A 144,179-nucleotide genomic window follows, 5' to 3' on the forward strand; every position below is an offset into this window, starting at 1 on the left:
AGTGAAAAGTTAAGTGTTTCCATGAGGTAATTAGTTAAAAAATCCTCACAGAGCTCCAACCGCTATGCTGACTGCAGAGCGGAAAAAAGAAGACTGAGGGAGACACCTGTGGCTCACAGGGATAATTGCAGGCTGGGCATGCTCAGTGCACCCAGTGTGCCAGTGTCAGTCAAAGCTTGTTGAAACTTTGACAGAAAAGTTTTCCGTACAGGGCTCCATCCTCGATGTCACCCATTTGTGAGGACTACCATCCTGCTTGTCCTGTGAGAACTACTGTTCCTTGTTGATCAAGGATGGACTTTAGCCAAAATAGAGGTCTGTGTGCCAGCTAGATGACATACATGATTCATTACAGAATTTGAAGTATTGGGCCAGTCCCGCTCAATAGCAAGATGTAGTGCTATCAAGTCAAATACAGATGGCATGGAGCATCTGTGCGACTTTTAAATTACTTGATTATCTGGGCTTGTTTGGATCCTGATACAGAGCACCCCTTTATGTGCCAAGAAAGTACATGTAATTGCTGGCCATACATCACTGTCTCAGGGCATAATTTATTTTGTATTACTGTTGCTGAATGCAAGCAAACATATACTGTGCAAGGGTGCCATGTAGCATTATGTTTATCCTTTGGTGGATGAGGCAGGATGGGTGTAGCGATATTGTGGCTTTACTAAATTTATACATGGTCTTCACTACTATATAGGCAGCATGGATACTTTTGGGATATGGCTGTAGCTAGGTGGTGGGGAACCCACAGTAAGCGAGATATTGTGAGCAGGTGGCAGGGATTGATCATGCCCAAAGGATGTATGGCAAGTGCTATATTAAAAACAAATAAAGCTGGTCAGGCAGAGAATATTAGCTGGTATTCCTGCTGCTGCATTGCATGGGTAGACCATTAGGTGGTCCCAAAGTGGCCTATAAATAGGACAAGAGTCAATAGGTATGTTTCTGTAACTGTTGTACATTCCGTTTAATAGCATGAATGTACAATTGTTGCCAATATAATGTAATTGAAATAGTTGGCAAAGTTAACAAGGAGTGACTAAAACCTAAAGTTACAAGTATAGTACTGGTGTAATGATCAGATACATTTCATACATTCCAAGGTTGTACTTATAGCACTGGAAATATGGCTTCCTATTAGAAGGTGTGATTATGGTTTGTCACGTTTCTTGTTATTGCACAAAACTGTCTCCTCTGTGGAAAGGAATATTCTCACTAGCTACACTGCAAAGCTTGCTTACTCATGAACAGGGTTATCATGATCCTTCATGAAGGCTCCCTGTTATGGTTCATTTTTGGACCAGGTAGCTGCATACCACTTGTACTTGCATTAACAGAGTGCAAAGAATCATGCTACCACTTCAGTCATCAGTAGAATAATTTGATACACACCATTCTGGAAGTCACAGTAACAGCTACAGTGCATACTCAATTTTGTCATCCTGTTTCTTTCTATAGATTGAGAATCTCAAAGAAGTGGTCCAGGAGCTGTGCTGGAAGAAAAGGTGGTTGGATTGGCTGCGAGCTAGGCGGGATGGGGCTGGAGGTAAGTTCATGATATGGCCATCAGGGAGATGTTAACAAGGTCTGTCAGTGTCCTATTTTCAGCACCGGCCATACTATTAGTCTACTGCTCTACATAACTGTACCTGCCTTCAGCTTCAACAAACATTCATTCACACATACTTAAGATTTAGAAATTTCTCTGGGTCACAGGCAGAACTGTCATGAAGCCTTAATTGGAAGGCACCCTCAGGCCAAGCTGGTTATTCTTAAGGGTTTTCCTACCCTCATCTATATGTATTCCTATTGAAAATATATGGCCCATAACTATAGAACTATGTACAGCCTCATTGTTCTAGATGCCTTACTATATAAACCACAATCCATTACTTCAAACCTGTCACAAACTCTGAGCCATTGCACATGTGATGCTCCAAACATCCCGCAGAAATTATTCCTCTATACATCAACGGATCATTCTGTGGGTGTGCCACCACATATTTCATGAAGTAGCTATGAGCACTTCTCTTTGCCTACACCTCTCCCAGAAAATTAATGCCATCTAACTGCACATACCCTCCAGCATGTGAATACATGACATGAACCATAATTGCAGTTTTCTTCATAGATAGCAACACCTTGTCATTGGAGCCAGCCAAGGAGGAGGAGTCAGCAAATGGCAAGATCCCATTCCCTGACCCCACTGTCGCAGCTGCCACTAGTGGAGAGGAACATGATACTCCTCCCCCACCCCATTCACCACTAAGGGATCTGGCAGACCCTCCATCCTAATGATTAGGCCCCAGACCAGATGAGCCAGCTCACCCTCTCCCCATTCATTCAGGGCCTCCTTCCTCTTTGGACCAGAGATATAAGATGCTGGAACTGAGACTGGTGAGCCATTGCAGACCAGTATTCCCCTCCACCTCCACAATCATCATCATCATCTGCTGTCCTGGCTGCCCCAAGTGATAAGCCTGTGGCTCAATACCGTTTTGCTGAAGGGATGCAGATGATGGTGGAGGAGCAGAGGGCAATCAAGCTTCCCTTGGGAGGCTGCTGGGTCTGATGGACTGCCAGGGTGCGATACTACAACATCTCACAACGACAATAATGCTCATCACAATTAGGCTGCTACCATACCAATCAGGTTCCTAAGTGCGGTTCCTGGCCTAATTCCCTGGCGCTTTTTATGATTTTGTAAATAGTTTTGCTCCCTAGTTTGCTCCACCCCATCCTATTTTGTGTTTGATTTTATTTAAACTTATGCAACATTTATTTTATATATACCTAAAAATTGTTTTCAGATTTGCTATTCTTTACATGTGTGTATCTTTTATTAATTTCCTACCAGGGCTTAATTAGTGGAGGAATGGCCAGGATAGAAATTCCAGAACCTCTCATCAGGCATAAGAGGCAGAGCAATAGGGGTGTTCTCTAGGCCCTCTCCTTTTCTTCTCCCTCCCCTCCTCCATTCTCATCCTGTATTGCTGGGACCAGAAGGGGAAAGGCAGATAGTGAAACAGACAATGAAGACTACAGAAGAGACACACAAAGGGATTAATTTAGTACTAGTATGAAACCTGTGAGCTGCTGAATGCCTATAAAACCCACTCCTGGGTGTGTTGGCTTCTTGCTTATCACCCTTTCATCCCAGGCCCTGCTGCCTCTACTGGTGGTAACCACACATGTGGGGTTGAAAGGGGTAAGAGATTGAATCAGGGACTGTTGGGGGTTGGGGAAGTGAATGAGGGGAACTGGGAGGGTATGGGTTGCATTGGGGAGAGGGGAAAAGAGAGAATCGGGCTATCAAAAGGTGCTGCAGCATGTGAGTAAGGGGATCTGAGGGACTATGAGATGTGAATGAGAAGATCAGGTTGGGAGTGAAGTGTTTGGGAGTGAAGGAAGAGTGGTGACAGGATTGGGTGTGGTGGGGAGGGTAGAGAAGATAGTGGATAAAGTATGTGGTGTTGCTCCCTTCCTTTCACCCCAAAGGAGTCCAAGAACAGATCATGCATTCGAATTTCAGGCACCATACCCCTGTCCAAGCAGACAGGATAGCAAAACCTATACACCAGTCTGCTTTGGAGTAGTTGCTGGTTCCATAGCACTCTGAGCCCTGTCCTGGTGACACAGGTAGGCAGTCAGGTTTTCATGATATCCTCATTGAATATTCAATGAGGATATCCAGAAAAATTCCAGAAAGGTCCGGTTGTACCTAGTTTGGGGTGTAGCTATCTCAGAACTAGAGAAGTTAACTGTGCAAACCAGCACCTCCATTGCAAGCAATGCAAGCAGCGCACAGCCACTCACCCATGCTGTTTCGCTCCCGACGCGGCAGGACGCCGCCGTCGGGCCTCGTGCGCGGCTGGAACCGCGGTCTTGCCTGCTCTTGCGGCCCGAAGGCCGCCCCCGTCTCTCCTACTCTTCACCGCGGCCGGAGCCGCGGACTTTCCAGCTATCTTCGGGGCTGGGAGTGCCCCCGACGGGATCCTCATCTTCGCGGCGCTAGGCCGCAAGCCCCAGTGTCTTCCGGCGGCTGGAGCCGCCCCCGGGGCTTCTCGCAGCGGCTGCAGCCGCTGCCGATGTCAGGGCCTGTTCCTCAGGCCCTCCCCTGCCTTCTACGCATTTACGTTGGTGCAGGCCGCTGTCCGCGGTCCTGCACAGCTCCTACACTCCCTAGGCGCGCAGCCGCGTCTTTCTACAGTATTTAAAGGGCCAGACACAGGAAGTGTCTGGGCCCCACCTGAATGACTGTTTCCTGCCTCAGCCCTATAAAAGGCTGCTCCGTTTGCTGTTCCTGGCCTTGCATCGTCGTGAGTCTTCGCTCTGGAGGCTCCTGCCTGCCAGAGCTGCTTGTAAGGTCCTATGTCTTCGTGGAGCTCCTCGTTGTCTTCGCATTGTTCCAGTGTTCCATGTCTTCGTGCCTGAGGTCCATGTCCTGGTGTTCCTGCCTTCCTGGATGTTCTTGCCTTCGCCTCGCCTTTTCAACGCTCTTGAGCCTTCTGGTCCGGTAGGCTGGTGGTCCCTCAGATGCAGTACTCCTGGGTGGACTAGCCTGCTGGTGGACGGTTGTCCTGTGCTCCTGAGCTGCCAAGTTCCTGATGTGTGTTCCTGTGCTGTCCCGCTCCCATCGTGGTCCGTGACCAGCCTTGGGGCTGTGTAGGGCGCGTAAAGGACAGGGCGCGTAAAGGACAGGGTGGCCCGCGGGTGGCCTGAGTAGGGCGCCCTGAGAGACAGTGCCAATGTCCATGCCTTGTGTTGCTCCCTTGGATGTCTCGTCTTTGGATGCCGTTGCATCAGCCATGTGTCTCGTCTCTGGATGCCGTTGCATCAGCCATGTGTCTCGTCCTTGGATGCCGTTGCATCAGCCATGTGTCTCGTTCCTGGATGCCGTCACATCAATCCACAGTCATGTCTTCATAGCCCTGGTGTTATGTCTTCAGCCCAAGTGTCTTCGTGCCATGTGATTCCGTTGCATCAATCTTCAGTGTCTTCATGTCAAGGCCCGTCTGCCCTCAACCTCAGGCCAGGCCTGCTGCTCCATGCTGCTCGCAGCAGGTCCGAAAGGGCCCGGAATGGTCAGAGGACCATTCACCTTCCAACATCCTCGGATGTTTGGCCATGGGAGCTTGCCGGCCTGGCGGAGGGTAGACCGTCAGCCATGCGGGGCCACCGTCAACCCTTGGCTTGGCTCAGAAGGTCTGGGTCGGGCTGAGGCCCATGGGCACACGAAAAACACCATTCTCAACATTAGATAAGAACATTGGGGCATAAGGAGCTGGCTATCAAATTAAAACATAGGACCAACTAAATTCCAGAAAGGTTTGGTTGTAAGTAGCTTGAACATAGTACTGGTTCCCTGAGAGAAGCATGATAAAGGAAGGTATTCCATTTGCTTCATGGTTCCAAAGAAGGAAGGAACTTTCTGGATGACTTTAGATTTCAAAAAGGTCAATAAGACCCTAAGAGTGCCACGACTTCAAATGGAAACTCTTTGATCAGTCATGGTGGCGGTCCACAAAGGAGAATTCCTGGCATCATTGGATCTAACCGAAGCGTATCTGCATATAACCATTTGATTGGAGCACCAGAAGTTCCTAAGATTTATGATTCTAGGAAAGCATTTTCAGTTTTGGGCCCTTCCGTTTCGGCTGGTGATGGCACCGCTTATGTTCATCAAGAAGATAGTGGTGGTGGCTGCAGCTTTACAGAAAAAAGGAGTCCTGTTGCATCCATATCAGGACAATAAACTCATTCAAGCAAAGTCAGACGCCCTACGTCAACAGTTTGTGCATCGGGTCTTGGAGAGTTTGCGTTCTCTGGACTAGGAGGTGAACCTGGCAAACAGCAGGCTTGTACCATCCCAGTCCTTGGAGTATCTGGGGGCTCGATTCAAAACCAGATTGGTAAGATGCTTCTCACAGTGGATTGGATTAAGAAACTGCAGAAGCAGGTTTGCCATTTGTTACAGCTCTCGGTGCCCAGCTTTTGGGATTATTTACAGGACCTGGTTCTATGGCATCTACGCTGGATTTAGTTCCCTGGGCGTTCATGCATAAATGGCCCCTTCAGAGAGCACTCCCGTCCTGCTAGAACCCACTGGAGGAATTTCAGCTCCCGATAGCCTTCGGTGAGGTGGGGAATCCAGGTCCAATCTTTCGTAGTGGCTTTCTCAAGCCAATCTGGAGCGAGGAGTGGAGTTGAAAGTACCAGAATGGGTATAAAAACCACCAATGCCAGCCTAGAGTGTTGGGGAACTGTTTGTCAAGGACAGACAGCTCAAGGCCAATAGTCAGCCGAGGAAGTTTCATGATCTTTAAATTGATTGGAAACAAGGGCAGTGCACTTAGCATTACTTTTGTTTTGACCACAGTTGCACGGAAGAGCGGCGTGCGTATTATCGGACAATGCAATGACGGTGGCTTATATCAATCATCAGAGCGGAACCAAGAGTCTGGTTGTAGCTCAGGAGCAATTTTGCTGGGCAGAGCAACAGTTGGCAGTTCTGGCAGCATCTCACATAGCTAGGGTGGACAAATGTTCAGGCAGACTTTCTCAGCTGGCAGAGAAAGTCTGCCAGCTGAGAGGCTGGCAGAGGCTAGATGTCAGCTGGCAGAGCTGGCAGAGGCTAGATATCGGAGATTGGGAACTGGCGGAGGAAGCGATGCTCCTTATTCGGGCCAGGTGGATCATACTCCACATGGTTTGATGACTAAAGACAGAACACCAAAGCACCTTGCTTTTACAGTCACAGGAGGGAATATGGAGCAGAAGGAATTGACTGTCTAGTACTACCGTGGCCAACAGGGATCTTTCTGTACATGTTTCCTACATGGCCCCTGCTGGGGAGAATGATTCGCAAATAGAGAAACACCCAGGCAAAGTGATTCTTGTTGCTCCAGAAAAGCCACAATGGCCATGGTTCACAGATCTAATAAATTTGGCAGTGGATGGACCGTTAAAAGTTTGGACATCTTCAGAGGTTGTTTGTCAGGATCCAATTTTCTGGCATTAAATGGATCGCTTTAGTCTAGCAGCTTGGCTTTTGAAAGGAATTGCTTAAGAAGGAAAAGATATTCCAAGGAAGTCAGTGTCACTTTGCTACAGGCTAGGAGACCATCCACTTCCCTGGCCTATATTAGGATTTGGAGAGTCTTTGACGTATGGTGTCTTGAGCAGGGCATACAGCTACTCAGGCTTCGGTGTCGCATACCATGATGTTTTTACAAAGGGGTTTGGCCTTTAATTTCTTTTCAGTACAGGTGGCAGACTTAGGCTATCTTTGTGGTAAGGTGCAGGGAATGTCCCTAGCTTTCTACCCAGACATAATTCAATTACTTTGGAGAAAAAAACATTTGTGTCCCCCTGTGAAGAAGATGTGTCCATCGTGGAACCTTAATTTGATGCTGTGGGTTCATTGTTTAGCACAATACAAACCTTTTGAAGAGAGCGTCTTTAAAGAATTCAACCCTGATAGTAGTATTTTTGGTGGCCATTTGTTCAATTAGAATGATTTTGGAGCTTCAGGCATTGTCATGTAGAGATTCTTTTCTGCAGATTTCAGAGGGGGGTGTCTTTGTGCACTGTGCCTTCTTTTTTGCCAAATGTTGTATCTGCCCTTCATCTCAGTAGATGGTGGAACTTCCCGCTTTTCAAAATTTGGATTCAGTGATGCCACATGCAAGGGAGCTTCATCTGTTAGATGTGCGTTAGGCTCTGTTGAGAGATATATCAGGGTTACCAACAGTTTTTAGAAGTTGGATCACCTCCTAGTACTATAAAATGGGCCAAAGAGGGGAGGTAAAGCCTCCAAGGCTACTATTGCATGGTGACTGAAGGAGACAATTGATTCGGCATTCTTTTGCAGGGGGTCGGCGAGTACCCGAGGGCCCACTTAACTCGGGCACACGCAATCTCTTGGGCTGAGTGTTAGTTTCTCCGTAGGAGATCTGTCAAGCGGTTACATGGACATCACTGCACACTTTCACCAGACATTACCAGCTGGATGTCCGAGCGCCGGATTTAGCTGGGTTTGGGGAGAGTACTGCAAGCAGGGCAGTCACGTTCCTGCCCAGTTTAGGGGTGTTTGGCTGTCATGTTCCTGCCCAGTTTAGGGGTGTTTGGGTCATCCTAGGCATCTGGATTGATCTGGGGTATGAACAGGAAAGAAACATTGGTTCTTACCTGCTAATTTTCCTTGCTGGAATACCAAAGATCAGTCCGGAGCCCCACCCATTCTGGAAAACCCACTGTAGTGTTCAGTATGTAAATAGTAGAGGTGTGAATCATGTGATCGATCGTCTTAACGATCGATTTTGGCTGGGGGGGGAGGGAAATCGGATCGTCGTGTTTTGTTTTGTTTTGAAATCGTTAAAAATCGTAAATCGGGGAAGGGCAGGAAAACCGGCACACCAAAAAAACCCTAACACCCACCCCGAACCTTTAAAACAAACCCCCACCCTCCCGAACCCCCCCCCCCAATGTTTTAAATGACCTGGGGTCCAGTGGGAGGGTCATTTTGCAATATGGCAATATGGCCATACGGCTGGCGCCATTTTGCAATACGGCTCGAGTGCAAGAGGTCATTCCCGGACCCCCGCTGGACTTTTGGCAAGTCTTATGGGGGTCAGGAGGCCCCCCCCAAGCTGGCCAAAAGTCCCTGGGGGTCCAGCGGGGGTCCGGGAGCGATCTCCTGGACGCGTGACGTCGGGAGCTAGGAATCAAAATGGCGCCGGCGCTACCTTTGCCCTGTCACATGATAAGGGCAAAGGGCCACCGGCGCCATTTCTCTTCACAGCAGCTGTGGCCAGAGAGCGGGACATCGCGCCGGGATCATCGCGCCGGGACCCCAGGTCATTTAAAACATTTTGGGGAGGTTTGGGAGGGTGGGGGGTTGTTTTAAAGGTTCAGGGTGGGTGTTAGGGTTTTTTTGGTGTGCCGGTTTTCCCGCCCCCTGTGTAACGATACAATACAAATGCCCCTGAAGATAAATCGTGGGCATTTGTATTGTATCGTGCACTCTAACGATTTTGGACGATTTTAAAATTATCTGACGATAATTTTAATTGTTCAAAAACGATTCACATCCCTAGTAAATAGTGCAGAGTTTGTGTTAAGAAGGGGGGCCTTAGGAGGCCTTGCCTTCTGTTATGTGCACATAGGCTTTGGCTAGATGTAGCAAGAGATGCCATGAGCAGCTGCTGCGTGAGAATAGGAGATGTGTGCCCTTGAACCTCGGTGAACCCAGAGAGGAGCTCCGGTGAAACACAGAGGCTGGTGAGACAAATCCGTGTCTGGGTCGAGACCAAGCCCAGGCCCCTGCCGACCTGCATACCTTAGTGAGACCAACCACCCTTGGTTGGTCTCTGAGTGGTCCTCTGACTACTCCAAGCCCTTTCGGACCTGCCGCTGGGAACGGCAATGGCAGCAGGCCGGACAGGAGACAAGCACGGACGAAGGCTCTGGAACATGAAGACTGAGACAGGAAGGTTGGGGCGTGCAGACTCAGACGAGAAGCTTGGGATGTGAAGACTCAGACGAGAAGCTTGAGCACAAAGACTCAGAAACAAGGTTTAGGAACAAGTACTGGTTTGAGGCTGCCATGCAGCGCGCCCTACACAGCCCACCGACACGGGCGGACCCCATGGGCTGGTCATGGACCACGCTTGAGAGTGAAACGGACTCCAGACGAATATGTGGTAATTGAAGCCGGAACATGGCGAAGATTCAGTAGAAGCCTGTACCAAGACGCGCTCTACACAGCTGCCCATGGCTGGTCGTGGACTACGCTGAAATGGGACAGGTTCAGTCAGAGTCTTAGGCATGGACGGAGCAGCCACCAGAACATAGGGCATTTCCGGCCATGGCCCTTTAAATCTCTGAAGAAAACACACCTCAAAATCTGGCTCTTCCTAAAAGCCTTCCCGCCAGAAACTTAGCCCCCTTGCCCAGGCCCCCACCCCTGCTCAGAAATGAATCTTCCCCAGTCTGCCATCAATCACCCCTGTAGTTCCCCTTGTAAAGTAACTGTACATATTTAATCCACTATGCCACCACATCCCTCTCTCTATCTTCTCCAAATCACATATTAAATGTTATTTTTCAAAGTTACTATGTAAATTAACCTTTCAAAGTTACTATGTAAATTTATCTTTCTAAATTATTTAAGTTACAATGTTACAATGTAAAATAAGCAGCTTCTGCCTTATTTCTGTTCAGTTACATGTAAACCGATGTGAAATCTCGATCGAATGTCGGTATATAAAAACAAATAAATAAATAAATAAATATCCGAGGGCCGAGATGATTTCCAGGATAAGGGACCAAGACGAGACTTGGCTTCGAGCACAGGGTAGGGGGCCAAGATGAGACTTGGCTTTAGGCATGAAACATGGGACCAAAACGAGACTTGGCTTCAAGTGAAGATGACCCTTCGGAGACTAGTGCTGAAAAACAAGAAGGCAAGCCCATGCCACGAGGTGACAAGACACGACATGACATGCCAGAGAAGGTAGCGATGAGGAACCAAGGGACCAGGAAGCAGCAGAAGCGGAGACGAGGCATCAGGAAGACCACGAGATATCAGGAAGACTAGAGATAATCCAGAAGAGACCAGGAACATGAAGAACAATGAGGGATCCCACGAAGAACAGGAAATACCAGCAGGAGCGAAGACGAGAAGTCCTGGAAAGGAACTAACTCCTTGCGAAGGCCCCTAAGGACTGGAAGCTGGGCCCTTATATAGGGCTGAAGATCAGGAAATGCCCTGGGAGGAGTCCAGGTGGGGCCCATGGCATTTCTGGCCATGGCCCTTTAAATCTCTGAAAGAGGCGCGGCCCGCACCTTAGGAAGCAGGAAATGCAGCACGGAGGAGCAGGGCTGGGCCGAGGGGCAGGCCCCTGACGTCAGCAGCGGCTCCTACCGCTACAGGAAGGATCGAGGGCAGTTCCAGCCGCCTGGAAAGCCCGGGGACTGCAGCCTCCGGGCCACGAGGCTGAAGAGAGCATCGGCGGCAATTCCGGCCGCAAGAAGGTCCCGGTAACAGCGGCTCCATGCCGAACTGAAGGACGCCGACGTCCGCGGCTCCCTGCCGCGGTGAAGAGAGGCTACTGTGGCTCCGTGCCACGGAAGTAGTCGGCGGCTCCGTGCCGCGATGGTAAGTACAGTGTCATAACAGTTTGTTGCTGGTTGCAAAGTTCAATCATTGATGCTTGACGGATAAGCCCCAGTTTGGAGGGCTCCACCTTCCTCCTGCTTGGTTGAAGGGTAGGGTTGAAGTTTATATTTATGGCTTATCTCATCCTGACTTGGGTACAGGTCATACTGAGAGACTGCAGGTAGCACACTAGGTTAAGTAGCAGTGTTAGTAAAGCTTTTCTTCTGTTTCCATCTGTTGGTAGGGAGGCAAAACCCAGACATCTGGACTGATCTTTGGTATTCCAGGAGAAAAAATTAGCAGGTAAGAACTAATTTTCCTGTCACTTCCTACTATGGAAGATTAAATAACCGTTACAGCAGTCTGCAGTGGCGGTGCTGTGGTAAAGATGTTACACTCCTAATATACTGTACACTGCATGACCTTACTGTTAAGCTCACTCCTTAGTAGGAATCACAGTGGATACCTTCACCTACATAGGGATGGCATGCATATCATAGTAATATTTTAGGAGAACAGCACTTCCAGTATCCTTGTCTGATCTTGGTCTGTCTTCTGCTTCTATTAGTAATTTTTTTTATTTATATTTTGCCTTTTGTGATACTACAAAGTGGATTAATTTAATTTAATTTAAAAACATTTTTCTATACCGTCGTTTAGAAGAGCACCATCACAACGGTTTACAGTTAGGCACAAATATGTTTGGTTTGGTTTCTAAATTATCCAAAAGGTGCCAGTATTATACGGTTATATAGTTCAATAATATACTCTAAATGGGGAATTGGTGTGGTTACCATTTATGATTGTTAGCGTAATCATATGTTTATACTGTCTTTCAAATATAATACTTAAATATGAGAAAAAAATAATAAAAATAAGCAACTCTGCATTTTATACTGGTGACTTTCAGCTGTTTTTGTGTTATTATTCAGCTACCTCACTGTGAAATGCTTTTTTGAAGAGCCATGTTTTTAAGCCTTTTTTGAAGAGTTTTAAATCTTTCATTAGTCTTAATTCCAGGGGTAATGTGTTCCATAGTAAAGGTCCTGCCAAAGATAGTGCTCTCTCTCTGACTTGGGTCAACTTTGCTGTTTTGACTGAGGGTATGGTTAGTAGAGCTCTATTGGCTGATCTGAGACTTCTTTGAGGGACATGTAATCATAGTGCGGTGTTTAGCCAGTCAGCCTGTTCGTCATTTATTAGTTTATGCTCTGTGCATAGTGTTTTAAATTGTACTCTTTGTTCTATTGGGAGCCAGTGTAAATCTGCAAGTGTCTGGGTGATATGATCTCTTCTGCCTTTACCAGTAAGTATTCTGGCAGCCGAGTTCTGTAATATTTGCAGTGGTCTGATAGTAGTATATGGTAATCCTAGGAAAAGTGTATTACAGTAGTCCGTGCTGGCAAATATTACTGTTTGTAGTATTGTACGAAAGTGTTCCTGATTTAATAAGGGTTTTAGTCTTCTAAGGACCATTAGTTTGGTGTAGCCTTCTCTTGCTTTTATTGATATGTGTTGTTTAAGGCTCAATTCCGTGTCTATAGTTACTCCTAGGTTTCTAGCTTTATCAGTTAGCTCAACTGATTTGCCATTTTTAAGTCGGATGGGATTTTGAATTCTTTCAATGTTTTTTCGTTCATGATGTATAAATTCTGGTTTTTCGATGTTGATTAATAGTTCCATTTGGTTTAATAGTTGTTTTATTATGTCTAGGTATAACATTGCAAAATTTTGTGATTTTTCAATTGTTTCTTCAACTGGTAGAATTAACTGAATGTCGTCAGCATATATGTAGTGTATTATACCTAGCCCCGCTAGCAGGTGGCAGAGGGGGAGCATGTAAATGTTAAATAGCGTCGCCGAGAGTGCTGAACCCTGGGGGACTCCTGTTTTTAGTTTGATTTTGTCTGATATTGTGTTTTTTTATCTGTACCTGATAAGATCTATTGTTCAGATAGGATGTGAACCATTCAGTTGTTTTGTTTTGTAATCCAATTTCTTCCAGTCTTTTCAATAGTATGTCATGGTTTACCGTGTCAAATGCTGCTGACAGATTTAGCAGTATCATGATGTAGTGTTTTCCACTGTCAAATCCACGAAGTACGTTATCTGTTAGAGAGATTAGTAATGTTTCAGTGCTATAGTGTTTCCTGAAGCCATGTTGTGATGGGAAGAGTATGTTATTGTTGTCTAGATGTTCGGCTAGTTGCTTTTGTACTGCTTTTTCTATTAATTTTGCGATCGGCAAGTTTGAAACAGGTCTATAGTTACTTAAAACGGTTGGGTCACTGTTTTTCTTTTTCAAGATCTGTTTTATTATTGCATTTTTAAGTGAGTCTGGCATGACTCCTTCATTGAGTGATAGGTTAATTATTTTGGCTAATGTGCATGAGGATATTTCAGCTAGTTTTTTTTATATTTGTAGTAGGAATGGTGTCGATTTTATGTGGTGCAGGATTCAGTACATACAGGTACTTATTTATTTAACACATTTATATACCGTTTCACCAATGTAAAATTGAACAAAGCGGTTTACAATAAATTCGTAAAAATCCAAAATAATAAAATAAAAATAACAAAATTATATTAAATAATAAAATAAAATAGAATGAGAAAAAAAAATTAAAAATTATAAAAATAGAATAAAAATACAATTTTTATCTGCCGATCTAAGATCTCTTGAAGGTTTATACATTCTTAATTCCGTGCAAAGCCAGGTGGTATCGATGTTGTTTAGTAGCGAATGAATAAGCATAATAATTTTATATCTTATTCTGTATTTCACGGGTAGCCAATATAAACTTCGTAGAACAGGAGAAATGTGTTGTCTCATGAGCATCGCTGTAAGGAGTCTAGCTGCTGAGTTCTGAATTAACTGAAGAGGCCTAATAACAGTTTCAGAAAGGCCTAAATATAATCCGTTACAGTAATCTATAACCGGAGAAGATCAAGGCCTGCAGAACTGTTCTAAAATCATTAAAGAACAGTAAAGGTCGTAACCGTTTTAACACATGCAATTTAAAGAATGAATTTTTTACAACCTTTGAAATATGCTGGGAAAGTGATAGATTCGAGTCTATCCATACACCCAGATTACGCGCGACTTTTGTAACTGGAATGACCTCTTTACCTAAAGTAATACTCTCTGGAGGAGTGTTATTAGAGTTAGATATGAAGCTTAACAACTAAATTTCTGTTTTCTTTTTATTAAGCTTCAGGCGATTGTGAGCCATCCATTGTTCAAAGGTGTTCATATAGAGTTGAATCATGGATAGTGTTTCTGACCAAGACTTATACGGTACAAAGAGTTGGATGTCGTCAGCATAAATTTTAAATTGAATATTTAATGATGAAAGGATATGACACAACGGAATCAAATATATGTTTAATAATATTGGGCACAACGAAGAGCCCTGAGGTACTCCAGTTGACTGAGAAAAGAAGTGAGATGAGAGAGCCGATGTTAATTTGACAAACACGGTTAGAAAGAAAACTTTCAAACCAATTTAATACCGTAGACTGAATACCTACCTATATGTTGCAAAATGGATAATAAGATTTTATGGTGTCAAATGCTGCTGAGATATCCAAAAATATCACCAAAAAGTCTGTATAGGAGTCAAATCCTCTTAGGAAGGTATCAAAAGATGAGAGAAGAATAGTTTCCGTGGAATGACCTTTTCAGAAGCCATGTTGATTTGGATTTAGAATGTTGTGTTCATTTAGATAATCTTTTAACTGAAATAAAACTACAGACGCCAAAGTTTTTGCTAAAGACGACAAAGAAGCAATGGGTCTTAGATTAGAAAATTCCAGAAATGGTTGAGAATTGTTCTTTAATATAGGCAAAATGGAAGTTTGTTTCAATACGTCTGGAAACTTTCCGGATTCTTGAACAGACCCCCCGAGCATGGATTAATGGGAGAGTTAGAAACTTTTTGCTTATTTACAATTTTCTGTATGATAACTGGGGTGACTACCTGAAATTCAGTCCATTCTGCAGTAAGAGCTTTCTGTTTGTAATTTGGATAAGGTAAATCAGTAAATTCTTGAGATATAGTTATAATTTTCTTTTGGAAAAACTCTGCTATTTGGTTACAAATTTCATTTGTAATTACAGGAGTCGTTATATTGTGATCAGCTGTTAGTTGTTTTACTATATTAAATAATGTAGGTTTGTACCAGATATCAGACTGTCATCATAGTGTATTTACGCCGATTGGGAGCGCATGTATTTCCCTACTTGGATGTTTGGCTGATCAAGAGCTCATTTCAGGACAAACAAATTAATAGAAATCACTATCCAACTGTTGCAGTCATAGGGCTTGTCAAGAGCTTTCAGGAATGACGTCTGAGCTTATCACCTGTTTACTAGGGTTTATGGCAGCTTCCTATACAGTACATGTTGCAGGCCAAGACTTATTTCCTCAATGCCATGGCCAGGACATTGTGAACATGCTGGGAGGTAATTCAAAGACAATAAACTTCAGCCTGGTCCTTATCAATAGGCCTCATGGCTGCAACAGTTTAGTTCATGGATGAGTAACCTAATGATTAGAGCAGCTGGCTAAGAACCAGGGAAACTAGGGTTTAAATCCTGCTGATGCTCCTTGTGTCCTTGGACAAGTCACTTCTCCCTCTATTAGCTCAGATACAAATATAGGAGGTAGTTTTCAAAGGAGTTACGAGCACAAATGTAATGTTGAGATTACTTACCTGATAATCTCCTTTTCCTTAGTGTAGACAGATGGACTCAGAACAAGTGGGATGTACAAAAGCTACTCCCGAGCCGGGCGGGAGGCTGCCTGAGGACCGCGTAAGACTGCCCTCGCAAATGCTGTGTCCCCCCTGGCCTGGACATCCAGACGGTAAAATCTGGAAAAGGTATGGAGGGAGGACCATGTCGCCGCCTTACATATCTCCGCGGGCAACAGCATCCTAGATTCTGTCTAAGATGCCGCCTGCGCTCTGGTAGAATGAGCCTTGACCTGCAGAGGCGGTGACTTCCCGGCCTCTACGTGGGCCGCTCTGATAACTTCTTTGATCCAGCGGGCGATGGTGGGCCGTGAGGCCGCTTCTTGTTTCTTCCCGCTGTGAAGGACGAACAGATGGTCCGTCTTTCGTACTGCTTCTGCCATTTCCAGGTATCTGGGCAGTAATCTGCCGATGTCGAGATGGCGTAGCAAACGCCCTTCTTCTGATTTCTTCAAACCCGCCGTGGTTGGCAAGGATATGGTATGGTTAAGATGAAATTGTGAGACTACTTTAGGTAGAAAGGAGGGAACCGTGCAAAGATGGATAGCCTCAGTAGTGATTCTGAGAAAGGGATCACGGCAGGACAGCGCTTGTAGCTCTGAGATGCAGCGTGCTGAACACACTGCCAGCAGGAACACCATCTTCAAAGTTAGCGAACGGAGAGACAGGCCCCGAAGGGGTCTGAAGGTGGATCCCGCGAGGAAATCCAAAACAAGGTTGAGGTTCCACAGGGGCACTGGCCACTTCAGTGGCGGACGAATGTGCTTGACTCCTTTCAGGAAGCGAGAAACATCTGGGTGTGTGGCAATGGTCTTGCCGTCCCTCCTGGGACCGTAGTAAGACAGCGCAGCCACCTGAACCTTGATGGAGCTTAGGGAGAGACCCTTCTGAAGCCCATCCTGCAGGAAATCCAGAACAATAGGGATAGTAGTCACATGTGGATTGGTGCCATGAGTGTCGCACCAGGCTTCAAATACTCTCCAGATCCTTCTGTAGGTGAGGGATGTGGAAAACTTGCGCACTCGGAGGAGTGTATCTATCACCGGCTCCGAGTAACCTCTTTTCTTCAGTCTAGCCCTCTCAATGGCCAGACCGTAAGAGAGAATTGAGCTGGATCCTCGTGGAGGATGGGACCTTGATGCAGCAGGTCCCTGAGCGGAGGCAGGGGAAGAGGCTCCCCTGTCAGTAGTCTTCTCATGTCCGCGTACCAGGGTTTTCTTGGCCAGTCTGGTGCCACTAGAAGAACTAGGCCCCTGTGCCTCTGAATCTTGTGTATAAGGGCGCCCAGCAGGGGCCACGGAGGAAAGGCATATAGCAGGGTCCCTGGAGGCCATGGCTGAATCAGGGCGTCGATCCCGTGAGAGAACGGATCTCGCTTGCGGCTGAAGTATCTGGGTACTTGAGCATTGGACCTGTCCGCTAGTAGGTTCATGTCCGGAGTCCCCCACTGATCCATGATCATCTGGAAGGCTGTGGGGGACAGCTGCCATTTAGGCTTTCCCGGCTGAGGAAGTCTGCCGCGGTGTTGTTCCTTCCGGCAATGTGGACGGCGGAGATGTCCTGGAGATTCGCCTCTGCCCAAGCCATCAGTGGGGCTATCTCTAGGGACACCTGTTGGCTTCTGGTTCCGCCATGTCGGTTCATGTATGCCACCATGGTGGCATTGTCGGACATCACTTTGACTGCTCTGTTCCGCAGTCTGGGAGCAAATTGCAGGCAGGCTAACCAGACTGCCCGTGCCTCTAGACGGTTGATGTTCCACCCCGACTCTTCTCTGCTCCACCGCCCCTGGGCGGTGAGCTCTTCGCAGTGTGCTCCCCATCCGCTCAGGCTGGCATCTGTGGCGAGCAGAGTCCATGTGGGGGAGGACATTTTCGACCCCTTGCTCATGTGTTCGGACTGCAACCACCACTGTAGCTGGGTCCGCACTCTGGCTGGTAGAGGTAGATGCACGGAGTAATTCCGGAAGTGTGGGCTCCATCGAGAGAGAATGGAGCGCTGTAGTGGTCTCATATGGGCCCGCCCCCAGGGTACCACTTCCAGGGTGGATGCCATGAGACCGAGAACCTGCAGATAATCCCAAGCTATGGGCCGGCTGATTCCCATCAAGGACCGTAGACGCGTCTGGAGTTTTAATCTTCTCTTGGTGGTGAGACTGACTTTGTCTGCCTGGGTGTCGAACTGGACTCCCAGGTATTCCAGTGATTGGGAAGGCTGTAGGCAGCTCTTGCTCAGGTTGACTACCCATCCCAGGCTTTCCAGAAGGGCAATCACTCTGTTGGTTGCCTGATGGCTCTCCTCTCGGGATTTCGCCCTGATCAGCCAATCGTCTAGGTAGGGATGGACAAGGATTCCTTCCCGTCTGAGCACCGCTGCCATCACTACGATCACCTTGGTGAAGGTCCGCGGTGCCGTGGCTAACCCGAAGGGCAAAGCCCGGAATTGGAAGTGTCGTCCCAGAACCTTGAAGCGTAGGTAACGCTGATGATCCTGATGGATCGGGATATGCAGGTAGGCTTCTGACAAATCTAAGGCCGTGAGGAACTCCCCTGGCTGTACTGCGGTCTTGACTGAGCGCAGAGTTTCCATGCGAAACCTTGAGACCCTTAAGTATCGGTTGACTGACTTGAGGTCTAATACGGGCCGGAAAGTGCCCTCTTTCTTGGGCACCATGAAATAAATGGAATAGTGCCCAGAATCCATTTCCCATGCAGGTACTGGGATTATGGCTTTCAAGGACAGGAGCCTCGCCAGGGTAACTTCTAATGCCGCCTTCTTGTGGATTGGACACGGAGACTCCACAAACCTGTCCGGAGGGGTGTGATGGAAGTCCAGATAATAGCCCTCTCGGATGATGGCGAGGACCCACTGGTCCGACGTAATCTCGACCCATCTGGGGTAGAAGAGGGTTAACATGCCCCCTATGGCTCCGTCCCCTGGATGGATCGGCTGATTCTCATTGTGAGGCGCGGCCGGGACCTGAACCCTAGCCGGCTCCCCTCTTGCATTGCTTGGTCCGAAAGGACTGGTTCCTGGCCTGAGGACGAGGTGACTGGCAGCGACTCCTATAGGGAGTGAAGCGTTGGGAGCTTCTACCTCTGGAGGGCCTCGGAAAGGTGCGCTGGTTCCTCTTTGACCTGTCTTCCGGTAGTCGAGTTACTGGAGAGGCACCCCATGTGCTGGCCAGTTTATCTAGGTCGCTGCCGAACAGAAGAGAACCCTTGAACGGCATTTCTAGTGAGACGTGTCTTAGAAGGAGCGTCGGCTGACCAGTTCCGTATCCAGAGCTGCCTCCTGGCTGCTACTGAGGATGAGACCCCCTTGGCTGTCATAAGGACTAGGTCGGAGGCGGCATCCGTAAGGAACGATAGAGCTGACTCCATGTCTGCTGCCGGAGCATTGTTCCTGACCTGTGACAAACAGGAACGCGTTACTACTGTGCAGCAGGTTGCGATTCGCAGAGACAGAGCTGCCACCTCAAAAGTTTGTTTCAGGATGGCGTCCAGGCGTCGGTCATGAGCCTCCTTGAGGGCCGCCCCCCCCCCTCCACTGGAATGGTAGTGCGCTTGACTACAGCGCTAACCAAGGCGTCCACCTTAGGGCACGCCAGCATATCCTTGATTGCCGGGGCCAGGGGGAACATGCCGGACAGGGCCCAACCCCCTTTAAATGAGGCCTCCGGCGCATTCCACTCCAAATCGATCAGCTGTTGCGCCGCTTGCAGGAAGGGGAAATGGCGGGCTGTGGGACGAAGACCATCCAGCAGGGGGTTCTGCGTAGATGCCTCCATGGTGCTGGGGCCTGAAATAGCTAACTCCGACCGGCACTGAGAGACCAGGTCGGAGAGATCCTCCTTAGGAAAGAACCGCCTCATAGTTCGATATGGCTCTATCCCCGAGGGAAGTTCCCCCTCCTCGGGGGGTTCGGACTCGTCCTCCGAGACATCAGGATCCGCAGGAGCCGGACTGCTCGGAGGCGGGTGCCCACGATAAGGGCGAGAGGGTCCGGGGACAGGGTCAGCCGGGGCGACAGGGCCTGGACGGGAAGCCGACTGCATCTGTACAAAGGCGTGAATCCCCTTAAATAAGTCCACCCAGGAAATGGAAGCGGTCTCTAGCCGTCGGGGTACCAAGTCCCCCGGAATTCCTGGCTGTTCAGGGCACCCCGCTAAATCCAGGGTCGCCCCTGGGGAACTGTCGGTACACCTCGGTTGAGACTGGTCCTGGCCCGAGGCTCCCACGGCCTCCTCACATTGGGCACAAAGGGAGTCTGGCTCCTCGCTCTGCATGACTCTAAGCTGGCACGCTGAGCACAGGCCAAGAGCTTTCACGCCGGAATCAGGAGGTGCTGCCTCTAGAGACGCCGGGGCGTTTAAGTGTTCCATCGCGTCTTGCGAATGCAGGGCGCCGGAGCTTATACTGTCAGCAATATGCGCTCAATAATAATATGAGCCCAGTAACAATATGCGCTCAATAATATGCGTACAGCAATATGCGCTTAATAATATACAATATGCGCTCAAGAATATGCGTTCAATATACGCTAAATAATAAACAGTATGCGCTCAATAATATGCGTACAGCAATATGCGCTCAATAATATACAATATGCGCTCAATAATATGCGTTCAGCAATATACGCTAAATAATAAACAATATGTGCTCAATAATATGCGTACAGCAATATGCGCTCAATAATATACAATATGCGCTCAAGAATATGCGTTCAACAATATACGCTAAATGATAAACAATATGCGCTCAATAACATGCGTACAGCAATATGCGCTCAATATTATACAATACGCGCTCAATAATAAACTCAATAACATACGCTTAGCAATATATATGCTGCGTTGTGCGCCTATCCACAGGTGCCTATCCTTGTGCGCCTATCTGTGGGCGCTCAATACCTGAACAAGGCAGACAAAATGGCGATCTCCACGGCGTGCCGCATGCAGGCCTTACCTGATCCTCGGCGCTTCCCGGCTGTAACCCTGGCGGTCTCCGGCAGCGGGGGGAGAGGAGAAATACCTTCACCGCCGCGCTCGAGAAAGTGCACCCCCTGCCTCTAAGCCGCCAAACTCGTCTCGCTCGGGGCTAAGTCCACGCCGGGACCGAGGCGCCTCTCAGCCAGGCCCGAGCCCTTCTCGCTCAGGGGCTAGATCCCTGCCGCGATTCGGCCACCGGACCGAGGCCTAAAACCTCCGAGGGACCACGGAAATCACCTCGGGAAACTCAACTGGGGGAGTGCGGGGCTCGTCGTCTGAGAAATTTGGAAAGTAGTATTGGAAAACACGCTCAGCGAGCGTGCAGGCTCTCCAAACTGCTTTGGAGACGGAAATTACTGAGTTGCTTCACTTCCTGTGGGGGTATATGTACCCGTGCTGACGTCAGATCCGTCTCCAACTGCTAGCACGAGCACACTATACCCACTTGTTCTGAGTCCATCTGGCTACACGCTAGGAAATGTACTTTTGTAGCAACTTTCAAAAGCTATTTACTCCAGTAAAGTACATTTACACATGTAAATTCCAATTTTAAGCACGTAAATGCATTTTAAAATCAGGCCCTTAGAATGTAAGCCCTCTGAGGACAGGAAAGTGCCTACTGTACCTGAATGCAATTTATCTTGAGCTACCAATGAAAAAGCATGAGCTAAATAAATAAGATTACATAAGACAAGCTCAATGGATCTTGAAATCTCAGTGCAGTGAACTACTCTTCTCCTCAAGGACTACATACTTTTTTCATGGATAGACTTGGAGCCCTTGGTATGAAGTCCCTTGAGATGAGTGTCCCAGACACAGGCTGGGAGCACCCATAGTCGGTACAATTTTTAAGGAGGCGCATTTGGTAGAGCAAGACCTTTAGTCAAACTGGAATGGAACAGCTACCAAGACAGTCTCTTAGCTCTTCTATAACTTGGATGAAGTCCTGTAGTCTCTGTGTGGCCCAATCCACTGAACAGGGGTGGGCAACTCCAAGATCCTCAAACTGGCCAGGTTTTTAGGATAATCTTAATGAATATTACACACAAATGATGGTAGAAAAGGACAAAACGGTCCGTCCAGTCTGCCCAGCAAGCTTATGGTAGTATCTGCCGTGCTGCACAGGTCACACACATACTTATCAGTTTCCCAGATCATAAAAGTCAGGGCCCTTGTTGGTTGCTGTCTGAATCCAATTTCCCTTTTCCTCCTGCCGTTTAAGCAGAGCAGTGATGGAGTTTCATTCACGGTATGAAAGCTTATTAGTTAAGGGTAGTAACCACCACATCAGCAAGTTACCCCCTTGCACTCTTTTCTTCATTTCCAACCTCTAACCTTTAGGGATCCACAGTGTTTATCCCATGCCCCTTTGAATTCTTTCACTGTTTTTGTCTTCACCATCTCCTCTGGAAGGGAATTCCAGGCATCCACCACCCTCTCCGTGAAGAAATATTTCCTGACGGTCATAAGTCAACCTCCCTGGAGTTTCATTTCATGACCCCTAGTTCTATTGAGTTCTTTCCAATTTCCAATGGAAAAGATTTGTCAATTATGCACCATTAAAACCTTTCAGGTATTTGAAGGTCTGTATCATATCTCCCCTGTACCTCCTCTCCTCCAGGGTATACATATTTAGATCCTTCAACCTTGCCACATAAGTCATTTGATGGAGATCCCCCACCATTTTGGTCGCCCTCCCCTGGATCACCTCCATCCTGTCTCTGTACGTTTTGAGATACGGTCTCCAGAACTAAACACAGTACTCCAGGTAAGGCCTCACCACGCACCTGTACAAAGGGATTATCACCTCCTTTTTCTTACTGGTTATTCCTCTCTTTGCAGCCCAGCATTCTTCTGGCTTTAGCTATTGCCTTGTCACAGTGTTTGTCTCCACTCCGCCCTCCTTAACTCTCTGGCGACTCCTCCTGCGGTTGATGGACGTTTGGCTGCCACGGCGTCTGCCTGCCATCCTCTCCGGCGTCCCCAGTCCGGCTTGGGCACTGCCTCCCGCCATGCTGTCCAGCTGCCTTAGGGCGCGCGCCGCGGGACCCTGCTTCAAATACTTTCTTTGGTGCGAACCTCAGGGGTGTCCCCCTGTGATGATGTCACGCATCCCGAATACAAAAAGCCTTCGCTACTGCTAGCTAATCGAGTTAGCAAAGGGATTCCTTATGGATGGGATTCACTCTCCGTACCTAGCTACTCTGCCTCTCCATTATTGGACTTACTCTATTTGGGGTACCTGCTCCTCGGGGGCCTCTTTCTTCTCTTTCAGGTCGCTGTCTGGAACAGGTACTCGCTCCTCGAGGGCCCATGTTCCCGGACTCGCTGCCTGGACTTCACTTCTGCCTGGAAGATACTGCTGCCTACGCCATCAGTGAGTTACCATCTACTTCTCTCAGAGCTATTCCCTGGAACCAGGTACTCGCTCCTCGAGGGTCTGCCTCTACTCCAGCTCCTGTGTTTCCTACCGAGAGACACAGCTGTGTGAGTACTCAACCAACGAGTCTCTATCCCAGAACCCTGCATTCTTCATTGTACTCTCTCAGTTTCTCTTCACTACAGCACAGCCATTGAGGGATCATTGTTCCAGAGCCCTGAGGGACTACTAGCCCAGCCGGGCTTCATCTCTGCTCACTACTGCCATCTCTGGTGGCTCCTCAATACTGTTAATAAAAAATCTATCTGTGTTGTGTGTCCTAAAGCTGAGCCTGACCTGTGGCCCCTCACGGGACTTCCCCCTGTGCGCATGGTCACTAGCCACAGTGTCCAAGGGTCCACCCAAAATCTTACAAACAATAACACACAGTGCTTCACTGTCTTCAGATCACTAGACACTATTAGCCCAAGGTCCCCCTCTTGCTCCATGCACAACAGCCTTTCATCCCCCCATCACATACAGCTCTTTTGGATTACCGCACCCCAGATGCATGACTCTGACTTCTGGTATTGAATCCCAGCTGCCCTATCTTTGACCACTGTTCAAGCTTCCTTAAATCATGTCTCATTCTCTACTCCTTCTGGCGTGTCAACTCTGTGCAGATCTTAGTATCATCCGCAAATAGACACATTTTTCCTTCTATCCCTTCTGCAATGTCGCTCACACAGATATTGAACAAAACCGGGCCCAACACTGATCCTTGTGGTACTCCACTTAACACTCTTCTCTCTTCAGAGTAGGTTTTATCAGTTAACCAGTTTGTAGTCTATGCCACCACCCTGGGACTCACTCCCAAGCTTCTCATTTTATTCGCAAGCCTCCTATGGTGAGACCTTATCAAAAGCTTTGCTGAAATTCAAGTAGTTCATGATGAGCAATCTTCCTCAATCCAATTCTTTAGGCACCCAATCAAAAAAATCAATAAGATTTGTCTGACAGGACCTTCCCCTGGTGAATCCATGCTGCCTCGTGTCCAGCAATACTGCTGACTGTAGATAGTTCACTATCCATCAGCAGTCCCCATTAATTTTTTCACCACCGAGGTGAGGCTAACTGACCTGTAGTTTCCAGCTTCCTCTCTGCTACCACTCTTGTGAAGCAAGACCACCACTGCTCTTCTCCAATCACTTGGAACCACTCCCGTTTCCCGGGATCTATTGAACAGGTCATGCAGTGAACATGCCAGCACATCTCTGAGCTCCCTCAGTATCCTGGGATGAACTTCATCTGACCCCATGGCCTTGTCCACTTTCAGTTTTCCTAGCTGTTCCTGTTCTGGAGGTGGACCCTTAACCCGAGGGGGAGTTGACGCTACCCGTGGGGAAACCCCCACAGGTCCCCACCGTCAGGAGGCGGAGCAGACCGGGAAGTGGAGGCCGACTGGAGCATTGCCAATACCAGCCCTCGTTCCCCACAGGTTGAGCCCTTGGGTACCGGGGCCGGCTGGTCTTAGACATGCCTCCGCATGATTGATCCTGAGGAAGATGTTCAGGACAGGGAGCCAGGAAGCAGCAGAGACACAGAGTCCGAAGGAGCTGAGTTCAGGACAGGGCCTGGTTCCAGAAGCCCGGACAGGCTGAGGCAGGCTAGAGCATGAAGACAAGTTAAGTCCTGGCTTATAAGTAGGCAGGAGCCTAAAAGAGGCCAAGACCAAGTAAACTACTAGAAGCAGAGTTGAGTACAGACTGGAGTCAGGGCAGGCGGCTGGAGACAAAGTCTAGGCACGAGCACAAGTCAGAACTGAGAATCTGTCTAAAGCGTAGTCAGGAGAAGTAAAGGTCAAAGCCAGGAATCCGTCCAAAAATGTAGTCAGGAACAGGTAACAGGTACTGGAACTCAGGAACTGGAAACAGGAATGCAAGACTGGAACAAACGACTACAGGAATAGGAACGAAGGAGAAGCAACTAAGCACACGGCAAACGTGGAGACCTGTTGCCAAGGCAAAGACCAACATAAGAACATAACAACATGCCATATTGGGTCAGACTAAGGGTCCATCAAGCCCAGCATCCTGTTTCCAACAGTAGCCAATCCAGGCCATAAGAACCTGGCAAGTACCCAAAAACTAAGTCTATTCCATGTTACCATTGCTAGTAATATCAGTGGCTATTTTCTAAGTCAACTCAATTAATAGCAGGTAATGGACTTCTTCTCCAAGAACTTATGCTATACTAACTGCACTAACCACATCCTCTGGCAACAAATTCCAGAGTTTAATTGTGCTTTGAGTGAAAAAAAACTTTCTCCGATTAGTTTTAAATGTGCCACACACTAACTTCATGGAGTGCCCCCTAGTCTTTCTATTATACGAAAGAGTAAATAACTGATTCACAACTACCCGTTCTAGACCTCTCATGATTTTAAACACCTCTATCATATCCCCCCTCAGCCGTCTCTTCTCCAAGCTGAAAAGTCCTAACCTCTTTAGTCTTTGCTCATATGGGAGCTGTTCCATTCCCCTAATTTTGGTAGCCCTTCTCTGTACCTTCTCCTTCGCAATTATATCTTTTTCGAAATTCGGCAACCAGAATTGTACACAGTATTCAAGGTGCGGTCTCACCATGGTGTGATACAGAGGCATTATGACATTTTCCGTTTTATTCACTATTCCCTTTCTAATAATTCCCAACATTCCAGGTTCACAGTGATTTGGTTTAGTTCGTCTGACTCATCACCCCTGAAAACCATCTCCGGAACTGGTATCTCCCCAACATCTGTTGCGACCGTTGCTGCCCGACGACTCCCTCTTTGCCTGATGGAAGTTTGGCTGCCGTGGCGTCATCTTGCCGACCTCCTCCGGCATCCCCGGACCGTCTAGATGCTGCACTCCGCCATGTTTCCCAGAAGCCTAAGGGTGCGCGCACGGCGTGGCCCCGACTCAAGTACCAGCAGTGGCGCGAACCTCAGGGGCGTCCCCCTGAGATGACGTCATCCTCACCGGATACTTAAGGTCTCTGAATTCGCTAACTAATCAAGTTAGCAAAGGAAAGGTTACCTAGCTTCCTCCAGGTATTGCCTCAGATGGGATTCGCCACATACCTTGCTACTCTGCCTCCTCGGACTTTACCAGAGGTACCCGCTCCTAGGGGGCCTCGCTCTCTCTCTTGTTTTTCAGGTCGCAGTCTGGAATTGGTACTCGCTCCTCGAGGGCCCATGTTCCCGGACTTGCTACTGAATACCACTTCTGCCAGGAAGTCTTCCCTACCTACAACACCAGTGAGTTACCATCTCTCTGAGTGTTCCCTGGAACCAGGTACTCGCTCCTCGAGGGCCTAATTCATTTTCAGCTCCTGGGCTTCTAAGAGACTATTGTGTGAATGTTACCATCATGGTTCTGTTCCTGAACTCTGCATACCCTGCCTACTCACTATATTCAGTTTCTCTCCAGCTCAGTTATCCAGGATCGCTGTTGCAGTATCTGAGGGACTACAGCCCAGCCGGGCACTTCCAGCTCACTACTGCCACCTCTGGTGGTTCAATATACTGTTTAATAAAAGAACTAGTGTGTGTCTGTCTCCAAACTCTGAGCCTGACCGGTGGTCCCTCTCGAGATCTTCCCCCCGGGGCGTGGTCATCTGCCACCAGCCCAAGGATCCACCCACAACTATCTCAAACACTAACAGATTGCTAACTCCATGGATCTGGCACAACTCAATGCCTTGCAGGCCATACCGGGCCTGGGCCTGGCCCTGCGCATTGTGGAGCAGCAAGACGCCTTGGAGATACTTACTTCAGCGTTTCATCAGCTACACACACACAGAAGGTTCAAGGCACAGCTTCCAACCATGAAGGTCAGTTACAGGAGGTAACTTTAAAGACTGCTGTACAACTGGCAGCTCCAATCCGCTTTTCTGGAGAAATCCTGAAGACCCGGGGCTTCTTAAACCAGCGCTGCATGCATTTTGTCTTACATCCATCTTTATTTCCTACGGCTCTCTCCAAGACTACCTACATCCTTTCCTACTTGGATGGTAGAGCTTTGTCTTGGGCATCTACCTTGTGGGAATGCAAGGACCACATTTTGCAGGACATAGATTTATGGACTTGTTTAAATCCGTTTTCAATGTACCTGCTCGAACGGCTGTAGCCGGCTCTGCCTCTGTCTCAAGACTCTCTTTTGCAGAGGCCTGGATACCCGTTTAAAGGACGAGCTGGCTGCTCGCGAAACACCTGACTCGCTGGACGAATTAGTAGCCTTGGCCACTCTGATTGATCACTGGCTCCGGGACAAGGTGAAGGAACTCCGGCCTAAGGTGTTACCTGGGTTGAAACAGGCTAGTGCTATATTTGCACCTCGGATGGTTCCAGTAATCCCTGCTGCTGATAAAGATGAACCGATGCAACTTGGGCATGGACGTTTGACTTCCAAAGAGAGAAGACTTCAGAAAAAGCGTGGCCATTGCATGTACTGTGGTCAGCCCCGCCACGATGTTACTACATGCTCCATTCGTCCGGAAAATGGATGGGCCTAAGACCTGCAGGAGGACTGTTCTTAGGCCTCACTATGCCCTCTCCTCCACTCTTTCTCCCAGTCTCCTTGACCTACGGACCAGTCACGATTCAGACTCCTGCCCTGGTGGATTCAGCACTGTAGAGGTCCACAGCAATTGTCCCAACCGGGAGGCGGTTCGGGGAATTCGGAGAAGGCTTTGGCACTGGACTAAGGCGGAGTCCTATGCGACCAAGGACTCGGCAGCCAGAGGAAGAACAGACGACGTTGGGCCCTGGTGACTGAAGAGTCTTCACCCTGGAGACTGGTACTCCCCCGGGAGGAGCCCTTAGGAGTCCAGCCGCTGGGACTTTTGGATAACACATTGAAATCATCGGTACAGTGTGCTGCGGCAGTCAAAAAAGCAAACAGAATGTTGGGAATTATTAGAAAGGGAATGGTGAATAAAACGGAAAATGTCATAATGCCTCTGAATCGCTCCATGGTGAGACCGCACCTTGAATACTGTGTACAATTCTGGTCGCCGCATCTCAAAAAAGATATAATTGCGATGGAGAAGGTACAGAGAAGGGCTACCAAAATGATAAGGGGAATGGAACAACTCCCTTATGAGGAAAGACTAAAGAGGTTAGGACTTTTCAGCTTGGAGAAGAGACGACTGAGGGGGGATATGATAGAGGTGTTTAAAATCATGAGAGGTCTAGAACGGGTAGATGTGAATCGGTTATTTACTCTTTCGGATAGTAGAAAGACTAGGGGGCACTCCATGAAGTTAGCATGGGGCACATTTAAAACTAATCGGAGAAAGTTCTTTTTTACTCAACGCACAATTAAACTCTGGAATTTGTTGCCAGAGGATGTGGTTAGTGCAGTTAATATAGCTGTGTTTAAAAAAGGATTGGATAAGTTTTGGAGGAGAAGTCCATTACCTGCTATTAAGTTCACTTAGAGAATAGCCACTGCCATTAGCAATGGTTACATGGAGTAGACCTAGTTTTTGGGTACTTGCCAGGTTCATATGGCCTGGATTGGCCACTGTTGGAAACAGGATGCTGGGCTTGATGGACCCTTGGTCTGACCTAGTATGGCATTTTCTTATGTTCTTATGTTAAATGGGAGGCATAAGGTGGAGGGAAGCTGGCACGGGAAAAATGTGTGTTTGTCTATCCAGGATGGGAAAGACCAGACTGGAAGGCCAAGCAGGTATTGACCTGCCATTATTTATCATATTACTATGAGCAATTAACCATGGACGTTAAAAGGACATACTCAAACTCTTGAACAGAGTGCATGGCATTTTCAGAAGGTGTCAATTGTTTACTAACAGGCCGAGTCATCAGGCACATCCTCTGAATGAAACGAGCGTGACAGAACGTCTGCTCTGGTGTTTCGATCTCCAGGGCGAAACTTAAGCACAAAATCGAAACGATTAATGAATAAGGACCATCTGGCTTGTCTGTAATTCAGACGTTGTGCATGGCGGAGGTACTCTAGGTTTTTGTGATCCGTGAACACTGTTATTTGATGTTGAGAGCCTTCGAGCCAAGGCCGCCATTCTTCGAATGCGAGCTTTATTGCCAAGAGTTCTTTATTGCCTATCCCATAGTTGTTCTCGGCTGGAGAAAATCTTTGTGAGAAGAAAGAACAGGGATGTAAGGCTTTCGAATCTCCAGGTTGGCTTAACATAGCCCCTACCTCCACATCTGAAGCGTGAACATCTACTATGAAGGCTTGTTGGGATCTGGATGCCGCAAGCACGGTTCTGTGGAGAAGGCAGTCTTTAATTTCTCGAATGTGGAAATGGCCTCCGCTGACCATTTTGAAGTGTTGGCACTCTTGCGGGTCATCCCAGACAAGGGTATGGTTAAAGAAGACTAGTGTTATGCTCAGTGAAGTGGACCCTTGGTCCAACGATGACCGATTAGGCCACCGTCGGTAGGCGAAGCCGATCCTCAGAGTTGCAGGTAGGAATGAAGAAGATCTGGATGCAGGCGCCTCCTGCTGGTCGTGTAATCCAGATGCTGGCGCCTCCAGCGGGTCGAGGAGCAAACCCCGAGGATCTCTTAAAGAAGTTCAGTCCAGTAGTCGTGAGCTAGAGATGTCCGCAGCCAGTCCAGGGGTCGAGAGCCAGAGGTGTCCGCAGCCAGTCCAGGGGTCGAGAGCCAGAGAAGGTATGTCGCCAAGCCAGGGATCGAGGAACCAGAAGAGACGTCAGCCGGACCAGGAATCAACACGGAAAGACAACCAGGAACCAGGAACTGAACAAACTCAGGAGCCAAGAAGTCAAGGCAAGGTCTGAGGGCACAGACCTTGCTTAAATAGTCCCAGCCAATCAGGATGCCGCAGGAAGAAGCTAACTCACATCCTGTGAGTATCTCTTTAAATCAGAGCCGCCCGTGCGGCCCTAGCAGCTAGTCAGGGGGCGGAGCTAAGCCGCGCGGAGAAAACGCCGCGGCCATGTTGAAGAAGCTGTGCCGCTGAGGATCCCGTCAGCGCCGATGCTCCATCCGGCCCCTGGGGACAGCGGTAGTTTCCGGTTGCGGCTTGCCGCGGCCGGTATTCATAACAGAACCCCCTCCTTTAGGCCTCCCCCTAGAAGGTCTGGGTTTCTCCGGGTGGTCTGTGTGAAAATCCTTGAGAAGATCCTTGTCCAGGATATTAGTAGCAGGTTCCCAGGAGTTCTCCTCCGGCCCAAATCCTTCCCATGCCAGAAGGTACTCCCATCTGCGGCCACGTCTCCGAACATCGAGGACCTCCCGGACTTGATACGTCGCGTCGTCCTCCAGCTGGACGTGTGAAGACACAGGAACCTTCCGAGATGGCCAGTTGAGGAGCAACGGTTTCAACAGGGATACATGAAAATTGTTGTGGATGCGAAGAGAAGTAGGTAAGCGTAGTTGGTAAGTTACGGGCCCAATTTGTTTAGTCACAGGAAAAGGACCGATATACCGAGGGGCCAACCTCATAGAAGGAACCTTCAAACTAATATTTCTGGTGCTAAGCCACACCTTATCGCCAGGATGAAATTGAGGTGCCGGTCTCCGATGCCTATCCGCAAATTTCTTAGCCGTCTGAGCTGCTGTGCAGAGCATGTGGCGAGTGTGTACCCATAAGCGTTTGAACTGTGAGGCGGTGAGCTGAGCCGCCGGAGAGGGCACCGCCAGGGGCAGAGGCACCGGTGGTGTGGGTTGAGAGCCAAAAACAACTTGAAAAGGGGAGGATCCAGTGGAGGAGCAGGCGTGATAGTTATGCGAAAACTCCGCCCATGGCAACAATGCGGCCCAGTCATCCTGGCGTGCATTAACATACGACCGTACAAACTGCTTGAGAGAACGATTGGTACGTTCTACCTGTCCATTGGCTTGCGGATGGAAGGCGGTAGTGAAATCCAAGGTAATATGAAATTTGGCACAAAGACTCCGCCAAAATCGAGCGGTGAATTGGGAACCTCGATGGGAGGTAATATGCAGAGGTAGGCCATGAAGCCGGAAGATATGAGACATAAATAGTTGAGCCAAATGAGGAGCAGAGGGGAGGGCGAGCAGGGGTGTAAAATGAGCCATTTTTGAGAACCGATCAATCACCACCCAGATAACCGTGTGTCCTTCAGAAGCAGGTAAATCAACCACAAAGTCGGTGGAGATATGAGTCCAAGGTTTGGTTGGCATCGGTAGAGGTTGTAGGTGTCCCCACATGACTTTTATGTTGGGCACAAACGGGACAGGAATCTACGTACGCTCGAATGTCTTTGCACATCCCCGGCCACCAGTAGAATCGTTGAAGGAGGTCCTGTGTTCTCTTACGGCCAGGATGTCCAGCAAATTGGGAATCATGTCCCCATTTCAGTACCCTGTTGCGGAGTCTGCTGGGAACCACGGTTTTCCCCATTGGAACAGAAAAGGTAGCTGCAAGAATAATACGGGCTGGGTCAATGATATTCTGCAGGACCTCCTCTCCATCCTCGCAGATGAAAGAACGGGATAGCGTGTCCGCCTTGATATTCTTGCTTGCAGGCCGATACCGGAGTTCAAAATCAAAGCGAGAACAAAATAATGCCCAGCGAGCTTGTCGCGGGTTAAGATGTTGGGCGTGTTGTAGGTAAGTCAGATTCTTATGGTCTGTACAGATAGTGATTCTGTGCTGGGCCCCCTCCAGCCATTGTCGCCATTCTTCCAATGCGAGTTTAATGGCTAGTAATTCTTTGTCGCCAATAGCATAGTTGCGCTCAGCAGAAGAGAATTTTCTTGAAAAATACGAGCAGGGATGAGACGTACCTTTGGCATCAATCTGACTTAAAACTGCTCCTACTCCCTCGGTGGATGCATCGACTTCAACTGTAAAGGAGCGACTTGGGTCAGGATGGCAAAGACAGGGCTGTCGTAAAAAGGAGTCCTTAAGAGCCTGAAATACTTCCTCTGCGGCAGTGGGCCAATTAGTGATATTAGCTCCTTTACGTGTGAGTGCAGTGAGTGGTGCAGATAATTTGGAAAAGTCCTTAATGAAATGACGGTAGTAATTGGCAAAACCAAGAAATCTCTGGAATCCAAGATGGCGTCTTACTGAGAGGACATGGCCTTTGGAGCTCCGCAGTGTTTGCAAGAAATTACCTCATTTTACTTTTTGGAAATTGGCAGAAATGCCACATACCAAGCGAAAAGCTCGGGTCAGAGAGGCTTCCTCGAGTGTCCCGAGCCCGACACTGCAGCAAACAACTATTGCGGAGTTTTATTCCCCGGCAGTAAATCCAGTGTGGCCCGCGCTAGCGACATCCGGTGAGCAAACGCTGTCGCATGCGGCTGAAACAACTCTAAGCCCTGGAGCCCCGCTGACACCTCCCCCCCCGACATGGACACAGTCTGCGAGCACTGAATCACCTCTACAACGGAATGCGCTGGAAGGGGTGAGTTCACCCGAGGGGTGTATCGCAGGGGAGAACTTAACTTCGGCTATGGAGGGAGGACTATTGGTGTCAACCCCGGAGGGGGGAGGGGAACCCTCCGAAAGCTCTGCAGCCGTAGGAGGAGAGGGAATGGCCTTGGAAAATTCCACAGAATTGTTTAGAGCTGAGGAAAATATAAACGTCGTTATACAAGCAATTCCCTTCCCGGAACTGAAACCGCTAGAAAAACCTGAGAACATTACCTTGGAATCGTTATGGCTAGCTATAGCCACACTTCAAAACTCTTTAATGACGATATCAGGTCCTATGAAAATAATGCAAGAAACTTGTGGCAACTTGAAAGCGTCAGTGGAGAAACAAGAGAAGAAAATGACTCAAATGGAGGAGAAAATAAATAAAATCGAGACAGTACAAGATACGCTGATAAGAACTGATATTGTTACTAACAGGAGGTTAGAGATAATTGAAAACGGTTTGAGAAACATCAATATTAGAGTATTGAATTTTCCTAAATGCAATTCGATATCTCCAAAAGAACAATTCAAAAGCTATTTGAGAGATGTTCTTAAGATTACTTTGGAAGAACAACCTAAGATAATTAAGGCATACTTTGTGTCTGACCTTAAAGAAACACCTGAGAATCAAATGGGATCTGGTGAAAACGTATTATTAAATATTACTGAATTCCTAGAAACCACACAACAACAGCAATTAGAAGGAAGAGGAACCTTATTGGTAAAATTTTCAACACCATTGGACAGAGAAAATATCATGAAGAAGTTCTTACAAAATCGATCTGTTTTATATCTAAACCAGAAGGTATGGATATACCCTGACGTTTCTAAGGAAACACAAAGAAAAAGGAAAAATTTTTTGACATTGTTACCTATAGCTAGAAGTCATGGAGCCCAGATTATTCTGAGGTTCCCATGCAAATGTGTTATGAAAGTGTCCGGGAATAGATATGTTTTCTATGAGCCAGATCAGCTCTGCAATTTTTTACAATCACATCAGTGGACATTAGATCCAGGCTGAATCAGCGAACTAATATATAACTGCCTAACTCTCAGTTTTCCTTTTTTTTTTTTATATGCTTGTTAAATTGCTCTAAAGTGGAAATGGATCTCCCCCATGTAGTATAAAAGTAACATGAGCAATAGTAATATTATATTTCAGTTTTCCATCTCTATTCTAAATATATTTTTCTTAATTCTTATTTGATGGCACTATTAGAGATTTGGATAATTGTAAAAAGTTACCTTAAATAATGGAAATATTATGCTCATTTGCTGGATCATGTAAAATGTTTTGAGTTATTGAAATTTGCAAAATTAAAAATTAAAAAAAAAACAAAACCAAGAAATCTCTGCAAGGCTTTTAGCCCCTTCGGTTGAGCCCATTCCTGTATGCTTTTTATTTTTGTAGGGTCCATTTGGAAACCTTGTTTAGAAATAATGTAACCCGGGACTTCCGGCGATGACGTCAGCCGAGCTGCAGCGCTGGATATGAGCTCCGCAGCCCTCTCCCCTCTAATCCGGCCACAAATGTGTAATTAAGCGGCGAAACCCCGCCCCGCTATACCGGAGGGTCTGTGGGGTCGGGAGGCATCTGGGGGATTGAGCGCTGGCGGAGTGGTTTGCGCTCGCTGACACCGCCGAAACGGAAGACGGGAGGAGCCGGCGTGCAGCCTTAGCCACGAGGTTCCCTGCGGCAGCGATCTGGGCCTACGGAGCGCATCTTTCTCCGGCGGCGATTATTTTGACAAAAAAAAAAAAAAGCCCTTGCCTGCCCTTTGGAACCTGGGCTGATACATATAGCAAAATTGCTTACCTTGTAATAGGTGTTATCCCAGGACAGCAGGATGTAGTCCTCACATATGGGTGACGTCATCCACGGAGCCCTTAAGCGGGAAAAACTTCTGGCAAGTTTCTAGAAGCTTTTAACTGGCTGCCTGAGGCTACTGAGCATGCCCGGCATGCCATGATATTCCTTGCCACAGGGGTCTCACTCCAGTCTTGTATGTAGCAATAAGCGTTAGCTAAAAATGATATAATAAAGTCTGATGCCCAACTCCGCGGGGTGGCGGGTGGGTTTCGTGAGGACTACATCCTGCTTGTCCTGGGATAACACCTATTACAAGGTAAGCAATTTTGCTTTATCCCAGGACAAGCAGGATGCTAGTCCTCACATATGGGTGATTAGCAAGCTAGAGGCTGAGTCATTGTGTAGTGCAATGTTTCTGTTGAATGAGTCAGCCGAGGATCACAGCAGGTTGGATGTAGAAGGAGTTGGGATTAAAACTGGAAACAAGTTCTTTAAGACAGATTGTCCATAGGCTGAATCCTGTCGCCCTTCCTTGTCCAAACAGTAATGAGCTGCGAAGGTGTGAAGGGAACTCCATGTTGCTGCTTTACAAATGTCAATGAGTGGCACTGAACGAAAATGTGCTACTGAGGTTGACATTGCTCTTGCTGAATGTGCTTTTACTCGCCCTTGGAGAGGAAGGCCTGCTTTTGTATAGCAAAATTGTATGCAGTCTGCTAGCCAATTTGATAGAGTATGCTTTCCCACTGCTTTACCTGGCTTATTAGGGTCATAAGAGATAAAAAGCTGATTGGATTTTCTGAGGGACGTAGTGCGATTTAAGTAATAGGACAACGCACGTTTACAGTCCAAAGTGTGTAAAGCTCTTTCGCCTTGATGAGAGTGAGGCTTTGGGAAGAATGTGGGTAGAACTATAGTTTGATTTAAGTGGAATTCCGTAACTACCTTAGGAAGGAATTTTGGATGTGTTCGGAGAACCACTCTGTCATGGAGAAACTTTGTATAAGGTTCATATGTGACAAGTGCTTGTAATTCACTAACCCTCCTAGCTGATGTAATGGCTATGAGGAAAATAGTTTTCCATGTGAGAAATTTAAGTTCACAGGTATCTATAGGTTCAAAGGGAGAACGCATTAAACCTGTTAAGACCAGATTTAGGTCCCATTGTGGAGCTGGGGCCCGAATTGGTGGTTTAAGTTGAGTTAGACCTCTCATGAATCTACTGACGAGAGGTTGTGTGGAGATAGGAGCGTCTCCTATCTTGTTATGATAAGCTGAGATTGCACTCAAATGTACTCTGATTGATGATGTCTGAAGACCAGAGTCTGAGAGATAGTACAGATAATCTAGAAGAGTAGTTGTGGGGCAAGTGAAAGGATCTGTATTGTTTTGCTTGCACCAGGAAGTAAATCGTTTCCATTTGAAAGAATAATTCTTTCTTGTGGACGGTTTGCGGGAAGCTATAAGCACTTGAGAAACATTAGATGAGAGATTAAGTGATTGCAAGATCAAGCTTTCAACATCCATGCTGTCAAGGATAGGGATTGAAGGTTGGGATGGCGCAACCCGGCCCTGATCCTGAGTGATGAGAGTGGGAGCCACTCCCAGGCGTATTGGATCCTTGATTGACAGGTCTAGCAGTGTGGGAAACCATACTTGTCGAGGCCAATAGGGGGCTATGAGAATCATGGACCCCTTGTCCTGCTGTAGTTTCACCAGGGTCTTGGTGATAAGCGGTTATTGGAGGATATGCGTATAGTAGGCCTGAATTCCAAGGGCGAGCAAAGGCGTCCTTGGCTGGCTGGTTCTTCTGTTTGTGCAGAGAACAGAAGTGTCCACTTTGTGGTTCAGCTGCGACGCAAAGAGGTCTGTTGTTGGTTGTCCCCAACGTTGGAATATCTTTGTCGCTATCGAGGGATTCAGAGACCACTCGTGAGGTTTGGAACTGGCGACTGAGTCGGTCTGCTAGTACATTGTGAATCCCTGCTAGATAAGTGGCCTGTAGGAACATTGAGTGGTTCAAGGCCCAGTCCCAAATTTGTGCCGCTTCCTGACAAAGGAGATACGAGCCCGTACCTCCCTGTTTGTTGATGTACCACATGGCTACAGTATTGTCTGTCTGGATTAGCACAGTCTTGTGTGAAAGGCAGTCCTTGAACGCATGCAGCGCATAACGTATAGCTCGAAGTTCCAAAAAATTGATTTGATAAGTGGCTTCGAGTTTTGTCCAAGTTCCTTGCGTTTGGAAAGAGTTCACATGAGCTCCCCCAGCCCAAGGTGGATGCATCTGTAGTTAATGTTATCTGAGGGACCGGTTTTTGGAAGGGTAGGCCCTTGCGCCAAATTGTCCTTGAGTATCCACCATTGTAGTGATGAGCGTAGTTGGTGGGTTACTTGGATGCGAGAGTGAAGTGGTTGAATTGCTTGGATCCATTGTGATCGAAGAGTCCATTGGGTTAGTCGCATGGCAAGTCTTGCCATAGGAGTGGACGTGAACCGTTGACGCCATGTGGCCTAGTAAGATGAGAAACTGATGAGCTGTCACTTGTGGTTGTATGGACATGGAGTACGCCAACCGGGACAGTGTTTGAGCACGATCTTCTGGAAGAAAAGCCTTGTGCTAGGTTTGTGTCTAATTCTGCTCCTATGTATTGTAGCAGATGAGACGGTTGAAGGTGGGATTTTTGATAGTTTATGAGAAACCCCAGCTTGTGAAGTAAACTGTATTGTGTAACGTAGAGAAGTTAGTGCTCCTTGGTGCGAATGGCTTTTTATTAGCCCAATCGTCTAGGTAAGGGAAGACATGAACCCCTTGTTTGTGCAAATGTCCTGCTATACTGCTAGGCATTTGGTGAATACTCTGGGAGCTGAGGCGAGGCCGAATGGTTAGAACTCTGTATTGAAAATGCTGGTGTCCCACCTGAATCTTGAGGTACTTGCGATGAGGTGGGAAAATAGGTATGTGAGTATAAGCATCTTGGAGATCCAGAGAACAAAGCCAATCCCCCCTTTGTATGAGAGGAAGCATGGTGCCTAATGATACCATTCTGAATTTTTCTTTCTTTAGAAATTTGTTGAGATTTCTGAGATCTAGAATGGGACGAAGTCCTCCTGTTTTCTTTGGAATGAGGAAATACCGGGAATAGAATCCTCTTCCCTTCTGGGAGTGTGGTACGTGTTCCACAGCTTTTGCTTTCAGAAGAGTAGATAATTCCATCTGTAATTGAGGAATGTGTTCGAGATAGGAGTTTTGTGGAGGGAACTCCTGCGGGGAAGCTGTGAAGTCCAAGTGGTAACCTTGTTGAACTATGGATAATACCCATTGATCTGTGGTGATACTTTCCCATTCGTTGTAAAACTGGGAAATCCTTCCCCCTACTGGTAACTCTGGAAAGGGGTTTGGTCTTTGTTCTCCGGGACTGCTTTCAAAAGCCAGAGGTGGAAGCTGTTTGGGGCGGAGGCTGCGGCCTTGCAGCTCTCTGCTGTCTCTGTTGAGGCCGTTGTTGAGGCCTTGTAGGGCGTGGTCTAGAGGTTTGAGGGTAATATCTCCTCGGCCGGTAGAAAGGTCGTCTGGTGTCTCTATGCGGCGGCCTGCGAGCAGGGTGAGTTGAAGGGTCATGGGACAGAGTGGAGAGCTGTTTTAATGTTTCAGAGTGCTCTCTAAGTTGCGTTACAGCATCCTGCACCTTGTTCCGAACAAGTTGTCACCTTGGCAAGGCAAGTCCACCAGTTTATCTTGAATTTCTGGACGTAAGTCCGAAGCCTTCAAACCAGGCCCATCTACGGGCACTGATGCCAGATGCTGCCCGTTCTGGAGGAAGTCTCAAAACGCATCATATGCCGCTCGCACCCTCATGTTTTCCCGAATCCAGACCTTTCTGCACAATCTGTTGAGCTGCCTCCTGTTGTTGTTGAGGTAGAGATGGGAGGAACTCCTCAATCTGCTTCCACAGATTTCTTTGATGCTGTGTCATATACAGCTGGTAAGCTGCTATTTTAGAATTCAGCATCGCTCCCTGATAAATCTTCCGTCCCATAAGGTCTAGAAATCTGTTATCTTCCCTGGAGGGATAGAGGCGTGCGTTCTAGACCTACGTGACTTCTTTTGTGCAGATTCCACTACTAACGAGGTGTGTGGTAGTTGTGGTTTCTCGAACCCTGGGGCTGCTTGGACTAAATAAGTGGAGTCCACTCTACGATTTACTGCAGGAGTTGTACACGGGTGCTCCCAAATCCTTTGTTGAAGTTGTAGTAGCACTTCATGCACTGGGATAGCTAGGTTATGTTTTGGGGGATCTACGAACTGTAGTATCTCTAATGTCTGCTGCCTTTCATCCTTCTCCGCTTGGAGCTGAAAAGGGATGGATTCTGACATCTCTTGAATGAAAGAAGCAAAGGATAAATCCTCAGGAGGGGATTGTTTCTTGGCCTGAGGTGGAGTACCTTCTGATAAAAAATCCTCTGAAGAATGCTCCGATTGTGTATCCGACCAAGTATCAGTAGGTGGCTGGTATGCCTGATGGTCCAGCCCTTGCGATGGTGATATCCCAGATGGCCCTTGTAAGGGATCTTGGGTGTCTTGTTCATTCTCACTGGCATCACTTTCCTCCTCAGGTTGTGAAGGCAAAGAAGCTAAAAGATCCTGATATCTTTTGTTAGCATTGCATGTAGTCTTCTCTCAGAAGAAACTTCTGGAGCTGCAAAGATGTGTGGCTTAGACTTTCTTGATGCTTCTTCCCTGTCCTGGAGCTCTGGATGGAGCTAGGGTGTAATGTGGGTTGTTTGTGCAGCAGTAGGAAGTGCTGTGGTTAGAAAAGAGAACATTGAAATGGGAATCAATGAGGAGATAGGCCCTGGAAGCCATCGTGGAGATCGAGGTTTGTAAATAGTCGATTCCATCGATGGCTGTGACAGCTGTATCGTTGGATCAGTCGGTATCACTGAAGAAACAGCAGGCCGCCCTCCATCGGCATAGAGAGCGTTGTTGGCGGAGACGCTGCAGTCGTCCTCGCCATCGAGATGGACGATGGCACCGGCATCGGTATCGATGGTGGCACCGATGGTTGGCACCGGCATCGATATCGGCATGGAGATCGACGGTGTGCACCGATGGTGGCACCGGCATCGATATCGAGGAGGGCATCGACTCGATAGTCGGCATCGATGGAATTATCGGCATCGGCCCGATGGCCGGCATCGACTGAGAAGTCGGCATCGACCCGGAGGTCGACATCGGCAGTGTTGCCGGAATGCTTTCCTTAGGGCATCAGTGACAATTTTCTTAATCAATGCTGTTAAGTCTGTCACCGAAGTCGTTGGTATCGGTTCCTCTGTAGGTGTAACGGAGGTCGATGACAATTTCCGCTGTTTGGATACCGGTTCCTCCGGCGGTGGCAATGGAGGAATCGAGTGATGTCTACGGTGCTTATGCTTTGTGCGAAGTTCAGTACGGACTTTGACGATGCCACGGATGGTGTTGGCGATGAAGCGTCTCCCGACCTTCTGGGGTTCTTGTTTTGAGACGTATTTTCTTCGATAAGCCCTACCGGTGAAGATTTAGTCGATGACGAAGGCGACGGCGATGCTCGGATTTGAAAAATCTGAGCCATCTTTCATGGCGAAGTTTCCTACCTTTCGCCGTCATTTCTTGACACTGGGCAACAAGAGGCGATTGTCATGGTCTCCCACCCCAAACAGCGTACGCACTCGACGTGCGGGTCTGTGATCGACATAGTCCCGGTTGCAGGCCGGACATTTTTTGAATCCGGAAGTTTTCTCCGTCGACATCCGTCGATGAATTCGGATTCCTTTTTTTTTGAAAAAAGAGTATGGTGTTTGTCACCAGCCGGTGACAAACCGAGCGAGACCCGTAAAGGGTTAAAAGTTGAGAATTAAGTTAATCGTTGTGAGGTAACTCACGGGGCTCCTGGAAACCGCGATGCAGCTAGCAGCGCGGAAAAAAGAAGACTGGAGTAGAGACCCCTGTGGCAAGGAATATCATGGCATGCCGGGCATGCTCAGTAGCCTCAGGCAGCCAGTTAAAAGCTTACTAGAAACTTGCCAGAAGGTTTTTCCCGCTTAAGGGCTCCGTGGATGACGTCACCCATATGTGAGGACTAGCATCCTGCTTGTCCTGGGATAACCCCCCGATTTCTGGACGGGGGATGCGACAGCGCAGCCACCGGGCCGTTTCCACCCCGTGCCCCAGAACACCCAAAATGGCCGCCACAGTGGAGAGCCCCAAGGTGCAAGCCACCATATCGGAGGACATCATCCGACAGATTACCGGCAGCGTGTCAGCGGCGCTGGAGGTGAGCTTGCTGAAGATCCAAACCTCCATGGATGGCATAAGGGAGACTCTGGAGGGGCAGACTCGGCGGCTGGAGGGTGCTGAGCAGGCACTATCAGATCAGGGGGACCGGCTGCTGGAGGCTGAGCGACGAGTGGTGGAACTGCAGGCTAACCAGGCCACTCTGATGGCTAAATTGGAGGACCAGGAGGACAGGAGTCGCAGGAATAATATCAAGATAATTGGACTGCCTGAATCATTAAAGGAGGACGATCTAATACAATTTGTGGAGATCTGGCTTCCTGACCACCTGGGACTGCAGTTACCGGGGGACCATCTGCGATGTGAACGGATCCACCGTATTGGACCCCCCAGGGCGCCGCAGGAGAGGCCTCGGCCGGTGATGGCTCGCATCCTGAAATGGGCGCACAAAGTGCAGCTACTTCGAGCCTTTCGGAAGGAATCATCGGTGGAATACCAAGGGCAGCGCGTGCTACTCTTTAATGATTTCTCGGCGGCCACAACGGCGCTTCGAAAAGAGATGACACCATCCTGCACGGAATTACATAAAAGAGGAATTCGTTTCGCCCTTCTCTATCCCGCAAAATTACGAGTGCAACACGACAACAAAGTGCTTTTCCTTCATACCAAGGCGGAGGCGACGGCTTTTCTAGCCACGTTGCCGCGGGCGGAAGCCGTCTGAATATATCATCTATTGACCCTGGTGATTTTCCCAGCTAACATGTTTTTCTGCTTCCGGATCTGAGTGGTTTCCTTTTGGTGCTCTTTCTGGCAGGTTAAGGGGGCCGGTGGATACTTCGCCCCTAGGGTCCTTGCCCTAATGTAGTCTCTCAGACACTACAGTTTACCACCAACACTTGATGGGCATGGTTCTGTTTCGCTCATGCTGCGGTCGGATTGGTGATGATACCATGCAGCGGGGTGCCACTAGTTATTGTTCTATTTGTTTATACTGTTTTGGTTCTCACAGTTTTGGCTTGCTGGTCGGGAAGTGGGGGGGGAGGGGGCTGGAGAGAAGGGGGCCCTGGCACGCCTAGGAGTGGGAGGGGCGGGGCGAGGGGTCCCGTGCTTCTTGGGGCTGCTTGGAATGACTGTGACGGTGTGGATGTTGGAATGGATGTGTGGGGGGGGGGGGTCGGGTGTGGGGGAGTTCGGAGAGGTTTGGTTAAGGGGAGGGGTTGGTGTGGAAGTTCGGGGATTGAGACCAAGGAATGGGACGTTTTATATCTAGTAAAGGAGGGTCTGGGGCTACAGCTGGGAGGCTCCAGACCTCTACGTGGTACAGGAGTCGGGGCCTTGCGTGGGGCCTCGAGACACCATCCATAACTTGTTAGTAATGGAGCGGGTTAAAGTAACTTCTCTTAATGTAGACGGGATTCACTCGCCCATTAAGCGGAAAAAATTGTTAACGATGTTTCAGAGAACTAAGTCTCAAGTTGTTTTCCTACAGGAAACGCATTTAAACGATGCGGAGCATGGGAAGCTGAAAAGGGGGTGGGTGGGGCATTGCTGGTTCTCATCATATTCCACGCGCAAGAGGGGTGTAGCCATTTTAATGCACAAACAATTAGCCTTCCAGCTGACCCGTACTTATCATGATCAAGAAGGGCGGTATGTGATAGTCACAGGTATCCTTAATCAGCAGCACATCGCATTTTGTAATATTTATGCGCCTAACCTGTATTCTCACGGTTTTTTCACTCAGCTAGTAAAGCTGCTGAGTAATTTGACCGGGTATACTCTTATAGTGGGCGGTGACTTTAATGTCGTCGCTGATAAGCAGCTAGACTGTAACCCCGCCAGAAGGGTTACAGCGCTGGATGGGACACAGGGAGTTCTCTTCTTGTGTCAAGAGCTCCAGCTGCTAGACGTCTGGAGGGTATTGCACCCCTCGGAGAGGGATTACACTTTTTTCTCCAACCCCCATCAGTCATATTCCCGTTTAGACTATTTTTTAGTAACAGATTCCATGTTCTCGGCGGTGGAGGAGGCAACTATTGGGGCCATAGACGTGTCTGATCACGCACCCATCCATGTACAGGTGTCCCTTGGTAGGAGACGGAGAGGGGCTTTCTCTTGGCGCATGCAACCTGATTTGTGCTGTGACGCGGCGTTTCATACTCATCTACAGTCGTGCTGGAAAGAGTATGTGGGATTTAATGAATCACCAGATGTTACGCCCACAACGCTCTGGGAGGCGGGGAAGGCGGTAATGAGAGGGCATATCATCGCTTATACGGCCAAGGTGAATCGGCAGAGGAACGCTGAGATTTTGCGCCTCACGGCCGAGCTTAAAAGCACTCAGCAGCGGCACATGTCTGATCTGTCCCCATCTAGCAAAGAGCAGGTTGGGCAACTGTGGGAGGCACTCAATACCCGCTTGTACCAAAGGGCCTCTAAATCCCTTCGCTATTATAAGTACCAATTATATAAGCAGGGTAATCGGCCCGGTAAAATGATGGCGCATCTGATAAGGCCTAGAAATCAGAAGACGGTCATTGTTGGGCTTAACGACCGTGGAGGGCGTTATGTGACCTCCCAGGCCGCGATCGAAAGTAGATTTCTGGAGTATTATACGGAACTATATAGGCAGAAGGGGCACAATCCCGACACCTCAGCTCAGTTTTTCCAAAATATGCCTTGGCCTCGATTGTCTCCTGATCAACAGTTGTCCTTAAACCAATCTATTACAGAGCAGGAGGTGTATTCGGTGATCCAGGGTTTGAAGCAGGGGAAGGCTGCGGGGCCGGATGGGCTGGGGGTGAAGTATTATAAAATACTCAAGTTTCATTTTCTGGCACCGATGTCTTAAATTTTACAATGAATTGGAAATAACTCGGGCCTTGCCTGAGGGATGAACCAGTCGGTTACTGTGGTTCTGCCCAAAAAAGGCAAGGACTTAGCCGATGTGGGATCCTACAGACCTATCTCTCTGCTAAATGTGGACCTAAAAATCCTAGCAGCAGTGCTAGCGGCAAGGCTAAATCTTATTTTACCCACACTAATTGGAGGGGACCAGACCGGGTTTGTTCAGGGGCGCCAAGGCGTATGTAACATACGGCGCCTTATTGCAGCGCTGAGCTACCATTCTTCGGAGGATGCGTTGATTTTGAGTTTAGATGCTGAGAAGGCGTTTGACTCAGTATCCTGGGACTATCTGTTCTGGATGTTGGGCCAATACGGCTTCAACGGGGCCTTTGTAGCCTGGCTCCAGGCTTTATATAATTCCCCGAGTGCTCGTCTTTTATTAAACGAGGCCCTTACTGAGCCTATACGGTTACATTGTGGGGTGCGGCAGGGCTGCCCTTTATCGCCACTCCTTTTTGTTCTAGCAGTTGAACCCCTAGCTACGCGGCTGCAGGGGGACAAAGGGTTTTCAGGGCTTAGCTTGAGTGGACACCCGGTTAAGATGGCACTATTTGCGGATGATATATTATTGTTTGTTGGGCGCCCTCGCAGAATTGTGCCGGTGATCATTCAAATCTTTGAGCAATTTAGGGACATAGCGGGCCTCAAAATTAATTACTCCAAATCTGAAGTGCTGGCGCTGACACCGGGGCTTCAAGGCAGTTGGCAAACCTCATTCCCTTTTACGTGGGCGCCAGGTAAGCTGCGTTACTTAGGAGTATGGGTCCCTTGGGACCTACGCCAGCTGTACGACCTAAATATCACGAAAAAAATAGACGAGCTTCTACTGCAACTGACGGCATGGAATCTTCTCCCTTTGAGTTTCTTTGGAAGATGTGCGCTGATTAAAATGATACTGGTTCCTAAGTTGTTATACCTGCTCCATATGTTACCTTGCTGGTTAAGGGCCAGGGATGTGCAGAGGTTACATGGGGGTTTGTCCCGCTTCTTATGGAAGGGGAAGCGTGCTAGGATTAAATATACGGTTTTACAGCATGCCCAGGAGGCGGGAGGGTATGGCGTGCCAGACTTTCGGCTCTATAATGTTGCCTGTCAATTGAGGTTGTGGGGGAATGGATCACGGGGAATATTGTTACTGTGATGCGGGTTTACTGTCTAACATGTCTGCTCCGTGGAAGCCTCTTTCTTTATTGCAGATGGATGCGAGGAAATTGCAGGCCTTGGTATACCCGAGCTGCCTGTTGTCCCCTTGTATCAAGGCCTGGCGCTGGCTGCGTCAGTTGAGTGGCTTGAAGGGCCTCGCATCGCTACTGATGCCGCTTCTGGGCAACTTGGATTTCCGCCCTGGACGGGACTGCCGCGGCGTGTTTCAGCTCTGGGCATCCAACGGAGCGGAGTATTTATATCATTTGTTTGATCCTGATACTCAGGAGCTTATGGACTTTCAAACTTTTACCAGAACGTATCGACTGCCGCCTCAGCACTTCTTCGGCTATTTACAGGCGCGCCACTACATCCAGACCATCCGCTGGTCCAGGGAGGACGTGGCTGCAGAGTCGCTATTTGCCACTAAACTAGCTGACACTGTTAGTGAGACTAACTCTATCACGGGATGGAAAAGATTGTGTAGGGACTATATAAGACTAGATCACCTCACTGTTTTAGCCTCCCGGTGGGCCTCGGTTTTACAGGGCGAAGTGACTCCTGACCAAGTGAAAAACTGGTTTCAGTCCTTACACACCCAAAACCCGGACCTGGGACTTCATGAGTTGCAGTACCGTTTATTGCACTTTTCCTACTACGACGACGTCCGGAGGTTTCGGATGGGGTTTACTGATAGCCCGCTCTGCATAAAGTGCGGGACGGAGGAAGGCACCTCGATGCATAGGCTCCTACTCTGCTCGATGGTCATTTCCCTGTGGACTCTGGTGCGCCAGACTATTTCTATATGCACCGGTCTGCCAGCACACTGTGGAATATATGCGCTGCTTACCCACCCGCTGCACGCCTCGCGTCCTTGCCCACTTGCTAAAGCCAAATTTGCCAGACTGGCGATGCTACTGGCGTGCCGGACTATATTAGCTGTGTGGGTGGAGCCACAAGGGGTGCCCTATGAGGCTGCTTGGTACGCCAGGATGACATCCGAATTACAAATGGAGCGGCTGGGCTGTATCTCGGGGCATCGCAAAAGGGACAAGCCATATGAAGACTGTTGGCGGGCCTTTTTTCAAGGTCTCCCAAGGGGGAGACCTTGAAAAAAGGGGGACACAGGCAACTTTACTAACCGCAGGATACTCCAATGATTGGAACTGATTCAATTCCTTGGACTCAGGGAAGGGATTTGGGGGGGAGGGGGGGCCACGGGGAGTGAGTGAGCATGCATGTGGGGGGGTTGGGGGGGGGTGTGAGGGGGGGGGCTCGTACAGGGTGCAGTTCCACGCCCTGGCGGCAGGTTGTTGATGGGAGGGGTGGAGGGTATAAAGTTGTGGTTTGCGCTTGCGGGGGGGGGGGAAACTTGAAAAACTGAAAACAAGGGTCCGGCGTTAGTGGGCAACAGTCTGGGTGTTTGGTTTACGACTCTGGAAGACGAGGTCCTTGTTGAAATGTTTTACGCCCCTGCCTTATACTCTGTATTTGTGCCTTACTGATGTGTTGGGTGCTGTATATTTTTCTAGACTGTTCACTGCTCTTGACCCAATAAAAAATATTTTGCAAAAAAAAAAAAAAAAAAAAAGAAATAATGTAACCCAGGAACGGCAAAGACTCAGTTTCAAAAATACATTTCTCCAGTTTAGCATACAACTGATGGTCCCTGAGTCTTTGTAATACTTGTAGCACGTGTTGACGATGAGTTGGTAAGTCCTTGGAAAAAATCAAAATGTCATCAAGATATACCACCACGCAAGTATGTAACAGGTCTCTAAAGATTTCATTAATAAAATTTTGAAAAACTGCAGGAGCATTGGTTAAACCAAACGGCATTACCAAGTACTCATAATGTCCGTCTCTGGTGTTGAATGCAGTCTTCCATTCATCCCCTTCTTGTATTCGTACCAAATTGTACGCACCACGGAGATCCAGTTTAGAAAAAATTTGAGCTCCTTGCAGACGGTCAAATAATTCCGCAATGAGAGGCAAGGGATACCGATCCTTGATAGTAATAGCATTGAGGCCTCTATAATCGATGCAAGGGCGTAACGTCCCGTCTTTTTTTTCCACAAAGAAAAAACCAGCCCCTGCAGGCGAGGTGGATCGTCGGATAAATCCTTTTTGCAGGTTGTCCTGAATATATTCAGTCATAGCTCGAGTTTCGGCAGCAGACAGAGGATAGACGCGCCCACGCAGTGGTGTGGAACCAGGCACCAACTTGATTGCGCAGTCGAACGTCCGATGAGGAGGCAAGGTATCGGCCGCTTTCTTAGAGAATACATCTGCAAATTGTTTATATGGAGGGGGCAATTCCCCCAGAGTCGAGGCACAGATATAATTGGAAGCGGAACCGGAGTCCTTCAAACAAGTCCCAGAACATTCAGGACCCCACTGTGTTAGTCGTAAGGAAGCCCAATCAAATTGGGGATTGTGGCGTTGCAACCAAGGTATGCCCAATACTAGAGATGTGAATCGTGTCCTCGATCGTCTTAACGATCAATTTCGGCTAGGAGGGGGAGGGAATCGTATCGTCGCCGTTTGGGTGTTTAGAGTATCGTGAAAATCGTTAAAATCGTGAACCGGCACACTAAAACCCCCTAAAACCCACCCCGACCCTTTAAATTAAATCCCCCACCCTCCCGAACCCCCCCCAAATGCCTTAAATTACCTGGGGGTCCAGCGGCGGTCCGTAGCTAAATCGGGGGAAGGGGGGAGGGCAGGAAAACCGGCACACTAAAACACCCTAAAACCCACCCCGACCCTTTAAATTAAATCCCCCACCCTCCCGAACCCCCCCCAATGCCTTAAATTACCTGGGGGTCCAGCGGCGGTCCGTAGCTAAATCGGGGGAAGGGGGGAGGGCAGGAAAACCGGCACACTAAAACAACCCTAAAACCCACCCCCCACCCTTTAAAATAAATCCCCCACCCTCCCAAACCCCCCCCCAAATGCCTTAAATTACCTGGGGGTCCAGCGGCGGTCCGGAACGGTCTCCTGCAATTGAATCGTGTTGTCTTCAGCCGGCGCCATTCTGCGCCGCCATTTTGCAAAATGGGGTCCAGTGGGGGTCCGGGAGCAATTTCCTGCCGCGAATCGTTTTCCGTACGGAAAATGGCGCCGGCCAAGTCAATGGTGCCATTTAAAGAAGCCGGAAGTTCTCGGGCGGCCAACTCATCTTTGATTTTAGCAGTAAGTCCTTCTAAATAGATGGTCCGAAGAACACTCTCCTCCCAATGGAGTTCATTGGCTAACGTGCGGAAGTCAATATTGTAATCCGTGAGAGACCGTCCTCCTTGATGTAGATGGAGTAGGTCAGTGGCGGCAGCAGCTTGTTTCCCAGATTCCTCGAAGGTAGTCCGAAACAGCTCAATAAATTGAGAGTAGTTCTGCAACACTGGGTCCGATCATTGCCATAAAGGAGAAGCCCAGGTGAGGGCCTTGCCTTCCAACAGGGACAGAATGTAGGTGGTCTTCATGACGTCATCTGGAAAGAAGGGTGACTGTAGTCGGAAATGCATCGTGCATTGGTCTAAAAACCCCAGACAAAGACGAGGATCTCCGGCGTATCGTGGTGGTGCTGGAAGTGGAAGGACTGGACGGAGGCTGCTCGGTGCTGGGAGTGAAGCAGGTGTGACCCGTGAAGCTGTGGCAGATACACCAGGCTGGTTGGCCACCACCGCATCAAGCCGGGCGTTGAGCCGCTCCATGGAGGCGGCCATGGATTTGAGCATACTCTGTTGCTCCATGATTTTCTGAGCCAGGCCGGGAATGGCTCGTAAAGCTGAGGCCTCTGCCGGGTCCATGGCCTTGACTTACTGTTATGCTCAGTGAAGTGGACCCTTGGTCCAACGATGACCGATTAGGCCACCGTCGGTAGGCGAGGCCGATCCTCGGAGTTGCAGGTAGGAATGAAGAAGATCTGGATGCAGGCGCCTCCTGCTGGTCGTGTAATCCAGATGCTGGCGCCTCCAGCGGGTCGAGGAGCAAACCCTGAGGATCTCTTAAAGAAGTTCAGTCCAGTAGTCGTGAGCCAGAGATGTCTGCAGCCAGTCCAGGAGTCGAGAGCCAGAGGTGTCCGCAGCCAGTCCAGGGGTCGAGAGCCAGAGGTGTCCGCAGCCAGTCCAGGGGTCGAGAGCCAGAGAAGGTACGTCGCCAAGCCAGGGATCGAGGAACCAGAAGAGACGTCAGCCGGACCAGGAATCAACACGGAAAGACAACCAGGAACCAGGAACTGAACAAACTCAGGAGCCAAGAAGTCAAGGCAAGGTCTGAGGGCACAGACCTTGCTTAAATAGTCCCAGCCAATCAGGATGCCGCAGGAAGAAGCTAACTCACATCCTGTGAGTATCTCTTTAAATCAGAGCCGCCCGCGCGGCCCTAGCAGCTAGTCAGGGGGTGGAGCTAAGCCGTGCGGAGAAAACGCCGCGGCCATGTTGAAGAAGCTGTGCCATGAGGATCCCGTCAGCGCCGATGCTCCGTCCGGCCCCTGGGGACAGCGGTAGGTCCCGGTCGCGGCTTGCCGTGGCCGGTATTCATAACAAGTAGTTCTTTATAAACCTTCAATAGTAATTGGTGAACCCCAGGAATCTCCTTAAAGCCTTCAAACTGGTAGGTTGGGACCACTTCTTGATACTTTCAAGTTTGTGAGGATCCATTTGGAAGCTTTCCTTTGACACTATGTAGCCTAGAAAAGGCACTGAGTCTTTGTGAAATTCACACTTAGAGAGTTTGGTGTACAGCTGGTGTTCGCGGAGACGGTGGAGTACTTGCTTGATGTCTGCAATGTGGGTGTCCAAATCCTGGGAGAAAATTAGAATATCGTCCAGGTAGACCACAATGTTCTTGTACAGCAAATCCCACAAGATGTCGTTCATCATATTTTGGAAAATTGTGGGTGCAATGCACAGCCTGAACGGCATTACCAGATACTCGAAGTGACCGTCTCGCGTATTGAAGGCCGTTTTCCATTCATCGCCACTCTGAATGCGAATGAGGTTGTAGGCCCCCTTCAGGTCAAGCTTTGAAAATATCTTGGCCCCTTGCAGCCGGTCAAATAGCTCCGAGATTAACGGCATGGAGTAACGGTCTTTGATCGTTATTTCATTTAGACCTCGGTAATCGATACATGGACGTAGGGTACCATCCTTCTGTCCCACAAAGAAAAAGCCTGCGCCGGCTAGCGACTTTGGTTGGATAAAGCCCTTTTGGAGATTTTCTTCAATGTATTCTGACATTGCTTTATTCTCAAGCAATGGGTACACAATGTTGGGTTCCATATTAGGTGCTACAACCCAAGAAAGAGATCTAGGCGTCATAGTGGATAACAAATTGAAATCGTCGGTTCAGTGTGCTGCGGCAGTCAAAAAAGCAAACAGAATGTTGGGAATTATTAGAAAGGGAATGGTGAATAAAACGGAAAATGTCATAATGCTTCTGTATCGCTCCATGGTGAGACTGCACCTTGAATACTGTGTACAATTCTGGTCGCCGCATCTCAAAAAAGATATAATTGCGAAGGAGAAGGTACAGAGAAGGGCTACCAAAATGATAAGGGGAATGGAACACTCCCCTATGAGGAAAGACTAAAGAGGTTAGGACTTTTCAGCTTGGAGAAGAGACGGCTGAGGGGGGGATATGATAGAGGTGTTTACAATCATGAGAGGTCTAGAACGGGTAGATGTGAATTAGTTATTTACTCTTTCAGATAGTAGAAAGACTAGGGGGCACTCCATGAAGTTAGCATGGGGCACATTTATTTATTTAATTTTATTTATTTATTTAAAAGTTTTTATATACCGCACTAGGGGTAGTTACCTATCCATCTTAGCGGTTTACATCGTAAAACATACATAATTAACATACAATAAAATTACTATAAAATTACAAACTTTACATTCACTTTACAACTGGATATCAAATAATGCTATAGGATTAGAGAACAGAATTGGTATATTCATTCTGATATGTTATAGGCACAGATAAATAAGTATGTTTTTAGAGCTTTTTTAAAGTCATTGCTGTTTTCTGTTAGACGAATATACTCCGGAATTGAGTTCCACAGTGTAGGGCCTGCAATTGAGAATGCTCGTTTTCTGGTTAGCGCTAAACTTGCAACTTTTACTGTGGGTATTTCCAAAATGCATTTGTTCATGGATCTGAGTTGTCTGTTTGGTTTATATAATCTCAATAGTGAGCAGAGCCAGATTGAATTGGGGTTGTATAGCAGATTGTGAATTGTGGTCAGAATTTTGTAGGAGATCCGGAATGGCATTGGAAGCCAGTGCAAATGATATAATAGCGGTGTGATGTGGTCTCTGCGTGAGGCATTACATAGCATTCTGGCAGTTGCATTTTGCACCAGTTGTAACGGTTGTATTGATGATTGAGGTAAACCGAGATATAGCGCATTACAGTAGTCTAATGTAGTCAATATCAGAGATTGAGTCACAAGGCGAAAATCATTCGGTAACAATAATGGTTTTATTTTTTTCAACATAGATATTTTGAAGAATGATTTTTTCACTATTTCAGATATGTTTTTAGTTAGTGATAACCGGGAATCTATAATTACTCCTAAGTTTTTTGCATATGGTTTAATCAAAATATTTTGTTTTTCAAATGTAAAGAACTGTGGTGGTTGATATGGTGAGTCAGGTATTGTTGATAAATACATCAGTTCTGTTTTATTAGTATTTAATTTTAGTCTGTTATGAGATAGCCAGGTTTTTACTGTGGATAGGTATAGTTGTAACAGGGAAAATGTTTTTGACCAGGATTCAGTGAATGGAATTATGAATTGAATATCGTCTGCGTAAATTTTGAAGTATAAATTCAGTCCTGTTAAGAGGCGACATAGCGGTAGAAGGTAGATGTTAAATAGTAAAGCAGAGAGCGATGAGCCTTGGGGTACACCTGTTTTAGTTGTGTACCAGTCTGATTTATATTTACCCATGGAGATTCTTTGTGGACGGTTTGAGATGAATGATGAAAACCAATGTAGAGCTGAACCAGTAATGCCAATTTGAGATAAGTTATCTAGCAGAATATTGTGATTGAGAGTATCGAATGCTGCCGATATATCGAGTAGTACTAGTATGTAATTTGTGTTTGCATCGAAACCTCTCAGGATCGTGTCAAAAGATGAAATTAATAATGACTCTGTGCTATGACCTTTTCTGAAACCGTGTTGATTATTGTGGAGAATTTTGTTTTCTTCAATGTATTCAGAGACTTGATGCAGTACGACTGATTCCAGTATTTTTGCGATAGAAGTTAAGGTAGCAACAGGTCGGTAGTTGGTAAAGTCTAAAGGATCATGATTTTTCTTCTTTGGGATTGGTAGCACTGATGTTTTTTTGAGATCTTTTGGAACGAATCCCTGAGCCAGGGAAGCCTTAACTATGTTTGCTATAGAAGGGGCAACCTGGTCCTTTATGTTCCTAAGTACGTAACCAGGGCAGGCATTAAATGGGCTATTCGAGGGTTTTGATTTGGTTAATATTTGGTGATTGTATTGTGATTGATTGGTTGAAATTCTGATAATGTGCAGTCTAGTTGTAATGATTTTGAAGATGGTAATGGTAAGGAATTAAATTCAGATGAAATATCTTCTGTCTTTTTCGTAAAGAATTTAGCAATTTGATTGCATAGATCTTCTGAGGTGACTGATGAAGTCATATCTGGCAGGGTAGTTAGATCTTTTACAATTGAAAATAATATTCTGGGATTTCCATGTGCTTCCCTTATTTTTGATGTGTAAAATGCTTTTTTTGTTTTGATTATTTCTTTTTTATATTTTTGCAAGTGGGTATAATATTCCTGCTTTCGGCACGGCAATGGGTTTTTTCTCCATCTACGTTCTAAGTTACGTAATTTACGTTTGTAGCTTTTTAATGTTGAGGTGTACCAGTCTACTGATTTTTTCTTAAGTTGTTTCTGAATTTTTAATGGTGCTATTATATTTAATTAATCAGTTATGTTTTCATTCCAATATGACAGCATACTAGTAACTTCGGTGTGTGGATTCTGGTTTAGTATTGGTATGGTGGTGTTTGATAGGAGTTCAGAATTAATTTTATTGCGTCGTATTATGGTATTCTCCTCTGATGTATTGACTGAGATGTTACTGTTTTTTGTTGTATGAGACCCTGTGGCTTTTATCAAGAATTGATCTGACCATGGTACAGGAGTAATGTCTGTTTGAAATGAGAAAAATGATGAATTAAAATATATTTGATCTAATGTATTGCCTAGTTTGTGTGTAGGATCAGTTATTAATGTTTCTAAGTTTAGGCCAGCCATGGCATCTGATAAATTTATTAGTGTCGAATTTTGTTGTGGCTTGTTATAATGTAAATTGAAATCACCGGCTATTATAGTGTTTGATAGGTCACATGGTAATGTGACTATGGTTTCCAAAAATGATGAAACTTGATTATTTAGTACACCTGGAGCACTGTAAATTAAACAAATATTAATACAATTAGTCAATATTAACAGCATTTCTATTTTTGAATCATTCGTCATGATAGATTTTTTGCATGGTGAGAGAGATGTTTTAATTATTGCTAATAAGCCACCTCCTCTACTATCTGCTCTCGGTTGAGAAATAGGCACATAACCGGGCGGACATAAATTGTTCAATAGCACAGTGTCATGTTCATATAACCAAGTTTCTGTTAGTAATATGATATCTGCTGAGGTTGAAGATATTAAATCATGAATTATTGGGGTTTTTTTTCCTTATAGATTGACTATTGACCAGTAAAATGGTCAATGTGGTAATTATAATTGAGTGGGGTATTATAGAAGAGTTAGAGATTGTAACTGGAGTTACTTGCCGGTGTCGCAATGTATGTTGTCTGGGTTTTAATGATCCGTATCTTCCTTGTCCAGTGATAGTTGCTATATTCATGTTTTTATCACCTGGAGAGTGAGAGAATGAAAAGAGACAATTAATAAAACGTATCAGTTGTAACTGGTGCGCACGAAGGGGCACACAAAGGGGCATGCCCCTTTGTCGCGCTCCTTCGTGCACGCGACGCCCCGGCGCGTGCGCCTCCGGCGTTTCTCTGTGACCCTTATGCCGACGCCTCCTGGTGACGTCGGAGGTAGGACGGGGTTAGACCCGCGCGGCACAAGGGAGGGCAAGATGGTCACAGCCCAAATCAGGTTGTCAGCGTTCAGCTGATAGTGAATCTGAAGAGGCCCCTGCCGTATAACTAGGAGTCCGAGTTGTAGGTAGGAGTAAGTCCGGCGTTTCTCTCTGACCCTTATGCCAATGCCTCCTGGTGACGTCGGCATTTAAAACTAATCGGAGAAAGTTCTTTTTTACTCAATGCACAATTAAACTCTGGAATTTGTTGCCAGAGGATGTGGTTAGTGCAGTTAGTAATAGTTGTGTTTAAAAAAGGATTGGATAAGTTCTTGGAGGAGAAGTCTATTACCTGCTATTAAGTTCATTTAGAGAATAGCCACTGCCATTAGCAATGGTAACATGGAATAGACTTAGTTTTTGGGGTACTTGCCAGGTTCTTGTGGCCTGCATTGGCCACTGGAGGAGACAGGATGCTGGGCTTGATGGACCCTTGGTCTGACCCAGTATGGCATTTTCTTATATTCTTACACCCTACCCTTCGGTGGCTCAGTGTTGGGCTTCAGTCTTATGGCACAGTCATAGATCTATGTGGAGGAAGAATATCAGCCGCTTCTTTGGAGAATACATCCCCGAAGGATGCGTATTGGGGCGGCAATCCTGGCATTGCTGGAGTCGTAGGCAATCATATAATAGGTGAAATCTCCTTAAGGCACTTCCCATGACATTCTGGGCCCCAGCGGGAGAGATCCAGGGATGCCCAGTCAAATTTGGGTTGGTGCACTTGCAGCCAGGGTAACCCCAGGACGATAGGGTGCATAGCCTTTTCCAGTACAAAGAAGGAGAGCAATTCCGTATGGAGAGCTCCGGTGCGCAGAGTTACTGGAACGGTTTGGCAAGTCACGTCGCCCGGCAAGGGCTCTCCATGAATGGAAGACAACAGTAGTGGATCTTTCTGTTACGGCCCTGGGCCGTACCCCTGGTCCCCTACTTACCCCGAGGCCGGCTTGGGTCGCCGAAGATCCGTCGAGGCCTGTTCAGGCCTCTGCCGCGGCTCTCCCTCCTCGAGGGAGACGCCAGCGTTTCCTCATTTTATCAAAGTTTCCCTTTTGAAAATGTAGTGTTTGAGCTGTAAATTTACTTAGGGGTAGATTTTCAGACGAGCGCGAACAGCCTACTTTTGTTTGCGCTCCAGGCGCAAACAAAAGTACGCTGGATTTTAGTAGATACGCACGTAGTCGCGCGTATCGGCTAAAATCCTGGATCGGCGCGCGCAAGGCTATCGATTTCGTATAGCCTGCGCGCGCCGAGCCGCGCTGCCTACCCCCGTTCCCTCCTAGGCCGCTCCGAAATCGGAGCGGCCTAGAAGGGAACTTTCCTTTGCCCTCCCCTCACCTTCCCCTCCCTTCCCCTACCTAACCCACCCGCCCGGCCCTGTCTAAACCCCCATCCTACCTTTGTCGGGGGATTTACGCCTCCCGGAGGGAGGCGTAAATCCCCGCGCGCCAGCGGGCCTCCTGCGCACCGGGCCGCGACCTGGGGGCGGGTACGGAGGGCGTGGCCACGCCCCGGGCCGTAGCCACGCCCCCGTACCCGCCCCCAAAACGCTGCCGACACGCCCCCGCAACGCCGCGCGCTCCGGCCCCACCCCCCGACACGCCTCCCGACACGCCCACTCCGAAAACCCCGGGACTTACGCGAGTCCGGGGTTCTGCGCGCGCCGGTGAGCCTATGTAAAATAGGCTCACCGGCTCGCAGGGCCCTGCTTGCGTAAATCCGCCCGGTTTTGGGCGGATTTACGCGAGCAGGGCTCTGAAAATCCGCCCCTTATTGTCCCCCTTCCAGTTATTAGTTTAAATTTGATCATGTTATGATCACTGTTGCCAAGTGGCCCCACCACCGTTACGTCTCTCCACCAAATCCTGCGTTCCACTAAGAATTAAATCTAAAATAGCTCCCTCTCTTGTTGGTTCCTGAACCAATTGCTCCATGAAGCAGTCATTTATTACATCCAGGAACTTTATGTCTCTAGCAAGTCCTGATGTTACGTTTATCCAGTCAATATTGGGGTAATTGAAATCTCCCATTATTATTGCACTGCCAAATTGGTTAGTTTCCCTGATTTCTCTTAGCATTTCATCATCTGTCTGACCATTTTGTCCAGGTGGACGGTAGTATACTCCCTATGACTATACTCTTACCCAACACACATGGGATTTATTTATTTATTTAGAGTTTTTATATACCGACATTCTTGAAAAAAAAAATCTAATCACATCGGTTTAAATGGGTATATGGAATCTATATGGGTAGAACTCTTATCTATATGATTTCTATATATAGAATCTATATGGGTAGAAATCATATCGATTTCTACACATATAGATTCTACTGCGTAAGAAAATTTCCAAATCAGTCAGGCTCTTTGCAATTGTAAATAGGATGCTCGTGAATTTGGATTAAGAGCATATTCTTTTTTTTTTAATTCTTTATTTCTAATTTCAATTTACAAAGTAAATCACTTAATTTGTATCCAATATTACATTGAACTTTTTAGGAAAACATTAGGTTCAATTACAGAATGAAAACATAAAAATTATTCATAGCTTACCTAGTTTCCAGTTACTATATATTTTGGGGAGCTTAATGAGCAAGCCATTTTACAAACATCAAATCTTAACAAAATATGGCAGAGTAATACAGACACTTCTTCAATTACCAACAAAATTTCTTAAATTACCAACAAAATTCAATTGGAGGAGCCTACCTCCCCCCTCTGAGTTCTACGTTCTTCCAGAAATCTTTCTAAATCTGAAGGTTCATAATATACATATTTTAAACCATCCACCCTCATAGTGCATTTACACGGAAATCGTATAACTATCTGTATCCCATATGTTCTGGCCACACCAGCTAAGGCAATGAACTTTTTCCTTCTTAGTTGAGTATCTTTTGCTACGTCTGGATAGACCCGTAGCTTCTGGCCTAGATAGAGAAGGGATCTATTTTGCATAAAACAATTTAATACTTTATCCCTATCCAAAGAGAGGGCAAATTTAACTATTAAAGTTCCCCTTTTCTCTATCTGTGCAATGAGTGATGACTCTATCAGATCAGTAACGTTCAGGGTAGACTCTTGTGATGGTAGATTAAGATTTTGATTTCCTTCATTCAAGAAATATGCACATTTAACCAACGGAAGATTGTCAGAAGAAAATGACAAAACTTCTGTAAAATAATTTTTTAACTGTTCTACTGGGGAAATCATCTTACATTTAGGAAAATTTACAAATCGAAGATTTGGATAACGAACCACATTCTCCAAATTTTCAATCTTTCTAGATAAGATGTTTTCACCCTTTATTATTGTTGTCTGTACTTCTTTTATCTTAATAATATCTGTTTCTACCTTCTTAAGAGTCACCCCATTATTTATTACCATAGGGCTCAAATTTAATAATGTGGTTTGTACATCTTTAATGTTCACATTCAAATTTTCAACATTTTTTTTGCAAAGACATTGCCGACCATAACATTTCTAGAGATACCTGTTTAGTTTCACCTAGCTTGGCACTAGAGGTAGAGGGTTTTATCAATAAACTTAAAGATTCCTGTTCTGAAGCATTCTCCAGAGTAGGGGTTGATATAGCTCCTCCAATTGCCAAAGATCTCCCATTGGCTACTCCAGTTCTCTGATCCTTCATTTGAGAAAATGGGCACGTCCCCTCCATTTCCTTTGGCAATGCAGCTTTCCTTTCTGGAACTTCCTCTAATGGGTTCACCGCAATATACTCTGTCCGTAATGGCGGTGAACCTAGTCCAATGTTATCTGCGATGCTCATTGGTGGTGCGGGAGTTGTTGGTACCACGGGACTAAGACTTATTTTTCCCGACAATGGGGATACTTGCTCATATTCCCCCATTGTAATGGGACACTCGGGGGTTATAACAGCTGTAGGTGTGTAAAATCCTGTTAAAGTTGTTTGTATAGGACCCGGCCTGGTAGGGGTAGAGGCATCCTGCCTGACTTTGCCTTTTTCTTTTTGTATGAGGCATAATTATAAACTAATAAGCAAATTAACAATTTAAGGGATTTTACTCACACTTCTGCCTTTGAACTTATTTATTTTATTTATTTATTTAACAACTTTTTAATATACCGACGTTCGTATGGCACATCACGCCGGTTTACAAGTAACTCAAAAGGAGGAAATTACAATGAACAGGGGAAGGGGGGTGGGAGCAGGCGAGAAAGAGGAGAGGGGTGAGGGAGACAGGAGAGGAGGGAAAAGATAGGTAGCATGGAATGGAGAATAAAAGAACAACTGTTAAAATAGCAGGAACTTATTTACAGAAGGATCTATTTACAGTGGTTGCAACTAAAGTAAGATTGTTTACCTCAGTTTAACTGTATAATTTTGTAAATTGCAGTACGATAAAGGGAGGGGCGGAGGGGGGATGGCAATGAGATATTGCCTTAGGATAAGGGGGGAGGGGGGGGAGTAGACAAGGAGAGGGGTACTAGGGGTGCATCTAGGTTTGGTTGGTTTCAGGATAGGCCTTTCTGAAAAGCCAAGTTTTTATACCTTTTTTGAAGGTGGCCAGGCAGGGTTCAAGGCGGAGAAAGGTGGGAAGGGAGTTCCAGAGTGTAGGGCCCGCTATGGTAAAGGCCCTTTCTCTCGTGGAGGTGAGGTGAGCAATTTTGAGGGAGGGGGTCTGTAGGGTACCTGCGAGGGAGGATCTGGTTGGACGGTTGGTTATGCGGAAGTGAGGCGAGTCCTTGAGCCAGGGGTTGGTTCTGTAGAGCAGATTGTGAAGGATGGTGAGGGTTTTATACTGTATACGGAAGGTGATGGGTAACCAGTGGAGGTCCTTAAGTATGGGGGTGATGTGGTCTCTTTTTCGGGTGTTAGTTAAAATTCTCGCCATGGCGTTCTGTAGGATTTGTAGGGGTTTGATGGTGGACTCTGGGAGGCCAAGGAGGATGGAATTGCAGTAGTCCACTTTGGAGAGGATAGTGGTCTGCAGGACTAGTCGGAAATCTTGTGTGTGGAGCAGTGGTTTAAGCTTTTTCATGATGTGGAGTTTGTAAAAGCCCCCCTTTAAAAGGGATTTAATATGAGCTTTGAAATCGAGGCGCTGGTCTAGTTCAATACCAAGGTCTCTAACAGTCAGTGGTGTAGCGGGGGGAGAGAGTATGTTATTGGGGGATTTAAGTTCAGGTTGATTAGATATAATGAGTATCTCAGTTTTTGAGGCATTAAGAGCAAGGTGGAGGTTGGATAGAAGTGAGTTGATGGCTGTAAGATAGGAGTCCCAGAGTTGGAGGGTTTCTTTTAGTGTGTTTTTGATGGGGATGAGGATTTGAACATCGTCGGCGTATAAGAAAAAGTTCAATCCTAGGTCGGCGAGGAGGTGGCACAGGGGCAGTATATAAATATTGAAGAGGGTAGAGGAGAGTGAGGACCCCTGGGGAACTCCTTGTGTGAGAGAAATGTGAGAAGATTCAGCTTTGTCAATTTTCACTATGTATTCTCTGTGGGAGAGGTATGAGGAGAACCAAGATAATGCAGTGCCTGCGATGCCTATTTCTGCTAGGAGGGAAAGTAGGATTTGATGATTGACCGTGTCGAAGGCAGCTGAGATATCAAGGATGGCGAGGAAAAAAGATGTCCCTTGGCCCATACCTATGAGGATGGTGTTGGTGATGGCTAGCAGGAGATTTTCAGTGTTACGCTCCTTACGGAATCCAAATTGGGATGGATGTAAGATGTGGTGATCCTCGAGGAAGTCAGATAATTGAGCATTGACTACCTTCTCGAGTACTTTGGCAATGAGAGGCAGGTTGGATATAGGACGATAGTTTGCAGGGTCAGAGGGGTTAAGGGAGGGTTTTTTGAGGAGGGGCTTGACGACAGCTATTTTGAGTGGGTCTGGGACTAAGCCAGATGACAATGAGCAATTGATTATGTCAGCTAGGGATTTAGCAATAGAGGTGGGCATGGAGAGGAGGGTTTTTGTGGGGATTGTGTCCGCTATGTGAGAAGCTGGTTTTATCTTTTTTAGGATAGACTCTATTTCCGAGGTGGATGTGAGGTCTAGAGATTTCAGTGTAGGGCCATTATGGTTGGGGAGCAGTGGGGTAGGGATGGGCTTGGGGAGGAAGCGCTTGATGATGTTTGCAATTTTGTCGTGGAAATACTTTGCGAGCTCTTCGCATTTTTCCTTGGGGTTGCTTTCGTGGGATGCAGGATGGGAGGGCTTTGTGAGGTCAGCAACATAGGAAAAGAGGGCGCTTGAGTTGAATTGATAGTCGTGGATTCTAGAAGAGTAGAAGTCACGTTTGGCTTTGAGGGTAGCTTGACGGTAGTTGTGTAGGGTCTGTTTGTATTCTGCCATATGCGTGGGTGTAAGAGGCATTAGGGGACTCCAGTTCCGATACCAAGATTTGTGGCAGCCTTCCAGCCTTCGCTGGCCTAAGCCGGACCAAGACGTGTGCCCCTTCGGAGCGCGCGGCTTAGGCAGCGCGCGCCGACTACTGCCCACTTTATAGGAGCCGACGCTCCGGTGACGTCACTCCAGCCTCGCTCTCGTTCCCGTGGATAAAGTCCTCTCAGGTGTTCCGGGGGCTACGACCCTTGATGGTCTGGGTCTATCGAGATAGCAGCAGATACCTGGAAGCCCCTCTCACCTCCAACTCGGGCTCCCCAGGAAGAGCATATTCTGATTATAACTGTTGAAAAGTCTGAAATCTATCATCATCTGAATGCTGAGCAATAGAGGTCAGACCCTTATAGGTCTGTAGTGTGATGGAGTAATTGATTCTTGTGTTTGTTTGTTGCATTGACACACAAATATTGAAAATGACTGTTTAATCATAAAAAGGGCTGAAGAATTCTGCATTTCTTTAAACACACAATGGACAGTGATAAGCTAGAAGATTGACAAGGACTGCAATATGCTCTTTTCAGATGCAGTGATTGACTTGTTTAAAAATACTGCAGATGGGCAACTGTTGTTATGTGATACAAAATAGCCCTGCTGACAGCCATGACCATTTCTGTCTAGCACTATCATGTAGCTTGGCTAGTCATATAATACTGGTACAAGAAGACCTTTAAAAGAAAATGGACTGAAATATACATCAAATCAGGAAGAGACCTTGTTCTTAATTACATTTTCAATGTATTCAGAAAATTATTAAAGGTTATCTACCTTATAAATGGGCTCTGACCGACGGCCCGCAAATGCGCAGTAGAGAGCAGCTCTACCGCGCATGTGCGGGCCAGCACGTTGGTCAGAGCCGTGCGTGCCCGAAACAAAAAACATGGCGGTGGGGCCGCAGGAGCGGCGGCGGCTGCGAAGCAGGAGCGGGAGGAGGAGCAGAGGCGCCGCACGCGAGTGACACCCCCCCCCCCCCGAGATCTGCCGGCAGGAGAAGCAGCGCCGCGCGCGAGTGACACCCCGCCCCCCCCAAGATCTGCCGGCAGGAGCGGCAGGAGAAGCAGTGCCGCGCGCGAGTGACACCCCCCCCCCCCCCGAGATCTGCCGGCAGGAGCGGGAGGAGAAGGTGGTGAGAGGGAAGGTGAGAGAGAGAGAGAGAGGGAGGGAGGTGAGAGAGAGAGAGGGAGGTGACAGAGGGAGGTGAGAGAGGGAGGGAGGTGACAGAGGGAGGTGAGAGAGAGAGAGGGAGGTGACAGAGGGAGGGTGAGAGAGAGAGAGGGAGGTGAGAGAGGGAGGTGAGAGAGAGAGAGGGAGGTGACAGAGGGAGGTGATAGAGGGAGGTGAGAGGGAGGGAGGGAGGAGAGAGGGAAGGTGAGAGAGAGGGAGGGAGGTGTGAGAGAGAGGGGAAGGGAGGTGAGAGGGGGTGAGAGGGGGGAGGAGGAGGGGGGTGATAGGTGAGAGGGGAGGGGAGTGAGAATGAGAGGGAGGGAGTGGGAAGGAAACGGACCGAGCCCGTTGTTACGGGCTTAACGGCTAGTTATTTATATTGCAATCTTTAGAGAAAAAGAAGATTGAAGAGAAGCAGACATTGCTGCATTCTGTCTCCCCATTTACCTTGACTTGCATATCAGGATAATTTGGAGTAAGTGTCAATGCAGAGATGAAGGACAGGAATTTAAAATTGTGCATTACTACTGTTTTACTCTTAAATATCCCTAGAAAATATGACAGAAGCTACTTATACAGTAAACATTATGTAAACTGTAATTAATAAGAAGTTTATTCATTGCTTATCATCTATCAAGTTTATGTTGCACTGGAGGTGGACCCTTGGCCTGGTGCAGGATTGATACGGCCCTCTGGTCAGACCCGGAGGGTGCCTGCCACCAGGAGGCAGCACATGAAGAGACAGAGGCTAACTGGAGCTTCACCAATAATAGTCCGGGGTTTCTGCAGGTTGAACTCTTCGGTACCCCAGACCGCCTGGACTTAGGTGGTGCCTCAGATGGTCTCCTGAAGAGGTAGTGGAGAGGTATGCCCACCACGAGCAAGATTGCACGGCTGACGCAGATAGGATGGACTAGACCCGAACTGGAAGCTCCGGAGACCTTAGGGAGGTCACAGATCAGGAAGGTTCTCCGGGTGAGACAGGCAGCGCCTACGGGTCTACTTGGGTGGAAGCCGCGAGTGGATTCCCAGCAGGTTGGTTTGGTAGTCACAGTAGGCCAGAAGAGAGTGTCCGAGTGAAGCTCAAGGGTCAGAGCCAGAGTATCAGTCCAGAAGTAGTTAGCCAAAGCAGGGGTCAATACTAAGGTCAGTCTGAGCGTAGTCAAGGCAAGCGAGGGTCAGTTCCAGGCGGTAAACAAGAGAATGGTCAGGCAGGCAGGGGTCAGTTCCAGGCAGCAGGCAAGAGAGTGGTCAGGCAGGCAGAGGTTAGTACCAGAGATCAATCCGTAAGGGTACTACCTGGGAAGGATGCAGGAACACACGGAGACTCAGGAACAGGGAGACGCTGGAACACTGAGTTAGGCAAACAAATAACACGTTGACCTGATTGCCAAGGCTGGGGGACAGGGCCTCACTTTTATATAAGAACATAAGAACATAAGAAAATGCCATACTGGGTCAGACCAAGGGTCCATCAAGCCCAGCATCCTGTTTCCAACAGTGGCCAATCCAGGCCATAAGAACCTGGCAAGTACCCAAAAACGTCATCGGGCTGCGCCGTGGAGCTGGTTCCCACCCTTGGCCCTTTAAAGGGCTGAGCAGTCCGCGCGTGTGCCTAGGGGCAGGACCAGAGAGGAGAATGTGCCCTGGCGTGGAGCTAGGCCCGATGTGGAGGGCCTGGGAGACGCCGCCGCAGAGCGCAGTGGATGGGAGGCACTGGCAGCGGCAGAGGAAGGCCCGGGGCCCGACAGCGCAGGAGCAAGGTGAGCAGGCTCGGGTGCTGGCCTAGCGTGGACGGGACACACAACAGTTTATTTATCAATATATTATCTGATATCCAAATCAATATTTCTTCTAAATTTTCTGATCAGAATAAATCCAAATTTTTATATACAAAGTTAAGTGGCTTCTTTTACTATGCTATATTCCCCGTAATTTATTTTGGTGTTGGAATGCCTCGTGGGGGTGTGTATGGTATGTGGTGTAGTTATAGCGATCAGTTATTTTGTTTGTTTGTTTGTGATAGTGTACTTTTAAATATTTAGACAAAGGAATTTAATGATTTCTTTTAATGACACCTTAAAAATGGTAGAAACTTGTTCTTTTATCTTTCAAAAAAAGTTATGTTAATTATCAGATGTCGCGAAAGATTATAAATTGGTTCAAAGGGGATTTGAGACCCATCTTTGTTCTAAATCTGTTAGTTCTGTGAAGGACATAGGGGGACTCATTTGTTCTGTAAGTTAATATAATAAAGGAGAGAATAAGAGGTAGATTTTAAAAGCCTTGAGCACGCAAAAAGGAAACATATGCATGTAAGTGGGCCACACGAGCTATGCAAATTTTAAATAGCCGGGAAGGACGCGCATACATTCATATATGCGCACCCAGAAAAGGGGCAGAGCATGGGCGTTCTAGAGGCGGGGCCAGCACTGATACACATAACCCTTAATTCTCCTTGGCCAGCGCATGTAACTTTGCCCCCTATGAGGAAGGCTGAAGAGGTTAGAGCTGTTCAGCTTGGAGAAGAGATGGCTGAGGGGGGATATGATAGAGGTCTTTAAGATCATGAGAGGTCTTGAACGAGTGGATGTGACTCTGTTATTTACACTTTCGAATAATAGAAGGACTAGGGGGCATTCCATGAAGTTAGCAAGTAGCACATTTAAGACTAATCAGAGAAAATTCTTTTTCACTCAACGCACAATAAAGCTCTGGAATTTGTTGCAAGAGGATGTGGTTTAGTGCAGTTAGTGTAGCTGAGTTCAAAAAGGTTTGGATACGTTTCTTGGAGGAGAAGTCCATTGACGGCTATTGATCAAGTTTACTTAGGGAATAGCCACTGCTATTAATTGCATCAGTAGCATGGTATCTTCTTAGTGTTTGGATAATTGCCAGGTTCTTGTGGCCTGGTTTGGCATCTGTTGGAAACAGGATGCTGGGCTTGATGGACCCTTGGTCTGACCCAGCGTGGCAGTTTCTTATGTTCTTATGCTACAGCTGTGTAGGCATCTGGTGAACATTTGGGGGGGGGGGGGGGGGAGACTCTTTATAGGGCTAAGCCTGACAATATATGCACCATTGTAAGGCGGGTACTTTGATTCGGAGTGAGTTTTCAGGAGGTGGGTTGGGGTTTGGGGGGTGATGTTATAGAAACATTCAGAAGTACTCATTGTAAAATTGACATCATTAAAGAATCTTAGTCCTTATAAGTTATGAAAAGGACTTGATTTGTATAATGCAGCTAGCAGAGTGCAGTGTACAAATCAACTCCTCTTGTTAGAATTAATATCACTTAAAATGTCTAAAATTCTTTAATGATGTCAATTTACAATGACTACCTCTGAATGTTTCTGTAATTCTGTAACAAGCCTTCCCGGACAACTCATAACCATCTCCAACTCCTGTAAGAATGTGACTGTAAATATTCATTAAGTTATTTATTTTATCCCCATACAATTCTTCTACTCCCCACTGTTCCTCTTTTTTCTCTATCCCAGTTATTCCACCCCTGGTTTTTTGTAACTGCTTCCCCTTTGCACCAGTTTAGTTCTACTGTTCTTTGCACCCCTTGTTTGTATGTAAACCAGCCTGATGTGACTTGTTCATGAATGCCGGTATATAGAAAACCTAAATAAATAAATAAATAATTCCACCCCCAAACCACCTCCTGAAAAGTCATTCCAAATCAAACTGCCCCCCCTCCCCCTTACAATGGCACATATATTGAGTATCAGGGTGAGCCCTATAAAGAATATTTCTCTCTTTCTCTGAGTGTGTGTAAGATATGCATGTAAAGGATGCAGACATATGTGCGTAAAGAGTATTTTCAAACCTAAGTGCATACTTTATAAAATAGCGCACAGCTTTGCATGTGGCGAGATACGCGTGTGTATGGGCGCACACACACAGCCATTTTAAAATCTCCCGTAAAGTTGGTTTTGTGAAAGGGGTAGATACTTTTATATCTTTTGTTATTTATGTTTATGAAGCTTGAATTAAGCTTCTGATTATGTTCTCTGAACTAAAATTAAAATAGAGGCATAAATTATTAAATCTTCATAGGGTGTGCTTCTAAGCAAGGAGCTACAGAATTGAGATTCATGATATGATTAGTACAGTTATACTCTTAGAGCCAGATTTTAAGAGCCCTACGCATGTGGGGGGGGGGGGGTTTACGCGCATTGGGGCCTATTTTAAAAAGGTCCCGGCAAACGCTCGTAAAGCCCAAGGATGCGTGTAAGTCCTGGGGCTTTACTAAAGTGGCGGTCCGGGGCCAGAGGCTCTGACAGAGCGGCTATGTGCCAGCAGGCGCAAAAGGTAAGGACAAAGGTCAGGGAGCAGGGGTTAAGGTTAGGGGAAGGGGTGGGTAGGTCAGGCTAGGGGGGAGGGAACCGGGGAAGGCAGGTGCGGCTCGGGCACGCGCAAGGTGCACCCCTTGTGTGCACCAGGTAACGCGTGCACATGTATGCCCGCGCGTACGTTTTAAAATTACTACCCCTTAATGTATATGTGCAAGCTGTCAGATAAGATTTTTACACTGGAATTAAATCATTTGCATGTCACTGAGTACAAAAGAACAAAAACAGCAAAAATAAACAAGGTCTAGAAAATTTGACACAATTTTTCCTTGCCGGGGTCCATCTGATGATGTCACCCATATGTGAGAACTACTACCCTGCATGTCCTAGGAGAACTAACTATAGTGTAAATCTCCAAAGGGATTGTTTTATATTAATTTACATTAGAAGCTCAAGATATATTGCAAGGAAAGAGCTCAGTAATCCACAATATAGTGGGTGAACTGAGAAGAGAGGGTCGGTCACCTTGCTGGTGGCTGAAAAGAATCGGTAAGTACCGCATGGGGAAATTTTTAGAACTTAAAAGTTTTGGGGAGAAGTAAACTATTGGGGTATGTTATTTAGTGTGTTTGTGTGCCTGTATTAAATAGTCAGAGTGCAGGCAAAAATCAGGAGTTTGTGTGTTTGTAAAAGGATTATGATAAGTAAGGTGATCAAATTTGTGGATGACACAAAATTATGCAGAGTAGTTAAATCTCAAGTGGATTGTGATAAATTGCAGGAGCACCTTGTGAAAATAGAAGACTGGACTTCTAAATGGCAGATGAAATTTAATGTGGACAAGTGCAAAGTGATGCATATAGAGAAAAATAACCCTTGCTGCAGTTACACAATGTTAGGTTCTATATTAGGAGTTACCATCTAGGCATCATAATGGATAATACATTGAAATCGTCGGCTCAGTGTACTGCGGCGATGAAAAAAGCAATGTTAGGAATTATTAGGAAGGGAATGGTAAATAAAACGATGGATGTCATAATTTCTCTGTATTGTTCTGTGGTGAGATTTTGAATACTGTGTGCAATTCTGGTCGCCGCATCTTAAAATAGATATAGTTGCACTGGAGAAAGTGCAGAGAAGGGTGACCAAAATGATAAGGTGCATGGAACGGCTGCCATATGAGGACGAGCTGCCGGCACCCAATACCCCGGTACGGCCACTGTGCCGGAGGCCTCGGTCCCGCCCCTGCAAAATAGGCTCGGCACGCGCAGGAGCGGTTAAGCGCATAACCCTTTTAAAATCTGCTCCTGTGTGTTTATGGGAAAAATGATTAATACATGTGGTCCTTAATGAGTTATACTTATCATGCAGTATTAAACCAAATCTTATATACTGCTCAAATGTAACTGCAAATTAAGAGCCTGATTCACTAAGCATTTTTCCCAAAGACACAGAATGGGAGAAAAGCCTTACTGAATCAAGGCCCTAAGAAAGATGGGACCAATTTTATTTTCCTATGCTATGTATTGTTTTATTTATATTTCTATCCATTGAAGAATTCAATTACTGTGCTTATAGATCATTCTAACAATTTTAAAGGAATGAAAAGTTACCAACTCCTTACACCTCAAACTCACACACACACTTGATTGCGTGGCATTCATATACTCACCCATGGAACATATGTTCTTCTTCATAGCTATTTTATCGTTTTAAATTATAAAACTTTAAATATAAGCTATAATGATCATTTATCTTTTTGTTACAAATAAACCCCTAGTGGCTGTTGACATTTCCTTGGCATCCATTCCATTTCTCAAGCAATTATTAAAGCAGTGAACCCCTATCCTAGATTTCTGAACATGTTTCCTCACGAATATAAACCACATAATTAACATTTTAATCCAATAAAAATTTTTACACATACTTTATCATGTAGGCTTTCTCTCATCATCTCATGTTGTCTGTAAAAAAAAAATATTTTAAAAGGATTATTTAGAATTACAAAATGCCATTCTTCAGAACTACATTCAACTACAAATAAAAGCAAAAAATGGCAATTAAATTCCAATGGCTGCCGTGAGAAAAACATTTTTGTACTAATTTCTTTATTTAGCTTAATCTATTTCCATAAGTTAACCAAGGTACAAAGTGAAAAAAGATTAAATATACACGTTTGTACATACATACATGCATATATCTATCTATCTATCTATATATATATGTATATACACACACACATATATATACATATATTTTCCACACAGTACAAACCAACATTGAGGGTTAGGTAAAGATCAGTGAAATGTCTGTAACAATTATTGTATAAATAATAATGAACCCACCCAGAACAGCCCACCTGCCCCTGCAATTGTGAATTTCAAAAGTCATAAGAACACACATATATCTATCTATATGTATGCATAAATAAAAATAAAAGGGGAGGGGGGAAACAAAAAAAAAAAAGAGTACTTACAGATGGACTAGGACAGGGGTCGGGAACCCATGGCTCGCGAGCCAGATATGGCTCTTTTGAGGGCTGCATCTGGCTCGCAGACAAGTGTCGCCACACTTTCCAGTCCCCCGCTGACCCAGCTGCTCCCCGGTCCTCCTCCGCCCGGGCTTAAAATGCTGTCAGCCCGGGCGGAACGCGGCAGAATAGCTGGAGTCGGCAGCATCGGCATGCTCTCTTCTTCCCGCGCCCCCCCCCCCCCCCCCGGCCCGGAAGAGGAAGTGGAGAGCATCGGGTGCGTGCGCGGCAAGAAGAGGCCACGCTAGTGTGGTCTGCGTCGGTCTGACGAAAAGAAGACTGCAGCGCGGCTCAGAGGAAAATGAAGAGCTTCAACCACGGCCGATGGGACTCCTCCTCCGCGAGGGCTGAAAATGAAGGAGGTTAGCGTTGGGAGGAGGCTGCTGCTGCCGCGAGTTCCCGGGGGGGGGGTGGGGGAGAGAGAGTGAATGAGCGAGCAAGCATGTGTGTTTGAGATCCTGTGTGTGTGAGAGATTGCATGTATGTGAATGATTGAGAGCCTGTATATGTGAAAGAGAGTATGTCTGTGATTGAGAGCCTATAAATGTGAAAGAGAGTATGTCTGTGATTGAGAGCCTGCCTGTGAGAGAGAGAGCATGAATGTAAGTTTACCATTGGGAACCTGTATGTGTAAGTTTGTGATTGAAAACCTGTTTGTGTGAAAGAGTATGTGTGTATGATTGAGATCTTTGTGTGTGAGAGAAATCATGTGATGTATGATTAAGAGCCTGTGTGTATAAGTAAGAGAGAGATCATGTGTGGTCTGTGTGTGATTGAGAGCTGGTTTAGGTGATGGAGGCATGTGAGTATGTGATTGAGAGCCTGTGTGTAAATGAGAGAGAGAGACCATGTGTGTCTGTGTGTGATTGAGAGCTGATTTAGGGGGAGGGAGCATGTGAGTATGTGATTGAGAGCCTGTGTGTAAATGAGAGAAGAGAGGACATGTTTGTAAGCATGTGAATGAGAGGTCTGTGTGTGAGAGAAAAAGACAAGCATGTATTTATGTGATTGAAAGCCTGTGTGTGTGTGTGTAAGTGTGAAAGATAGACAGCATGTGTGTAAATGTGTAATTAAGAGCCTATATAAGTGAGAGAGAAAAACATGTGTATATGTGAGTGACTGAGAGCATGTGTGTATAGGTGTGTCATTGAGAGCCAGTGTGAGAGAGAGCGCTGGTATGTGACTTGAGAGAGGAGAAAGTTCCAAGCAAACCACCCCGCCTCCTGCTAATTCAGAACAATCTCAGGACACCTGGGATATCAAACGTTCCCAGGTATGCAGAGCAAAAAAAAATTTTGTATCCTTATTATTTTTCATTACTGGGTCTTTGTCTCTGCTATTTTGAAATATTTTGTTGGTATCTGGAAATGTTTTATATGAGTTTTTAATTATTGGATATTCCACTCATCAGCTGTTTCGAAATATGTTCTTTTTGTTAGTACAGTTTTACTGCTGATGATTTTATAAGGATGGGTGATGTTTCTTTTTTCCTTTGTTACACTGCATACAGAGACTCTGGCTTGTTGAAGTTTCCAATTCAGTTTTTTTCTGCATGCTTCTTGTTATGCGTTTTGGTCTCTTTATTCTATGTTAGGTGAGGGACAGCACGTGATTCAGGTGAGGTTTTCTGCTGGCGGTGTAGTTTCTGTGTAGGACTCTATAGCAGCCTGACTTGGTCCGTTTTCCTAATAGGAGATGTATTGGTGTCTTAAGGCCTGGTGTAATATTTTCAGAGACTTATTGTACTTTAAAAGTGTGATCTTACATAAAATGCACACATTTACTTGTATTTAGTTTTAAAACATATTGTATGGCTCTCATGGAATTACATTTTAAAATATGTGGCGTTCATGGCTCTCTCTCAGCCAAAAAGGTTCCTGACCCCTGGACTAGGAGATCATCTCCTGAATGAAAAAAACTGCACATTTAACCCTTTAAGGGCCTTATTTACCAAGGTTATTGCAGGCTTGTGCTGCTAGCGCAAGCCTGTGATAGCCTGCAAAGGTAGCGCACGCCTGCTCTACCTAAATCAGGGTGGAGTCGGGCCCCGGAAGAGGAGGAGTCGGGGCATCACCGGGGCAGACTCCGCGAAGACGGCGCCACCCAGCGAAAAGGTAAGGGCCTTTTCGCGTCCTATTTCGCGCCTAATAACTACAACACCTTCTATGGTGGCGCTATTGGGTGCGAAACCGGCAGCGACTGCACCGCGGCGGTACGATCGCTGCCGGCTTGCGCAGGACCGCCCCCCCCCCTCCGGGTCGACCCCCCCATTAGCGCAATTTTCTAAAGTATCGCTGGCCTGCGATACTTTAGAAAATGAGGCCCTAAGTGTCCTCATTTTATTTCTGCTAACAATATGGCTTATACTAAATTGAACTAAAAAAGAAAAAAACTAAACTAATGGATTGTGCAATATCTTAACACTACCAATCTTCATTAAGAATACACAATGAAAAAATTCTTATTATGAACTCTGAAGTGTACAATGAACGTTGATAAGAGAAATAGGATAAAACATGAACCATAAACCTTTTAAAAACTAGGGTTTAAGAAATAAATTATATAAAAATGCATGTATAGTGGTATTAAAACAAAAGCCAACTTGCACTCCCATCTGAGAAGTAAAGTGGAGCACAATAAAATTATAAGGAAATAATATAGAAACATAGAAATGACGGCAGATGAAGACCAAATGGCCCATCCAGTCTGCCCAGCAAGTTTCGCACTTTTTTTCTCTCTCTCATACTTATCTGTTTCGCTTGGCTCTTAGTAACCTTTTGGTTCTATTTCCCTTCCACCCCCACCATTAATGTAGAGAGCAGTGTTACAACTACATCTAAGTGAAATATCTAGCTTAATTAGTTAGGGGTAGTAACCGCCGCAATAAGCAAGCTACACCCATGCTTATTTGTTTACCCAGACTATGTAATTCAGTTCTTGTTGGTTGTTGTCTGTATATAGATCCACTTTTCTTCATTCCCCCTGCCGTTGAAGCAGAGAGTTATGCTGGATATGCATTGAAAGTGAAGTAGCAGACCTGCCGTTGAAGCAGATAGCTATGCTGGATATGCATGAAGTATCAGTCTTTCTCCCCTACCGTTGTAGCAGAGAGCTATGCTGGATATGTATTGAAAGTGAAGTATCAGGCTTATTTGGTTTGGGGTAGTAACCGCCGTAACAAGCAAGCTACTCCCCGCTTTTTTGTGAATGTAAATCCTTTTTTCCACATTTCCTCTTGCGGTTGAAGCTTAGAGCAATGTTGGAGTCTTAGAGCAATGTTGGAGTCACATTAACCGTGTGTATGTTTATTGAATAAGGGTATTATCTCCAGGTAGTAGCCGTCAGTCCCGCGAGCCACCCACTCTTCGTTCACGTCCTCTAGACTTTATGGATCCACCTCACAGAACTGCCTGCACATCCATATACGCATATATATGGAGCACACATTTGCATGTATTTTGTAATGTGTGTGCAAATGCAGCACACAAAACAAAATCCATGTAACTTTGTGCCAGTTGTGCACTGTTGCATGTAGGTTTTGCATTGTAAATGCAAGTTTGTGCTTACTGTGAACATTCATGTGCACAAGGACATGCACGCATCTGCGAATGCAAAACTTCCGGTTCTTAATGGGTGTGGACGGAGAAAATACTGCCACCAGCAAGGCATCCTAATTTTACCACCAGGGTTATCACCTGCTTGACATACCTGGTGGTGGAGTATGAGTGGGACCTCTTACCCATTGCCAGTGTCCGGAGGAACAAGTTGGCATAGTGTATGGTGTGGCACGATTTAACAGAGGAGTCTTCTACGCATGTAGGCTAAGTAGAATGTGGGTAGTAGGGGTAGGTAGGGATGCGTATGGAGGATTACTAGGGGGGTGGGAGTAGGTAAGGGTGTGCATGGGGGTCCCCCTAGGGCAGTCCCAAAATGGCCTACAAATAGGGCAAGAGCCAATAGATATGTATGGATACTGTAACTGTTATGAAATACGAATATACCACCAAATCTCAACAATTCAATAATGATTAGAGACACACTACGTTCTAATGACCATCATACTACACATCATCGCAAGTAAAACCACTTTCTGACTCAGCCTTATATATAATCATAGGTCAAGAGCAAGTCCAATGTCTATCGGATATCGGCGAAGGCATTCCACAGTGAACGTTTGGCAGTAAACACTCATTTTTTGAGTTTGATATTTGTGAAGATTTGACAACATTGAAACTTGCTGGAAGTGAACTATTTCACATTACAGTATCTTTAGATAAGTGGTTATATATTTATAACATCATAATTCTAATTTTGGTAATTACCATTTTATTTGCAACAAAAAATTCTCAAAAAATGTCTTTCTTGAAACATTGGACTTGTTCATGACCTATGTTAATATATAAGGCTGAGTCAGAAAGCGGTTTCACTCGCGATGAAGCCATAGCGTGTCTTTATTCATTATTAAATTGTTGAGATTTGGTGGTATATTCTTGTGTAATTTTGGTTGTTCCACCTTTCTCCGCTTATATTAGGATGTTTGTGGAGTTTTCTTAGATTACTGAAACTGTTGTACATTCCATTAATAGCATGAATGTTGAGATTACTTACCTGATAATCTCGTTTTCCTTAGTGTAGACAGATGGACTCAGAACAAGTGGGTATAGTGTGCTCGTGCTAGCAGTTGGAGACGGATTTCACGTCAGCACGGATACATATACCCCCACAGGAAGTGAAGCTCTTCAGTAATCTTCCTTGCAAAAGCTGTTATGGATATATGTGTACTGACGATCAATGAAATAGTGAAAACAGGATTCCCCTGACCGATTGTTAGTAGCTGGAGACCGCCAGCATTCCCAACCAGAAGGCGTCGACACCTGGCAGAGTGGACGCACTCATGTCAGAAGTGATAAGGCTTACCTTGAATCGGTGAAACCAATGTAGACAGGCAGCTGGGCGGGATGCTGAGTCCATCTGTCTACACTAAGGAAAACGAGATTATCAGGTAAGTAATCTCAACATTTCCTGTCGTGTAGCCAGATGGACTCAGAACAAGTGGGATGTACAAAAGCTTTACTTCCGGACTGGGCGGGAGGCTGCCTGAGGACCGTGTAAGACTGCCCTCGCAAATGCTGTGTCCTCCCTGGCCTGGACATCCAGACGGTAGAACCTGGAGAAGGTATGGAGGGAGGACCACGTCGCCGCTTTACATATTTCTGCAGGCGACAGCATCCTAGATTCCGCCCAAGATGCTGCTTGGGCTCTGGTAGAATGAGCCTTGACTTGAAGAGGCGGTGACTTCCCGGCCTCTACGTAGGCCGCTCTGATGACTTCTTTAATCCAGCCGGCGATGGTTGGGCCGAGAGGCCGCTTCACCTTGTTTCTTCCCGCTGTGAAGGACGAACAGATGGTCAGTCTTTCGTACTGTTTTCTGTCATTTCCAGATATCTGGGCAGCAATCTGCCAATGTCGAGATGGCGTAGCAAACGCCCTTCTTCTGATTTCTTCAGGACTGACGTAGTTGGCAAGGATATGGTCTGGTTGAGGTGAAATTGTGAGACTACCTTAGGCAAGAAGGATGGAACCGTGCGAAGATGGATAGCCTCAGGAGTGATTCTGAGAAAGGGATCACGGCAGGACAGTGCTTGTAGTTCTGAGATGCGGCGTGCTGAACATACAGCCAGCAAGAACACCATCTTCAAAGTGAGAGAACGGAGAGACAGGCCCCGAAGGGGTCTGAAGGTGGATCCCGCGAGGAAATCCAAAACTATATTGAAGTTCCACAAAGACTCTGGCCACTTCAGTGGCGGACGAATGTGCTTGACTCCTTTCAGGAAGCGAGAAACATCTGGATGCGTGGCAATGGTCTTGCCATCCCACCTGAACCTTGATGGAGCTTAGGGATAGACCCTTCTGAAGCCCATCCTGCAGGAAATCCAGAACAATAGGGATAGTAGTCGCATGTGGATTGGTGCCATTAGTGTCGCACCAGGCTTCAAACACTCTCCAAATCCTGACGTAGGTGAAAGATGTGGAGAACTTGCGAGCTCGGAGGAGTGTATCTATCACTGGCTCCGAGTAACCTCTTTTCTTCAGTCTAGCCCTCTCAATGGCCAGACCGTAAGAGAGAATTGAGCCAGATCCTCGTGAAGGATGGGACCTTGACGTAGCAGGTCCCGGAGCGGAGGCAGGGGAAGGGGCTCCCCTACCAGTAGTCTTCGCATGTCCGCGTACCAGGGTCTTCTTGGCCAGTCTGGTGCCACTAGAAGAACTAGGCCCCGGTACTTCCGAATCTTGTGGATAAGGGTGCCCAGCAGGGGCCATGGAGGAAAGGTGTATAGCACGGCCCCTGGGGGCCATGGCTGAACCAGGGCGTCGATCCCTTGAGAGAACGGATCTCGCTTGCGGCTGAAGTATCTGGGTACTTGAGCATTGGACCTGTCCGCTAGTAGGTCCATGTCCGGAATCCCCCAGTGATCCACAATCATCTGGAAGGCTGTGGGGGACAGCTGCCATTCCCCCGGATTTAGGCTTTCTCTGCTGAGGAAGTCTGCCGTGGTGTTGTCCCTTCCGGCAATGTGGACGGCGGAGATGTCCTGAAGATTTGCCTCTGCCCAAGCCATCAGCGGGGCTATCTCGAGGGACACCTGTTGGCTTCTGGTTCCGCCCTGTCGGTTGATGTATGCCACCGTGGTGGCGTTGTCTGACATCACTCTGACTGCTCTGTTCCTCAGTCTGTGAGCAAATCGCAGGCAGGCTAACCGGACTGCCCGTGCCTCTAGTCAGTTGATGTTCCACCCTGACTCTTCCCTACTCCACCGTCCTTGGGCGTTGAGTTCTTCGCAGTGTGCTCCCCATCCGCTCAGGCTGGCATCTGTGGTGAGCAGAGTCCACGTGGGGAGGACATCTTTGACCCCCTGCTCGTGTGGTTGGACTGCAACCACCACTGTAGCTGAGGTCCGCACTCTGGCCGGTAGAGGTAGATGCATGGAGTAATGCCGGAAGCGGGGGCTCCATCGAGAGAGCAGGGAGCGTTGTAGAGGTCTCATATGGGCCCTTGCACAGGGTACCACTTCCAGGGTGGATGCCATGAGACTGAGAACCTGCAGGTAATCCCAAGCTGTGGGCAGACTGGCTCCCATCAAGGACCGAAGACGCGTCTGAAGTTTAATCTTCTCTTGGTGGTGAGACTGACTTTGTCTGCCTGGGTGTCGAACTGGACTCCCAGATATTCCAGAGATTGGGAAGGCTGTAGGCAACTCTTGTTTAGGTTGACTACCCATCCCAGGCTTTCCAGAAGGGCGATCACTCTGCTGATTGCCCGATGGCTCTCCTCTCGCGATTTCGCCCTGATCAGCCAATCGTCTAGGTAGGGATGGACAAGGATTCCTTCCCGTCTGAGCGCCGCTGCTACCACTACGATCACCTTGGTGAAGGTCCGCGGCGACGTGGCCAGCCCGAAGGGCAAAGCCCGGAACTGGAAGTGGCGTCCCAGCACCTTGAAGCGTAGGTAGCGCTGATGATCCTGGTGAATCGGGATATGCAGGTAGGCTTCTGATAAATCTAAGGCCGTGAGGAATTCTCCTGGCTGTACTGTGTTCTTGACTGAGCGCAGCGTTTCCATGCAAAACCTCGGGACCAGTAAGTATCGATTGACTGACTTGAGGTCCAATACGGGCCGGAAAGTGCCCTCTTTCTTGGGTACCATGAAATAAATGGAATAATGCCCAGAATTCATTTCCCGTGCAGGTACCGGGATTATGGCTTTCAAGGACAGGAGCCTCGCCAAGGTAGCTTCCAATGCTGCCTTCTTGTGGATCGGACACGAAGATTCCACAAACCTGTCCGGAGGTAGATGATGGAAGTCCAGAAAATAACCCTCTCGGATGATGGCGAGGACCCACTGGTCCGACGTAATCTCGACCCATCTGGGGTAGAAGAGGGTTAACCTGCCCCCTATGGCCCCGTCCCCCAGATGGATCGGCTGAATCTCATTGGGAGGCGCGGCCGGGCCCTGAAGCCGAGCCGGCTCCCCTCTTCTGCTGCTTGAGCCGAAAGGACTGGTTCCTGGCCTGAGGTCGGGGTGCCTGATAGCGACCCCTATAGGGAATGAAGCGTTGGGAGCTTCTGCCTCTGGAAGGCTTTGGAAAGGCGCGCTGGTTCCTTTTGAACCTGTCTTCCAGCAGTCGAGGTATAGGAGAGGCACCCCATGTGCTGGCCAGTTTATCAAGGTCGTTGCCGAACAGGAAAGAACCCTTAAAGGGCATTCTGGTGAGGCGTGTCTTCGAAGGAGCATCGGCTGACCAGTTCCGTATCCAGAGCTGCCTCCTGGCAGCTACAGAAGATGAGATCCCCTTGGCTGTTGTACGGACTAGGTCGGATGCAGCGTCCGTGAGGAACGAGAGAGCGGACTCCATGTCTGCCGCCGGAGCATTGTTCCTGACCTGTGACAAACAGGAACGTGTCACCACTGTGCAGCAGGTTGCGATTCGCAAAGCCAGAGCTGCCACCTCAAATGTCTGTTTCAGGATGGCGTCCAGTCGCCGGTCGTGAGGTTCCTTGAGGGCCGCCCCCCCCCTCAACTGGAATGGTAGTGCGCTTGACCACCGCGCTAACCAAGGCATCCACCTGAGGGCACGCCAGCATCTCCTTGATTGCCGGATCCAGGGGGTACATGCCTATCAGGCATGTACCCCCTGGATCCTTTGAATGAGGCCGCTGGTGCGGCCCATTCCAGATCTATCAGTTGCTGTGCGGCTTGCAAGAAGGGAAAATGGCGGGCTGTAGGATGAAGACCTTCCAGCAGAGGGTTCTGTGTAGATGGCACCGTAGTGCTGGGGCCTGTAATATCCAACTCCGCCAGGCACTGAGATACTAGGTCGGAGAGATCTTCCTTGGGAAAGAACCGCCTCATGGTTCGATATGGCTCCATCCCCAAGGGAAGTTCCCCCTCTTCGGAGGGTTCTGATTCAGTCTCCGAGACATCAGGGTCCGCCTGAACCAGACTGCCCGGAGGCGGGTGTCCTTGCCCACGATAAGGGCGCGAAGGTCCAGGGGAAGGATCCGCTGGAGCAGCAACAGGAGCAGCAGCAACAGCCACAGCAGGGCCTGGACGGGAAGCTGATTTCATCTGTACAAATGCATGGATCCCCTTAAAGAGATCCACCCAGGAAATGGAGGTGGTCTCAAGTCGTCGGGGTACCAGGTCCCCCGGGATTCCAGGTTGTTCGAGACTGCCTGCGAGATCCGGGGTGGCCCCTGGGGAACTGTCAACAAACCTCGGTTGAGACTGGTCCTGGCCCGAGGCTCCCACTGCCTCCTCACATTGGGCACAAAGGGAGTCTGGCTCCTCGCTGTGCGTGGCTCTGAGCTGGCATGCTGAGCAGAGGCCGAGAGCTTTCATGCTGGAATCAGGAGGCGCCGCCGGCGGGGACACCGGGGCATTCGATTGTTCCATTGCACGCTGAAGAATATGCGCTGAATAATATGTGGCAGCAATATGCGCTTAATATAATATGCGCTCAATATAATATGCGCTCAATAATAAGCGACAGCTATATACACTTAATACAATATGCGCTCAATAGTAAGCGGCAGCTATATACACTTAATACAATATGCGCTCAATAATATGCAGTCAGCAATATACGCTAAATACAATATGCGCTCAATAATATGCAGTCAGCAATATACGCTCAATACAATATATGCTCAACAATATGCAATATATGCTCAATAAGAAGCACTTAATACGATACAGGCGCCTATCATGGGCGCTCAATACCTGAACAGGGCCGACAAAATGGCGACCTCTGCGGCGTGCCGCATACAGGCAACGCCGCCGATCCTCGAACTTCGGAGACCAAAAGTAAAGTTGTGCGCCTTACCTGATCCTCGGCGCTTCCCGGCTGAAACCCGGGCGGTCTCCGGCTGCGGGGGGAGAGGGGAAATACCTTCACCGCCGCACTTGAGGAATGCACCCGCTGCTTCCCAAGTCCACACTGGGACCGAGGCGCCTCTTAGCCCGACCCAAGCCCTTCCTGCTCGGGGGCTTGGTCCCTGCCGCGATTCGGCCACCGGACCGAGGCCTAAACCTCCGAGGAATCACGGAAATCACCTCGGGAAACTCAACTGGGGGAGGGACCGAATGGTATCACCGCAGGAGTGCGGGGCTCGATGTTCCTGTAGAAATTTAGTAAGTAGAAAGTAGAAAATAGAAAGTAGATTGGAAACACGTTCAGCGAGTGTGCAGGCTCTCCAAACTGCTTTGGAGACGGAAATTACTGAAGAGCTTCACTTCCTGTGGGGGTATATGTACCCGTGCTGACGTCAGATCCGTCTCCAACTGCTAGCACGAGCACACTATACCCACTTGTTCTGAGTCCATCTGGCTACACGACAGGAAATGTATATTTGTTGCCGATGTAATATAATATAACAAATAGCAGGCAAGATGAACAAGGAATGACTAAAGTTATAGTCACAAGTATAGTAATGCTGTAATGATGAGACACAACTTTCTCTGGGACTTTTCATATATTCCACGATGGTACCTACAGCACTAGAAACTTATGACTTCCTTTTAGAAGGCATAGATTAGAGCCTGTCACATCTTTCTTGTTACTCTACAAAGCTATCTTCTCTATGGAAAAGAATATTCCTACTGGCTTGCACTGCACAACTTGCTTACTCATGAACAGAGGTATAATGTTTCTTCATGGAGGCTCCCTGTTGTGGTCTGTTTTAGGGTCAGGTAGCAGCACTCCACTTCTATGTGCATTAATGAAGTCCAAAGAGCCATGCTACTTACTTTAGATATTAGTAGAAATCATTGTTAAATACCAGTATGGAAGTCACATTACTAGCTATAGTGTACACTCAACTTTGTCATTCTATTTCGCCCTATAGATTGAAAACTTCATGGTGGCGGCCCAGGAGCTGCGCTTGAAGAAGTGGTGGTTGGCCTGGCTGCAAGTTAGGCGGGACGGTGCTGGAGGTAAGTTCATTATTTGGCCATCAGGGAGATGTTCACAAGGTCTGTCTATATCCTGCTTCCATACAAATAATCAAGATATGAGAGAAATCAGAGCAGGCAAAAAAGACATGCACATCTCCAACATCATGTAATATATTCTTAAAAAGGACCACATAATCTAGAGATTTGTGCATTTGCTGAACAACTGTTCTAGATTGCATTTCACATGGACTGCTTAGTGTAAGCTGTGCTCATATTTCTCTAATCATTAGTCTCAAATAACCCATTTTTTAAAATATTTTTATATCAAAAATGTGATTTAAAAATTGAAAGGAACTTTTCAACTTATCTTGATCATGCTTGAGTCCACACAATGAAGTGGAAAAACCAGAAGCATCAATTTTGAAATCTTCATCAGTTTTCTCAATATTCCCAAATGAAAAAATAGATCGCAATCTTTCAATACAAGGATGCCATCGATACAAACTCTAGATGTAAGCCCCAGGGAGCCTTATATGCTGGGGCAACAAGCCTCAATTTGAATATTACAAATTATATGATATGTTAGCTTGCTTGATATTTATATAATTAATTGCATATTACAAGCACTTATTTTAAATGTTCATATGTCAGGGAAACAGAATGCTGAGATGATCCACAAGATGAATCACTTTATTGAAAAATGGCGTGTGCCTACATTAGTACACTCTTTAACTTATAACTAAGAAATGGGCCAATTCCTATTTGCATCAAAAAAAGGACCAATCAAAACACAGTTTACAAAAAATGCCAACTAATCTTCTGATTGCTATTAATTGAGTGAATACCATTCAATGGCATCGTTCATGCCCCTTGGAGTCACTATGTCTAGTTGATAAATCCATTGTTGTTGGTTAAAATTAACCTGAACAGGCAACTCACTCCCACGGTTGAATAATATCACCAAATCCATAACTGTCCAAGATAGAGCTTCAAACTTATGCTGGAATAATAAACAGTTTTTGACAATCGGTGCATTCTCTTTTTTTGTATTTAATCTACTTTGATGTTAATAGTTCGAGAATACAGAAGAGAATGTATGGGAAGTGCTAGAAAAACAAAGTGGACAAGGCCATGGGGCTAGATGAAGAACATCCCAGAATATTAAGGCAACTCAGACATGTCCTGACGGGTGCACCGAAAGATCGGTTCAATAGATCCCTGGAAACAGGAGTGATGCCACAAGATTGGATAAGAACGGTTATGGTCCTGCGTCATAAGAGTGGTAGCAGAGAGGAGGCTGGATACTACATGCTGGTTTGCTTCACCTCAGTGGTAGAAAAATTAACGGAGACGCTGCTGAAAGAAAGGATACTGAATTATCTACAATCCAGTAAGTTGCTGGACCCGAGGCAGCATGGATTCACCAGGGGAAGGTCCAGTCTGAAAAGTCTGATTATTTTGATTGGTTGCTAGAGAATTGGATTGAGGTAGAGCCTGATGTGATCTACTTGGATTTCAGCAAAGCTTTTGATATGGTCCCCGCATAGTAGGCTTCTGATTAAAAGGAGAAGCTTGGGAGTGGGCACCAAGGTGGTGGCATGGATTATAAACTGGTTGACTAATAGGAGACAGTGTGTAATGGTAAATGGAATCTACTATGATGAGAGAACCATGTTAAACAGGGATCAGTATTTGGAAACTGATAAAATACGAAAAATAGTTAAAAACAAAAAAACAAAAAAACCCCCAAAAAACAACCAGAAAGGTGCAGCTTTAAAGGTTAAGATTATTGTGCAACAGGCATGGACCTTATAATTGATTAAAAGGAGTTGATTTGTATAATTTTACAATGGATACCTCTGAATGTGTCTGCAACAACACCCCACTAAACCCAACCCACCTTCTGAAAACTCTCCCTGAATCCAAATGCCCCCTTACAAAGCCTACTATATTGTTACGATTTGTAGATAGTGGATCCCCAAATATCCCTCAGCCTTACCTTGTCGCGGTCGTCCCTGATTTCTGCAGCGAGGATAGTCGCCCAGTACTGTGTACCGCAGTACCACGAAGGCGGAGTCCTCTCCCAATTCCGGTCCGCGGGCAGCCAGCATGCAGACACGTCCGGTAGGTACTCCGGGTCAGAGGGCAGGCCGCAGGCAGGCAAGTCCAGAAGACAATCTGGGTCAGAGAGCAGGTGGCAGACAGGCAAGTCTGATGAGCAATCCGGGTCAGAAGTCAGGCAGCAGGCAGGCAGGTCCGATGGGCAATCCGGGTCAGAAGGCAGGCGGCAGGCAGACAGGCAGGTTCAAACACTCCGGGTCAAAAGTCAGGCAAAGGCAAGAAACGCAACTGAGCACCAGCACAGCAAGCCTGTAGCTGAGGCAATGCTGTGCTGGAGTCAGCTCTTTAAATACTAGTTTTTCGCGCGCAAACGCAATCCTCGGGAGGGCGTCTGACGTCAGCTGGTGGGCGGAGCTTGCGCGCGAGTCGCGTCAGCCCGCGCTGCCGCCAGCAGTCTCCGCTGATCATCAGTGAGGACCCTCCCCGCCCGGTGCTGCGAGGTAACAAATATAAAGTATCTGACTGAGCCTTATAAAGAGGCTTGCTCATTCTCTCTCTCCCACCCTCCCCCCTCGATGGACTCCTGTGCCTAACAAGGAGCAGCAGCAAAGTGGCACGCGTTTTCTTTGTGTGTACAGCTCTAGACGTGTGCGTGCAGAGAATGTTATAAACTACATAAACATACATAGCGCATATTTTTGTGTGTGGTGAGATACGCACTTTTATGCGCGGCCCTTTTAAAATTTACCTAAGCTAGATTGAGGACTGGGCGTACAGTCCAACATTGCTCTCTGCTTCAATGGCAAGGAGAAAAGGGGAATTGGATTCAGACAGCAACGAGGGCCCCGACTTTTACAAGACATTCAAGCGTCAAGATTTCTAGCTAGAATTGTCCAAACATATCTGAAAAGGACTCCATATCTTTTGATATTTATGAAATTTCACTCCTTAGAGTGGTTAATTTCTCCTTATATTATATCTGCTTTATTTTAGACAGTAGTACCTGGAAAGAGGGTGCATCCCTTTTTCTCCACCACAGTGCTACAGCCCATCTTGATGAAATCACCACCGCTGTGACAATTTTTTTTTAAGTAGAAAGTCCATCAGCTGGCATATTCAATAAAAGCATTTTTGGATTTGTTAACACTGTTACACCTAGATCCACTTCTAGAAATTGATATACTTTATTCCCCAAAAAATTGAATGATGGGACAGGACCACCAAATGTGAAAGAACTCCCCAATAGCTCCAGAGATCTTCAGCAAAGTTAGATGGAGTTCAGGTAAATTTTATGTAACCTTTGAAGAGCCAAATAACATCTGTAAAATAATTTATTGCCATTTTATACCATTTCAGATGAAATGGGACTGCGCTCCATTGACTTAAAGCATAAATCCCATGTCCCATCATCCTATTCCTTCCAATAAATCACATTCCCAGGCCAGCATATATTTAGCCTTCTGCTTGGAGTTTTATTCAACGCTGTGTACAGTTTAGCGATGACCCCTTACCCCTCACCTTCTCACAATATTCCTCAAATATGGTTTTTTTCTCCATCAAGTCAGCCTTTACTCCCTTCGAATTCACAAAATGGGTTAATTGTATGCAAGCAATTGGTTTTAGATCTACCATAAGTATCAAATAAATCCTGGAAGAGTATCAGTTTTTACCCCACCCAAACTTGTTCCAACCTAGACAACCCCTTAATTTCCCACCTATGAAAAACTTTATAATCCTGTTCTGCTGGAAAATCCAGGCTAGAGCTAAAAGGTGTGCAAAAAAAAAAAAAAGCTCTCTCCCCATTATGATTTTCTTCCATCTTCCCCATACCTTAAGGGTGCAATTTGTACATGGTGATAAATGCCCTCTTGCTCTTCTCTGAGGTTCCTTTATCCAAAACACCCCTCTGCAGCGACCTTATCCCCTCCATACTGTATTCTATTTCAATCCATTGTTTACCATTAACCACATTGTGAAAATCGACCATTACTTTTAATTGTGAGGCAGTGTAATATTTAGCGATATTTGGTATGCCCAGTCCCTCAATCTAGCTTAGATAAATAAAGGATACTCTTTGCTCTTCTGAGAGGTTTCTTTTACAAACAAAAAGAAAAATCTTCCTTTATAACTTCTTTAGTACTGCAATCTGGAATAATGCATAATAATGTTTGAAATAAACATATTTCGGCAGGAATGACATCTTTACTGCTGCCACTCTTCCAGCCATGATAGCATGTATTCTCCCATTTGTCTAAGTCTTGCAATAAAGATTTTATCAACGTACAGTAGTTCAACTTGTACAACTCCCCAAGGGGACAACTCCTAAATATCGTACTTGTCCCCTTGCCCACTTAAAACGGGAACTTCTCTTTCATCCAATTAGCCTACAAATCTGTCAGGCATATTCGCAAAATCTATGATTTATCACTATTCGCTTTAAAGCATGAAACTTCACCAAAAAGCTCCATCTCTCTCAATAAAACACTTAGCAAAGCCTCAGGTTTTGAAAGGGTAAATAGTACATCATCTGCATAAAATGAAAGTTTATATTGCGTTTCATTCACACCCACTCTTATTCTTTCTATACTTGAAAACTATCTAATCCTTGCCTTCCCATTTTAAATCTTTAATAGCCCCAATCACCTCTGTTGTTTTTATCATTTTTCCTAAAGCCTCTTCCATTTCCATACTAAGACCAGGCAATTCAATCCTCTCAAATATTTTTCTATATCTTATTCCATTGCATTTTCCTCCCTTGCATATAATTCTTCATAAAACTGACTGAACCACTTCCTAATAGCCTCATTATCCATTAGCACAGATTCTCCCCCCCCCCCCCCCCCTTCTTGATTTTTATTATTTGGTATTGGGACATCTTAACTTTCAATTTGTGAGCCAAAAGCTTTCCAGCTCCGTTTCCATGTTCATAATAAAACTGTTTGTTTGATCATGTCTCGTTTATATGCTATCTCCTCTGATTCTAACATGCCTGTTTTATGACGTATAGCCGCTAATTTGACTACTAATTCACGTCGAGGATCCCGTTTATGTTGATGTTCCAAGACAGCAAGTTCTTCCATTAATATCTGTTTTCGCTCTTTTCCTTACAGGATGCCAAGTCGATTATGCCACCACTCACCACTGCAATCCTTAAGGCAATCCCAAAGCACCAATGGAGACACTTTGCCTGTGTCATTATGCTGTAAATATTCAGTTATCAGTTTGTATTTGTTGGGCACAATTTTCACCTTTATTAAACTATCACTCAGTTTCCAAGAACAACACCAACCGGCCTCCTGTTATTACACTCCAATTCCCACCAGATCATGATGTGTCCTGACCAAGAAATTAGACCTATATCTTAGTCTTTTGTAAAGAGGTAAATGAGTTTTTCACCCAGAAAATAATCAATTCTGGTATATGTATTAATGCGATTTTGAATAGAAAGAGAAATTCTAGAGCAAGGATAACTAACTCTCCATATATCTAATCAGGTTCCACTTCTCCATTAAAGGAAAATTGGTTCTTACCTGCTAATTTTCATTCCTGTAGTACCAAGGATCAGTCCAGACTGCTGGGTTATACCTCCCTTCCAGCAGATGGAATCAGAGAAAAGCTGAAAGCACCCACTAGATATCCCGGTGTGCCACCTGTGATCCTTCAGTATAATCAATATCAAAGCAGAATGAATTAAATTTAACAACCAATAACTAGATCAAGCGAACATTTTTTTTTTAAAACAATAACCAGCGAAAACTATGTATAAGAGCGTGCACGATACTTCAAAGGCGCCGAAAATCTGAACAGAGAAACAACAAGTTGCTGAGCGTACTCTCCCCGAATATTATACCCCTGGGCGGGCATCTGGACCTATCCTTGGTACTACAGGAACGAAAATTAGCAGGTAAGAACTAACTTTCCTTTCCCTGTTTGTACCAGGATCAGTCCAGACTGCTGGGATGTACCCAAGCTGCCCTAAATGGGGTGGTACCCAGAGAGTCTTGCTCGAAGCACACTGCTGCCAAAAGAATCCACATCCGGAGCCCGGACGTCCAAACGGTAATGCTTAGGAAACGTGTGCAAGGATTTCCAAGTAGCTGCCCTGAAAATTTCCTGAGGCGACGCATTGGCTCTCCGCCCAAGACGCCGCTTGCGACCTGATGGAATGAGACTTGAGACCATCCGGCACCTGTCGCCCATGACATATATACGTCGAAGCAATAGCATCCTTCAGCCATCGGGCAATAATAGTCTTGGAAGTCTTGCACACTTTCTTTGGACCGTTCCATAAGACAAAAAGATGATCAGACAACTGAAAAGTTATTAGTCACATCCAAGTACCGCAGAAGAATCCGCCGGACGTCTAATCTCCTCAGATCCTGGCCCTGAGGAGAACTTGTATCCACCTCCGGAAAAGCCGGTAACTGAACGGACTGGTTGATGTGAAACGCCAAGACCACCTTTGGCAGAAAGTTAGGTACCGTCCGAAGCGAAACTCCAGAATCCGAAATTCGTAAGAACGGTTCTCTGCATGACAATGCTTGAAGCTCTGAAACTCGTCTAGCCGAATAGATAGCCACGAGAAACACCATCTTGATCGTTAAATCTTTCAACGTAGCCCGTTTGATATGCTAAAAAGGCGAACCGCAGAGCCCACAGAGAACCTAATTCAAACTTCACGAAGGACAGACCGTCCGCATCAGCGGGTGCAAATGTTTGGCTCCTCTCAAAAAACATGCTACATCTGGATGCCACGCAATGGAGGTACCATCAACCTTGCCTCTCAAGCAGCCTAACGCCGTTACCTGAACCTGGAGCGAGCTATATGCCAATCCTTTCTTTAAGCCTTCTTGCAAGAAGGCAAGAAATGTGCCCTATAGTGGCCTGCCGTGGGGTCACCTTCAACCCACTGCACCAGAATCAAACACCTTCCACACCCGAACATAGGTGAGAGAAGTAGACGTCTTTCGGGCGTGTAGAAGAGTGGTAATCACCGCCTCCTGATAGCCTTTCTTTCTAAACTGCCTCCTCTCATAAGTCAAGCCGCTAGACAAAAGCGAGCCGCCTGATCAAAAAATACCTGATCTTCTCAGAGTAAATTTTGTAGATGACCCAGACGCAAGGGGCCCTCTACCGCCCGGTTGAGCACATCCACGAACCACGGCCTTCGTGGCCACTCCGGAGCCACGAGAATACCGGCCCCCAGTGGGATTCTATTCGCCTTAATACCTTTCCCACCAACAGCCAAGGAGGAAACACATAGAGGAGAATTTCAGGAGGCCATGGAAGGACCAGGGAATCCACCCCTTCCAATCCGTGCTCCCTTCTGCGACTGAAGAAACGAGCTGCTTTCGCGTTCAGCTGAGTCGCCATCAAGTCCAGCCGGGGGATCCCCGACTGGCGCATCACTAGCCACATCGCTTCCTCTGATAGTTTCCATTCGCCAGGATCTAGCCGTTGTCGACTGAGAAAGTCCGCCTGAACGGTGTCCACCCAGGCTGGAACGGTGTCCCTCTTCACTGGAACGCAGTTGCTGGGGAAGGCCTGCGCGATCGGCGCCAAGCCCCGCCGGGGGAAGGTCAGTGAACTCTCTCCCCACCCGGGCGGTTTCAGCGCCGACCGCGCGACCGCTCCATCCACCACGATTTAATAAAGCAAAAAGAGCTGAAATTGAAAAACGCGCCGAGACCCCCGCCCCACCGATCCAGCGCCCACCAATCAGAGCCTGCCCTGCTGGGCTTTAAACTCGGCTCTGCTAGGCGCCGCGCGCCGAAGGAGCACAACAACCCCTTTGTTGCGCTCCTTTGTGCACACCTGAGGGCACCACTCTCTGAAACTAAGAAATACAAACCAAATTAGACTCAGACTAGACTTGAACAAACATCTTTACGAAAGAGACCTCTACTTCCAATAATTCTCTCCTCAACCATAAGTATCACAACTTGTTATCTAAGCCTATCCTCTCATTGAAATGAACACCTTCCATATCCCTATTCTCAAATACACGAACTTCTCACATAATACCTCGAGATCTAAGCTTATCTTTCATACAACAAATCACTAATTCCTATCATGACTTCACCTTTGTCCCAAATTTTAGGTCTGATGACCTTTTTCCATTTTACTTATAAATACTCAATCCATCCAAAAAAAAGGCTACTCTTCTAGGCGATATCCTTACAGACGAATCCCCTGATATCTGTGCCATAACGGAAACATGGCTAAAAACACAGACATTGCCATTACTAATCAACTACCTACATACACCTACAATATTTTCTCAGTACCTAGACCTAAAAAGAAAGGAGGTGGACTCCTCCTGGCTGCTAAAAAGAAATTCAATCTTACCCTGCAATCCATCATTTCTTCTCCGCCCAAAATCGAGATTGCTCTATTTAAAATCAAAAGCACTACAGATATGCCTTATCTATGCTCCTCCAGGCATACTTGAAAAACAACCCTTCTTTACTCACAGAATATATTTCTACATACATCAACATTAACTCACCTGCTATCATCCTTGGAGACCTTAACCTCCATTTAGACAGACCCACACCATCTCCAGCTTGCGAAGCTACCCTTACCACTCTTAATGCTCTTGGATTTAAACAATTGGTTTCGGGCCCTACTCACAAAGGAGGACACACCCTGGATGTTATATTCACTAATTCTCTTGTTGATACTCTCCACCCAAATGCACCCCCATATCCTGGTCTGACCATTACCGGATTGACACATGCTGCACTATTACATGCAACCCCCAGTCTCCTTGCACCAAAAAAAGTTCCATTACCTTCAGAAAGCAATGCAAAACTGAAGACATTGCTAAAGCGCTTTCAGAAGAATTCCTCAAAGTAGATCTCTCCGATGCCAACTCGGCCTGCTCTTCCTGGTATCACATTACCAGCAACGTAGCTAATGAGCTCTGCCCCCTATATACTAAAGAAATCAACACAGAGAAAAAAGATAAAAAAACCCTGGTACACCCCTGAGCTCAGAAAAATTAAAACTTGAGCTTCCGTAAAATGGAAAAGAAATGGCGTAAAAACCAAACACCAGTGCTACTACAGAAATTTAGATCTCTCCTTCATGAATACCGGAAAACGACTGACGAAACCAAGAAAAACTTCTACGCTACGAAGATCCACCAATACCAGTTTAACTCACGAGCTCTCTTCCAATATGTCTCTAGCATCATCACTCCCCCAGCAAACTTCAATTCTGATAATGATGACAAGAATAGATGTGAAATACTAGCTACTTTCTTTCATAACGAAATGAATGCTATTATGAATCGCATCTCTACTTCACCCCCCCTCCTAACCTCTATACAAAACACTACCTCAACCCCTATTTCCACTACACATAGACCTCCTACATACAACCCAATTCTACACAGTCTCTGCTCAACATCCCTTACAAATTTTGAAACGACTCTAGAAATTGAAGGTTAACTCAAAAAAACTAAACCAGCAACGCACCCTTTTGACATCATGCCAACAAAAACACTCCTAGCCATTCGTCCAACAATTGCAATACCCATAACCAAGATTCTTAACAAATCGATCACCTCTGGAATCGTACCTGCTCAACTCAAAACACGCCCCTAATAAAACCAACACTGAAGAAACCAGATTTGGACCCAACGGAATCAGCAAACTTTCGCCCAGTCCTCGAACCTACCTTTCCTATCCAAAATTTTAGAGAAAGTCATTAACAGGCAACTCACTGAATACCTAGACGAAAATCAATTACTTTCCCCATCCCAAAATGGATTCCGTAAGTACCATAGTACTGAAACTCTTCTCCTATCACTTTCCGACTCAATTCTAAAAGCATTAGACACTGGTCACTCTTATATACTCGCCCTGCTAGACATTTCCTCGGCATTTGATACAGTCAACCACAACATCCTCATAACTCGCCTCTCACAATTTGGCATCACTGGCACTGCACTATGTTGGCTCAAATCTTTTCTGAACGAAAGGAAATACAGTGTTAGAATTGGCCAACATGATCCAAACCTAAAAGTCTGCTACAAGGAGTACCACCCAAGGATCCTCTCTCTCTTCACCTCTTTTCAATATATACCTCACTCCACTCTGTCGACTGTTAACGAAACTGGGTCTCCAGCACTTCATTTATGCAGATGATGTGCAGATCCTAATCCCTATCAATGACTCCCTACCAATGCTCTCAAAATCTGGAATACCGCACTAGCGGAAATTGAGAATCTTCTAACTGAAAATTAATTGGCTATAAATACCAACAAAACAGAGCTTCTCATCATTTCGCCACAAAACAACACCCATGCTTGCCCCACTCAACAATCTCTTTCTGACCATCACATTATACAACAAGTCCGCAGCCTTGGAGTCATAATTGGCAAACATTTTACATTTAAAAAATTTATCACTTCCACCATCAAAAATGGTTTCTACAAACTTCATACTTTGAAAAGGATCAAACCCCTTCTAACCCACAGACTGAACTACAAGCTACTATATTATCTAAATTGGACTACTGCAACTCCATACTACTAGGTGTGCCAAATAACTCACTTCAACCACTACAGATGCTACAAAATGCGGCTGCACGCTTGCTCACTAACACACACCGCCACGAACATATCACACCAGCGCTACAATTCCTACACTGGCTTCCAATCGCTTCAAGGATATTATTCAAAGTGCTTACCCTTATACACAAGTCATTACATAACCAAGATATGCACTGGTTCTCTGATATTTTCACAGTCCATACATCGGACAGACCTATAAGAAAAATGCACCAGGCTAAACTCTCCTTTCCTATGCTCAAAAATACAAAATATGTTTCAACAAGAAAAAGATCATTCACGATAGCTGGAATCAACTTATGGAACAAAATGCCTACAGATCTGCGCCAAGAACCCTGCCACAATAAATTTAAGCAGAACCTGAAAACCTGGCTGTTTAAACAAGCCTACAATTTATGAACACTTCCCTTCAGACTATAACATTTAATAGGCTATTCATACCACTTATTCTACTCATGCCATGCAGTTACTTTCAATCATGCTTAGCACTCCATTTGACCTATATACTTGCAGCTCTCTTAATATTGGAACTGATCCATCAATTTTCTTCTGAACTATATATAATCTACATATCATGTATTATATTGCCCAGAATGTAATTATTTGTACTCTTTACTTTGATCCTCTGGCCAAATGCACATCTTTTGAATTTGATATTATTTATTCTCGAGTTTAATGTTATCAGCTATGTACCCTTATTTCATTTTATGCTCTCCTATTTTAGTTTATAATTTTAATGTTATGTGCTATGTACCCTTATTTATTTGTTTTTGGATTGTAAAGCTTTTGCTAAGTTAATGTTAAATTAATGTTCATTGTAAACCGAGGGTGATGTTCCTAATGTGCCACGGTATATAAAAACCCTTAATTAAATACATACATACATAAATAAATAAATAAATAAATAAATAAATAGATAAAATATGAGATGCTGCTATGTGGGTCAGATTGCGTTCCGCCCATATCAATTTGTCCGCCTCGGATGCTACTGGTCGACTCCTTGAACCCCCTTGGCGGTTTATGTAAGCCACGGTGGTCGCATTGTCGGATAGGATCTGTACCGTCCGGTGACGGGCAAGTAGAAGAAATCGGCGTAGCGCTAGGCGAAGTGCCCTGGTTTCTAACCGATTTATGGACCACTTGGCCTCCTGAGGCATCCAGTGACCTTGTGCAGATCGCGACTGACAGACTGCCCTCAACCGGTCATGCTGGCATCCATTGTCCTATAATCCACTGGGGATTTTCCAGATCTATGCCCTGAAGCAAGTGATCTGGAACCAACCACTAATCCAAGCTGGCCCTGGCCGGTTCCATCAACGACAAGGGTAAGTGGAACTCCTCCGACTTGGGGTCCCAAAAAGAAAGCAACGCCCTTTACAAAGGTCTCATATGAGTGTTATAGTTAAGCGGTATTTGGGTGGATTCTTGGGTACTGTGGCAGATGACCATGGGGAGGAGCCCCGTGGGGAGCCATAGTACTGGGCTAGACTCAGGACGCACAAACACAGAGTTAGTTCTTTTATTATACAGCTTGAAGTATACCACCAGAGGTGGCAGTAGTGAGTTAGTCTGGATGAGGCAGTCTCAGGACCCTCGGCAGAGGGGACCCTTCTCACCCCGTTGGTATAGTGGGATTCTGGTGTAGGATTCCCAGTAAAGCAGTACTGTGGATGAGATAAACAGAGTTAGATTACTCACTAGATGGTTGCTGTAGATGGTACAGGCACTGAGGCAGGGAGAGCAGACCCTCGAGGAGCTAGTACCTGAGCCCTGTAAGCCACCTGAAATAAAGCACAGGGCCCCAGAGGAGCGGGTACCCAGGTTAGCAATTACCCCGAAGGACAGAGAGAGAGCTTCCAGCGGCAGCACAGAAGCGGCAGAGCAGTAACGAACTAGCAAAACAGTACAGGCTATATACCCGGATGGCGTGAGGTCAGTAGAGGGGGACGCCCCCGAGGTTCGCGCCAATGCTGGAATGAAAACATGGGTGGCGCGCGCATCCTAGTAGGTCCTTGGGAGGAGCATGGTGGGAGGCAGCACCATAGCTGTTCCGGGGATGCCGGAGAGGGTGGCTTGTAGACGCGGCGGTAGCCATTTTCCCAAGGTAAGCGGGAGGAGCCATGAACAAGGTGAGGCAAACGGGGCGAAGCCGTCTAGCACCACAGGATGCAACAGTACCCCCCCTTCAAAAGGGCGTCCTCCATGCTTCCTACCTGATCTTGGTTTCTGAGGATGCATTCTGTGGAATTCTTGAAGCATCTCTTTATCCAATATATTAGCCAAAGGTATCCAAGAGTTATCTTCAGGTCCATAACCTTCCCATGACAGGAGGTATTCCCATATTCTGCCTCTTTTTCTTACGTTAAGGATAGCGTCTACCTTGTATTCGATGTCGTCTTCTGCATCTATTGGTGTAGGTTCAGGTGTCTTGTTAGAGAACTCACTAAGGATCAATGGCTTCAATAGTGAGACGTGGAACACATTATGAATCTTCAATGTTGGTGGTAGTTTCAGACTATAAGTGAGATTGCCTAATCGTCGGAGAATGGGAAAAGGTCCAACGAAGCGTGGAGCGAAGCAAGCTGAAGGTTGTTTAAGACTTAAGTGCTTAGTGGATAGCCAGACTTTCTCACCAGGCTGGAAATCTGGAGCCTTGCAGTGGTGAGCATCGTATCCTTTCTTAGCTCGCAGTCCTGCTTTGAGAAGCATCTCTTTGGTCTGAGTCCAAGGTTGTTGAATATTTTGGCAGTAGATTGAGCTGCCGGGGACAACACTGACAGTGGAAGTGGCAGCAATGGCAGTCATCCGTAAACCACTTTCGAATGGTGTTGATCCAGTGGATATTGCTGGATGAGAGTTGATGGCGAATTCAGCCTAGGGCAACAGTTTAACCCAATCATTCTAACGAGTGTTCACGTAGGCACCAATGATCTGCTTGACTGTCCTATTCATTATGAACTGCTTGAGTGTCCTATTCATTCTCTCTGTTGGCCCGTTAGATTGTGGATGGTACGCAGAGTTGAAGTTGAGAGAAATATCAAAGTTGTTGCACATGCCTTCCAGAACTTTCGCAATATAATGTAAATGGGAATATTCTGTGTTACAGTTAATAATATGCAATTTTATGCAAAATTAAATTTCAATTTACCTTACATTTAATTTAAGTTCAACATGCCATTGGCCTAATTTTAATTAAATTACGAAAATATTTAAGGATTTATTGTTATTGTTCAATGTTCTTTGTATTATGAATGTATTATATGTTATTGTTCAATGTTCTTTGTAAAAAAAAACCCTGATCTGACTTCCCAGACCAGGGCTATCTTTTCGTTCCATGTAAACCGGACTGATTTGTATTGTATACAGGAATTCCGGTATATAAAAATTAAAAATAAATAAATAAATAAATAATGTAAATAATGTAATCCTAACTGCTCGGCTCTCTTATTCTAATTCTCTTCCCAGTTTTAAGACCCTTGTTGTAATGTAACTTTGATCTCTTTGCACTTGTTTATGTTCCGTTTTTGTTCTCACCCCTTGTTGCATGTAAACCGGCATCTAATCACGAATGCCGGTATAGAAAAATAAATAAATAAACTTTGCTGTGAATTGGGCTCCTCAATCAGAGACTATGTGCTTAGGCATGCCATGTAGACGGAAGATGTGTGTGATGAAGAGCTTAGCAAGCTCCATAGCTGTGGGTAAGCCAGGGAGAGCCACAAAGTGAGCCATCTTTGAGAACCAATCTACAATTATCCAAATCGTGTTGTTTCCTCCTGAGAGTGGTAAGTCTACCCAAAGTCTGTAGCAATATGTGTCCATGGCTTGTCTGGTACTGGCAAGGGTTGAAGTAGGCCCCAAGGATGACCGGGTGGCGTCTTCTGTCTGGCACAATAAGCGCAGGAAGCAATGTAGGAGAATGTGTCTTCCTTCATGGTGGGCCACCAGTAAAACCTTTGCAGTTTAGACAGAGTTCTGCGTTGACCAGGGTGTCCAGCCAGTTTGGAATCGTGAGTCCATGCTAGCAGATTTTTTCTGAGGTTCTTGGTACGATGGTTTTACCTGCAGGTACTGAGTGAGTAGCTGCCAAAATAACTCTCTTCGGGTCGATGATATGTTGTGGTTCCTCTGGGATGTCCTTGGAGAGGAATGAGCAAGATAGGGCATCTGCTCTGATGTTCTTATCTCCAGGGCGGTATTTCAGCACAAAGTTGAATCTGTTGAAAAACAGAGACCATCTCGCTTGCCTATGGTTTAGGCGCTGTGCGTGGCGGAGGTACTCCAGATTCTTATGGTCTGTAAAGACTGTGACCTGATGTTGCACTCCTTTGAGCCAAGGGCACCACTCCTCGAATGCCATCTTTATAGCAGGAGCTCTTTTTCTCCTATTTCGTAATTTTTCTCTGCTGGTGAGAAGTGACGGGAGAAGAATGAACATGGGTGTAAGGCATTGGAATCACCGGCCTGGCTTAGCATGGCCCCCTACGCCGACATCTGAGGGCATCGACCTCAACGATGAAAGGCTTAGTAGGATCCGGGGTATCTGAGACACGGCTTGCTCGAAAAGGCGTCTTTTAGTTTATGGAATGCCGTTATTGCCTCCGTTGATCAATTAGCAACGTTGGCACCTTTCTTTGTCATAGCTGTAAGCGGAACAGTGAGTGAGGAGTAGTTCTTGATGAAAGTTCTGTAATAGTTGGTGAAACCTAAGAAACGTCTGAGAGCCTTTAGACCAGTGGGTTGTGCCCAATTCTTAATGCTCTCCAGCTTCTGTGGGTCCATCTGAAAACCTTGGTTGGAAACAATGTAGCCCAAGAAAGGCACTGATTCCTTGTGAAATTCACACTTAGACAAATTGGCGTATAGATGATTCTCACGGAATCTTTGCAGCACTCTTTTGACATCCTCCAGATGAGTGGTCATGTCTTGAGAGAATATCAAGATGTATATAACGACATATTTATAGAGGAGGTCCCGGAAAATGTCGTTCATTAAATTTTGGAAGACAGCCGGGGCGTTGCACAGGCCAAAGGGCATCACTAAATATTCAAAGTGACCGTCCCGGGTGTTGAAGGCCGTCTTCAATTCATTGCCAGAGCGAATGGGAAGTAACTTGTAGGCTCCCTTAAGATCAAGCTTGGAGAATATCTTGGCTCCTTGTAGTCTGTCAAATAGCTCGGAGATGAGAGGTAAGGGATAACAATCTTTCACAGTTATCTCGTTGAGACCCCTGTAATCTATACATGGACGCAACGTTCTGTCCTTCTCCTCACCAGCAGGAGACTTGGAGGATCTTATGAAGTGCCTTTTTGAGAGATTTTCCTGAATATATTCGGGCATGGCTTTATTCTCTGCCACGGAGAAAAGGGTAAACCTGTCCCTTTAGTGGCTCAGTGTTAGGCTTCAGATTAATAGCGCAGTCATAGGATCTGTGAGGTGGAAGTAAGTCTGCAGCTTCTTTAGAAAAAACACAAAAACAAGGAGAGGGAAAGCAAATTGCTTACCTTGTAATAGGTGTTATCCCAGGACAGCAGGATGTAGTCCTCACATATGGGTGACATCAGTAATGGAGCCCTATGTACGGAAAACTTCTTTAAAAGTTTCTATGAAACTTTTGAATGGCACCGGAGTGCCTACTGAGCATGCCCAGCATGTCATGATATTCCCTGCCACAGGGGTCTCTCTTCAGTCTTGTTTTGTAGCAATAAGCGTTAGCCAAAAATAAAATAATAAACGTATGGGACCCAACTCCGCGGGGTGGCGGGTGGGTTTTGTGAGGACTACATCCTGCTGTCCTGGGATAACACCTATTACAAGGTAAGCAATTTTGCTTTATCCCAGGACAAGCAGGATGCTAGTCCTCACATATGGGTGATTAGCAAGCTAGAGGCTGAGTCATTTTGTGCTGAAGTAACCGTAAGGTATTGTTATTGAAATGAATCAGCCGAAATCACAGCAGGTTGGATGTAGAAGGAGTTGGGATTACACTGGAAACAAGTTCTTTAAGACGGATTGTCCATAGGCTGAATCTTGTCTTCCCTCTTTGTCTAAGCAGTAGTGAGCTGCAAAAGTGTGAAGAGAACTCCATGTTGCTGCTTTACAAATGTCCAGAATAGGTACAGAGCGAAGGTGTGCTACTGAAGTTGACATCGCTCTTACTGAATGTGCTTTTACTCGCCCTTGAAGAGTAAGGCCTGCTTTTTCATAACAAAATTGTATGCAATCTGCTAGCCAGTTTGACAGAGTATGCTTACCCACTGCTTTACCTGGCTTGTTTGGATCATAGGATACAAACAGCTGACTGGATTTTCTTTGGGCTGTAGTGCGGTTTAAATAGAAGGAGAGTGCACGCTTACAGTCCAACGTATGTAGGGCTCTTTCACCTTGATGGGAATGAGGCCTAGGAAAGAATGTAGGTAAAACTATTGATTGATTTAAGTGAAATTCCGTGACAACCTTAGGAAGGAACTTTGGATGTGTCCGGAGGACTACCCTGTCATGTAAGAACTTTGTAAAAGGTTCGTATGTGACTAGTGCTTGTAATTCACTGACCCTTCTGGCCGAAGTGATGGCTATGAGAAATACCGTTTTCCAAGTAAGGTATTTAAGGTCACAGGTATTTATGGGTTCAAAGGGAGAACGCATAAGTCTAGTTAATACTACGTTCAGATCCCATTGTATGCTTGGGGAATGAACTGGAGGTTTAATGTGAGTTAGTCCTCTCATGAATGTACTGACGAGAGGCTGTGTGGAGATAGGAGCGTCGTCCAGCTTATTATGGTAAGCTGAGATTGCACTTAAGTGTACCCTTACAGACGATGTCTTAAGACCAGAGTTTGAAAGATGGTAAAGGTAATCAAGTAGTGATGTAGTGGGGCAAGTGAAAGGATCTAAATCCTGCTGAGTGCACCATAGCGTAAACCGTTTCCATTTGTAGGAATAATTCTTTCTAGTGGAAGGTTTACGCGCAGCTATAAGTACTTGAGATATAGTGGATGGGAGGTTGAATGGCTGTAAGATCAAGCTTTCAACATCCATGCTGTCAGGGACAGGGATTGAAGGTTGGGATGGCGCAACTGACCCTGTTCCTGAGTTATGAGATTGGGAGCTACTCCCAGGCGAATCGGGTCCCTGACTGAGAGATCTAGCAGTGTGGGGAACCATACTTGTCGAGGCCAATATGGGGCTATGAGTATCATAGTCCCCTTGTCCTGTTGTAGCTTCACTAGTGTTTTGGTTATAAGTGGTATCGGAGGATACGCATATAACAGGCCTGAGTTCCAATGGCGAGCAAATGCGTCCTTTGGTAGGCTGTTCTGCTGTCGGGAGTAGAGAGCAGTAATTGTTCACCTTGCAGTTGAGCTGGGATGCAAAGAGATCTATCGTCGGTTGCCCCCAGCGCTGGAAGATCTTGGACGCTATTGTTGGATCCAAGGACCATTCGTGTGGTTGGAACTGACGACTGAGGCGATCCGCCACTGTGTTGTGGATGCCCGCTAGGTAGGTGGCCCGTAGAAGAATTGCATGTGTCAGGGCCCAGTCCCAGATTTGTGCTGCTTCTTGACAAAGGAGGTACGAACCTGTCCCTCCTTGTTTGTTGATGTACCACATTGCTACTGTGTTGTCCGTCCAGATTAAGACAGTCTTGTGTGATAGGCAGTCTTTGAACGCATGCAGCGCATAGCGTATAGCTCGAAGCTCTAGGAAGTTTATCTGAAAAGTGGCTTCGAGTCGTGTCCACTTGCCCTGTGTCTTTAGATGACCAATATGCGCTCCCAACCCTAAGGTGGATGCATCTGTAGTTAACGTCACTTGTGGCACTGGTTGCTGAAAAGGTAGACCTTTGAGCAGGTTGGGCATTAGCGTCCACCAGAGAAGTGCGGCTTTGAGCTCTGGTGTGATGTAAATAGGAGTGGACATTGGTTGAGTGGCTTGTACCCACTGTGTTTTGAGTGTGCATTGTAGAAGTCGCATGGTCAGTCTGGCCATGGGAGTTACATGAACCGTGGAAGCCATGTGCCCTAGAAGAATGAGGCACTGGTGAGCCGTCACCTTGAATCGGTTGCGGAGATCGTGAGTTAAGAGGACAAGTGTCTGAGCACGGTCTTTTGGTAGAAACGCGGTCGCTAGCGTAGTGTTTAGCTCTGCACCTATAAACTGTAGTAGATGGGTTGGTGACAGATGGGATTTCTGGTAGTTGATGAGAAATCCCAAGGAATGAAGGACTTGGATGGTGAGCTTGAGGGAAGCGACAGCACCTTCTTTTGAATGACTTCTGATGAGCCAATCGTCCAGATAAGGAAACACGTGCACCTTTTGTTTGTGTAGGTGTGCCACTGCTGCAGCCATGCATTTTGTGAATACTCTGGGTGCTGATGTGAGTCCAAATGGCAGCACTCTGTATTGAAAGTGTTGATCTAGTACCCGAAATCGCAGGTACTGGCGATGAGGAGGGTAGATGGGGATGTGAGCGTAGGCATCTTGAAGATCCAGAGAGCAGAGCCAATCTCCCCTTTGAAGAAGAGGCAGAATGGAGCCTAGGGATACCATTCTGAATTTTTCTTTCTTGAGAAATTTGTTGAGATTCCTGAGGTCTAGGATAGGACGAAGGCCTCCTGTTTTCTTTGGAATGAGGAAATATCGAGAGTAGAATCCTCTGCCCTTTTGAGGACCAGGAACTGGTTCTATGGCTCTGGCTCTCAGAAGGGTGGATAATTCTGTTTGAAGAATTATGGAGTGTTGATTTATTGAATGAGAGTGAAGTGGTGGATTCTCCATAGGGGTAGTTGAGAAATCCAACCTGTAACCGTGAGTCGTGATGGATAACACCCACTGGTCGGTGGTGATGGAGGCCCAATTGCTGAGGAAGTGTTGAATGCGGCCTCCTACAGGTGTTTCGGGGAACGGATTTATGCTGCTGCTCTCTGGGGATGTTCAGAAACCAGAAGTGGCTGTTGTTTGTGGAGGCGGCTGAGGCCTCGGCTGCCTTTGCTTAGGCTGCTGGCGCTGTGCTGGGCTGCTAGGTCTCTGTCTACCTGCTGGGGGGGTAGTATCTTCGTTGGCGATAGTAAGGCCGTCGAGTGTCTCTTCTTGGAAACTTTCTAGAAGAGGCCTGCGACTCCTGAGGCTGAGACGACAATTGCTTTAAAGTCTCTGAGTGGTCCTAAGTGTCGCTACCGCTTCTTTTATCTTGTCTCCGAAGAGATTATCCCCTAAGCATGGTAGATCAGACAAATGATCTTGGACTTCTGGGCGAAGATCCGATGCCTTCAGCCATGCCCATCGTCGTGCAGCTATAGCTGATGCTGACAACCTTGCTGCTGTCTCAAAACAGTCGTAAGTGGCCCTGACTTCGTGTTTCCCCGAAGTCAAGGCCTTTATGTACCAGTGCTTGAAATGCCTCTTGGTATTGATCCGGTAGGGCCAGAGAAAGCTCCTGAACCTGTTTCCAAAGGTTCCTTTGGTATTGGTTCATGTACAGCTGGTAAGATGTAATTTTTGATACCAGCATGGAACCCTGGAAAACTTTTCTGCCTAGGTTGTCTAACAACCTACTGTCTTTCCCAGGCGGCACTGAAGCATGAGATTTCTGTCTCTTCGCCTTCTTTTGGGCGGATTCTACCACCACTGATTGGTGGGGCAGTTGTGGTCTTTGGAATCCTGGAGTTGGCTGTACTAAGTACGTGGCCTCAGCTCTTTTATTAACCGGGGAGACAGAACTTGGATGCTCCCAGATTCTGTGTTGAAGTTCCTGTAAGACTTCATGAACTGGGATTGCCAACATCTCCTTTGGAGGGTCTACAAACTGTAAGACTTCCAAAGTCTTTTGTCTCTGATCCACCTCTGTTTGTATAGGGAATGGAATGGTATCAGCCATTTCCCTAACAAAGTTTGTGAAGGAGAGGTCTTCCGGTGGAGACTTTCTGTGATCCTCAGTTGGAGATGGTTCTGAGAATAAATCTTCTTCCGAAGAGTATTCTGAATTGGAATCATCCGGTTCCTGCTGTGGCCTGGGATAAGGAACTGACGGTCTTACAGGCGAGCGTGGCCGAGGGGGCCCCGGCACCCCTGAAGGGCCTGGAAGTGGATCCTGCGGTGCTTGCCTTGTCAGGATTCCCAGTAGTGTGTCCAATTTGTTAAAAACTGGGTGCAAAATGGGAACATCCTCCTGAGGAACCGGTGTTGGCATCGGCCTTCTTGCTGAGGGCACCGGCATGGGCATCTGTGGCACCGAAGACGGAATCGGAGGAGGCGTATGAGGTAACGGTGAATGCACCGGGGTTGGAATCGATGTCGGTTCCCGCGGCATCGTCGATGACCCCGGAATCGTTGGTGCGGAGATGGGCATCGATGGTTTGTGGAATCGGCATCGATGGCGGAATTGCGTCTCGGAGAGCCTGTTGCACCGCTTAACGTATGAGCGAGTCAAGTTCCACTCGCACAGCTGGTGAAAACAGAGCAGCTGTGGAGGGAGGCGGTGTTGGCGATGCCGATTCCTCCTCAGGGCCCTGAGGAGGTTCGGAATCCGGCACCGATATCGGTGGGGATCGCCCGTCAGTAGGCCTTGGAGCCTCTGCTTCCGTCTGGGTTTTCTTAGCTGGAGAGGCCGTACCTGTGGTAGTGTCTCCGGACACCGACTCCCGCCGCCGTCGATGTCGATGGCGATGCTTCTCAGGCTGTTTGTCGCTTCCTGAAGTGGATGCCTTCGATGAAATCGACGGGGATGGAGTGGAAGCGTCCCCCGCAGCCGGAAGTTTCTTTTTTAATAGCAGTTGCCGAACCGAGGCCGATGGCGAAGATTGAGCCGAAGTTGACGGTCTTGGTAGCAGCTGGACTGAAAAAAGCTGCTCCATCTTCTCGGCCCTTAGGCGCCGACCCTTTGTGGTCATTTCAGCACAAGATGAACATGTCTGAATGTTGTGATCCTTGCCTAGGCAAAGAACACACTCAAAATGCGGGTCGGTAATAGACATTGTTCTATTACAATTCGGGCACTTTTTAAACCCGGAGGCCATGGCGCCGGACGGCCGTCGACGGCGAAAGCCCGAATTTTATCGTTCCCAGCCGGGAATCGAAAAAGAAAAGTTACCAGCCGGTAACAAATGGGAAAAACCCCTTCGGTGAATATATTTTTTGTCGAAATTTTCCGAATTTTTTGGAGATGAAAATTCACCTCAGACTCCAATCAAACCGCGAGGCTAACCGCTTCGCGGAAAAAAGAAGACTGAAGAGAGACCCCTGTGGCAGGGAATATCATGACATGCTGGGCATGCTCAGTAGGCACTCCGGTGCCATTCAAAAGTTTCATAGAAACTTTTAAAGAAGTTTTCCGTACATAGGGCTCCATTACTGATGTCACCCATATGTGAAGACTAGCATCCTGCTTGTCCTGGGATAAAAATATATTCCCAATCAAAATGTTATAAAAATATTTTTTCAATTTTATATAAGGAGAACGGTATCAGAATCAGAGTGCCTATCAGTTTCAATCCACTGTCTCCCGCCCACATAGGGCCCCAGACAGTATCAGCTTTTATGGCACCATAAATTTTAATCACGTACCATCTCCCTTATATGGTTTTATTTAATTGAATTTTTATTTTATTTTCTGTTTTTCTACTTTATTAACAGTTAAATACCTAAAATGCAATAATATTTTATTTTGCTTGTAACCTCCAATTACTTAAAATTCAACAGATACTTAGCTCATATATCCAGCGTATGAATGCACTATTTTGACACTGTATCAATCCAATCAATCCAATTATTCATAAATTGTTCCCAACACGGACCATGTTTCGGCTAAATTAGCCTTCATCAGGGGATATTTTTAATTGAATACTTTCATTACGCCAAAACCTCTTTGTATCTCCACACCCTTCTGCGGAACCAAATAGTTCTCAAAACAGAGCACCCTTGCAAACGTGAATTTAACAATGGCACCTTAGCGCTTCTTTAGAAAAGACATCTTGAAACTATGCATATTGAGGTGGCATCACTGGGGAAGTTGGCATGCAGGGTAAAAGAACGACTCCATCAGGCATTTACCATGGCAGTCTGGGCCCCAACGTGAAAGCTCCAGAGTAGCCCAATTGAATTGAGACATATGCTGCTGCAGCCACGGTCGCCCCAGTACTATAGGGTGCAAAGAAGGAGATAGTTTTAGAATGGAGAGCACCGGTCCGTAGACATACTGGTTCGGTGAGCTGGGTTACTTCATCCGGTAAGGGCTCTCCATGAATTGAAGATAGGAGTAGTGGAGACGTCATAGTGGTAGTGGAAATCCGCAAGTGCTCCACTAACCACTGTAGAATGAAATTGCCTCCTGCCCCTGAGTCCACTAGGGCAAGAGTCTGATACTCTAAAGGTCCGCAGATCAAGGATACAGGAAGAGAGAGCGGAGGAGAGGGTGCAGTAAGACCTAAGAAGAGTCCTCCCGCAGGACTTAGGTCTTCCAGGTTCCCAGACATATATGGCATGTTTGAACAGCATGGCCAGCTTGTCCACAATACATGCACAGCCCCAATTTCTTCCGTGTTCTTCTCTCTTTTAATGTCAGATGGCTGCGGTCTAATTGCATTGGTTCTTCTTTGCCAGCAACTGGACCCAAGGGAACAGGCCTGGGTGTGGACTTAACTCGAGCTTCACCCTGAAAGGGTCTACTGGGAGTCTTGGTCTCTTGAACCTTGTCATGAAGTCGGCAATCAATCCTTGATGCCAACTTCACTAGTTCAGCCAAGTTCTCAGGCATTTCACGAGCAGCGAGCTCATCCTTCAAACAAGAGTTCAGTCCTTCAAAGAAGAGGGTCCTCAGGCATTTAGGGTCCCAATGTAATTCAGACGCCAGTGTCTTGAATTCGATAGTGAAGTCAGCTAAAGTTTTAGTACCTTGCTTCAAGTGAACCAATGAAGATCTTGTAGTGGTAAAAAATTGATTTGAACAGCTCGAGGAATCCTTCAAGGTTATGTAGAATAGGATCCTTGCGCTCCCACAGCGAAGAGGCCCAAGTCAACAGTCTTCGGTCCAGATAAGACAAGATATAGGTGTTCTTGGCATAAGCTGTGGGGAAATGGCTAAGTTGCAGGGAAAAGTGCATGCAACACTGGTTAATAAAACTTCTACATCTCCAGACTTCCCCCGAGAAGCGTGCAGGAGCAGATAGAGGTACAATAGTCTTGACCGTCACTTCTGGTGGTGTAACTTCTTTACCTGTGGTGGTGGGTAAGTTCATCTGTGTGTGCAGCAGGTTGAATGCAGCAGTCAATCTCTCCAGCGCATTCTGCTGTTTGGAGATTCACTAGGCCAGGCCTGGAATGGCCTGCAATGCAGTGAGTTGAGCCAAATCCATGGAGTTAGCAATCTGTTATGGGCAGCACCAGTGTCTTCTCTGGACGGGATTTCTTTGTCGGTGGCTCTGCCTATGCTGATGCCGAGGGCTTGCCTGGATCAGCGGATTGAGCCTTCCGATGCCGGTGTTGACGCTTTTCATGATGTTCTCTTCGGTCCTTCTCCTGAGGTGATGAGGAAGATGTCGACACCTTCGGAGTAGTCTATGCTGGTCGGGCAGCACTGATGTCTCGCTGCTGGCGAGAGGTTGATGGCACCAGCTCAGACGAAGTTGGAGCGGTCGATGGAGTCGGGTGTTTTGAATGAAAAAGAAACTCAATTTTTCTAAACAGGTTTTTGGCCCTTCGGCATCATTTGGGCACATTTGGTGCAAGTTAGGGTATCATGGCTGGACCCCAAATACAATACACAAACTCTGTGCGGGTCTGTAATGGACATTTTCAGAGGACAATCGGGCACCAACGAAAACCCGATGCCATGGCTTCAACACAAATTTAGCTGTGGTGTGGTCGATGGCCAGTAGGCCCAGACAGGAAGTTCGACGGGAATTGACCGCAAAAGGGATAGCAAATGTTGCTTACCTGATGTAACAGGTGTTCTCACAGGACAGCAGGATGTTAGTCCTCACAAATGGGTGACATCGAGGATGGAGCCCACCACGGAAAACTTCTGTCAAAGTTTAACAGAACTTTGACTGGCCCCTACTGGGCATGCCCAGCACGGCACTGACCCTGCAGCCAGCAGGGGTCTCCCTTCAGTCTGATTTTCAAAGCTACAGGCAGTGCCTAAAAAGTAAAAAATAAAACGAACCCAACACCGCGGGGTGGCGGGCGGGTTTCGTGAGGACTAACATCCTGCTGTCCTGTGAGAACACCTGTTACATCAGGTAAGCAACATTTGCTTTCTCACAGGACAAGCAGGATGGTTGTCCTCACAAATGGGTGAGTACCGAGCTGAGGATGTCCTGACTTGCACCAAATGCCCCCAACGACGTGCAACAGGCACAACAACTGGGGTAGAATTTGGTAAAGGGCATCCGCACCCTACCGGGAAGGTGAAAGGGTGTTGGTACATCAGGTTGGAAAAAGGTTACGCAAGACAGATTGGCCGAAGATGGAGTCCTGTCTTCCAGCTTTGTCCAAACAATAGTGGGCTGCAAAGGTATGGAGAGAACTCCAGGTTGCAGCTTTGCAGATGTCAGGAAGCGGCACCGATCGAAGGTGTGCTACTGAAGTCGCCATGGCCCTCACAGAGTGTGTTTTTACACGGTCTTGGAAAGGAATGCCAGCTTGCTGATAGCAAAAAGAAATGCAGTCCGCCAACCAGGAGGAGAGACCCTGCTTACCCACAGGTTGTCCTAACTTGTTAGGATGGAAAGAGACGAATAATTGAGTGCTCTTCCTGTGAGAAACTGTACGGTCTAGATAAAAAGCTAGAGCCCGTTTACAGTCTAGGGTATGCAGAGTCTGTTCCCCAGAGTTGGAGTGGGGCCTGGGAAAGAAGATAGGTAGTATGATGGATTGATTGATATGAAATTCCGAAACTACCTTAGGTAAAAATTTAGGGTGAGTGCGGAGTACCGTCCGGTCCTGCAGGAGTTTAGTGTAAGGCGGATAGGTAACTAGGGCCTGTAATTCACTAACCCTGCGAGCTGAAGTGATAGCCAAAGGAATAACACTTTCCATGTGAGATATTTCAGGTCACAGGAGTGGAGAGGTTCGAAAGGTGGTTTCATTAGACGACCAAGAACCAGATTTAGGTCCCAAGATGGGGCCGGAGGACGTAAGGGTGGCTTCAGATGGAGCAAGCCTTTAAGAAAGCGTGTTACCAGGGGTTGTACTGAAATAGGGACACCCTGTATACCTTTATGGAAGGCGGCTACCGCACTGACATGCATCCTAATGGAAGAGGTTTTAAGACCGGATTCTGATAGATGCCATAAATAGTCCAAGAACTTAGAGATTGGACAGGAAAGGGGATCAAGGGACTGAGAAGTGCACCATGATGTGTACCTTTTCCATTTATATGAATAGGATCTTCTGGTGGAGGGCTTTCGTGAAGCTATCAGGACACGAGAAACCGAATCCGAAAGGCTAAATGGCTGAAGGACTAACCTTTCAACATCCATGCCATCAGGGACAAGGCTTGGAGGTTGGGATGGAGGAGGCATCCGTCGTTTTGAGTGAGCAGATGCGGATCCGTTCCTAGAGGGATGTGCCTGCGGATGGAGAGATCCTGAAGTATGGGAAACCACACTTGGCGTGGCCAGTGGGGTGCTATCAGGATCATGGTTCCTCCGTCCTGGCGAAGCTTCACTAGAGTCCTTGACAGAAGAGGAAGTGGAGGGAATGCATAGAGCAGACCTGTCGTCCACTTGAGGGAGAAGGCATCCCTCGGCCGAGAGTGCTGGCTCCGAATGAGAGAGCAGTAAGTGTCCACTTTGTGGTTCTGTGGAGAAGCAAAGAGGTCTATGTGGGGATAACCCCACTTGTGAAACAGAGAGGTCGCTACCAGAGGATCGAGTGACCACTCGTGTGGTTGGAAGACACGGCTTAGCTGGTCTGCCAACACATTGTCTACTCCCGGCAGGTAAGTGGCCCTGAGGTACATGGAGTGGGAGAGGGCTTCTGCCCAAATCTGCGCAGCTTCCTGACACAGAAGGAAGGAGCCTGTGCCTCCCTGCTTGTTTATGTACCACATGGCCACTTGGTTGTCTGTCTGGACTAAGATTATCTGATTCGATAGATGATCTTGGAAAGTTTTGAGCGCGTAGCGGATTGCTCGAAGTTCCAAGAAATTTATCTGGTGCTCGACTTCCTCTGGTGACCATAACCCTTGGGTTTGGAAATCGTCCACATGGGCTCCCCAACCGATGTGGGAAGCGTCGGTGGTTAGGGTTACTTGTGGATCTGGGAGGAGAAAAGGCAATCCCTGAAGGAGGTTGACTTGAGTCGTCCACCAGGTTAAAGACAGGCGTAGCGCTTGTGTAACTGTGACTATGGAGGACAGAGGCTGAAGAGCTTGAATCCATTGGTGTCGCAGAGTCCATTGTGTTACTCTCATGGCTAGTCGGGTCATGGGAGTGACTTGAACCGAGGATGCCATGTGTCCGAGGAGAATGAGGAATTGGCGAGCCGTGGCAGTGTTCTGAGACTGTAGCTGGCGAGCAAGGGACATGAGAGTTTGGACCCTTTGAAGCGGAAGGTAGGCCTTTGCCTGTAAGGTGTCCAAGTCTGCCCCAATGAAGGATAAGGTTTGAGATGGGACTAAGCAAGATTTCTCGTAATTGACAAGAAACCCTAAGGAAAGGAGTGTGTGAATTGTCAATTTTAGGGAGGATTGAGCAATCTGAGGGGTGGAGGCCCTGATTAGCCAATCGTCCAGGTAGGGGTAGACGTGGACACCTTCCTTCCTGAGGAATGCTGCTACTACTACGAGACATTTGGTAAAGACTCGTGGAGCAGATGCCAGACCGAAAGGTAGTACCCGGTATTGATAATGGTCGCGGCCTACCAGAAACCGCAGATACTTGCGATGGGATTGTGTAATCGCAATGTGGGTATAAGCGTCCTTGAGGTCGAGAGAGCACAGCCAATCCCCCTGTTGCAGCAGAGGGAGCAGCGTGCCCAGGGTTACCATCTTGAACTTTTCTTTTTGAAGGTATTTGTTGAGGGCCCGAAGGTCCAAAATGGGACGTAGTCCCCCTGATTTGTTTGGGATGAGGAAGTACCTGGAATAGAATCCCTTCCCTCGTTGAGAGGGAGGGACGGGTTCTATAGCATTTGATTGCAGAAGAAGGGATACTTCCTGTTGTAATTGAGTCAAATCGCTGGTTAGACTCCATGCTTGAAGAGGCGGGGAGTCTGCCGGAAGAGTTATGAAGTTGAGGTGGTAACCCTGTGCGATAATTGCTAGCACCCACTGGTCTGAGGTGATCTGTATCCAGCGTTGTAAAAAGTGGTACAGTCGACCCCCTACAGGGATGTCTGGGAGTGGGATGTGGCATGTGCTCCGTACAGGGAAGTCAAAGGCCCGCCGCAGGCCCAGGAGGTGGGGCTACAGCAGGTCTTTGTTTCCTAGGCTGACGTGGCTGAGGTCTGTTGGAGGATCGAGCAGGACGAGGCCTGGCCGATGGAGGATAGTAACGACGTGGCCGAAAGAACGACTTTTTAGAGTCCTTCTTAGGTGGTTGTTTGGAGGACACCTCAGATGGAACAGATGAAAGTTGTTTCAACGTCTCGTGGTGATCTTTTAATTCTGCCACAATCTGCTGAATTTGTTCTCCAAACAAATTGTCCCCTAAGCAGGGTAAATCAGCTAGACGATCCTGGACCTCTGGGCGAAGGTTGGATGACTTTAACCAAGCCCAACGTCTGGCTGAGATGGCAGTAGCTGAAACTTTTGTGGAAGCGTCGAAGATGTCATAGGCCATTCTGATCTCGTGCTTCCCTGCCTCAAACCCTTTGTTAAGAAGGGTTTGAAGTTGTGGCTGGTATTGGTCCGGCAAAGTGTCAGCGTAGTCTTTCATCTGTTTAAGGATGGCTCTGTTATATTGAGACATGTAAAGTTGGTATGAAGCTATGCGTGAAATCAACATAGCCCCATGATACACTTTCCGTCCCACACTATCCAGGAATTTATTGTCCTTGATAGGTGGAGTGGAAGAGTGTGGCTTTAGACGCTTGGCCTTCTTTTGCGTGGACTCAACCACAACAGAGCGATGATCCAGTTGAGGCTTCTGAAAACCTGGTGCTGACTGGACGAGGTATGTGGAGTCAGCCTTCTTGTTAACTGGAGACACAGATGAAGGAGATTCCCAGTTTTTCTTTAAAAGGTCAAGAAACACCTGGTGAATGGGGATGGAAGCGATGATTTTTGGAGCATCCAGAAATTGGAGCAGTTCCATCATCTGGTGTCTGTCATCGGTCTCAGATTGCAGCTGAAAAGGTACAATTTCTGACATCTCCTTTACAAAATTAATAAAGGAGAGATCCTCAGGAGGAGATCGTTTTCTACTCTCTGTAGGAGATGTGGTGAAGGTAAATCTGTGTCAGAAGATGTATCATCACCCCAGGTATCGTAAGGATCATGTGGGGCTTGAAGCCCTGAAGGACCTGGTTGAGGATCCGAAGGCATCGAATGAAACCGTGATGGAATCGGTGCTGCAGGCGGAATTGAGAATGGCATCGAGGGTTTCGGGCCTGCCGATGGAATCGGTGCCGGTCTTGGAATCGATGGAGCCGAAGGATAGATCGGTGGAGAGATATGCGAAGGCACCGATGGGACCACCCCGGACGGGGGAATCAGAAACGGTGTTTCTCCTGCCGATGAAAATCCTGTCGGAGACGATGGTGTTGTCGGTGCTACTGGAATCACCGATGGAAGGGCCGTCACAAGTGCCTCCATGCGGCGCAGTAGCGGTGCTAGAGCGTCCAACCAAAGGCTCGGTGGTCGGTTCCCTCCTCGGTGGCGGAGTCGGTGCCGGGGGTCGGTGCCGGAATCGACGCCGGAGACGGTGCCGGTGGAGGTTGGAACCTTCGCATCGCTTTCCTCGATGGCCCCCCTGGACAGGCCGGTCCAGTTCTGCCCGGAGACCAGGTAATTAGATACCCGGCTCGACGGGAGAGGGAGGCTGAGGCAGAGCCAGAGGGACCACCGTAACCGGTGGGATCACGGCTCCCGCACCCTGAGAGGGTGAGGGTTTCCTCGGTGCCTGCGAACGAGACGTGGACGGTGCCAGGTCTGACCGAGGCTTTTTAGTCGGTGGCTCGGCCTGTTCAGAGGTCGATGGTTGTGGATCCTCGACGGGCCGAGACTTGTGCCGTCGATGGCGATGCTTGTCCTTCCGGTCTCCTCGCCCATCCGGGGAGGGGACAGGAGTCGACGGCCGGGAAGTCATCGATGGTGGACGGTCACCGGAGGGTTGACGGTGGTGGTGCCACTTCGACGGTGCCGGTTCCGATGACGTCGATGCTATCGATGGCGTTGGGGTGGGTGCATGGAAGAGGAGCCCCATCTTCTCCATCCTGGCTTGCGACCCTTAGGTGTCATTAAGGCACATTTGGTGCAAGTCAGGACATCATGCTCACTACCCAAACACAAAACACAAACCCTATGGGGGTCTGTGATTGACATAGTCTGGGTGCAATCCGGACATCGACGGAACCCCGTCGCCATGGCCTAGGGCCAAATTTAGCCGCGGGATCGGTAAGTGCCAACAGGCCTCGAGGGCCAAAAATCGACGGCAGTCGATAAAAAACGGCAAAAACTTACCGGATTCCGCGAAGGTGACAAAAATTTGTCGAAGGGAGACCCCTGAGGGGCAAATTTTCTTCGGAAAGAAAAAACCGAATTCCTGTCAGGAACGTGGTAAGAAGAGCTCCTTTCACCACGTGGCAACTGCTGCGCGGAAAAAAGAAGACTGAAGGGAGACCCCTGCTGGCTGCAGGGTCAGTGCCGTGCTGGGCATGCCCAGTAGGGGCCAGTCAAAGTTCTGTTAAACTTTGACAGAAGTTTTCCGTGGTGGGCTCCATCCTCGATGTCACCCATTTGTGAGGACAACCATCCTGCTTGTCCTGTGAGAAAAAACCTTATCTTTCAACCATGGAGTATCGATATCAACAGGGGGACCCCTATGGGGTAGAAATTTTTGAAAATTTTTAAAGAAGTTCCGTGAGGAAAATTCCAGTCAGGAATCTCTGAAGAGCTCCTTAACTCGCGTGGCTACTGCTGCGCGGAAAAAAAGATACTGAAGGGGGAACCCTGCTGAATGCAGGGTTTGTGCATTACTGGGCATGCCCAGTAGGTACCAGTCAAGTTCTAGAAACTTTGACAAAAGTGTTCCGTGATTGGGCTTCACCCTGTGATGTCATCCATATGTGAGGATTACCATCCTGCTTATCCTGTGAGAAAGAGGATTTGCATTCAGATAACAACCAAAAAGGACAGAACTTTACAATCTGGGTAAACAAATAAGCGTGGGGGTAGTTCATTATCTTGGCGGTTACCTACATAAACCAATTAAGCCTGATATATCACTTTGAATGCATAAACAGTGCTGCTCTCTGCTTCAACGGTAGGGGGAAATGAGGAAAACAGGATTTACATTCTGTGCAGTCTGGGTAAACAAGCATCGGGGTAACTTGCTTGATGCGGCGGTTACTACCCTTAACTACAACTCCAACATTACTCTTTGCATCAATGACAGGGTATGGCAGGAAATTTGAATCAAACAGTTACCAACAAGGGCCCTGAACTTGGTGGTTGATGAAACAGATAAGTATGGGAAAATAAGTGTGGAAGCTTGCTGGGCAGACTAGATGGGCCGATTGGTCTTTTTCTGCTGTCATTTCTATGTTTCATTTCATTTCATTGTCTCCAAGTTTCTGGAAACAGCCAAGACTCTGTCTCCCCTGATTCAAAATTCAATAGGCTGCGGCAGTAAAAAATAAAAAGCAAACAGAATTTTAGGAATTATAAGGAAGGGAATGGTGAATAAAACAAAAAATGTCATAATGCCTCTGTATCGCTCCATGGTAAGACTGCATCTTGAGTACTGTGTACAATACTCAAGATGCACTGGAGAAGGTACGGAGAAGGGCGACCAAAATAATAACGGGGATGGAATGTCTCCCCTATGAGGAAAGGCTCAAGAGTTTAGGACTGTTCAGTTTGGAGAAGAGACAACTGAGGGGAGATATGATAGAGGTCTTTAAAATCATGAGAGGTCTAGAAAGGGTAAATGTGAATTGGTTATTAACTGTTTTGGATAACAGAAGGACTAGGGGCACTCCATGAAGTTAGCAAGTAGCACATTTAAAACTAATCAGAGGAAATTATTTTTCACTCAACACACAATTAAGCTCTGCAATTTGTTGCCAGGGGTTGTGGTTAGTGCAGTTAGTGTAGCTGGGTTTAAAAAAAGTTTGGATAAGTTCTTGGAGGAGAAGTCCATTAACTGCTATTAATCAAGTTGACTTAGGGATTAGCCACTGCTATTACTGGCATCAGTAGCATGGGATCTATTTAGTGTTTGGGTACTTGCCAGGTGCTTGCAGCCAGGATTGGCCTCTGTTGGAAACAGGATGCTGGGCTTGATGGACCCTTGGTCTGAGCCAGTATGGCAATTTCTTATGTTCTTATGAGGTGCAAGCATATACCCCATTGGTGCGCCTTCTCGGCTGCCCGATCCGGGCCCTCAGCCCTAGCACAACTGCTCTGTGATGTCTCACTAATGGATAGCCCCACTATTTTTTTTCAGCATGGGCCTATCATAGCATATTCTCGAGCTGTGAGAACTCCGCAACCCAGGCAGGCACTGGTGGAGCCGTCCACTACAGCATTAGGATCCCCACCATGGCTCCAGGTCCTCGCCACCTAGACCGAATTATCTTCTGACAGCAACAAGAACATCTGGGGCACTGCCAGACTTTCGGCCACAGATGCAGACCTACAGCCCACACAGACAGAAAAGCAGCCACCAGTTAAGCCTAAATGCACAGTTGCCCTCGCGGCATGCCAGAGAGTAAGCCTAGCAAACTCGCAATTTTGTTTTTTTGTGGGATCTTGGCTCAGGGTGGGAGGGAGAGTGGGTAAGTGGCATAGCATGGCACAAACCAAGATGACTGTACATGGCCCACAACAAAAAGCATCAGGGGAGGATCCTGTGGCATGAAAGCACACCAACCTCATTTACCCCACCCCCCACCTTCCACTTCTGCCCACCTTGCAGGTGTCTGAGTCAGTGAAGAATAGTGCCTGAAGGTAAGCACTTGCAAAAATTGCTGAAAGAAGAGGCTGGTGGGCGGACTAGTCCAGGCTTATGCTCGCTGGTCCACCCCCAAGCCTCCTCCCTAATCCTTGACCCAGGAGGGAGAGCACCTCCATGGTTATGGTCTTCCCCCTTTTCCTGGGTTATGGGTGTGGGGAGTGGTGATGCCTCCTGATGTTTGAATCCTGAAATTGTAGGGATCTCATTTTATTGTTTACTTTAATATTTTTTATTAGATGATCTTTAAAAAAAAAATAAAAGTGGTTTACAATCAAATGTAACATATAGTCTTACAGATAATCAAAGTATGAATACAGAATACAAATAAAATCAAACATACAGGGGTAGATTTTATAAATTTACGCGAGCGCGTACTTTTGTTCGCGCACCAGGAGAGAAGAAAAGTACGCTGGATTTTATAAGATACGCGCGTAGCCGCGCATATCTTATAAAATCCAGGGTCGGCGCGCGCAAGGGGGTGCACATTTGTGCAACCTGTGCGCGCCGAGCCCAGCGCACGCTGCATGTTCTCTCCGAGGCCGCTCCGAAATCGGAGCGGCCTCGGAGGGAACTTTCTTTCCACCCCTCCGCACCTTCCCCTCCCTAACCCCCCCCCTGGCCCTATCTAAACCCCCCCCCCCCCACACCTTTGTTGGCAGATTTATGCCTGCCGAAAGCAGGCGTAAATCTGCGCACGCCAGCGGGCTGCTGGCGCGCCATCCAATCCGACCCGGGGGCTGTCCAGAGGCCTCGACCACGCCCCCGGGCTGGTGCCACGCCCCCGGTCCCGCCCCTGACCCCCCCGGACACGCCCCGCCCCTTTTACGAAGCCCCGGGACTTGCGTGCCGGCGGCCTATGCAAAATAGGCGCGCGAGTGCCCTGCGCACGTAAATCCAGCCGGATTTACGCGCACAGGGCTTTTAAAATCCGGCCCATATTATAAACATCACCCTAAAACTAGAAATAAAAACATTAAAACTCTAAAAAGACATGACCCACAATACTAGAAATATTAAGTCTTGTAATAAAATCCTTAAGCCTCCTGGTTCTATAATCTCCAGTTACCTGTATTAGATTTGAGATTCATATACTATCTATTTAGATCTGACACTTATATGAAACTCTCATGCTTGCCTAAATAATTTTGAGGTACATATTTAAAAATGCCATATCCAGAGATTTATCAAACTACATTCTATTTTGTTTCTATGGGGCATTTTTATTTCCAATTATTGTAAGGCCAAGGAGATCGCTATGACCCCCATTGTGGCCAGTTCTCATGTTGTAAGATTTGAGGAGACTTTGGTATTGGTATGCGAACGTCAGGAAAATATTCTGATGTAATGTTGATGTATCAACAACATATTTGTCCTTTGGAATGGCATAGGAGAATTTCTATGTTGTCATCAATTCACATGATCAAAAATCAGACTTTACTTTGGAATACAACAGAGGTACAATATATTTTCTTAATATCTTGATTATATAAGAACAATTCCAGTTTGGAACAACCATGTTCAGCAAATTTCCAGTTTCCTGCACAGTTCTTCACTATATTATACTTGAAACCTTTAATTGATGCTGTTTGGTCTGTGAAAAGTTTAGGTTTTCTATTCAAGTCAACTCTCAAGTTAAAAACTGCACAATATTAAATTTTGTATTTTCATAGTTGCTTCTTAATTTCAGTGTTAAAATGTGGGTACATTGCTATTTTTGCTGAGTTATACTTGGGATGACTTATTTCTGGTCTGGAAATATGGACAAACAGATGCATGTGTTATGGTTTAGTGGTTAGTACTGAATCAGGTAAAATAAATCATGCATCCAGTACAATCTGAATTGCACCTAATTTATGTTAGGAAGCATTTCCCCAGTTATTGTATTAATCATTCCTAGTATCTTAGGACTTAAAGAATTATCTTCTAGAAGAACTAATCCATTTCTCTGGGAGGGGAGCAGAGTGATGTAGTTAGCAGTAATTGTGGGGTTTTGCTGCACCATGTGGGAGATTCAGATAATGTGCTCTCACAGTTTATAAATCCCTGCCACTTTCTCAGGATATGGATTCTTAGTTTGATTTTCCTGATATATCCTCTCTCAGGGTCATCTTGTCTGATAATTTTTCTTGGGAACAGGGCTCTAGGGTCTTGCGGGACTGAGGACTGGGTGAAGAAATGCTGACAGATTGCCTTACCCTATATTTTAATCATGGTTTTGGAAACCTGTTGGCTGTTTGAAGAGAAATGTTTTTTCCACCCTTCTTGCCTCTTGTTTGGTTTCCTCTCTGAGTAAGATTTTTTTCCCTTTTTTTGTTTACTTAGTTCCCTAGGGAATCAGATTTTGCATTATCTAGAAGTAAGTGGTGTCTTTCACTTAGAAAGCCGACAGTCACTCAGCAGTGCATGGTTCGGAGAAATGTATCCTTGAAGGATACTGATGAAACAGGAGAGTTAGGGCATCCCAACAGAGAGATTCCATTAAAAGCAAACATAGTTCATATGCCTATATGTAAAAAATCACCAAAGCTAGTGATTTCCGAATTATCCCAAACAACTGAAATGTAGAGATTACTTACCTGATAATCTCGTTTTCCTTAGTGTATGCAGATGGACTCAAAACAAGTGGGTATAGCGTGCTCGTGCTAGCAGTTGGAGACGGATCTGACGTCAGCACGGGTACATATACCCCCACAGGAAGTAAAGCAATTCAGTAATCTTCCTTGCAAAAGCTTTATGGATATATGTGTAACTGACCGATCGATTAAATGAACAGGATTACCCTGACCAATTGAAGGTAGCTGGAGACCGCCAGTGTTCTCAACCAGAAGGCGTCGACACCCGGAAGGGTGGATGCCCTATCATAAGAAAACATGGCTTACCGTGAGTCGGTGAATCCCTATGTATGCCGGCAGCCGGGCGGGATGCTGAGTCCATCTGCATACACTAAGGAAAACGAGATTATCAGGTAAGTAATCTCTACATTTCCTAGCGTGTAGCAGATGGACTCAAAACAAGTGGGATGTACAAAAGCTACTCCCGGACTGGGTGGGAGGCTGCCCGAGGTCCGTTCAGGATTGCCCTCGCAAATGCTGTGTCCTCCCTGGCCTGGACGTCCAGAACGTAGAATCTGGAGAAGGTATGGAGGGAGGACCACGTCGCCGCTTTACATATCTCTGCAGGCGACAGCATCCTAGTTTCTGCCCAAGAGGCCGCTTGCGCTCTGGTAAACTGAGCCTTGACCCGTAGAGGTGGTGGTTTTCCCGCTTCTACGTAGGCTGCCTTGATAACTTCTTTGATCCAGTGGGCGATGGTTGCCTGTGAGGCCGCTTCCCCTTGCTTCTTCCCGCTGTGGAGGACGAACAGGTGGTCCGTCTTTCGTACTGCTTCCGACATGTTCAGGTATCTGGACAGCAGCCTGCCAATGTCGAGATGGTGTAGTATTCGACCTTCTTCCGACTTCTTCAAACCTTCCGTGGTAGGCAAGGATATGGTTTGGTTGAGGTGGAAGTGTGAGACTACTTTGGGTAAGAATGAAGGAACCGTGCGAAGATGGATAGCCTCTGGAGTGAGTCTGAGAAACGGATCACGGCAGGACAGCGCTTGTATCTCTGAGATGCGGCGTGCTGAGCATACGGCCAGCAGGAACACCATCTTCAAGGTTAACAAACGGAGGGACAGGCCTCGAAGTGGTCTGAAGGCGTGTCCCGCTAGAAATTCCAAAACTAGGTTGAGGTTCCACAGGCGCACTGGCCACTTCAGTGGCAGGCGAATGTGTTTGACTCCTTTCAGGAAACGTGAAAAGTCTGGGTGTGTGGCGATGCTGTTGCCGTCACTCCGGGGACCGTAGCAGGATAGCGCTGCCACTTGAACTTTGATGGAATTGAGGGACAGACCCTTCTGAAGTCCATCTTGCAGGAAATCCAAAATGATAGGGATCTTAGCGGCATGTGGATTGGTGCCGTGAGTTTCGCACCAGGCTTCGAATACTCTCCAGATCCTTATATATTTTATTTATTTTATTTATTTTAAACTTTTCTATACCGACATTCATGTGCAAAAGAAAATATCAGATCGGTTTACAGTGAAAGAAAAACTGTTAATAAGTGGACCCTTGATCCGGAGAAAAGACACCCACCTGAGGAAACAAGGTGCCTAACGCCTCTGGAAGGTGGAAGTCTTGGTACTGCAACCCCTCAGTACCCCTAGGGGCCATAGCCAAACAGGGTACAGGCCGGAGCCACACAGATGCAGTGTCCAGGTTCCAGGCAGCGGGAGGTCCGATCCGAATCAAGACAGGCAGTGAGTAAGGCAGGTGAAAGTCCAAACCGGAGTCCAGGCAGGCGGCAGGCAAAGGCAAAGTAAAGTCCACTCCGAGGTCTAGGCAGGCAGCAAGCAAGGCAGGTCAAGTCCAATCTGGGTCCTAGGCAGGCGGCAGGCAAAGCAAAGTAAAGTCCACTCCGAGGTCTAGGCAGGCAGCAAGCAAGGCAGGTCAAGTCCAATCCGGGTCCTAGGCAGGCAAGCAAGCAGGGTCGAGGTCCAATCCGGGTCTAAGGCAGGCGGCAGGCGAGGCAAGCAGGGTCTAGGTCCAATCCGGGTCTGAGGCAGGCGGCAGACAAGGCAAGCAGGGTCGAGGTCCAATCTGGGTCTAAGGCAGGCGGCAGACAAGGCAAGCAGGGTCGAGGTCCAATCCGGGTCTAAGGCAGGCGGCAGGCAAGGCAAGCAGGAGTCCAACCACAACACAGCACAGCACAAGACCTGTTGAGAAGGCGTCCGAGTCTACACTGAGGGAGTTTAAATCTCCCCCTCAGCTGGCATCCATTTCCGGGGCCGGCCTCGTCTTCGCGGCCCGGCCCCTTTAAGGAGCAGGGCCAGCCGCGGCTTTCCCGATGCAGTCTTCAGACGGTAGGACGCCGTCACGCCGTGGCCCGCGCTCCGCGGACCCCCGGGGGAGGAGTCCCATCTCGCCTGCAGAGAAGAGGTAGGGAGGCCCGATCGCATGCGGTCGCGATCGGGCCTCACAACAGAAACAGCATTAAACGAATGCATTACATTGAACAAGGGGTAAATGAACTGGGATCAAGGATAGCAACTGAGCAAAAGCATACTTAAGGAGTAAAAAACATTTTAAGTGTACAGATAACAATAGTTTATATTTGAATATCGAAGACGAGAGATGACAAGCGGATAATGACAAGCGGATAACAATACAATATAAATTACAGGAAATTGCAGATAAACTTAAGAAATTGCATGTCAGTATTAGTAAATCAGCGATGGAGAACAGAGATTAGGATAATTTATGTAGGTGTCTAAAGGAGGGTAGAATTGCGGATTAAGTAAAGGCTTGGCTGAAGGTCCGTTGGAAGGGCGTTCCAATGATGGGGGCCAGCTGTAGAAAGGGCTCGTTTTCTGAGAGAGGATTTGGCAGGAGAGGTGTATATGTTAGTGATGTGGAGAACTTGCATGCTCGGAGGAGTGTATCTATAACCGGCCCCGAGTATCCTCTTTTCTTCAGTCTAGCCCTCTCAATGGCCAGACCGTAAGAGAGAATTGAGCTGGATCCTCGTGGAGGATGGGACCTTGCCGCAGCAGGTCCCTGTGTGGAGGCAGGGGTAATGGATTCCCTGCCAGTAGTCTTCTCATGTCTGCGTACCAGAGTCTCTTGGCCAGTCCGGGGCCACTAGAAGAACTAGGCCTCTGTGCCGCTGAATCTTGTGTATAATGGCGCCCAGCAGGGGCCATGGAGGAAAGGCATATAGCAGAATCCCCTGAGGCCATGGCTGTACCAGGGCATCGATCCCCTGGGATAGAGGATCCCGCCTGCGGCTGAAATATCTGGGTACTTGAGCGTTGGACCTGTCTGCTAGTAGTTCCATGCCCGGCGTCCCCCACTGATCCACAATCATCTGGAAAGCTGTGGGCGACAGCTGCCATTCCCCCAGACTTAGGCTTTCTCTGCTGAGGAAGTCTGCCGTGGTGTTGTCCTTCCCGGCGATGTGGACGGCGGAGACGTCCTGGAGATTTGCTTCCGCCCAAGTCATCAGGGGGGCTGTTTCTAGGGATATCTGTCGGCTTCTGGTTCCGCCTTGTCGGTTGATGTATGCCACTGTGGTGGCGTTGTCCGACATCACTCTGACCGCTCGGTTTCGAAGTCTGTGGGCAAATCGCAGGCATGCTATCCTGACTGCCCGTGCCTCTAGTCGGTTGATGTTCCACCCCGACTCTTCTCTGTTCCACCGCCCTTGGGCGGTGAGTTCTTCGCAGTGTGCTCCCCATCCGTTCAGGCTGGCATCTGTAGTGAGCAGGGTTCAGGTTGGGGAGGACATTCTTGACCCTCGGCTCATGTGGCCAGGCTGCAACCACCACCGTATCTGAATCCGCACTCTGGCTGGTAGAGGTAGGTGTACGGTGTAGTTCTGTGATCGTGGGCTCCACCGAGATAGGAGGGCACGTTGTAATGGTCTCATATGCGCCCGTGCCCATGGTATCACCTCCAGAGTGGATGCCATGAGGCCGAGGACCTATAGGTAATCCCAAGCTGTGGGCCGGGTGACGCTCAGCAGGGCCTGCAGACGATTCCGGAGCTTTGACCTCCTCTTGGATGTCAGACGGACCTTGTCTTCCTGGGTGTCGAATCGGACTCCTAGGTATTCCAGTGACTGAGAAGGCTGTAGGGAACTCTTGTTCAAGTTTACTACCCATCCTAGGTTTTCCAGAAGAGCTATAACTCTGTTGGTTGCCTGGTGGCTCTCCTCCGGTGATTTTGCCCTGATCAGCCAATCGTCCAGGTAGGGATGGACGAGGATTCCTTCCTTCCGGAGGGACGCCGCCACTACTACTATGACCTTGGTAAAGGTCCGCGGCGCGGTGGCTAACCCGAAGGGTAAAGCTCGGAACTGGAAGTGTTGGTTCAGGACTTTGAAGCGTAAGTAGCGCTGTTGATCCCGATGGATTGGGATATGCAAGTAGGCTTCCGACAGATCTAGGGATGTGAGAAACTCCCCTGGCTGTACTGAATTTTTGACAGACTGCAGAGTTTCCATGCGAAAGCTGGGGATCCGTAGGTGTCGGTTGACTGACTTGAGGTCCAGGACGGGCATGGAAGTGCCCTTCTTCTTGGGCACTATGAAATAAATGGAATAATGTCCAGAATTGATCTCGTCTGCAGGCCCTGGGATTATGGCTTTTAGGGACAGGAGCCTCCGCAAGGTAACTTCTAGTGCCGTCCTCTTGAGGGGTGAACAAGGAGATTCCACAAACTTGTCCGGCGGGAGCCGAAGAAAGTCCAGGTAATACCCTTCTCAGATGATGGCGAGGACCCACTGGTCCGAGGTGATCTCGACCCACCTGCGGTAGAAGAGGGTTAGCCTGCCCCCTATGGCTGCTACCCCCGGATGGGTTGGCTGATTGTCATTGCGGGGTACGGCCGGGACCCGAACCCGGGCCAGTTCCCCTCTTGTTGTGCTTAGTCCGAAAGGACTGGTTCCTGGCCTGCGGACGAGCTGCTTGGTAGCGAGTCCTGTAAGGGTTGAAGCGCTGAGAGTTTCTACCTCTGGATGGTCTAGGAAAAGGGCGCTGGCTCCTTCTTGACCTGTCTTCTGGTATACGGGGCAATGGAGAGGCGCCCCATTTATTGGCCAGTTTCTCGAGGTCGCTGCCGAACAGGAGGGATCCCTTAAAGGGCATTCTTGTGAGACGTGTCTTGGAGGAGGAGTCGGCCGACCAATTACGTAGCCAGCGCTGTCTCCTGGCTGCCACTGAGGATGACACTCCCTTGGCTGCCGTACGGACTAGGTCGGAGGCTGCGTCAGTGAGGAACGAGAGAGCTGATTCCATCTCTTCTCCTGGGGTGTTGTTCCTAGCCTGTGATAAACAGGAACCCGTCACCACGGTGCAGCAGGTCGCAATTCATAGGGACATGGCTGCCACCTCAAACGCTTGTTTCAGAATGGTGTCCATGCGCCGGTCATGTGTATCCTTGAGGGCTGTCCCCCCTTCCACCGGAATGGTGGTGCGCTTCACAATTGCGCTAACTATGGCGTCTACCTGGGGGCATGCCAACAGCTCCTTGGTTGCCAGGTCTAAGGGGTACATGCCAGCCAAGGCCCGACCCCCTTTGAATGAGGCCTCCGGCGCATTCCATTCCAGATCGATTAGCTGTTGTGCTGCTTGTAGGAGGGGAAAATGGTGAGTCGTTTGGCGCAGGCCCTCTAACAGGGGGTTCATTCTAGGTTCCCCTGGGGTGTCATGGCTCGGGAGAGCCAGTTCCGACAGGCATTGAGAGATCAGGCCTGGGAGATCCTCTTTCAGAAAGAAGCGCCTCATGGTCCGATATGGTTCGATCCCCGAGGGAAGTTCTCCCTCCTCGGGGGGCTCGTAGTCTTCCTCAGGGCAATCTGAATCCCCATAAGTGGGGGTTCCGGGCGGCGAGTGGCCGTGCCTAGGCCTTGAGGGTCCAGGGGCCGGGTCATCCGGTACGTATGGACCCGTTCGGGGAGCAGCCTGCATTGTGACAAAGGCATGAATCCCCTTGAATAATTCCACCAAGGAGAGCGAAGCAGGATCTGGCCTTAGGGGCACCAGGTCTCTCAGGTTCCCTGGTGCTGCTCACTGCTGCCTGCTAGGTCCGGGGTGTTCCCTGAGGAACCGGCAAGTACGCTGGGCTGCGACCGGCCCTGGCCTGGAACTCCCAGGGCCTCTTCATATTGGGCACATAGGGAGTCTGCTTCCTCGCTCTGTGTGGCTCTGAGGTTGCATGCAGAGCAGAGGCTTATGCCTGATTCTGGAGGTGCCGGCTCCGCTGACGCATGGGCTCTCGTATGCTCCATCTCATCTGTTAACTCAGCTGGAGTCTGCGCTTTGTAATATGCGCGAAAGATGTGCGCCTACCAATATGCACTTATCAATGTGCGCCTATCCACTGGCGCCTATCAGCGGGCGCCTAAGGACGTGCGCCTATCAGCGTGCGCGTATCAATGTGCGCTTAGCAACGGGCGCCTATCAACGTGCGCTTAGCAACGGGCGCCTATCAACGTACGCTGTGACGAACCAGGGCAGAAGGCGACGGCGAGCAGGCAGGCATAATGGCGACCCCCTTGGTGCGTTGCCACGTAGGCAGACTCTGCTACTCCTCGCTTCCTCGGAGACTACAAGTAAAGATGTACGCCTTACCTTGTCTTCGGCGCTTCCCGGCTGCGACCCGGGAGGTCTCCGGCTGCAGCGGGAGAGGGTGATTACCGTCACCGCCGCGCTTCAGGAGGTACACCCGCTGCCTCTAGGCCGTGCCTGAACTCGTCTCGCTCGGGGGCCAAGTCCACGCCGGGACCAAGGCTGCCTCTATGCCGCGCCCGAGCTCTTCTCACTCGGGGGCTAGGTCCCTGCCGCGAGTCGGCCACCGGACCGAGGCTCTTACCTCCGAGGGACCACTGAAATCGCCTCGGGAAACTCAACTGGGGGAGGGACCGAATGGTATCACCGCAGGAGTGCGGGGCTCGTCTTCAGGTAGGTTTCTTCTATGAATTTAGTCGTTAGAATTTGGAAAAACGCTCAGCGAGCGTGAGGTAGCTCCAAACTGCTTTGGAGATGGAAATTACTGAATTGCTGCACTTCCTGCGGGGGTATATGTACCAGTGCTGACGTCAGATCCGTCTCCAACTGCTAGCACGAGCACGCTATACCCACTTGTTTTGAGTCCATCTGCTACACGCTAGGAAAAGCAGGTTGTTAAAACAAGCAAAAACCACACTTTGAAATGTCTGTATGCCAATGCCAGAAGTCTAAGAATTAAGATGGGAGAGTTAGAGTATATAGCAGCAAATGATGAGATTGACATAATTGGCATCACAGAGACTTGGTGGAAGGAGGATAACCAATGAGACAGTGCTATATCAGGGTACAAATTATATCGCAATGATAGGGAGGATCAACTTGGTGGGGGTGTGGCACTTTATGTCCAGGAGGGTATAGAGTCCAACAGGATAATGATCATACAAGAGAGTAAATGCTCAGTAGAATCTATATGGGTAGAAACCCCATGTGTGTTGGGTAAGAGTATAGTGATAGGAGTATACTACCTGGACAAAATGGTCAGACAGATGATGAAATGCTAAGAGAAATCAGGGAAGCAAACAAATTTGGCAGTGCAATGATAATGGGGGATTTCAATTACCCACATAAACATAGTGCAAGAACAAAGATACAGTTCCATCCAAACTTCACAATTATTTTTATTGTAAGTTCAGGTATTTATAGTGCATTTAAGTGAGGCAACTCCAATGAAGTGAACATAAAGAATACTTATAAAGTCCCCCGACGCGGTCCGCGTTTCGGGTGAGCTGCATCAGGAGGGACCACAGCAAAATTTGTGTCTCTAAAGAAGGCGTTTGACAAAGTCCCTCATGAGAGGCTTCTTCGAAAACTAAAAAGTCATGGGATAGGAGGCGATGTCCTTTCGTGGATTACAAACTGGTTAAAAGACAGGAAACAGAGAGTAGGATTAAATGGTCAATTTTCTCAGTGGAAAAGGGTAAGCAGTGGAGTGCCTCAGGGATCTGTACTTGGACCGGTGCTTTTCAATATATATATAAATGATCTGGAAAGGAATACAACAAGTGAGGTTATCAAATTTGCGGATGATACAAAATTATTCAGAGTAGTTAAATCACAAGCAGACTGTGATACATTACAGGAGGACCTTGCAAGACTGGAAGATTGGGCATCCAAATGGCAGATGAAATTTAATGTGGACAAGTGCAAGGTGTTGCATATAGGGAAAAATAACCCTTGCTGTAGTTACACGATGTTAGGTTCCATATTAGGAGCTACCACCCAGGAAAAGATCTAGGCATCATAGTGGATAATACTTTAAAATAGTCGGCTCAGTGTGCTGCAGCAGTCAAAAAAGCAAATAGAATGTTAAGAATTATTAGGAAGGGAATGGTTAATAGAACGGAAAATGTCATAATGCCTCTGTATCGCTCCATGGTGAGACCGCACCTTGAATACTGTGTACAATTCTGGTCGCCGCATCTCAAAAAAGATATAGTTGCAATGGAGAAGGTACAGAGAAGGGCAACCAAAATGATAAAGGGGATGGAACAGCTCCCCTATGAAGAAAGGCTGAAGAGGTTAGGGCTGTTCAGCTTGGAGAAGAGCCGGCTGAGGGGGGATATGATAGAGGTCTTTAAGATCATGAGAGGTCTTGAACGAGTAGATGTGACTTGGTTATTTACACTTTTGAATAATAGAAGGACTAGGGGGCATTCCATGAAGTTAGCAAGTAGCACATTTAAGACTAATCGGAGAAAATTCTTTTTCACTCAACGCACAATAAAGCTCTGGAATTTGTTGCCTGAGGATGTGGTTAAGTGCAGTTAGTGTAGCTGGGTTCAAAAAAGGTTTGGATAAGTTCTTGGAGGAAAAGTCCATTAATGGCTATTAATCAATTATACTTAGGGAATAGCCACTGCTATTAATTCTTAGTGTTTGGGTAATTGCCAGGTTCTTGTGGCCTGGTTTTGGCCTCTGTTGGAAACAGGATGCTGGACTTGATGGACCCTTGGTCTGACCCAGCATGGCAATTTCTAAGGTTCTAATGTGTCATCATGAAGGAATATATTTACAAGAAGTTAAGTGTATCATTTAAGAGCATATCACTACTGAGCCAGGTGAGAAAACACTTGGGAGGAGATGAGTTCCACAGTGCTAATTTGGTTTTGACCAGGTAGAAGAGAATAGGGAAGACTACAGGACAGGTACGAGAACTAGAAATTTTCATTCTGTTAAGTACTCTGAACCAAATTTCTAACCATTTCACAATGGGAAGAAGCTATCACTAAATGTATAGATGGGATTTGAGGAGAAGGTAAATTACTAAAAAAAAATTGGCTTTATTCAATTAAACGTTATTTGCTGGAAATAGGTGGTCAAATTTATTTAGCATTCTGATTGTAAATAAATTGGACTTTAACATCAATGTAAAGAACTTTTTATCCATCTTATCAACTATCAGTAAAACTGAGTTGAAACCATCTAGCTTCCAGTGTTATTGCTGCTAACTACTTCTATGAGATTAGTTGTGCTGTTTACAATAGTCTAAAAGAGCTTAAATCCAAACAGTGCAATTCAGGGCCTAGAAATTTATCTTGCCCCCACTCAGGGAATTCTGGATGTTTACAGCGAATTGGCATCTTTTTTGAAAACTGAGTACTTAATATCTGAACTGAGGTATATGCCCTTGGGCCTCTATTCGGGACTGTCCGCTTGAGGGTTACACTAGCTAATCAAAAAATTTTTTTAATTGTTTATGTAAACAACTATAACCAGTACAGAGGTGAGACATATTAGACCCATTGTGCATTTTATCTCCAAACAAACTTTTTTTTGTCTATTAGCAAGGCCATCATTTTTTCAATTGATGGCTTATTATTTGTGTTACACCATCAAACTTAATGCCAAGTTTTATTTATAATTTCTGTTCATCCTCCATTATTCAATATTTTTACATACATTTAGAACTGATGGCATGAAATGTATGTAACATGTAAAATTAATAGAGTGTGGTATAAATTGTTGTTGTGCTAGTTAACATTGATTCAGTATTAATATCTTTGATCTATAACTGCCGATTTCAAAATTATTTTTGTTTTAGTTTCTCTCATTTCAAAAACTAGCCAGATAAGCTACCGTATTTTTCGCTCCATAAGACGCACCTGACCATAAGACGCACCTAGGATTCAGAGGGGGAAAATTAAAAAAAAAAAAAATTGTGCTAAACCGGCTCTGCGTCTGGGCGTCTTATGGAGCAAATTAGGGGAGTGCATAGCTTTTTTTTTCTCCCCATTTTGTTTTCAGGTCTGGGGAGGGCCATTTCGGTCCACTCCCCAGATCAGAAAACTTTTCTTTCTCTGGGAACCCCCCAAACCCCCCCCCCCCCCATCCCAACCCTTTAAATTAACAACCTCCACCCCCCTGACCCCCCAAGACCTGCCGAATTAATTTCCTGTAACCCCCCACCCTCCTGACCCCCCCAAGACCTGCCGAATTAATTTCCTGCAACCCCCCACCCTCCTGACCCCAAGACCTGCCAAACGTCCCTGGTGGTCCAGCGGGGGTCCAGGAGCGGTCCGGGAACGATCTCCTGGGCGTGAGCCGTCGGCTGCCAGTAAACAAAATGGCGCCGACGGCCCTATGCCCTCACTATGTCACTGAGACCGACCAATAGCAGCGGTCGGTCTCAGTGACATAGTGTGGGCATAGGGCCGTCGGCTGCCAGTAAACAAAATGGCGCCGACGGCCCTATGCCCTCACTATGTCACTGAGACCGACCAATAGCAAGCGGTTGGTCTCAGTGACATAGTGAAGGGCATAGGGCCGTCGGCGCCATTTTGTTTACTGGCAGCCGACGGCCCACACCCAGGAGATCATTCCCGGACCCCCGCTGGACCACCAGGGACGTTTGTCAGGTCTTGGGGGGGTCAGGAGGGTGGGGGGGTTGTAGGAAATTAAGTCGGCAGGTCTTGGGGGAGTCGGGGGGGGGGGGGGGTTTGTTAGATTTTTGTTTGGTTTTTTTTTTATATTCGCTCCATAAGACGCACATACATTTTCCCCCCACCTTTGGGGGAAAAAAAGTGCGTCTTATGGAGCGAAAAATACGGTAATCATTAGCAAGTAGTGGGCAATAAAATCTACGTACAATGTTAATAATGAATGTATTGCAATATATTCCTCACATTTGCGACTGCGTTTTTATAAGGTAAAGAATCTTTCTAAAAACTTACAAATCTGACAGCAGATGAGGTGATAAACCAAATAGCGGTTCAGGTTGCTCCTTATCCAAGGATATTGAGGAAGTAGGTGCTAAACAATAAAATAAGTAAATAAATTGAATAGAACAAAACATGATGAAAAAGAGTACGTAACTTAACATGACCATCCTTACCTACATCAGTCTCCTTGTAGTCATCCTCTTCCTTTACACCAGAACTTTCATCACTCTACAGTGTATTATAAAAAAAAACAAATTAAGATATTGCAGGTGAACTAACTTGGATTTGTGACAAAATCATAAAATGTGATCATGAAAAAAAATTACTTAGGAGTAAACTGTTGGAGTCTAAACTAATAATGCTTTGAAAATATGACAACTGCAGAAGTATCCATGGATGGAATGCAGTATATATATTTAGAACTATGTGGTTTCCACTAGAGATGGATTTCTGCTACATTAGTTCAATTGTTTAATTGTTATGTAGTGGCTGTCTTGGAGAAACATGACAGATATAGTTGTACTGGGTTACAATCTATTTAGGAAGGACTAGGTAAGAAGAGAGGAGATGTGGCACTCTGTATAAAGTAGAGTTGCTTATTAACAGGTTTTTTCCTAGGATAGCAGGATGTTAATCATCACACATGGGTGACATCATCCAATGGAGCCCGGCACAGAAAACTTATGACAAAGTTTCTAGAATGTTGGCTAGGCACACTGAGTATCCCAAGCATGCCCTATTCCCTGCACCCACGCGGGGTCCCTTTTCAGTCTTGTAACATAGAATTAGATAAGAAAAGCAAGTTTGCTTACCATAAACGGTGTTTTCCGTAGATAGATGAATTAGCCATGCTGTCTGGGTATGTCCCCCGTGCCACTAGGTGGCGAAGTTCTCCAAGATCACCCAAAGTCTATGGATGAGATGCTCCCTCCTGCCTGTCCCTGTGCCTGCTCAAGGCTCCTCAGTCCATGTCAAAGCAAGACGACATGCAATGCTGGAACTGTCCGGGGAGGCGGGAGGATCAGCATGGCTAATTCATTTGCTATCTACCGAAAACACTGTTTACGGTAAGCAAACTTGCTTTTTTACCATAGATAAGTAGCTGAATTAGCCATGCTGTCTGGGAGTCCCCAGCTGAAGTATTGATAGTAGTAGGCATGTGGTCATTTGTATGTCATCATTGCTCAATACAGAATAGGAGGCGGACAGTTCTGACGTGAGTGAACTAATTAAGTGTTCTTTTGGAGAATTATCCGCCCCATTTTTGCGTCATCCCCCGACTGTTTGTCCAAGCAGTAATGGGATGTGAAGGTGTGAGGGGAAGACCATGTGGCTGCTTTGCAGATATCTAAGAGAGACACATCATGAAAGTGAGCAAGGGAAGCAGCCATGGCACGAATTTGGTGTGCTTTGGGTGTGGTACTTAAGGATTCCGAATGCTTTTGGTAACAGAAACGTATGCAGTTGGTAAGCCAGGAAGATAATGTTCTCTTTGAAACTGGAAGACCTGGCACATTTGGATTAAATGAGAGGAAGAGTTGCGAAAGTCTAACAGGAGATTGATTGCATTACAGTCTAAGGAATGAAGATGGCGCTCGCTGTTGTTTGCGTGCAGTTTAGGATGAAAGATCGGTAGGGTTATGGTTTGGTTTAAATGAAAGTTGGAAACTACCTTAGATAGAAAGTTAGAGTGCGTACGTAGTGTAACTTTGTCATGGTAGAATTCCAAATAAGGTGAATAGTGAACCAGTGCCTGAAGTTTGCTGATTCTTCGTGCCGAAGTGAGGGCGATTAAAACCAGCACTTTCCGGGAAAGGTATCTAGGATGGCAGTTGTGCATTGGTTCAAAGGGTGGTAGCATAAGTTGTTCCAAAACTGGGTTAACATCCCATGGTACTGGGGGTTTCTTGATTGGAGGTCGTAAATGTAGAACACCCTTCATAAATCGGGAAACCAGAGCATGACATGCTATAGATTCTCCATTGAGTGGAGTGTGATACGCTGATATCGCACTGAGATGAACATGTAAGGAAGCGGTGGCTAAACCTTGTGCATAAAGGATGTGGAGGTAAGTCAGATGTCTTTCAGGTGGACATGTGAGTGGATCTATGTCCATAGAAGAACACCATGAGGCATAACGTTTCCACTTCCGTTGATAGTTCAGTCGAGTGGATAGCTTCCTTGATGCCACCAAAATATCTTCCAGTTATGGAGATACGTTTAGGTTTTGGAACATGAGCCGTTCAATCTCCATGTAATGAGATTCAAGGATGCGTGGAGTGGATGGAGAAGTGAACCTTTCTGTTGGGTGAGAAGAGTGGGGCATTCCCCAGAGAAACTGGTTTGCAGATTGATAGTTGGAGTAGGTAAGAGTCCCATGGTTGACGCGGCCATGCTGGCACAATTAGAATTAGGTTCGCTTTGGCCTCAATGCACCTCTGTATTGTGCGAGAGATCAGGGGAATTGGTGGAAATGCGTAGAGCAGATTTTGAGACCAATCCAGTAGGAATGTGTCCTGTATCAACCGGTGAGCACTGGGATAGACTGAGCAAAAGAGGGGAACCTTTCAGTTGCATTCCGCTGCAAAGAGATCTATGTGGGGAGACCCCAAATTGAAAAAATCCGGTCAGTCACGTGTTGGTCCAGTTTCCAGTTGTGCTGGTGAAATATTCTGCTCAACTTGTCCGCTTTGGAATTGTTGATTCCCGGAATGTATGTGGCTTGTAGAGAAATTCCCTTGCTGTGAGACCAGTCCAGAATCTCTACCGCTTCTTTGCAGAGATTCCATGAACCGGATCCTCCTTGCTTGTTTATGTAAAACATTGCCACTTGGTTGTCTGTATGGATCATGACGACATGTCATAGCTTATGTTCGAAAGCTCGAAGAGCATATTTGATGGCTCGTAGTTCCAGGAGATTGATGTGATAATTGTGTTCCTGGAATGACCACAACCTTTGAGTTTGTAGCTTGGCAAGATGTGCTCCTCATCCTGTGGGGGAGGCGGGCTAATCCACCAGTGAAGGTCTGTTTTCATACTGTTCGTTAATCTTGCTTGGGTGGACAAGGGATTTCAGAACTGAGACCATTGGTGTTTTAAACCCCATTGAAGTCGACGGATGTGGAGTCTTGAGTTCAGGACCACATATGTACATGCTGCCATATGACCCAGGACAGTCAAGATTTGGTGGGCAGAGGTAGTGGTAAGATTTATTAGTTGGGCTACAGAAGTAAGTGCTATTGCTCGGGGTTGTGGCAAGAAAGCTTTGTCCTGTATAGTGTTTATGGATGCCCTTATTAAGTCCAAGGTCTGAGTAGGTTGAAGATGGGATTTTTTGGAATTTATAGAAGACCCAGATTGTCCAGGCAATTGATTGTTTGAATTATATTGTCTCGGAGGAGAGAGGGGGGTTGAGGTTACCAGTAGCCAATCGTCGAGATAAGTAAATATCTGACTCCCCTGACGACGGAGGTGTGCCACCACTACCACTAGGCATTTCGTGAATACTCTGGGAGCAGATGAGAGACCGAAGGGAAAGACTTTGTATTGAAAATGTCTCTTTCCCATCTGAAAGCATAGGTAATTCCAAGATTTTGGATGCATTGGAATATGAGCATATGCATGCTTTAAATCCATGGAGCACATCCAATCCATAGGTTGCAGGAATGGAAGAATTGATTTGAGAGAGGTAATTTTGAATTTTTCTTTCCGAATGTGTTTTTTGAGGAAGCATAGGTCCAGAATTGGACACAGCCCTCCGGACTTCTTGGGAATGAGGAAGTATTTTGAATGAAATCCCATTAGATGTTGGGAGGGGGGTACTTCCTGTACACAGTGTTGTTGAAGTAAGTGATTGACTTCTCGAAGGAGAGTCTCCCGATGAATACTCTGAGATCTTGTGCTAATCAAGTGCGGAAGATGAGGTGGGGAAATAAAACTGAGGGAATATCTGTCCTGTATAATATTCAGGACCCATGAATCCGTTGTGATGGTGCTCCATTGTGCGAAGAAGTTGGTTTTTAGGGGGTTGAGGTTCTGTAGTCTGGCTTGGTTGACAAGGAGCGCTTGGGAGCTGGCAAGAAGCTGGTTGTTGGTAAGGCTGTTGGCGGTTTGATTGAAATGTTGAGGCCTATAGGTAGTGTAAAGCCGTTATTGACGTCTCTGGTAAGGATTTTTGTATGAACCGAATTGACGTTTAGAGGATGATGTATCATGTTGAGTTAAGGAAAGTACAGCTACTTTCTGCTCTTTTAATTTCGCCACAGTTTCTGTAAGTTTATCACCGAATAAGTTATCCGGGTGACAGGGAATGTTGGTCAGCTTATTGTGAACGTCCTCCCTTACCATTCTTTGTTAATCAGAACAGCAGTGAGTAACTCAGGAAAACTAAAGTGTAAATCTCCAAAGGGATTGTTTTGCACTACTTTACCTTAGAAGCACATTATATATTAAAAGGGAAGTGTTAAGGTTGTGTGTTTTATTTGATTAGGTACCATTCTTTCTTAATCAGAACAGCAGTGAGTCACTCAGGACAACTAACTGAAGTGTAAATCTCCAAAGGGATTGTTTTGCACTAATTTATCTTAGAAGCACATTATATAGTAGAAGGGAAGAGCTCAGTATTCCACATTCCAGTGGGAGCACTGAAGAGAGAGGATCACCTTGCTGGGAGGCTGAAAGGAATCAGTAAGTTTTTGCTTGGGACATTGTCTTTTTTAAAAGTATTGGGGCAAAGTTAACTATTTGGGAATATTTAGTGTGTTTGTGTGTTTAATAGTCAGTAAGGCAGTGAATAAACAAGTTAGACTGTATTTTAAACAGTCAGTCAATAAGGCAGATAATAAGCAGTAGGTAGTGTGATTATTTTTAAAAGTCTGTAAGGCAGCTAGTAAGCAGAACTGAGTGTTTGTATTTAAAAAAAACCAAACAAACCCAAAAAGTAGCCAGAAGCTAGAAATAAGCTAGGAGCAGTGCATACCTAAGTAAAAAGGTTGAAAAGTTCAGCTCAGTTACTCACCTTGGAAAGGTGTTGAGGTAGTGAGATTTGGTTTGAATAGGTACCAACATTTGTTAATCAAGAGAGCAGTGAGTCACTCTGGCTGACTAACGGAAGTTAGACTGTTTGTATTTTTTAACCACCGGTGAGAACTTGTACATGTGCATGCAATGCAAAGAGATCCTGGTTCTCAGAGAACGAGTCTGATCTCTGGAGGCTAGAGTGGCAGACCTGGAAGAGCTGAGGCAGACAGAGAGATATATAGTAGCCAAGTCCCAACTTCAGACTGGCAGCCCTGGTGCTGCCTTGGGGGAAGAAGGTCTCATGATTGGAGAGCATCAACCGGGTGCAGCAGGAAAGGATCCTGTAGCAAGGACCTGCTCTCCAGGTGATGCACTGTCCTTTCGCACTGAGGATATCTCCCCAAGGCCTACTGCCCAGGAGGGAAGGGTTAGGTCGGCCGTCATAGTTGGTGATTCGATTATTAGGAATGTAGATAGCTGGGTGGCTGGAGGGTGTGAGGATCGCCTGGTAACATGCCTACCTGGTGCGAAGGTGGCGGACCTCACGCGTCACCTAGATAGGATTTTAGACAGTGCTGGGGAGGAGCTGCCTGTCGTGGTACATGTGGGCACCAACGACATAGGAAAATGTGGGAGGGATGTTCTGGAAGCCAAATTTAGGCTCTTAGGTAGAAAGCTTAAATCGGGAACCTCCAGGGTAGCATTCTCTGAAATGCTCCCTGTTCCACGCGCAGGTCACCAGAGGCAGACAGAGCTCCGGAGTCTCAATGCGTGGATGAGACGATGGTGCAAGGAAGAGGGATTCAGTTTTGTTAGGAACTGGGGAACCTTTTGGGGAAGGGGGAGTCTCTTCCGAAAGGATGGGCTCCATCTTAACCAGGGTGGAACCAGACTGCTGGCGCTAACCTTTAAAAAGGAGACAGAGCAGCTTTTAAACTAGAACAAAGGGGAAAGCCGACAGTCGCTCAGCAGCGCATGGTTCGGAGAGAGCTTTCTTCAAAGGATACTAATGATGCATTAGAATTAGGGCATCCCGACAGTGAGGTTCCAATAATTAGAAAAATAGTCCAAGTGCCTGTAACTAAAAACTCACCTGAGCTAAAAAATTCTAACTTATCCCTATCAATTAAAAAGCAGAATGAAAATACAAACAAAAAACAAACTTTGAAATGTTTGTAAGCTAATGCCAGAAGTCTAAGAAGTAAGATGGGAGAATTAGAAGGTATAGCAGTGAATGATGACATAGACTTAAATTGGCATCTCAGAGACATGGTGGAAGGAGGATAACCAATCGGATAGTGCTATACAGGGGTACAAATTATATCGCAATGACAGAGAGGAATACCCGGGAGGCGGTGTGGCGCTTTATGTCCGGGATGGCATAAAGTCCAACAGGATAAACATCCTGCATGAGACTAAATGCACAATCGAATCTTTATGGGTAGAAATCCCTTGGGTGTCGGGGAAGACTATAGTGATAGGAGTATACTACCGTCCACCTGGTCAAGATAGTGAGATGGACAGTGAAATGCTAAGATAAATTAGGGAAGCTAGCCAAATTGGTAGTGCGGAAATAATGGGAGACTTCAATTACCCCAATATTGACTGGGTAAATGTATCATCGGGACACGCTAGAGAGATAACGTTCCTGCATGGAATAAATGATAGTTTTATGGAACAATTGGTTCAGGAACCGACGAGAGAGGGAGCAATTTTAGATCTAATTCTCAGTGGAGCACAGGACTTGGTGAGAGAGGTAACGGTGGTGGGGTCGCTTGGCAACAGTGATCATAATATGATCAAATGTGAATTAATGACTGGAGGAGGAACAGTATGCAAATCCACGGCTCTCATGCTAAACTTTCAAAAGGAAAACTTTGATAAAATGAGAAAAATTGTTAGAAAAAAACTGAAAGGAGCAGCTACAAAAGTAAAATGTGTGCAAGAGGCGTGGTCATTGTTAAAAAATACCATTCTAGAAGCACAGTCCAGATGTATTTCACACATTAAGAAAGGTGGAAAGAAGGCAAAACGAATACCAGCATGGTTAAAAGGAGAGGTGAAAGAAGCTATTTCAACCAAAAGATCTTCATTCAAAAATTGGAAGAAGGATCCAACAGGATAATGCATAAACGTTGGCAAGTTAAATATAAGACATTGATAAGACAGGCTAAGAGAGAATTTGAAAAGAAGTTGGCCGAAGAGGCAAAAACTCACAGTAAAAGCTTTTAAAAATATATCCGAAGCAGAAAGCCTGTGAGGGAGTCAGTTGGACCGTTAGATGATCGAGGGGTTAAAGGGGCACTTAGAGAAGATAAGGCCATCGCGGAAAGATTAAATGATTTCTTTGCTTCGGTGTTTACTGAAGAGGATGTTGGGGAGGTACCCGTACTGGAGAAGGTTTTCATGGGTAATGATTTAGATGGACTGAATCAAATCACGGTGAACCGAGAAGATGTGGTAGACCTGACTGACAAACTGAAGTGTAGTAAATCACCTGGACCAGATGGTATACACCCCAGAGTTCTGAAGGAACTAAAAAATGAAATTTCAGACCTATTAGTAAAAATATGTAACCTATCATTAAAATCATCCATTGTACCTGAAGACTGGAGGATAGAGAATATAACCCCAATATTTAAAAAGGGCTCCAGGGGCGATCCGGGAAACTACAGACTGGTTAGCCTGATTTCAGTGCCAGGAAAAATAGTGGAAAGTGTTCTAAACATCAAAATCTCAGAACATATAGAAAGACATGGTTTAATGGAACAAAGGCAGCATGGCTTTACTCAAGGCAAGTCTTGCCTCACAAATCTGCTTCACTTTTTTGAAGGAGTTAATAAACATGTGGATAAAGGTGAACCGGTAGAGGTAGTATACTTGGATTTTCAGAAGGCATTTGACAAATTTCCTCATGAGAGGCTTCTAGGAAAAGTAAAAAGTCATGAGATAGGTGGCAATGTACTTTCATGGATTGTAAACTGGCTAAAAGACAGGAAACACAGAGTAGGATTAAATGGACAATTTTCTCAGTTGAAGAGAGTGGGCAGTGGAGTGCCTCAGGGATCTGTATTGGGACCCTTACTTTTCAATATATTTATAAATGATCTGGAAAGAAATACGACAAGTGAGGTAATCAAATTTTCAGATGATACAAAATTGTTCAGAGTAGTTAAATCACAAGCAGATTGTGATAAACTGCAGGAAGACCTTGTGAGACTGGGAAATTGGGCATCAAAATGGCAGATGAGATTCAATGTGGATAAGTGCAAGGTGATGCATATAGGGAAAAATAACCCATGCTATAGTTACACAATGTTAGGTTCCATATTAGGTGCTACAACCCATGAAAGAGATCTAGGCGTCATAGTGGATAACACGTTGAAATAGTCGGTTCAGTGTGCTGCGGCAGTCAAAAAAGCAAACAGAATGTTGGGAATTAGAAAGGGAATGGTGAATAAAACGGAAAATGTCATAATGCCTCTGTATCGCTCCATGGTGAGACCGCACCTTGAATACTGTGTACAATTCTGGTCGCCGCATCTCAAAAAAGATATAGTTACGATGGAGAAGGTACAGAGAAGGACTACCAAAATGATAAGGGGAATGGAACAGCTCCCCTATGAGGAAAGACTAAAGAGGTTAGGACTTTTCAGAGTGGAGAAGAGATGGCTGAGGGGGGATATGATAAAGGTGTTTAAAATCATGAGAGGTCTAGAACAGGGAGATGTGAATCGGTTATTTACCCTTTCGGATAATAGAAATACTAGGGGGCACTGCATGAAGTTAGCATGTGGCACATTTAAAACTAATCGGAGAAAGTTCTTTTTTACTCAACGCACAATTAAACTCTGGAATTTGTTGCCAGAGGATGTGGTTAGTGCAGTTAGTATAGCTGTGTTTAAAAAAGGATTGGATAAGTTCTTGGAGGAGAGGTCCATTGCCTGCTATTAATTAAGTTGACTTATTTATTTAGATTTCTTCTATACCGACGTTCCTGTATGAGATACAGATCACACCGGTTTACATTGAAACAGAATAGTCGCTTGGTGGCGATACAAGGAACAAATACAATTTTTTGCAATTTAAGACAGGCAACAAATTAGAATACAAGTAGATAAATAACTTCAGTATAAATTACAGAGAGGATCAGTAACTTCAGTATAGAAATGAATAACATCGGAGCAGTTTGAAATATTATGTTACAATCAAGAAATGGACCTGGAACTAAGGAACAATAGGAGAGAGAGACCACAAAGGGAAGCTAAAGTTGGCTGGAATATGATGAGGGCTAAGGGGTATGTTAGATTTGAGGGGAGGAGCCCTAGAGGGAGCTGAGAGGATTAGATTCGAGGGAGCGGCCAGGCCTAGTCTGGGGAGCGGCTTCGAAGTGAGTCTAACTCTTCGGTAAAGGCTTGGCTGAATAGTCAAGTTTTGAGGTTTTTTTTTTTAATGTCTGGTGGCGGAGTTTTTGTCGAAGCTTGGGTGGAAGAGTATTCCAGAGGGCGGGACCCGCTGTGGATAAGGCTCGCTTCCTAAAGGAGGTTTTAGCAGGGGGGGCATAGAGAGTGCGTTTGTAGGCTCTTCTGATAGGTCTGTCCGATGTGTGTGGACGTAGCTGGATGTTTAGCTTGAGGGGGGAGATGTTGTGAATGTCTTTGTGGATCATCATGAGGACCTTGAAAAGAATCTTGAATTTGATGGGTAACCAGTGGAGTTTCTGAAGGATGGGAGAGATGTGCTCTCTTTTGTTTGAGCTGGTGAGAATCCTGGCAGCGGCGTTCTGAACCATCTGCAGGGGTTTAGTGGTGATTGCAGGGAGACCGAGGAGGAGGGAGTTGCAGTAATCGACTTTCGATAAGATGATGGATTGCAGTACCAGCTGGAAGTCTCGGAAGTGCAGGAGAGGCTTCAGTGTTTTGAGGACTTGCAATTTGAAAAAGCATTCCTTAGTGGTGTTTTGTACAAATTTCTTTAGGTTTAATTGGTTGTCAAGCATAACCCCTAAATCTCGAACGGATGAAGAGTGATTGATAGATGTTTTGGCAAATTGGGAGGAGCTTGGGGAGTTGAGGAAAACGTTGTTTTCATCCGGCAATATGAAGAGAATCTCCGTCTTATTGGGGTTGAGGACGAGGTTAAGGCTGGTGAGGAGGTGGTTAATTGCTTGAAGACAACTATTCCAGTAGGACCAAGTTTTTTGTAGAGAGTCTGTGATTGGGAGGAGGATCTGGACGTCGTCCACGTAGAGGTAGTGGGTTAGATTTAGATTGGTGAGTAGCTGGCAAAGTGGGAGAAGGTAGACGTTGAAGAGGGTGGGTGAGAGAGAGGAGCCCTGGGGGACTTCGAGGTTGGATCTGATATGGTGAGATTCTTTGTTGTTGATCTTCACCTTGAAAAATCTGTTGTCGAGGAAGGATTTGAACCAGTTGAGCGCACATCCCTTAACGCCTATGTCTGTCAGCTGTTCTAGTAAGATTTCATGGTTCACAGAGTCAAAGGCCGCTGATAAATCGAGAAGTGCTAGGAGATAAGGTTGTTTTTTTTCCATGTTAAGGAGGATGGTGTCCGAAAGGGAAGCAAGAAGGGATTCCATGTTTAGGGTTTTGCGGAAGCCGAACTGGGATGGGTAGAGAAGATTGTTGTCCTCCAAGTATTCAAACAGTTGCTTGTTAACTATTTTCTCCATGATTTTAGCAATCAGAGGCAAGTTTGCTATAGGGCGGAAGTTAGCTGGGTCCGTGGTCGATAGGTTGGGTTTTTAAAAAAGGGGTTTAAGTATTGCGAGTTTTAGTTGGTCAGGCATCCACCCTTGGGCCAATGAGCAATTAATGATATCTGCGATGGGCCTAGATATAATGTTCGGAATGGAGAGAAGAAGATTGGGAGGAATTGGGTCCGCCGGATGTGAGGAAAGTTTGAGCTTCTTCAGAATGTTTTCAATTTCCAGAGAGGATGTGGACTCAAAAGAGTCAAGGGAGGAGTTACGTAGAGGTAGGGTTATGGGTGGGGGGGTTACAACTCTGACTGGAGGCAGTGAGGGATGTGATAAGGTTGGTGATTTTTTTATCGAAGTAGTTGGCCAGATCTGAGGCTTTGCTGAGAGCTAGTTCGTCCGGTATGATAGGTGGGGATGGTTTGGTGAGGGCAGAGACATAGGAAAACAAGGCTTTGGAATAAAAAAAAAATAGTGGATCGTTTTAGAGTAGACATCTTTCTTGGAACTGTGGATGATGTTCCTATAGGCATTTAGTTGGGCTTTATAGGCCGATAGAGTCGAGGATCCAGTGTTTTTGCGGCATCTATGTTCTTTGCTTCGAAGGTTTTGCTTAAGGGCCTTTAGTTCCGGGGTATACCAAGGTTTCCTGTTGTCCTGCGTTGCATGTACTTTTTTGGTGATTGTTGGGCACGATTGGTCTGCCACTTTGTTTGTGATATTGATCCAAGAAGTAGTCGCTGAGTTGGTGTCTTTCAGGTCGAGTAGGGCTAGTTCCTTGGTGAGCTGAGTGCTGAGGTGGTCTATAGAGCAGGGTTTCCTAAATTGGATTGTGGTTTTGGGGTAGGAATGGGGGGCGGGGTTTTCTTTGATCTGTAGCATCGTGGTTATGATCTGATGGTCTGACCAGGGGACTGGGGTGCATGTAGGGTAGGTGGAAGAGGAGATGCCCTGGTTGATGAAAATGAGGTCCAGAGTGTGGCCCGCTTTGTGCGTAGGACTGTTGACAATTTGTCTGAAGCCCATGTGGTTGAGGGTGGTAAGGAGAATTTTGCAGTTCGGGGATTGTGGTGAAGCGTCCACGTGAAGATTGCCTGAAGGTTAGCCTGACTTCAGTGCCAGGAAAAATAGTGGAAAGTGTTCTTTTTTTTTTTTTTTTTTTTTTAATAATTTTTTTATTAACAGGGGTGGCAGAGACAACCAGCAATGACACCATGAAAACTTGTAAAACACAGTACTTAAGCACATAATTACAACAATGCAAACAGTGTAGAACCAACAAGACTCATCACACTGCCCATCCCAATTTTCTTTTTTCTCCCCCCTAGTTTCCCCCTCCCTAAACCCAATCCCCACACCCCAAACACCACTCATCCATCCAGCATTCATACCTGACTTCCCCCCCTCCCTTTCCCCTTCACTTTATAGGACCAATTTAGAGTATACCCATTGCGACACAGTTCCTCCTGCAACGATTTAGGGAGAGTAGCAAAACAAATGTCCCAACAGGCACAGTACATTGGGTCTGGCTTCCTCTTGCCTGCCAGGTAGGCCAGTCGTTCCATTTGTGCTAGAGAGGCCATTCTCCCAAACCAGGCGGCTATTGTAGGCGCAAGCAGTGGCTCTGTCCAACCAGCCAGGATAGTGCGACATGCCATCAAAACAGCTACCCTCTCAAATCGGGCCTTAGCACAGCTGCCAGGTAGATTTCGAGGAGACATACACGAAAATAACATCCAGGCAGTGAGCCGCAGAGGCACACCTATGCATTTCCCCACCACCTCCAGCACTTCGTGCCAAAAGGGTTGGAGTAACGGGCAGGTAATCAGTTGGTGCACCAATGTACCATCAGCAGTTCCACATTTAATACAGGTAGGTGAGGTAGCCAACTTCATCTTGAACCGCCGAACATCATCGTAATAAAGAGAATGAAGAAGCTTAAACTGAAGCTCCCGAAGACTGATATCAGGTAGCAGTCTATATAGGTCTCGACACCAGCTAGACATCTGTCTCTCGGCGATCGGGGATTCCAAAACTGCAGACCACCGAACAGCCATACGGCGAACGGGAGCAGCATCACCAAGCTTCTGTCCCAGTCTCTTCCAACTGGTGATGGTGTTCCGGAGATACGCAGTATCAAAAATGTTATTGGCGAACCGTATTTCAGCGTCAAGCTCCAGACGTGTCCAAGCAAAGGCATTCAGGTAGTGGCGGGCCTGGAGAAAGGCAAAAAATTGCTTGGCAGGGAATTGGAAGGTCCGCGCCAGCGTAGCAAAGTCCAACAAAGTACCTGAAACAGGATCATACATATGAAAGGCAAACATCACCCCCTGCTCTGCCCATTGACGAAATACTGGTCTGCAATCACGCCCAGGGAGAAATTCCACATTATTCAAAAAGGGGAGCAGTAGAGATCGCCCTCCCGATAATTTATACTTTCCCCGCATCCATCTCCACGCTTTGATGCAGGGGGTTAGGAGAACTGTAGGATAAGATGCTACCCGACGCTGATCCACCCTCATTTGAATGAGGTTCAGCGGAGACCCAGGGGTAGACATACGTCCCAGCATCTCTGCATCGCAGTAACGATAGGACCCCGTTAACCATTCTCCCACGAACCTCATTTGACAGGCCACATTATAAAGCCGGAAATCCGGCAAATTCAGCCCCCCCACACTCTCGCGGATATTCCATAGCCACATATGCTAATCGTGCGCGTTTCCCTCGCCATAAGAAATTTTGAATGGCAGAACGTAGGCGGTGCACCTCGGCTACTGTCAGCCAGCAAGGGAGCATGTGTAAAAAGTACAAAAGTTTTGGCACCAACACCATTTTTACCAGGGCGCCCCTGCCAAAAAACGAGAGGGGCAACATTTTCCACATCCCCAACTGAGCCTGGAATTTGGCAATGCAGGGGGCTATATTTAAGGAGTGCAGCTGCCTTAAGTCCCTCGGGATCACTACCCCCAAATACTTAATCTTGCCGGCGGCCCAACGAAAGGGAAACTCCGCTCCCCACGTAGCTGGAAGAGTCTCATGTAATGACAAGGCTTCCGATTTATCATAATTAATTTTGAGACCAGCAACCAATTTGAACCGATCAAATAAATGAATAATGGCAGGTACACTTGTAGGCGGTTTCCCCACAAATAGTAAAAGGTCATCTGCAAACATGGCCAGCTTCAGGGGATGCCCATCCAGACTGATACCACTAATGGGTTTTGCACGCCGTATACAAATGGCCAAGGGCTCCAGCGCCATAACAAATAACACAGGAGATAGGGGGCACCCCTGTCGCACCCCCCTGGAGATCGGAAAAGCCGCAGTGGGCAGGCCATTAATTAAGATAGTGGCGCTAGGGTGTTGGTAGAGTACCTGTAGCCATTTTAGATATGCCCCTGAAAAACCATATTTTTGCAACACCCAGAACAGGTACTCCCAGGAAAGCGAGTCAAACGCTTTTTCCGCGTCCAAGCTCAGGATCAAGGCTTCAGCCTCAGCCTGATAACTTAACGCAGCTATTAAACGCCACACATTCCTCACCCCCTGACGACCCTGGATAAACCCAGTTTGGTCCTCATGAATGATACTCGGCAGGACGGTAGACACCCTGGCAGCTAAAACAGAAGCCAATATTTTAAAATCCACGTTTAGCAACGAGATTGGGCGGTAAGAGCCCACCTCCGCAGGGTCTTTCCCGGGCTTAGGGAGAACTACGATGACTGATTGATTGGAGGCTGGCGCTATTTTACCAGTATGTAGTAAATCAGCATAATAAGCTTGCACAGGCTCAAGCACCCCAAAACTAAGAATTTTATAATACTCAGACCCCAGCCCATCGAGGCCCGCCGCTTTGCCCAGTTGAAGCTTTTTGATAACCGCATAGATTTCTTGGGTAGTTATCGGGCTATTCAGCATCTCTAAATGGTCTAGAGTTAACTGCGGCCAAGGTAAGTCTACAAACATCTGATCTGCGAGTCCCTTATCCATTGGCTTCGAGGCATATAGGGTCGTGTAATATTCTAAAAACCGGTTCGCTATTCCCTTAGGAGGTGTTTGGTGCACCCCATTCCTATCTTTAATTCCCACAATCGAGGCACGCTGACCTCGAGGTCTAACCAGATGGGACATAAGCCGACTGGCTCGGTTGCCGTACTTATACAGCTGGTATCGGTAATATATAAGGGATTTAGAAGCCCGCTGATGTAGCAGGCTATTTAAAGCTTCCCGCGCCCGATCCAATTGGGCTTTAGAATCCTCAGACAAAACCCCCATATGGCACTTTGGGCCGCTTTAAGAACTCCCGTAAGCCTCAAAATTTCAGCGTTGCAGCGTCTATTTTTCTTAGCCACATAAGCAATAATGGCCCCTCGCATGACCACTTTCCCCGCCTCCCACACAGTCGACGGGGTAACCTCCGGGGTCGTGTTATTGGCTACATAATCCTTCCAGCAGGCCTGCAGGTACCCATGAAATTCCTTGTCTAAGTAGAGATCGGGCCGCATGCGCCAAGAGTGCGAGGGTCGAGCCGTTAACCCCCAATGAAGGACCATGGTCACTGGGGCATGGTCAGATAACGAGATAGTCCCTATATTAGCTTCCTGTATTTTAGCAAAGCACTGATCTGAGACAAGCAAATAATCCAGCCTGGAATATACATTGTGCGGATGAGAAAAGTGAGTGAAATCTCGCTCTTGCGGGTGCAATACGTGCCAAATGTCCAGCAATTGGAGCTCGTGACACAGTAAGTTTACACCCTCCTTACCCTCCCCTCGGGACGTGAGCTTGGGGGGTGCATGATCAAGCTGGCAGTTTGCCACTATATTAAAATCACCGCCCACTACGAGACTGTAATCCGAAAACTCAGTCAGGAGATTGATTAGTGATACAAAAAACCCCCGGGAGTATACGTTAGGGGCGTAAGCAGCACAGAAAACAATACGTTGTTGGAACAAAGTGCCCGCCACAAGAACATATCGGCCCTCCTCATCCTGGCAGATACGCTCCAGCTGAAACGGCAAATTTTTGAGAATAAGAATGGCAACTCCCCTTTGGCGCCTATTATAGGACGAATAATATGCTTGTCCCACCCAATCCCTTTTTAATTTTGCATGTTCCGCGTCCTCCAAATGCGTCTCTTGTAAGAGCGCCACTTGCGTTTTCATATGTTTGAATAATGCAAATAATTTGGTCCGCTTGATTGGGGAGTGGATACCGTCCACATTCATAGTAACAATTTTAACAGGCTCCATCACGTTTTAGCAGTATTACAATCATTAGGAAAGAGGGGAGGGGGTAGCCGAAGCCGCCCAATCCCCCTGCCTGGTTTGTTGGAATCCCTCCTGGCCTCCCAGCCTAGGCCTTGAAGGGAAGTTGCAATCCATACTCATGCCACCAATAGAATTCGTGAAGACCAGAAACCCTGATTCCCCTTCCCTTCCCACCCCAGTCCCTTAACACTCATACTCACATACATACAACACATCCACATCATCAACATAAGTTTCCCCCTTCGTTCCATAGAGCTCAACTGCTGTGCTCCATAGGAACACCCCTATTCTCTCCTACTCCCATCTCCTGTCCCGCTCCCCACCGTCCGCCGCCTCTAACCATAATTAGTAGAGCCCCCAAAAGAGCCTATAACCCCCGCCTCCGAACAGCAGATGCATGTGTGGGGTCCATCCGTTGGGAGCTAGACAAGTTCCGCAGAGTAGATCCTGAGATATTGGGCTCTGAGGCACTTAAACAACTGGCCAGGGTTCCACAAAGGTAAATAACTCAGTGGGGTAAAAATCCTTCCCCAGCAACAGTCCCAAAGCCTCTCGGAACAGGAGGCGCCAATCCTCAGCACTGAAACCATACGATCAGGACCTCTTAACCTTAGATAGTGATAGTCCAACATCAGAGTTCCAAGAGAGAGGAAAAAGGAAAAACTGTGGTCATTGTAAAAAACAAGTAAAAGACCATCCCAATTGTGAGTAAGTCCTCAAAGGTTAGGCCCCTCACTCTCCAGCCGCATGAGGAAGGCTCGCCACAAATCCTTCAGCCTCCTCCTTAGAATTGAAAAAAAGGGTTTTATTTTCATGCTGGACCCGCAGTTTAGCCGGGTATAGCAGGGCAAAGCGAATACCACGCTGATGTAGAGCTGTGCAGGCCGGAGCCATCTCCTTCCTCTGCGCTGCCGTGGCGGCTGAGAAGTCATTAAATAACAACAATCTGTGGCCATTATAGTCCACCTCCTTCTTTTGGCGATAAGACCTTAAAAGGCGGGTCTTATGATCCCAGTTAAGAATCCTGGCCATTACCGGTCTCGGGCGCCCCAGGCTGTCCCGCATGGGCCCCACGCGGTGTACCCGCTCACACTGGATCCTGTCTCCGGGAAGAAGGAGGCCTACCTGCTGTGGGAGCCACTGCTCAACGATTTCTTTTAGATCCCCTTCCTTCACCTCCTCCGGGAGACCTATTATTTTCAGATTGCTCCGGCGTCCCCTGTCCTCTTGTTCCTACATCTTAGCCAGGAGCTCTTGCTGTCTGCCCTGCAGGCCCACCAGACGCTGCTCCGTCGTAGCCAACCGGTCCCCCAGGTCTGATATAAGGCCCTCCGCGGTGTCTAGCCGCTTAGCATGGCCCTCCACCGCCGACTTGATATCTTCCATCGCCGTCTGTAATTTGTAGAGGTGGCCATCCAGCGCTTCTGTTACGCGCTGCGATATTTTTTGCAGGGCCTCCTCTGTGACCGTAGCAAGCAGGGGCTCTCCAGATTGGGCTGCCGTGGCCATCTTGGCTACACGCGGTCGGTGCGGTCGGCGCTCAAGATTGCCACGGGTGTTCGACCTGCGCATCACCCGCGGGTCTACCCGGTCTCAGCTGTGCGGTAGCACTTCCAGCAGCCGATCCAGTGGTCAGGGCGGCGAACGGTAAGCTGTTAATAGTTATTTTTGCTGATACAGGGGAGCAGAGCCTCGGAGCTTTCCCCTTTCACTTCAGTCTCCCACACGTCATCGCCGGAAGTCCAGTGGAAAGTGTTCTAAACATCAAAATCACAGAACATATAGAAAGAACAAAGTCAGCATGGCTTTACCCAAGGCAAGACTTGCCTCACAAATCTGCTTCACTTTATTGAAGGAGTTAATAAACATGTGGATAAAGGTGAACAGGTAGATGTAGTGTACTTGGATTTTCAGAAGGCGTTTGACAAAGTTCTTCATGATAGGCTTCTAGGAAAAGTAAAAAGTCATGGGATAGGTGGCGATGTCCTTTCGTGGATTACAAACTGGCTAAAAGACAGAAAACAGAGAGTAAGATTAAATGGACAATTTTCTCAGTGGAAGGGAGTGGACAGTGGAGTGCCTCAGGGATCTGTATTAGGACCCTTACTTTTCAATATATTTATAAATGATTGGGAAAGAAATACGACAAGTGAGATAATAAAATTTGCAGATGACACAAAATTGTTCAGAGTATTTAAATCACAAGCAGATTGTGATAAATTGCAGGAAGACATTGTGAGACTGGAAAATTGGGCATCCAAATGGCAGATGAAATTTAATGTGGATAAGTGCAAGGTGATGCAT

The 144,179-nt window shown here is 46.8% G+C and overlaps 1 long non-coding RNA gene across 1 annotated transcript; it reads left to right on the top strand.

Annotated features, from left to right (window-relative positions):
• Positions 1 to 1,465: 1,465 nt before the first annotated feature.
• On the top strand, positions 1,466 to 84,661 carry LOC115093086. Its single transcript, XR_003857165.1, has 3 exons — positions 1,466 to 1,555; positions 79,299 to 79,386; positions 84,519 to 84,661. It is a non-coding gene; the product is annotated as an uncharacterized LOC115093086 (long non-coding RNA).
• Positions 84,662 to 144,179: the final 59,518 nt, after the last annotated feature.

Source organism: Rhinatrema bivittatum, chromosome 5 (assembly GCF_901001135.1).
Source record: "Rhinatrema bivittatum chromosome 5, aRhiBiv1.1, whole genome shotgun sequence".
Lineage (NCBI taxonomy): Eukaryota > Metazoa > Chordata > Amphibia > Gymnophiona > Rhinatrematidae > Rhinatrema > Rhinatrema bivittatum.